At 50.0% G+C, this 142,394-nt stretch overlaps 1 protein-coding gene across 2 annotated transcripts; it reads left to right on the forward strand.

Annotated features, from left to right (window-relative positions):
- The first annotated feature begins 4,670 nt into the window (after positions 1–4,670).
- On the forward strand, positions 4,671–113,611 carry ADCK1 (aarF domain containing kinase 1). 2 transcript variants are annotated; one of them, XM_045822739.1, is made up of 11 exons: positions 4,671–4,759; positions 12,099–12,244; positions 14,749–14,832; positions 44,528–44,731; positions 70,912–71,070; positions 81,445–81,603; positions 90,513–90,629; positions 103,559–103,708; positions 104,913–105,110; positions 110,305–110,498; positions 111,846–113,611. In XM_045822739.1, the coding sequence occupies exons 2-11, from the start codon at positions 12,110–12,112 to the stop codon at positions 112,015–112,017; spliced, it is 1,572 nt and encodes a 523-aa protein (XP_045678695.1). In that variant the 5' UTR covers positions 4,671–4,759; positions 12,099–12,109; the 3' UTR covers positions 112,018–113,611. The 2 variants fall into 2 exon arrangements, with proteins under 2 accessions (XP_045678695.1, XP_045678696.1); XM_045822740.1 differs by lacking the exon at positions 70,912–71,070.
- The last annotated feature ends 28,783 nt before the right edge of the window (positions 113,612–142,394 follow it).

Below are 142,394 nucleotides of genomic sequence, written 5' to 3' on the forward strand. Positions count from 1 at the left end.
GGGCACAGTTTAGTTTGGTTCCAGATACTTGCCTCAAATCATTCCCTCTCTAAATATATCTGTGATCAGAGAGGGCTGCCCGATGCAGAATGCGGGCTCTGGGGTCAGAATCATCGGGTACAATCCCAGCTTTGCCCTTATAGAGTGACCTTGGACAAGTTAGTTAACTCTCTGTGCCTTTGTTTGTATTATAAAATGGAGATAAAGATATCTATGAGGATTATATGAGAATATATATTTAAAGCACTGAAACAATAAATACTTGATACATGATAGCATATGTATTTATTTATTTGCATAGAAATGCATACAGAATATATATTTCTATATCTCCAATACATTGATTTAGAATTCTGGCTATGAATTCACATGGTTTTTATTCCTTACTGAGAGAGATCAGCTGTTTTTCACAAGGATTTTTCCTCTCCCTTATGGCAGTTAAGAAAACTTAAGGGCATGTCAGTTATAGCCCAATGAATCTGAAAAAAAAAAAGAAAAAAGAAAAAAACCTGAAGGGCCTCGGTAATGTGTCTTTTGGGAGACTTCAGCCAGGCAGAGGCAGATAAGAATTCATATTACTTTTTTTAGCCCCCAGGTTGCAAATTAAGTCCAGATAACTCACCTTGACTTATTTCCTCCCAGGTATTAAAAAAATTTCCTTTAGCCTTTCATCAAGCCAGGTCAGCCTGACCACCTCATGGAGCAGGCCAAGCAAGTTTCCATGTCATGGTTATTGAAACCTAGAAGTGTCCAGAGCCAGCAGACCCCAACTTCTGCTTTTCCACCCCAGCACACAAATGTATAGACACCAATCCTCTGACAAATGATAACTGGCCCTCTGGGGTAGCAGGACCCTGACCTTCTGGCCCTAAGTCTGGGGTTGACTGCCTCTATTCTGCTGGGACATTCTGTCCTGGGGAAGCGCTAATATAAGCTTCCTGGTCTCCAGCTCATGCTTCCTTTTGCTACCCATATGAATGCAACCTCTTCAGGGTGTTACCCACCTTTGAGATGCTGTTAGCACCAAATGTGGCTTTCCTGCTTCCCTTACCAGAGGCCTCAAACTTCTCCCTCCTGCATAGAACACAGTTTCTCTATCACCTCATCTGTGTTGGTCTTTTCTCCTTGCCTTAAGGAAGAACGTTGTGTTTTGGTTTCTTTTGCTTTTCCTCTGGTTGGCTGCTATGTGATGCTTTCTCCCCGATGGTCCATGTCTCGGACAAGATACACAGCATCCTGCATGAAACCCTCTCTTGAACAGTATTCCAAATACTCAATTTACCAACCCCAGTCCTTGCTGCCCCAGAAACACAACTGGGACTCTGGCAGATTCTGAAAGAAGATAGTTGCTTCCCTTTTTGTCTTTGGTTGCTCAGTGCATTTTCTATTAGCTTCTCTGGTCATATCCCATCTCAGTTTAAAACATGTTTCTCAAACACGCCAAGATCTCTTTCATTCCAGGGTCTTTGCACTTGTTATTCCTTCTGCTTGGAACATACTTCCTCGTCTTCCCCATGGCTGACTTCCTCATCCCTCAGGTTACGGCATCCTCAGAGAGGCCTTGTCTGACTGCTCTGTCCAGTTGTTCTGTACCACACTCCCCTGCTCCTTTCCTTCACAGGCTTTACCACATCATGCAACTATCCTGTTATTTCTTTGCTTGTCTATTGTCTGTCTCCTCCTACCCCGCCCAAATGACTCTTTCCAAGGGCCGGGACCTTGCCTGTTTTGTTCACCGTTATATCCTCTGTGGTTTTACATGATCCATTTTTAATTTAAATATCTTTATGTCTTTTATGTATTCTGCCATATCTTTATGCTTTTTTTAATATGACTTTTCCTGTGCCGGAGCTGCTCCTTAATACCCTTCTCTGGGGAGCCCCTATTCAACCTTTAATTCCCAGCCTACAGGTCAGTTCTTAATTTACGGAGCACTTCAAATTCTCCTGGGCAAAATTAATTTTCCCTTCTTTGTGTTCCTATACTGCTTTGTTCATACCTCTGTCCTAACACTTCTCCTACCACTTGGGAATTATTAATTTTCTAATGTTAACATCTATATGTTGCAGACCAAAGGTGGTGGAGGCTATATCATACAACTCCACATGGCTGCTATCTTTGTGTTGCAAATGTCTTCTCCCCATCTGTGGCTTGTCTTTTTCTTCATGCCTTTCAGTGAAGAGACGTTTTTGAATTTAATGCAGTCTAAATTTGTCAAAGTTTACACTACCTAGAGATTATAGAATGTTTTCCTTGATTTTCTTTCAAAAGTCCTGATTTTTGCTTTTCCCCTTTGAAGTCTTTATCTACCTGGAATTAGGTTTTGTGTAGGGGTGAGTTAGGACTCTAACAGATAACTAGTTGCTATAGCTTATGCAAGGTCTGTCCAGAAAAAGTCCAGCCATTGTTAGTGTAACGAGAACAGTTTGCATGACATCAAGGTAATCTGGCAGCCAAGGAGAGTGGACTGGAATGTGCATACATGAACAATGACAACTTCACTGTACTACTGCCACATTCAAAATGACTAAACAAGTAGACCAATGAATCTGCACCAAATTTTGCATTGAGCTCGAACATTCCTCCGTGGAAACTAATTGGATAATTCAGAAGGCTTTTGGGGACAATGCAGTGAGTGCGGTACAAATAAAAGTGTTGTACAAATGCTTCCAAGATTGGCAGCTTCATCACAACAACATGCCCACTCATGCATCATGTCTCATGCAGAGTTTTTGGCAAAACATCAAATCACCTAGGTGACTCAGCCCCGCTACAGCCCCAATTTGGCTCCCTGAGACTTCTGGTTTTTCCCAAAACTAAAACCACTTCTGAAAGGGAGGAGATTACAGACTGTGGGTGAGATTCAGGAAAATATAATGGGGCAGCTGAGGGAGATTTCAACAAAGGATTTTGCAGAATGTTTTGAACAGTGGAAGAGACACTGGGAGGACTGTGTGAGGTCCCAAGGTGCCTAGTTTGAAGGGGACTGAGGTGCCATTGTCCTATACACAATGTTTGTTGTATCTTCACCAGTAAATGTTTCTATTTTTCATATTATATGGCTAGGTACTTTCTGGACAGACCTCATATACTGAACAGGTTATCTTCCTCCACTGCTCTGTAATGCCAACTCTGTCGTATCAAGATTCCAAACATGGGAGGACCTGTTCCTGGGCTCTTTAGGCTGTTTCATTTTCCCCTTCTGCCTATCCTTATACTAATGCCACATGTCTTAATTTTTATAGTTTTATAATAAATGGCTATATATGAAAGGGTATGTCCTTGAAACATGTTACTCTTCCTCAAGAGTATTTTGGCTATGCTTTGCCCTTTGTTTTGACGTGTAAATTTTAGATTACTTTGTGAATGTCCAGAAAAAGTCCTGTTGGAAATTTAATTGCATTGAATCGATAGATGAGTTCCACCCCCAATTCTGTCCCCGCCGAAAGTAGCTCAAGAGATATTTGTAGAATGCATGAACATCTGATGAATGTCTCTAAAGTACATCTCATGAACAAACATTCGATAGCAGTCAGTGAATGAATAAATGGGGCCAGTGATAATTAAGATGAATCAGCACATTCTTACTATTTAGCAGCTGCAAGTAAATTGCAAATAAATTTTTTCCTCACCTATTTGTTTTAATACTTTATTTAAAATACATGACCTGTTACAGAGGGTATATGAAAACTTACGTTAATCAATGAAATAAACTTCTTGATTAAACAACATATAATGAACAATGCTTCCCTGAATTAGGGAACAGGATGTATGCCTTAAAACAAAGGCTGGGTCTTGGCTGGGTTGCTCAGTTGGTTGGAGTGTGGTCCTGTACACCAGAAGGTTGCAGGTTTGATTACCAGTCAGGGCACATATGTAGGTTGTGGGTTTGCTACCTGGTCAGAGCATGTATGGAAGGTAACTGATCAATATTTCTCTGCCACATAGATGTTTCTCTGTCTCTACCTCTAAAAATCATTAAAAACATATCCTCAGGTGAGGATAAAAAAAAGGCCTGGGGTTGTCAGGCCTGCCATTAAATGCTAACAGACTTTTGCACATGTTACAGGAACTGGCTTCTGAAAAGTAGGCTGACTCCAGCAACTGGTGTTCTCACTCTGGCAGACTTGCTGACTCTCAACCATAAAAAGGGGACCTCTGCTTGATTAGTTTGGAGATAACCATCGGAATGGACTATGTCAGCTTACACTAGAGACCTTTCAACCTTCCTCCCACAATCTTTGTTCTGCTTTCCCTCTCCCTCCTGATAAAAACCTTAGCCTGCACTGAGATGTTAAGATGGGCTTGGCGGCACTTGAATAAACCGCTTTCCTTCTCCCCAGCACCTGTCTCACGAGATTGGCTTTCGTTGAGGAAGGCAGCTGAACCTGCCTTTGGTTAGAAACCCACAACTCTATCCTCTACTGAACACTTTCCTAATTGGAAAGCCTTTTGAAAAACAAATCGTCAGGAAGATTCTGTGTCCGCAACCCCGGGAAAGAAGCAAGGCCATCTGATAGGTAAAGTACCTGTGATCCCTCTGCCTCCCCATGTTCTGCGTTCAGGCGGGACCTCGTGGTTCTTTGTCCGGGGGTCCCTACCGCTTAGGGAACCAAAAGAACTACAAGTCCCAGCAGGCCGCGCGGCGCCCCGGCCTAACCAAACGGAATCAGGGGGTGGAGGAGAGCGACACTGCCTGAAAACTCCCCGTTACCAGCGGCGGCGGGAGGCCGGGCACAGAAGCTGGGTTTCCCTCAGGGTGAGTAGGGTGGCCACTCTGAGGCGGGAGCAGATCTGGGGCCGCCAGGGTCTCATGGCGCATGGAACGCGGGGCAGCCAGTGTGGAAGCTCCGGGCGCCACCCCTGCTTGGGCTACTGCAGCCACCTCGGGAGCCGGGAGGAGACCCCAGTCAATGACCTTGTCACCCTGGGCATTGGCGCTTGGCTCAGGTGACTGAAAGTGCCCTGCCTTCTCTGCAGCGACTCTGCTGCCTGACGTACCAGTGGGCTGAAGTGTGGACTGGTTGTTTCGGTGGCCCAGTCTTGCGTGTAGGCAGAGCTGAGCTACAGGAGGGCGGCAGGTGGCTCACCCAGACATCCTCAACCCCAGATAGTCTGTGAGCTCCAGGACTCAGGCAGCTGGGGCAGGAGCGTGACCTGAACAAGAGCAGCGGCAACGCAGAAACCTCGATCCTTCTAGCAGCTGGACGTGCGCCATTTGCCAGAGCGCTCCTTACTTCCATCACCTTACCGAGCCCTGTGCTTTCGTCTTTTGGCCGCACAATGAATGAGTGCCCACGACAGCCAGTGTCTGGAGAGCAGCCTTTGAAAGACACCTAATACAGCTCTCTCCCCAGCTTAAGTGGCATTTACTTTCTACTGACAAGGAAGTCATTCAATTCAACGAGTATTTATTGATTACTTTCACGTTGCTTGACACTTCGTGGGTGCTCCAGAAATACTTGCCCAGTTGAAAGTGAACTAGAGTTTATCTGTGCCTTCACACGTTTTCTCTAAGCATTTTCTCATTGCAGTGGTTCTCACATGTAGCATGTATCGCAATCACTCAGAGGGCTGTTACAACACAGTCCTGGACCCTGTCCCCAAAGTTTCTGATTCAGTGTCTGGGCCTGGAGCAAGAATTTGCATCCTTTAGAAGGTGGGGTGTTGCTGGTCGGGGGACTTATTTTTGAGTTCTACTGTTGTATAGTAAAACATTCTATGACCTTAAAGCTCCAACTCTTTACACTTGGTTATGGGCTTTTTCCATCCTTGTTTGCTGGTTTGATTTTGTAATTATAGTAAACACATGAGTGTTACTTTGTACACTGTTAATCCCCCCACATTACTTTACAGACAAATTTTAATATAGCTTATACTTCCTGGAATACATCATATTTTATCTTATTGTGTCATAACTGGCTTGGCTAGTTCTCAGCAGCCCTTAAGGATGCAAGGTTTGACCTCTGCTCAGAGAGTTTGCCTTTCATTTCTTTCTGATAGACACATTTTCTTGTCATATAGGGGACCTATAAGAGAAGAATAGTGCTTGATTAAGGCACCCATTCCTTCCCTCTCCCATCCCCCTCAACTTACCGATTTCCCTCCTGGGTTTAGATTTTCACACCAGAGGGACTCCTGTGGCCCACCTCAGGGCCCAGCAAGCCACTTGTTTACCTTTACCCTGTGCTCTCTTGGTTGGAAAGACACACCTCTATTCAAGTTCAGGCTCCAACCCTCACTAACTTTTCTGCTGGGTTTCTTACCTTTTCTAAAACTCAACTTCCTTATCTGTAGAATGGGGCTCTAATAGTGTACACGTCAGAATGTATTGTGCAAGCTGTGTGAGGTGTTTAGGCGCTTGGCAGTCCACCTCTCCTGTTGGAAGCTCACGCACTTAACCTCCTGCTGGCTCTTGGCACTTGGTTTGCCACTGTTCTCCCTGAGCCCCTCTTTCCCAGAATGGAGACTTTTTATTCCTTGTCTGGGTGAGATTTATTTTCACTGTCTACTCTGGGACCTTGGCATCGGTCAGGGATTCCTTTATTTCCTCATTATTGATTCAGCCACTTTCTGGGCATCAAACACTAGGAAGGGGAGGGTGGCCGCATTGGAACTGCATCACTCTCGGGCAGGGCAGATTGTAAACCTGCTCAGGCCAACTAGAAGGTCCCTGGGCATTGATTCAGCATCTCTCCAGACTGGAGACACGATGGTACTATCATCTTGTTTGCTTTTTTATCCATGACAGGAACCAGGTTTCCCTGAAAACCTGATTACTTCAAAGGTATGACTGGGTCTTTTCCAGCCTTGGGAGCAGCCCAGAAAAAAATAATGCTCATTTGTCTAATACTCTGTCTAGGAAATGGGAGGAGGCTGTGGTCCTTTTACAGGATTAAAGCAATGAAAGCCCTAAATGCCTTTCCTTTGGCTATTCTCACCTGTGCACCAGGCAGAGCAAGGTGATTCCCGGCCTATTGTCCCTGAATGTGGCCTGGGGAGGAGGTTGGGGATGGATGATAACTGAAAAGGTCTAGCCACTCACTGGCCCATGAATTGGAAGTGTTTGGTTCCCCATTTAGTTCTGTCCAGGGGATGGATATTTTATTTGACCGTCAACTTCCATTTGTAGAACTTTGCAGACTTTTGCTGTTGCCTCATTTCATCCCCCGCTGGCGTGTTCCCTAATGGTCCGACGAGACGGATTCCATTCTTATCATAGATTTGACACAACACAGCTCTCCTTAATGTTTCAAAGAATCAGTTGTTTCTGGTGAGGTGATGTGGTTGCTCTGGTGACAGGGTGTTGATTTCCAGGCCTCCCAGCAGCATCTCCCACATGCCTGGCATTGTTTGGGTGCCGCAAGTAGAGGGTCAGAAATCATATTCCCTGCCCACGGTGATTGATGCAGGTAACCTGGGAACAGTGTTAAGAACGCTGGTGAACGGAGGTGTGCGAATGCCTGTCAAGGAGGTCATGTGCCTTAAAGAAAGGGGCCCAAGCTCTCACTCCACCATTGAGTAGCTGTCACGTGGGGCAAATCACACACCCTCTGTGCTCCTGGGATTGCTCACTTATACCTGGGCTGATGATAACATTTATCTCGTCCTGCTCGCTTGTGCGGAATACCTAATGAGATAAGCAGTACAAAGGGCTTTGGAGAGGTTAGTTATTGCTGATATTATCTTATGATTAGGTTTAGGGTCTTGGTGGCATCAGAACACCCCCCCGCCCAAGTGTGTGCTTATGATGACAGGAAACTCAGGTGAAAGTCAAAAAGGCAAGTAAACAAGAGGGCAGGTGATTCATTAGTAAAGGGTTTAATAATAAAAGGTGTTTTTCATAGACAGACATATTTCACGGCTGACAGGGTCTTTTAAAATACCCTGAAGGAAGCAGCTCATTTGCATGTTAAAGACTCACTGACACCTTATGGAAAACTCCAGCTCCAGTCTATTTAGACACAGTTTGGCTCCTATATCATCTGTTTTATGTTTTTCAATTTCCACCTCTTTTATTATTGAGGACATTTGCATGAAAACCAGGTCTTGGGAGTTGTGTCTGCTTCACCGCTTCCCCACCTGGAGGTTGTCTCAAGGCTAGGGGTGGCCTCATCGCCTACAGGGACAGACTACAGGGATAGACGTGGAGGACAGTGAACTAAGAGATGGGATTCAGAGGAGGCAAGGGCTGGGATCTGGTGCTGGGAGTGGCCAGAGGAGGATGGCTATCCAATTGTCAGCCTTGCTCTAGGATTCTCAGCTGGGGACCCACGTTGTTCCTGCCTCTGCCCAGGCTCATGGGGTATAGTTTATTCATTCATCGATATATTCATCCAGTAAATACTTTTGGAGCACCTACTGTGAGCCAAGCCATGGTTTGGCAAACTAGAGCTTGAGCACCAAATCTGGTCCCACCCATTACTTATCTTCTAGACTGCTTTTGGCTTTGAGCTATAATGCAGAGTTGAATTGGTGTGACATTATAGCCTGCAAAGCCAGAAATATTTAGTATGCATTATGGCCCTTTAGAGATGTAGTTTGTTGACTCCTGTCCTAGGCAGGAAGAACAGAAAGTACAAAGGCTCCGAGGCCAGGAGGTGCCTGGCATGTTTGAGGAAAAGCAAGGAGGTTAGGGCCATTGGAGTGCAGTGAGCAAGGGGGAAGGGGGGAGGGGCTGAGACCCTGGAGGGAATTGGGCAGTTAGGTCAGGTCGGACTGTGTAAGTCATGCCAAGGCCTCAGCTCTTCATCTGAGGGAGGTGAGAGCCATTGGAGAGTTGAGAGCAGAGGAATGCACAGTTGGCCTTAAGTTTCCATGCTTAGAATGGACTGGGAAAAAACAGACTCACTTATTCAGTCAGTCATGTATTTTTATTAGCAGACTTACTTATTAGCAAATTGTACCCTTTGCATCTGGTGGAAGAGGCAGATATAGGACCAGATACTTAGAGATAAAAGCAGTGCGTGATACGACCAGAGAGGAAGGAACAATGAATTCTGACTGGCTTCCTAAAGGCTTCATTGAGGGATGATGGGGGATTGAGTGTGGAGGGATATTTTGGGAGATGACGTTGGAAGGGTGGGTTGGGCAGAGGATGTGGTGGGGGCCCTGAAGGCTGTGCTAGAGAATCTGGACTTTTTGGTAGGTGAAGGGGAGGTAGGAGTGAGGCGAATGTTACTTGTAGGTTAGGATGGTGATAACTCAGGTGGCAAGGTGAAGGTTAGTTGGGATGTGGGAAAGAGTTTGTAATGGGGAATGGTTGAGTGGTTCAGGCAGGATGTGATGGCCTTCTCCTCCTCCTTTACTAATTGTACAACGTTGTGCCAAATCCTGGACCCTGAGGTGCAAGGAATTCTTGTATGTAAGTTCTTCAGATTTTCAGAGAAGAAATGAAGTTTAAAAAAATAACAGTAAGGAAGTCACATTACTGAGAGTGTTAGGCGTTACGTTAAAGCAGCATCTCACAATGCTAATTCTCACAGTGACCCTGTGAGGTAGATACTGTCAAGAGCTCCATTTTGTATTGGTTTGGCAAAAATGTCCATTACACTTTTTCTGTGAAGTACACACATTTTTCATTTTCACCAATAACTTAACTGATTTGTATATTTTGAGTATGTCAGCTATCTACCTTTGTTGGCTTCTGGTGGGTAGAGGCCAGGAGTGCTGCTGAACATCTTCCAATGCATGAGACAGCCCCACAGCAAAGAGTTATTTGGCCAAAATGTCAGTAGTACCAAGAAACTTCAGGAACCACTTTTGACATGTTCGATCAGTCACAGCACCTTCTCCATACACTGCACTAGTCTCTTTTTGCATTTTGGTTGTGTTTTTACCTTTCTTGAAATAATAAAGCATAATCCACTGAACCTGGCTGGCGTAGCTCAGTGGATTGAGTACGGGCTACGAACCAAAGCATCGTAGGTTCGATTCCCAGCCAGGGTACATGCCTGGGTTGCAGGCCACAGTCCCCAGCAACCGCACTTTGATGCTTCTCTCTCTCTCTCTTTCTCCCTCCCTTCCCTCTCTAAAAGTAAATAAATAAAATCTTTAAAAAATTATAAAAAAAGCATAATACGCTGAAAATGGCGTGTATGTATGTTCTTCCATCTTCAATATTAAAATGGCTGCACAAAAATTCACCAATTTTGATGTTTTTTAAAAATGAATGCTGATATGACAGCTGTCAAAATCTAACAAAATTGTTTTGAATGAAGTTCAAGGTAACTAAACATTGTCGTCTTGAACTACTAGGGCATCGTATGGAAAAAACGTAACGGACCTTTTGGCCAACCCAATAGATGATTACGTGGAGGTCCCAAGAGCCTGTGACCTGCTCGAGGTCACACAGCTGGTGAGCAGTAGAGCCAGGACTCTTTCTGGCTCATACTGCATTCCTTTTTTTTTTTTTAGGGGATCAATTCCCTTTTTCTTTAAAAAAAATCCTTACCTCAGGATATGTTTACTGATTTTAGAGAGAGGAGAGAGGAGGAAGGGAGGAAGAGAGAGAGAGACAAAGAGAGAAACATTGATTGCTTGCTTCCCATACACGCCATGACTGGGGATTGAACCTGTGACCTAGGTATGTGCCCTGACTGGGGATCGAACCTGTAACCTTTTGGCATATGGGACAATGCTCCAACCAACTGAACCACTTGGCCAGGTCTCATACTACGTTCTTAACATGGACTTTTCTGCAGGCCCCACAAGGAAGGTGCCTGGATCACCTCTTATGGACCTTTTCGTACTGATGATCTTGAACAAGGACGGTGTGAAAGGAGCTGAGGGCACTCCATGCTTCCAGATCTGATTGGGAATCTGTGCTTTGGAAGATACAAGGTGGAGGGTGACCTGAGCATGCCACCCTATTGGATAGAAAACACTGTAGACTGAGGGTGTAGAGATCACAGTGAAAGGGTGGGATTAGCTGGGGGCCTGCTGGGCTGTCAGAAGTGGGGCCCACAGAAGTCTGCTGGGAGCTGACAGGCAGGGGAGCAGTGGGATCCTTTGCCACAGCCTGGCATTGGGTGAAGACACAACAACAGCAGTGGTGGTAATAGCGGTGGTCACTCTGTTCCTACTGTGCAGGTGGCACCTTACCAAACATTGTGCACGATTTCTTCATTCCTCAACACCTGTCAGATAGACACAACTGTTATCATCCCCGTTTTACAAACAAAGTCACAGCATTCAGAGAGCACAGGTTGCCCCTGCTTTCCCAGAGAGTGACTGTGTGGCCGCTTGGTGAACTGAGGCAGATCCAAGCAGGGTGGGAAAAGGCATCAGGCAGGCAGGAGCCCACTGGGTCCCACTGACCATGGGTGTGGGTTCGGTTACACAGATCCAGTCGATAGGTGGATACTGAGAACCTAAAGGTAAAGCACCCTGCAGTGCTGTGGGGGCTGTCACGGTGTTTGCAGTCTAAGAGTCCACAGTCTAGACAAGGGCAAGTCTATTCTAAGCAAAAATCAGCCAAACATGGAGGGCTTACCTGGTTGCTGCTGACCAGCTGCCATTTTGGCTGTGGCCTGACCCCTTCTGACCTGGGCATAGGGGGCTAATGACACCTGCGTGTGCTTGGTGGTATCATGAGTCACAAGCACTGATTGTTGACCCGCTCCGCTGCTTTTCCTACCTAAAACAGCATCCCTTGTCACACATTCATACCTTTCCTCTTACCCTCTTTGGTTTTCTTCTCAGCACTTAATACCAGCTGGCATTCTCATAAATTACGTCTGTTTGCCTATGATTTGTCATCCTTTCTGAGTCTAAGTGCCTCACGGGCAAGAACTTGGTCTGTTTTGTTCCCTTTGTCCCAGTACCCAGAGCAGTGCTTGGTGCTGCTCAGGAAGAATGAGATTTTAAGTTGGCTTGTGCTGGGTACTGTGCTAAGTCTTTTATACGCATGATCTCATTTTATCCCAGTGACTTTTGAGTTGGGCATGCTTCCGTTTTACAAATGAGGAAACTGAGGTGCAATGAGAGTAAGGAAATGACCCAAGGCCATACAACCTATTAAGTGGCAGAGCCTGGATTTGAACCCTGGTGTGCCTATGAAACTCGACTGTTCCTCTTTCTCTACTTTCCTTCTGCAGGGTCTGGGGACATGGCCCGAAGGGCTCTCAAGCTCGCTTCATGGACCAGCATGGCGCTTGCTGCCTCTGGCTTCTACCTCTACAGTAACAAGTACTTGGACCCTAATGACTTCGGCGCTGTCAGGGTGGGCAGAGCAGTTGCTACGGTAGGTTTTTTTTTTTTTTTCATTTGGGGCTGGAGAGGAACTCCAGATTACATACAGGTGTTCTTGCATGTAGCAGATGGACATGCCAGTCACACATGTGTGGAGATACATGTGTACCCTTACATGTGCAAAGCTCCTGCTACACAGTTGCACAGGCATGGCTGTCTACCCTCACGTACTGATCAGTATTCCTGTATGCACAACCTCTGCCGTCCTATAGTTAGAGAGTGGGATTGCACAGGATCTCTGCTTTCTTTTTTATTTTTTATTTTATTTATTTATTTATTTATTTATTTTTAAGATTTTATTTATTTATTTTTAGAGAGGGAAGGGAGGGAGAAAGAGAGAGAGAGAGAAACATCAATGTGCGGTTGCTGGGGGTCATGGCCTGCAACCCAGGCATGTGCCCTGACTGGGAATCGAACCTGCGACACTTTGGTTCACAGCCCGAGCTCAATCCATTGAGCTACACCAGCCAAGTATTTTTTATTTTTTTTAAAAGAGTTTATTTATTTATTTTTAGAGAGAGGAGGGAGAATGAGAGGGAGAGAAACATTGATGTTTGAGAGAAACTTCAATCAGTTCCCTTTTGCATGTTCCAAACTGGGGACCTGGCCAGCAACCCAGGCATGCGCTCTGAACAGGAGGAATCGAACTGGTGACCCTTCAGTTTGTGGGTCAACGTCCAACCCACTGATCTATACCAGTCAGAGCTGGGTCTCTGCTTTAAAGGCTTCACATTTTAAGTTCCATGTCTTATTTTAGTCACAGATTCAGAGGGTGGTGCTCCTCAGCAAATACCTGGAAAGAAGACTTTGCTGCTTTGACTAAATTCTGCCAGAAAACTTGGTGTCTCCCTTTCTCTCTCAGCTGGTGTGAGTGGTTCCTGCTGTGGGCTCCTACCCAGAGCATCTAGGCCTCGGAGGACTTTGGGGATCCCCTCCCATCCCCGAACTGACAGAGAATCTGAGTTGACTATGTGACCATTGAGGGTTTTCTCCAGTGGCTCAGGCACGCCATTCTGGTGTGATCATGTCCTCTTTGTGGGAAGCTTTCCCAGATGGGCCTATTTAATTGTCCCCTTTGCTTGTGGGTGGATCACCACGGGCCTCGTGCCTCTCTCCTCCTCTCTGTGCTGCAGGATGAACTCATCCTTTCTCCCCTCTGGTGAAGTATATTCTGGTGCACGGTCTGTCCCACTTGTTGTCCAACCACTTCCTTACCACTTGGTGTTGTCAAGCCATCTCCCTGGCCTGGCTCCGAGGGGAGGCCACTGTGGTGCCTGCCCTCTAGGGGGCGCTGAGGCAGAGAATTAAGACGGACAATAGATAAGCAGGCTGTGGACGATGAAATGATTTCCATGTTTACTGAGTGCCTTTTTGGGTCTAAAACTGTCTTATATGCTTTGAGGAGTGAAAACAACCTGTTCCACCTAAACACAGCTTTGAAGGAGCTTCTGGTTGAGAAGTGCTCATGGGAATGGGCCGGAAAACAATCTAAATCTATGTATGGGCTCGAGTTGGGTGACTCAGATGACCACTGCTGTGGGTGGGACCTCAGACACAGGAGTGAGCCCTTGGCCTGGGAGTCAGGATGAGTGCAGGGGGCGGGAGGAGCAGGGTTTGATGGAACCCTGAGGACTGGAATAGTTGGAAAAAGTGGTGGAAAGTTTTTACCAGGGCTTTATAAGTTAGCCACGAGGCTGTGCATTCTTTGAAGGACATGGTTGTGACCTTGACCATCCTTCTGCACTGCTTAATGACCCGGTCTTGCTCGTGAATGGTATTCAACAAGTACGTGTCAAGTGAACTAAAGCTTTGGAGGTGTAAAGGAACAAACTCCTCTCAATATTGGCTTTGTAAGACCCTTAATTTCTAGGGTCCTCAGTTGCTCAGTTCTAAAAGGGAAGGTTTGGGCTAGGCAATCCCCAAAGTCCTCCTCCCTGCCTCAGATATCTGGCAGTGTGTAATCTGAGTCACCAGGAGTTTTGGCCAGGGAACCGAGAATAAAAACTTGTGCTATTAGAGCAAGCATAAATGTAAAATGATGTTTACTTGTGATACAGAGAGGTGGGATAAGTTTATCCAACAGCACTCATTCAACCAGCATTTGTTGAGCATTTACTAATGTGATGTGAATAAACAGGAAGGACAAGGCCCTGTGCCTATGGAGGTGAAATTCTAGCAGAAGGGAGAGAGTCCACATACGAGGAAACAAATGAGCATGGTACTTTGGGGTGGTGGTTTGTTATGCTAGACAACTGAGAGTTCCTGGTGGGTGGGGCAACTTTAGATGGGAACTCTGCTGAAGCGGTACTTGTGCCCAGCTCTGAATGACAGGAAGCAGCCATCCAGGCTAAGAGCTGGGGGCAGAGCATCTTAGGGGTGGGACTGCCCATTCCCCCAGAAGTACCCACCCATGTCGGGGCCTTCCGCTTTAGTTCTTTGGCAGAGGAGTGATGTTTGGTGTCTGGGCACTAAGTGTTCCCCTTCCTTGGTTCTCAGACAGCTGTCATCAGTTACGACTATCTCACCTCCTTGAGGAGTGTCCCCTATGGCTCAGAGGAGTACTCGCAGCTTCAGTCCGAGGTAAGAGACCCATGGGATCCATCTGAGAGGCAGGCCAGGACTGAGTAAGTCCTGAGGTGGCTGCAGAGCCGGCACACTTCCCGTGTGCAGCTGGAGGTGGGCTGGGGACAGTGTGGGGATTGAGGGTGGGGACCGGGGAGGAAGGAGGGAAGGGCCACCTTGTTGGAGGTGCTTTAGCGCCCATGGGCTCGGCAGGCAGGCTGACGTCAAGCTGGATCCTGTGGTACCAAGGCCATGAACTGCAAGGTGCTGTTGGGGAGACTCCTGTGCGTTTCTGGGGAGCGCCAGTGTCTGGGATGACTCAGGAGGGATGAGGGCTCTGTTCCTGAGATAACTCAGCTGGCTTCCAAACTGCTTTGTCAGGCAGAGCCCAACTGGAAGAGGTTAATTGCTTTTCCGTCCTCTGGAGGCTACGCGGGGGCCTCTTGCAGGCCTCGGAGCGGAGCTGTTGACCCCACATGCTCTGTCCTCACTCGGAATAGGGTGGCTGACTTTGATGCTGTGACGAGATTTCCCAGAGAGTTAGGGCATCAAGCAAGAGGGCAATTTTTGTTGATGCAAGTCGAGTTTGGGGTCAAATGTAGATACTTTTGGTTCCTCCAGAGAGAGGTTTGTGATAGATTTGTGTGTCTTTGCTCAGCCTGGAATGCCCTTCGCCTCTTAGAAAATTCCAAGTCGTCCTTCCACACTCAGCCCAAACACCCCCCTTCTCAATCATCCTTGGTGGGTGGAATAATTAAATTTTAAAATTTTATTTATACTTTTCATTATGGACATTTTAGTCATCCATGGGAGTAGAGAGAATAGTATAACAAACCCCTACAAAACTGTTAGCCAGCTTCAGAAATTATCAATGTTTTGCCAATCTTGTCTCATCCACTCCCCCCTTTATTTACTTATTCTCTTGTTCATACTCATTCATTCATTCATTATTATTATTTGCTTAAATATTTAAAAGCAAATTTCAAGCTTTGTATTATTTCATGTGTAAATACTTTAGTATGTGTTTGTAATAGATAAGGACTTTAAAAAAACTTAACTACAATACCAGGATGATACCTAACAAGATTAATAAAAAATTAATAATATTCCTTGGTATCTTCTCATAGTCCACATTTAAATCTCCCTTGTTTTACAAAAATGTATTTTTGAAGTTGGTTTGTTCAATTATGGATCCAAGCAATGTACATGCAGGGTCCCGCAGAAGCAAGGCCTGCGTGAGTGTGGTTGGTAGTAATAATATGGGTGTAATAATTTATAGTTTTAATTTGAACATTTTGCCCAAAATGTCATATAGTATGCTTGAATGTGATATTGTCATGTTATAGAATTACATGCTTATGGTTTTGTAATAGTGGCATTATTTGTGCCAGACCCTGTATGTTGCATTTGGTTGATGTTTCCTAAATCTTTCCGTGCCCCTCCTCTTTTTTTTTTACATTTTTTTGAGCTATGGCTTACTGAAGGGACCAGATACTTTATTCTATAGAATTTTCCACATTCAGGGTCTGGCTGGTTGCATCCTCAAAGTGTCATTTAATAGGAAATAGATTTACATGGTACACAATTCAAAATCTATAATATTTGAACATATAAAATGATTCTCTTATTCCTGTTCCTCAGGTACCCACTTTTCCTGCCAGGCAATCATAATTTCCTGTGTATTATTTCAGAGATAGATTCCTATTTGAATTTAATCACTCTTATCTTCTTTATTCCTGCCACAAATGATAGTTGGTTACATGTGTTTCTGTTTAGATTATAGATTCTGTTAGATCAGGGATTAGGTCTTTCTTTTTTACATCTTCTACCTCTAGTGATGATGCCCGGGGCTGAGTTGATTTAAGATCTGTTTCAATGCCAGGCTGTACCCTGCTAGCTCCTTGCCTCAGGTGAGGTCCCAGAAAGAGAGTAAAGCTTGGAATCAGAAGACCTGAGTTTGTGACTCAGCTTTGGGGAGGTCATTTAACCCTTTGCAGCCTCCATTTTCCTTGTCTATAGACTGGAAATGGTAATGCCACTTACTAAGGATTATTTTGTGAAGTGTACATGTAAAGCAGGTGTCAAAAATAAGCCAGATGTCTACTAAAAGGTGTGCTCCATGAGCACAGGGAGTTGGTCCGCGTTGTGTATGGCCATGTCTGAAGCCTGGACAGTACCCAGGTTCGTTGAATGAATGAATGAAATGTGAGTTTGTCTTGGCAGATCTCACAGTCTGTGAGATTTAATGCCTCCCCGCTTTTCTCTGCCCTCCTTTGTCCATCTAACTAGTGCTGTGGGCCCTGGAACCCACCAGAGCGACATTCTGCAGAGAGGTCCAGGCCGGAGCACAGGGGCAGAGCAGGCAGGGGGACGGGTGCTGTGGAGACAGTCACCCTTCGTGTGCAAGTCATCTGAAAGGCAGTGGTGCCACAGCCCCTGGAGGAGTTGGCAGCTTTGGGGGACGAGTAAGGGAAGTGCAGCCTAGCGTTTGAAAAGAGGGCAGCATGTGGTAGTCGGCATCAGATAACAGGGGTGCAGGCTTGTCCCAGACTGGTGCCTTGGAAGGAGGAGCTAGCTGGCGCCAAAGAGAATAAGTAAATACTGCAGGAGTGTGTTCTTCCATCAGAACACTTATCTGTTATCATCCAGGTGACTGATAAAGGAATGAGTGAAGGGTAAAACATAATTACCTCACCTGTCAAGCAAGCGTCCCCAGGTCCCAGAGTATGCCAGGGCCAGGAGATGAGCTTGGCAGGCAGTGACTTCGAGAAGCACATTCAAGGTTGGTGCCCAGCTGGCTTGCATCTCAGTGAGTCGGCTCCGCATCAGGAGGGGGTGGGAGCCGATGTGAAGGAGTGTTGTCTAGGGGTGCAGTGGCACTTTGCTAGGCAGCTGAGGGTGTGGGGCGGGGCCCAGGTGCTTTGGAGATCCCTGGTGCTCAGGATGCTTAAAAACAGACAACGTGTGTGAACTAGTCTGTCCACAGGGCAGAAAGAAGTCCTGGCTGAGGCAGACATCCACTCAGTGGGCTGGAGGGTGTAGCACTGAGTTCATTTTGACCGAGGGGTTGGGGGATAGTGGACATATGTTAATCCTACAGCTCAGGAACCGTTCTCATCGAGAAGCAGCATCCAAACTTTCTTTTGGGGAACCGCTCATATCTCACCCCACCCTCAGCTCCAAGGGTGGGCATGTGACTTATTCAGGCCCATTCCTCTGGCCCTAGAGATGGATTCAGGGAGGTCACCCTTGCCAGGCCGGTCAGTGAGCATCAGCTCCAGAACTTTGGGGGGTGTCCCCCACAGGACACTGTCTTTTCTGCTGGTTTGGCTGAGAGTAGAGGATGTTGGTTTAGGGCTGCTGGCAGCCATCTTGCCACCATGAGGGGAAAGCCCATCTGTGAATGGAGCCCGTATTGTGGAGCAGTGTGTCCTTTGGGTCTCTAGATCTAGCCAAGGCTGACACTAGACCACCACCAGACCTTTCAGTTGTGTGTGTCAGGAAATTCTCTTTTTGCTTAGGATGATTTGAGGTCAGTTTTATATTACTTGCAACCAAATGTGTCCTGATACACTGGGGAATCTTGGAAAACCAAGCTGGATCTTGAAGTACAATCAGGGTTTTGAAAGGTCACAGAAGGACTGGTAACTCAAAGGAAGAAATGAAATTCAGACATTCTGAGGCCTGAACCAGGTGAGGAGAGGTTTGGATGGTGCTGGGAAGAATTCAAGCCATTTTGGACCTAGGTAGCATTGGAGCCATTTGGATGGTGCTGGGAACAGATGGAGCCATTTTGGCTCCCGGTCCACCATGGAGCACCTCCACTTCCCGATCTGTGAAGTGGGGGCAGTGGTCTTTGCCCGGGCTGAACTTGTAAGAACAGAGATGAGAAGCTTGACTTAATTAAACACTGGCTTATTTAAGTCAGCCAGAGAGGCAGCTCAGAAGCACAGGGTTTGCCTTGCTGGCTCCTTATCATTTCAACGAACATGTTTATGATTTCTGTTTTCCTTATCTCTACATCTATTAATTGGAATTCTTCTAGAAGGAAGAGGTATACCTTCTCCTTCAGTTCTTTATGGAGTTATTTTTATCACTATGAACTCATGGATATTTATTTTATCTATGAGTCGCAACCCAAAACAGTTATTATTCATCTTGCTGCTTCAATATTTCAAACTTTGGCCATTGGGAGCTCCTTCAGGTTGTTTCCTGTGTTTTTTTTCTTTTTTTTTTTTTTGATATTCCTCATCATTTTTTCAACACTATCTTAACTGTTTAGTACCACAAGATGCCCCAGGCTCTTCTTACATTTTCTTTGCCCCAGCCTTGTAATCAATCACTTCTCCTTTTATTGGAGAATGATATTTATAAACCAAGATGTAGATGCATATTGCTTTGTTTTTGGCCTCTCCCAAGAGACAGGGCCAGGAAATATATATGTATACTTATTCTTGCACACACACATCTACCTGTCCATCCATCCGTCCACCCTCCCACCGACTTACGCATCCAGCCATGAAAAACCATGAGTTCGTGCTGATGCCTTCAATTTCAGTCTAACATCACAGGGTTCATTTAGCCTTCTCCCTGTCTTACATGTAACTTACTGCTCGGACAGTGAGACACCTGCCTCTTATTATCTACAATGTATTAACTTCTTTGTTCAACCCTATTGTATCCCAATGTAGTTAAGACCCCCCAAGGTACACAGAAGCAGGGACAGTGGCCTAAGGTGGGTGATTGAATTCAGTAAGGGGTTTTTGAGTGGGGCTTGGAAAGGCAGGTAAGATTGAAACCTTTAGCATAGGGGACAAGATGATTTTGGTGGAGGGGTAAAATTTTGGAGACCATCCTTAAGAAACGGATCAGTGTTTGGAGACTAGAGTAAGGGTGAGTGAAGGAACATACTGGCACATACAATTAGAGCTAGGTCACAGAGAGACCAAATGCCAAGTTTTATACCATAAGGAACCATGGAAAGTTCTAGCAGGTGTGTCCATCCCACTGCCCATGCGGCTGCATGGGGCTCAGGATAGCTAAGAATGCGGCCCAACACAAAATCATAAATTTACTTAAAACCTTGTTTTTTTGCTCATCAGTTTTCGTTAGTGTTTGTGTATTTAATGTGTGGCCCAAGACAACTCTTCTTCCACTGTGGCCCAGGATGGCAAAAGGTTGTACAACCCCGTTGGCAAGGTTTAATTAAGCCCTAAGTGAATGAGAATGCTTAGTTATCAGTTACTGAATATTTTTTGTTTTTACTCTGTGCCAGACAGTGAGTAGAAGAGTAAGCCTGAGAGAGTGATTACACGTGCCTTTTCCTTTCTTTCTTTTTTTTTAAAGATTTATTTATTTATTTATTTTTAGAGAGGGAAGGGAGGGAGAAGGAGAGAGAGAGAAACATCAATGTGCAGTTTCTGGGGGTCATGGCCTGCAACCCAGGCATGTGCCCTGACTGGGAATCGAACCTGCGACACTTTGGTTTGCAGCCCACGCTCAATCCACTGAGCTATGCCAGCCAGGGCCTTTTTCTTTCTTAATCGCAGTTCTAATATAGGAGGGGACCTTGGTTGCTGCTTGACCGGGAAGCCTTTTAGCAGAATTCAATTTCTTGTTACCAACTAGGTCACGAAGCTGCTGTGGTATCACATGCTTTAGGTCAGCAGTATGTGCGTGCCATATTAGTTTCTATAGTACTTAATGTTTGGGCTTGAGGAGGTAGTGATTAATGTTCTTTTCCCCCTTGCCTGAGGAGCAGAACCAAGGAGTTGCAGGACCCTGCCGGGTAGAGATCAAACTGTCAGCCTTACTACTGATAAATACTGGGCTGGAGCATGTGGGTCTGTGCACAAGTGGGCTTGTTGAACTTCACCCCTAGATTAGCTAGGCTTACCTACCAGGCACAGACGTGGCAGGACAAGCCTCTCGGGTATGCCTGCCTCCTAGGTCAGGGAGGAGCTGAATACCAATGCTCTGCAGGTATGTGCTGCAGATCCCAATGGGGAAGGAGAGAGGAGAAGAGAAGCAGACCATGCTGTGTTTCTTCTCCCAACTCAGCAGCTGCAATTCCCCTTGCCACACACAGTGAGGGGCAGGGCAGGGAGAGGCCTTGCACCTCTCTTGGGGCTCCCTCCACGTGCTTGCGTGAAACCTAGGGATAGGAGCTACCCCTGCAATGTCTACCTTAAGAAGAGCAGGTAGTTTTCAATTTTATGCAAGAACGTTCTGTGCCTACTAAATTTAGCTGACCTTTACACCTGACCTTGTTTAAGGACACAGGTGCTCTGGGCCTGAGTAGGGGATCGCAATTTCAGCATTACTGAAGTTTGCATTGAGAGGGAGGGTCATATGCTGTCAACCTTAGAACCATGGCATATAGTAGGGTGTTCTGGGGGGAAAGGGACTCAATTTCTGACCAGTGGATATTGGTCAGAGGCGTAGAGTAAGGGGCTAGGGTGGGGTGATGACTCTATTTATATAATAATTATTCCATTGAACTTGAGAAAGACATCTTCGGCATCAGCTAGCTCCGTTTCTAATGTACAGATGCAGAACTGGGGGTCTAGAAGTGTGATATGATTTGTTTAGGCCCACACAGGTTTGTGGCAGGTCATGGACTTGGTCTTGGACATCCAGGTCTTGCCGAATCTCATATTGTTTGCATTTTATACTTGGTTGTCTCCATTACTCACTCCAGCTGAAGCACTGAGCCTGTGGTGCTGCCTGGGGTGGGCTTGGGAAACAAGGAGAGGAGGAAGGACAATAGAGCCTCCTCCCTGGGATTTCTTTACTCATTCACTCAATCTGCCTAACAGTTAATTCAACAAATATTTGGAATTTGCGCTCCTCAGTGTGGGGGGCGGGGGTGGATGTAGTCCTTCTAAAGGAATTGGTAGTGACCAGAGGGGAGAGGGGAGGGAATTTCAGGGGAAGGGGAGAAGGGTTTAAGGAACTAGTATAAAGGACACATGGACAATAACAAGGGGGGGGCATGGAGACGGGAGGGAGGTGGGGAGGGTTGGGATATGGGTAAAGGGCAGAAAACTATACTTGAACAACAATTAAGATAAAAAAATAAAGGAATTGGTAGGCACTAGCTCTGTGCTTTGGGAAAGCGGTTCCACTCTTAAGCTACAGAACAACTGCCAGTTTGGAGGATAACCATACTATCAGCTTAGTGAAGGTATGGGAATTCAACAGGCAGTTTACAGATCTTTTTGCCCTGCAAGGGGACCTGTAGCGGTGGCTGCCTCTTTAGGGATATTCTCTGAAACCTGGGGACTGTCCTGGCCAAGCCCGGACATGGTCTCCACCATTCTTTCATCTATTTTAACCCACATTAACTGAGGCTGCTGTGTGCCAGGTCCTGTGTGAGGCTCAGGCTCAGAGGGTATAAAGGAAAATCAGAGGTGTCCTCTGTCCTCCAGTGGATCGCAGTCTAGTGGTGTGAAATCACCAGTTGCAGAAGGATCCCTTTGTCTTCATTTCAGCGCTGGCCCCAGACAGTGCTAACTCCCAGCCATGAGGAATGGGGGCAGGAGCCCTGCACAAGAGGGGCTTGTAACTCAGCCTGGGGGTGGGGGCGCATGCCCAGGAAGGCCTCCTCCAGAGCGGTGGTGTCTCACTGTGCCACAGCTCTTTTGCATGCACGGTGTCTGTCAGCCTGGGGTGGAAGCTTTTCAGTGAGCCTCCGTGCACTCTGTCCCTCTTTTGCTGGCCATCGTGGAACATTTGCCGGAGAGTGTTCTTTCTGCACAGAGGAGGAGGGAAATTGAATCCTTGCCCTCTTGGTGACTGGCTTTTTCAGAGTTTGTGATAATTTTTGCAGGAGCATGAGCTGCATTTAATTTGCTCTGGTTGGGTTATCTAAGGACCAGGCTCCTGGAACAGGGAGTGTGCGGTGGAATCCAGCACCTCCTTTTTAGTGTTCAGTGTACCCAAACCTCTCCGAGCACTGCATCGCAAACCTGCGCAACTTTCTGCAGTGGCCCTGACCCCAAAGCCCTCTTATTTGGGGATAGTTCTGTAGGAGTGGGCTCTTGAGCCTTGGTATGATCTGGGGAGAGACTGGGGGGTTCACTCCCATCAGTGGGGAGCCTGGAGGAAAATTTGACATGGCTGCAGCTTCCCTTGGAGACGGGGCTCACTGTGCAGTTCTCAGGCAGACCACACAAAGCCCTCGGTTGCTCTAGACTCACCAGCGACCTATGGGCCATGGCCAATAACAATGTCCCATCTTGCCGTGTCTGCATACCTCTTGTCTTTTTAAAAACGTGTGAAATATATAAGACCTAAGAAAAGGTATAAAAATTAATTTAGTGATTACCCTTGTACTCACTGGCCTAGTTCAAATTGTAGACCCCCTGGTGCTTCTTCCCTGACTTCAACCTTCCTCCTACTTAAACAGACGTGAGCACAAGCTTGCCTTCCTTTCCATGCACTTCCTTATAACCAACCATTCCTGTGTTTGCATGGCATTTTCCATTCTGTTGACTTTTTCCATTACTTGGTTTTGTTCTAGGGAAAAATATCTGTGAAATTACAGATTTGATAGGGTAACTCTCTCTTTTTGGGGGACCTAATACTTATGCAAATACACATTCTGGGTACCACCCAAAATTGCCTCTTGTACCAGATTTTTGAACACCATCACCGGTGCTGGTCACACTTTGAGAAGCTCAGGCTGCACTGTCTATAGTAGATGCTGGGCCAAACTCTGGCTTGCAGCAACTGTTGCCTCGATCTTTCCCCTGCTGGGTCTAGCTACTCTCTTTCCAGCTCTTCTCCACCCCCAGCTCACCCCGTTTATCTCCTGGGGCTGCTTCAGGTTTGAAGCTCCTTGATGGGATGATGTCTGCTGCTGCTGCTGCTGCTGCTCGGAGGCAGTGATCTCTCTCCAAAGGCCACAGCTGAAATGAAACAAAATAAGCCCCTGGGTTTCCAGTGATGGGGGGGCCGTTGCTGTGTGAGGGGCGTCTCTCTCTCCTGACCAACATGAGCACCACATCAGCCAATTCCTTGTTTGCGTGCTTCTGCAGCTCCTTGGCCTACACGAGCTGCCTGGACACGCAGCGTTGGCTTCCTCCTGCCGCAGAGCTGCTGTCCACCTGCCCTGCCACCTGGTTCTTGTGTGGCAGGTGGAGGAGGGCAGAGCACCCTGCTCCCCACAGACAGTACTGTGTTGAGGTACTCCACTAACCTGCACCCAGTGGGGCAACAGCTGGAGAAACCTCCAGCTGCTGCCTGTTTCTACCCATCTCACACCCGTCCCAGGCTAACCACAGCTGGGCTTCTCACTGCTGATTACTTTTCCCTCTGAAAAGCTCCCAAGTGGTTTCCGCCTCTGCCGAGGGTAGTGAAGGGAAGTGGGACGAAGCTATGTGATGATGGGTTCAGGGTAGGCATTAGCTGGTACTTCCTTACCGCTAAGGCAGCTTATAGTACTGGAGTGGATTACCAAAGACTGTTGTGAGATCTGTATCTGGAAGGTCAGCGTTCCAGAAACAGGAGTGATTCGGTCTGCCTGTCTGTCATGGAGGGGAGTGTGACAGCTCACGGGTGGTTCCCAAACTTCAGGCGTTTAGAGTCTCCTGGGGAACCTTATAAAGTGCAGCTTCCTAGACCGTACACTCTACAGATTTGTTTCCGTGATCTCAGAGCGAGGCCTAGAAAGCCATGTTTTTAATGGGTTCCTGGGTAGGCGTCCGATGCTAAGAACAAGAGTTACACTGACTGAACACTAAGGGACAGGTGCTGTGCTGAGTTCTCTCTCCATTACCTTCTTTAACTTCATAACAACCCTATGAGGCAGATACTATTGTTTCATCCCTATTTCACAGATGAAGAAACTGAGGCAGCTTGATTAAGTGGCTTGTTTAAGGGCCCACAGCTGATAATTAGGGGTATGAATTTCCTGTGACTGCTGTAACAGATAAACACAAATTAGGTGGCCAGTGACAACAGAAATTTATTCTCTTACAGTTCAGGAGACTAGACGTTGAAAACCAAGGTGCCAAAGGGCCATGCTCCTTCTGGAGGCTCTAGGGAGGGATCCGTCTGGCCACGTCTGGCTTCTTCTGATGGCTCCAGGCACCCCTGTGGCTGCATCATCCCAACCTCTGCTCGATCTTCCCTTCTCTTTCTTCTAAGGACACTTGTCATTGGTTTTAGGGCCTGCCTGGGCAATCCAGGATGATCCCTTCTCAAGATTCTAAACAAGGCCACAATCGCAGGTTCTGAGGGCTAGGACATGGCAATATCTTTTGGGGTGCCACCACTCAACCCACTGTGGGGTCTTGGATTTATCCCAGATAGTGTGGCTCCTGAGCTTGTGCCTTTAACTGCTTGACGCCGTGGCCCGCTCATCTAGAAGGGCTGAGCTCCTGGGGGTTCCTCTAGGCCAGCAGTCCAGGTGCGGACTTCCTCGCTGTCTCGGGGAGTTTGAACCATTTGCTAAGCCTCGAGAAACCACTGTTGTCCGCCAGCTCTCTCTCTCCTGCCCCCTCAGCCCTCTGCAGTTTCTCTGGAAACCCTTTGAACTCCAAAAATTTCACACGGCTCACTGTGCTCAGAAGGTCAGGCCGCAGGGGCTGTGAGGCTACATCCGGACTGGCTTGGCTGAGCTGCATTCCTCGCGCCTCAGTGGTCATGCCTCCAAAATGGGAATCGCTGGAGTAGCCAGTGGAGAGGGAAGGCCGTACTCTAACTAATAAAGTTGACGGAAGGCTCTCTGCAGCCACAAGGGCGATGGAGGCGCTTGTTAACAGCAGTAATAATCCAATAGCCTCTTCTTGATTTCCTGCTTCTTACTGTCTTGGCCCCAAGCGGCTATTTCCTAACAAATTAAAATCTACTCAGCCTCCCTCCTGTCCCTGAGTAAAACTACCCTCAAAGCTCTTGCCTGTTACAAGCCTTTTTAATAGACTTTTCCTTGTAGAACCGTGAGACATATGTCCAATTAGCAGAATAACTTCGCTTAAATATACAAATAAGCTTGTTGACTGATAATGCGGGGCACGCGTGGGGCTAATTTAAGGCAGTGTGGTTCAGGAGCTGGGCTCTGCCCCTCCCCCGCCTGCAGTCTGTCTCCAGCCTCCCCTTCCCTCCGGTTTTGTTCCGCTGACGGGACAGATCTTCGGGCCCCACACTCTAGAGGACGAAGAGGGACGTCTTCATGCCATGCCCGCTCACGGCACAGCGTGAGCTGTGTAGTGATTGTGTCATTCATGTAGTCGATTGTGCAGCTAATATTTACTGAGCACCTACTATGTGCCAGGCACTGTGTGAGGTGCTGGGTATGCAATGGTCTGTTCTTGAGGAGACAAGAAGTAATTACCAGTTGATGGAACTCGGAATGCCCACTGTAGGAGGGCGAGGACTCGGTCAGCGTGCCTGCTGCTTTATCCACCGTACTTCGGACAGTGCTTGGCCCACGCCAGCTTCACTAAGTTCTTTTTAGAGGATCAATGAGGTAAGCGAGCAAGTCGATGTCAGCTCTTGCTGAGGGCCCTAAGACAGATATGACGTGGTCATGGGATGAAAAGTGACTCAAGTGGGGATGGGCCCTTGGATGGGGGTTTTCAGTTGAAACTAAAAAATGATGAAAAAACCAGCAAGTGAAGAGCTGGGGAAAGACTGTGTGAGGAAGAGGCAGGGTGGGCCATGGAATTTTTGGGACCCACTGCAACAGGAAAATATGGGGCTCTGGCTGGGGGTGGGGAACCCAGCCTCCCCTTCCTGTGGCACCGTACCCCAACCAGCAAGTCTACCCAAAGATTGCAGCCTCTGTGCTGGGGTGTGCTTAGGACATGGATTGGGGGTGGGTGAGAGGTCACTGCCAGGTCGCCTGTTGACCTTGCTGTGATGATGTGGGTCCGGGGTGGGGAGAGGTACAGAGAGTGTGACCCCGACCCTTCTTGTGTCTGCACCCAGCAGAGATGGAGGGCAACAGCAGAATGCAGGCCTCCCTCACCTAGGCGCCCCGCTCACCACCAGGGTGGGCAGCAGCTGTGGCTGTGGGGTGACAGTGGGGAGGCCTAGGAGCCGGAGTCCTGGACGTGAGGAGTGGGAAGCCCACTGGGGAGCTGGGGCTTTGTGTGAGCTGAATCTCTCAGTGCGGGCTCCCTTGTCCCATCAGACTTCGCTTGAAACACAAATTCAAAGGTAACGTTAAGAATTTCAAGACAGCTACTGTATTAGTTTCCTAAGGCTGCTGTGACAAACTATCGCATACTTGGTGGCTTAAAACGATAGGAGTTACCCTCTTACAGTTCTGGAGGTTAGACGTCCGAAATGCTTCTCGCTGGACTGAAACAAGTGCATCAGCTTCTGGAGGCCCCGGCATTCCTCGGCTCCGGCACCCTTTCTCCATCGTTAAAGCCAGCAGTGTCTGGCCAAGTCCTCGCTCTGCCGTCTCCCGGGTTCTCTTCTTGTGCCTCCCTCTTCCACTTAACAGAACCTTTGTGGTCCACCCCACCTGGGTCCACCTGGATAAGCTGAGATGACCTCTCTGTCTCAGGGTCAGCCAATTAGCAACCTTCATTTCATCTGTAACCTTAATTCCCTTTTGCCATGCCACGGGCCTTATCGCTGGGGGGGGGGGAGGTGACATTATTCTGTCTCTTATATTAAACCACAAGTGCAGGGCCCTTCTGAGTGCGGGGCTCAGAGTGGCTGCATCGGTCGCGTGCCCACGAAGCTGGTCCTGAGGTGAGGAAACTGCAGGCCTAAAAGCCCTGAGACGGGAAGGAGCTTGGCTTGTTCAAGGACCTGAAAGGCGGCCAGCGTGATGGACCAGAGTGAAAGACAGGGCGTGTGGCACGGAACGAGACGGGAGAGACCGGCTCGGGTCAGGGACACAGGAACAACAGAGGGTTGGGAACAGCAGGCTGGGACCTGCCTTTGAATCTTTAAAAAAACCCCTCTGTATGAAAAATTTCAAATACAGTGAAAAAGTAGAGAGAATAACATGAGGAACCATCTACCTGGCACCTAGATGTAAGATATATTGCTGCAATTCATTCATTCATTCATTTCTGAAGGATTTTAAATTACAGAAATAACTTTTCACCTGCAATTTCAGTGTGTGTCTCTAACAACAGATGTTTTTCTAAGCATTCACACCATGGTCACCATGGACAAGAAAGTGGCGCTGACTGCAGGTAACGGTGAACTTAACAAGAGTTCTTTACCTTCATCTAATTCCTACGTGTGTTCAGGGGTCCCCCAAGTGCCCTGCCTGTTGCTCTTCACATTGCACCTGAGCTTTGCACCTACTTCCTCTTAGAGGGAGGCCTCCGTCTCCCAGTCTTTCTGAGTTTTGTCCAGTGGTCCTTCCCACCAGCCCCCAAGATCTCAAGGCTGTGAGGAAGCGAAAGAGAGTCCTGTTCCACACCTGGGTCCATGGCCTGAACAGAGATGATGGGGAAGGGAAGGGAAGCAGGCTGGCTGGATAAGTTATTCTGCTTGTGGTCTAACATTGGTTTTTCTGGCCTGCAATTGCTATTCTAGCAATGCCCTCCCTCTTCCAGCCGCAGAGTAACTGTTGAGAACAAATTAATTATGCATCTCCTCAGTGTGTGTGATTCAGGGGCATGTGGAGGGAAGGGTTCTCTTTAGTCTTTCTGGCAACTAGATACCCAGATGGATGCTTTTCAGACCAAAGAGTGTGCGTCCTGGGCCCCGGTGGGCATCTGGGTCTGCCTGTGTGGTAGACAAGCAGAGTCACGAGTTGCCAGCAATATTATTAATCTCTTAAACTTGCAGCATGTGCACTGTTTGCTGAGGACTTATACACTCATAGCTCATTTTTTTGGGATTTCAGGAATGCTAGGACAACTTTCTTTTCTTAATACCTCCCTAAATCATTGCTGATGCTTTTAATTCCACCATTAGAGATTAATTCCTTTGGCCTAAAACTCAGTTCCCTATTAGAATACAAGTATTCTTGGCAGCTGTGTAGCATGTTTTATTCATTAAGCTTTCTCAGCCATTAGCAGCTGCCCTCCCCAGATGACCCCTCTTGCAACTTTCTTTTTGAATGACTTTCTGTTAAACAGAACTATATTTGGAACCTATTTCATTCCATAGAATTCGGCTCTCAGTTGCTGAGGGTGGAAAAACAGACAGGTGAAGAAACCTCTGCCAAGGCGACAATGACAGAAAATGACTTCCTGTGTTACCACTTCTAGGGAGTATTTGTATTTTAACTGGAATTTTTGGAAACACGGTGCTTACTGTGAAGGAACCCGTAGCCCTTCATTCTATCATGCTAGTAGTCTTAGCCTTAGATCGCTCCTTTACCGGGCTCCCTTATTGAGGCAGAGGTGAGAGAGGGCCCTGGTGGGCCCTCAGAATTGTGTGAAACTCAGATTCTTCATTGGTTGGAGTGGCGTTCCCTGTGGGTAGCAGAGAAAGTGGAGCTGACCACGTGTAACGACGTTGTGTCTGTTCTGCAGAAGAGAGATCGAGTATCAAGACAACTTTAGTTAGAGTGGGGCTAGAATGAAAATGTCTTCAGGAACCCAGTAAACACAGCTGTAGACTGTTAGAGTCAGAAGACACCCTAGATGGGAAAACAAATACATTCCATTTCCCAATTCCAATTGATAAGTAGCGGTTGTCTTAGTGCAGAGTGGAGACAAGTGAGTCTTCGCCTGGGCTCAGTGATTGCATGTCGTGGTAGGTTAGTGAAGTCTGATGTGTGCCGTGGGTGTAGTGAGAGAGGGGAGACGTGTACGTCACCCGCTTGCTGTGCCTGATTCTGCTCAATCTCTCCTGTACAAATGAGCCAGCTGAGGTCCAGGAAGCTGGGACCATTTGTTCAGTATTACATTAGCAGGGGGCAGTAAGTTAGGGGCAGAATTGAGTCCTGGTTCAAAGCCTTTTCTTCTGAAGTGTCCAGGTATTCTAAGAAGCATTTCAGTGTGGTTCAAGAGCCCTGTGGCCTGGAGCCAGTTTCTGGGTTCAAGTCCCAGCTTTGCAACCAGTCAGCTGTGTGCCCTTGGCCAAATTATTTAATCTTTCTGAGCCATGGCTTCTTCATCTGTGAAATAGGGGATAACAGTTGTGCCTCCCTTATTGAGTGGTTATGGAATTAAATGAGATATTACACACATAAAGTGTACATATTAGGGCTTAACACGTAGTAAGTACTTAATAAATGTTAGTGACTTAATTAAAGTGTTACATTTTTATTGCGTTGTCCTTGTCGATTCCTGCCAGGCACGGACACACAGCCTTCTCACGGTCGCCCCTCTCAGTGCCTGCCCCTCAGCACCTGCTTTTCCTGTTCCTTGTCAAAAGCTCTGGGAACCTCTGGCTTTGAAGTGCTCCTGGAATTCGTAGTTTGGTGATGGAATGTTTCAGTATAATGACCAAGTGTGAAATGGTGCTGGATCTATACATGTTGGCAGTTCTGGGGCAGCTTTTGTTGTTACACTTCACTCTCCAAAGGCATTGGTTTGGGTTTGGAGCATGCCGTGCAGCCTGTGTGGTTCCCCAGGGACCCGCTGCCCAGTTTTGTCTGGTCTCCCCTCTGGTGGGGCCATCATGATACCATCTCCCCCGATGTTCTCTGTCGCTGATCCTTTAAGCCAGTGTGTTCCCTGCACTCTGACCTAGTTTAGAGACTGGGCATCGACGCCCAGCTGGTGTCAGTCCCATCCCCTTATGCCCACCTCTCCTATGGGCCAAGAAAGCAGGGCCCAGTCAGAGCCCCGACCCCAGAGCTGTGCTGCGGTCCTCTCCAGGTCTTGCTCCAGCTATGCAGGCCCTTGGTTGTGGTTTTCTTTGGATGACCTTGAGGGGGACCCAGGGAGGCCTTGACAATCAGGAGGAGTCTTTGATAGCCTCTGAGGTCTGGCCTGGGCGGCGGGGGAGGGAGTTTGGGTCAACTCCTGCAGGATGAGTGGTCACTCCTTATATTATTTGACATGCTCTCACTTTGGGTCACAGTTCTCTTATACCCTGGCCCTGTCTGGGCCTGCTTTCTTGCTTTCTGTTGTCTGGGCCTCGAGCGGAGCAGATGGTCATAGCCCCAGAGCCGCAGGAGGGGCAGCAGCCCAGTTATTTCCAAGGGAGGCTTGGAGAAGGGGAGGACTGAAAGCCGGGCTGGGGTGGAACTCCTGGCTCTGCTGTTAGTTCTGGGATGGTGGGAGGCAGTAGCTTCCTCTGTGAGAGGGAGAGCAGGAGGAGGGGAGAATGGGCCAGCTAGGGCTAGGACGAATGAAGGGGACGGAGCTCTGGGTCCAGGCTGAAGAGAACTTGACAGAAGGTGAGAGGAGTGGTGAGATTGTGGAGCCGCCCGTGCAAAGGCAGGGGGCGCAGAAGATGGTACAGGAGGCGATGGGTCACTGTGGGTGGGGGGTGGGAGCTAGCAAGTGAGTGGGGAGGTGAGAGATGAGGCCAGAGCGTGCCTGGGTTGCATCGTGGGGGGCCTGGTAGCTCCCAGGTAGGAGTTGAATTTTATACCAAAGACAGTGGGGACTTGTGGAGGGTTGTCATTGAAGGTCGTTTCCCTGTACCCACTGTGGCAGTATCCTGTCCCTTCCTGACCTGCCTCCTTGGGCTGCATGGGCTGTGCCCTTGCCAGTGCTTATATAGAGAGGCCTGGGGCCTCCTGGGCTGCCCTCACTTCCTTCTCCCAGGGCTCCCCAGTCTCAGTTTGTTTGTGCAACTGGTGCTTTCCAGGCCCTGTGTGTTCATGAATTTGTTCCTAATCTCAGTGTTGTTAGCTGGCTTACTGGGACAGCTCCCGGGAGCCCCGACATGGCCAGCTGCCATGGCAGCCATGTGGTCCAGCTGTGCGGTGTAGCCAAGGCTCTGCTGTGGCAGGAGTCAGGGTTGTGAGCATGTGAGGGGGGCAACAGAGTGGGCCCAGCATTGTAGGCACTGGCTGCCTGGATTTTTTTTTTTTTAAATACACGAGGCATGCTTAACAGTGTACTTGGAGGGGCAGCTGAGTTTGGTAGAAAGGGACAGGTTTTGGAATCAGAAGACAGTGGCTCAAACCCTATACCTACTATTTATTGGCTAAGTAACCCCGGTAAGGCCCCTGACTTTTTAGAGCCTCAGTTCCTGCATCTGTGCGGTGTGGAGAATGATAGTACCCACCACAAGGCTCTTACCTGGATCAGGTGAGCTACTGTGTGGGCAAGGCTTCCCGTGCTGTAAGTGACTGTGCCTTTACTACCGAGGACCATTATCGCAGAGTGTGCCGTGAACAAGATTTGTTTCCCAGCAGCTTGTGTCGTGTGCTCGTCCAGTGAACTAACAGTTCAAGTACAAACTAACGATTATGGAGAAGAGGATGTGAGAACTCCAAAGCAGGGACCTATTCATGCTTGCATGGTGCTGACAAATCACTTGGCAACTTAAGTTTGATCTTCATTTGAATATGAAATTATTAACTGAGCTTGGGTGTTAGTAAAACACAGGATGATGGAACACGTGCGTGCTTGGGGCATTCCCAGCCTTTGTCAGCTGCTAAGGGAAGACATAAACTGGATGGGGACAGGAGTCTTGTCTGTAAATGACTCGGGGTGGATATTATGTAACGTGTGAGTACAGTGCTATAATTGATTTTAAAAATAAACAATTTACCTATTCTGGAATTGTGGTGTAGTCATACAACTTAGTGACTATAGTAAACACTGTTGAAATGTATGCTTCAAAATGGTAAATTTTATGCTAAAAATAAAAAATAGCTGAAGTAATAACATTACAAAAATTTAGAGTAAAAAAAATTACCCATCCTTTTACCAATTCAAACAGTATGATTTCGATGTACTCTCTTCTAACCCTCTCCTGGTGTGTCCATGGTGTTCTATTAACATAATGAACTGTTTTTCTCATTAAACACTTTATCTTCGGCATTTTTCTGTGTTGTTACATAATGTTCACTTAAAACGGCAGTTGAATACATCATTATGTAACTGTAGCATAAGTCACTAAACTATTCCTTTTTTTCATGTCTTGGGTTATTTTTTAGGAGAAATTTCTAGATGGTAGATTTTGTCGATAAAGGGTCTGGCAGAAGTGACACCTGCTTGAGTGTGGTTGGTAGGGTAGTAATATGGGTGTGATAATTTATAGTTTTAATTCCACCTAAAATGTCATCTGTGTGCTTGAGTGTGATATTCTTATGTTACAGAATTATATGCTTATGATTTTATAATAAAAGATTTTGTAATAAAAAGGGGGGGTTATTTGGGCTGGACCCTGGACATGAAAAGAAAGACAAGCCACAGACTGGATGAAAATATTTTCAAATCCCATATCAGATAAAGTACTTGTATGTGGAGTATTTAAAGGATTCCTACAACTTAATAATAAGAAAACAAACAACCCATTGAAGATGCACAGGCCTGCACAGGCCTGGCCCGGGAGCTCAGTGGGTTCGAGTGGCATCTGATGTGCCAGGGTCTCAGGTTCCATTCCCAGTGGGGGCACACATGACAGCGAACGCATGAATGACAAAAGAGCGGGGCCACACATCGGTGTCTCTGTCTCTCAAATCAGTAAGTTAAAAATTTAAAGAAGGACAAAAGATTCAGACATTTCACCAGAGAGATAGAAAGATGGCAAATAAACACATGAAAATATGCTCAACATCTCTACTCTTAGGGAAGCACAAATTTAAACCTCAGTGAAATCACTTTTCACAGCCATTAGAACGATTAAGATGAGGGTGTGGAGGAACTCTCACACCCTGTTGACGGGGATTGAGAATGGTACAATCCCTTTATAAAACAGTTTAATTTCTTAAAAAATTGTATGTATGAAGGGGGCCCCCCAGAATGGAATTTATTTATAAAAATTTGTGTGTTTATTCTTACATAGGTGACTGAAGTTTAAACTTCAGTCACCTTTGAAGTACTCTCCATTGGATGCAATACACCTATCGAGACTTTTTTTCACTGCTCAAAAATGGTTTTTGAACTTGTGGATTTTGATGGCTTTTAGTGCTTCTGCTGTTTTTCGTTTCCCCTCTTCCACATCGGCAAAACGTTTCCTTTTGGGGACTTGTTTCATCTGGGGAAACAAAAAAAAGTCACTCAGGGTGAGATCGGGTGAATGGGGAGGGCGGGGCACAGGGGTCATGCCGGTTTCTGGTCAAAGACTGCTGAACATTCAGTGTGGTGTGGGCAGGTGCGCTCATAAAACACTCGTCATGAAGTGGGAGCATTGAGATTCTTCAGAACAAATTCGCTGAATCTGAACACAGCCTCTCGACAACACCGCCAGCTGGTACATGACACAGATGGGTTCCTAGAACACTCGCCTCTCAGGGGAAGCCTGTGCTACAAGGGACTGGCCCTCCAGAGGATAATACCAGGGTTTTTTGGGTCCCCTCTCATACACCTATTATGCAGTTTGACCATTACTGAGGCAAGCCCCCTCTGGGTATTATAACAAATGCCTCATGAATAGTGAGAATTGCCAGTCTGGCTGGTGGAAATAGGCCTGACATGAGCCCTGGGTACTGTTAACCCTAGTCGTCTGGGGTTGTTCTTTTTCTGGATTGGGGGGTTTTCCCATCAGCATCTTCGGACTAGTTCTCAGCTGAATAGGTGAGATGGGCCCCCTGCAGGTCTTCAAGTGTTCCTTCTTTGGCTAGCCTTCTCTCCAGGGCTCCCTCCTGCAAACTCCAGCTGCTTTGGTCTCCTGGACTCTTAGCTCTGTCTCCTCCACTCAGGGTCCTCTGGCCATTCCCTCCCCTGCTCTGTGGCCTGGAAACTCTTCGTGCAGGAAACTGCGACAGTCATAGGAATCCCCGCCCTTCACTGCCTGATGTGCAGTGCCTTAACAACCATCGCTTTGTAAATCTTGTCATTTTTTTGTTGTTGTTTCACATTGGGACATAAAATTGGCCCCTGTTTGGGAAGAGATGTCAAGGATGACATCACGACTTACAGTTTCAGCACCCTCAAGTTTAGGGTTGTTTCCTAAGATGGGGCAGACAGTGGGGGAGCAGGTCTGTTGGCGGCGGGAGTGGTGGGGAAGTCATGCTGAGTTCGGGGAGCTCCTTGGAAATGGGAGTGATGTCAGAGAGGCAGTTGGGTATGGGAGTCTGGAGTCAGGGACGGGTCCGGGTAGAGGATACGTTTTTGTGTTCGCATCTATCATGGATGAGGCCCCCCGAGGGAGTATACCTAGAATGTTGCATTCATCAGGTGTTTTTCTTCTCTACTTTTTGATCCTTTGGCATCTGGGACCTTGCTGACACTGGGGAATTGGGTTTACTAATCCATGGAGATAGCCAACACCTAACCTGGAAGCACGCCTTTCATACGCACACCAACCAGTTCAGAGCCCACACTCACCGGGCACCTTCGTTATTGAGCAGTTATGCTCTGGGACACTACCCACCTGCCCTGACTACCCCAGGGCCAGGTGCCAGACAAGTAGGGACATGCCCTGTGCTCCCAGGCGGACTACAGTTATTCAAACCGGTCAACCCCAAGCTTGCTTACTCTGCCTCACCCCTTCTCTCCCATGGAATCCACAATAAAGTCTCTTGCCCACATTTTCCCCGCCCTCCCTGTGCTCTGGGCCAACTCTGGTGCTTCCCTGTGTGGTCCTGCATGGCATGCCAAGCCTCCTGCTTCTGGGGAACTGTGAGTAAAACCCTTCCTTTGTGACAGTCATTTCTATGTTTGTCTGACCACCTCTGATTAAAAGGAAGGCTACGTACCCTTACAACACGTACAGAAGTGCCAGCTCTGGCTAAGTGGAGCACATGCATTACCTGCCTCATTAACCTTCACAGCAATCCTGTGAGGTAGGTGCACGTCTTCCTTTTATAGACGAGGAGACTGAAGTGGACAGAGGTCACGTAACTGCCCGATGGCAGCAGCTTCTGATTGCTGTAGTTGGACAATAGACGGAGGCAGGCCGGTGCTGGCCCTGTAGCCCTAACCACGTGTGGCCAGCGGAGAGGCAGGACACGCCCCAGGAGTGGGAGGAAATTTGTGGCCAGTCCCCTTCAAACCATTTAGAAACTGCAACCTGTTTTGCCCCCGCAAGATATGATGAGTTTTCCTTTGTTGCCGAAAGGACAACTTAAAGCAAAGCATGACCCATCAGAAAAGAGACCTTTGAGGCAGTCCTGGACTGATTTCTTGGGATGAGGGGGAGTACAGGTCCATTTGCATGATGAAAACATGCATGTGCATCATAGTAACCTGCAGAATCAGGGAGGAAGTGCTGGGCTCCTCTCTCTGCACTGAAGTCTGCATGGCAGAATCTCGTACACTGGAAGCTGGAAAATCAGCTGAACTTTTCTATTCGCAGAAGGTGTTGAAGAAGGGATGATTTAAAAAAATTCCTCCCTGCATAGTATAGTTGACATAATATTATATCAATATAAAAATTCAATATATATTGACAAAATATTTATTAGTTTTAAGAAATTTGGAAAATACTGAAAAATCCACAAGGAAAACAAATACTCATGTAATTTCACAGTCCAGAGATACCACTGTTAATATTTCAATGTATTTCCTTTGGATCTTGAGGTTTTTTTTTTTTTTTTTAAACAATAGAAGTTTATTTTCTCACGGTTTTGGAGGCCGTAGAGCTCAGGTCAGAGTTCCAAGGTCTTGGCAGATTCAGGGCCTGGTGGGAGCCCTCTGCCTGGCTTGCGGATGTTCCCCTTCTCACTGTGTCCTCACGTGGCCTTTCCTTGGCGCTTGTGCACCGAGAAAGGGAGCGAGGGAGGGGGAGGGAGGCGGAGGAAACGCTCTAGCTCTCTGGTGTCTCTTCATGCAAGGATACTAATCCTGTCATCTCAGGGCCCCACTCTTAGGACCTCATTTAACCTCCGTTACCTTCTTACAGGTGCTGTCTCCAACTGCAGAAACATCGGGGGACTGGTTTTCAACAAGGGAATTTGGCGGAGTGGGGGCACAAACATTCAGTTCATAACACTAAGTACAGGAATTGCCTAATTTCGTCCCATAAACTAGATTAGGGTCTCCTATTGCATGCTTCTGTGACACCATGGATATTACCTCTTCTTTATAACTCTTATCATACTTGAAATAATTCAGTAAGTGTTTATATTCTCTGTGAGAGCATAAGAACCCCAGGACAGGGACTTTGTGTTGCTCACTGTCATAACCATAACAGTCCTTTTATCTTGGCCCCTAATTTATGCTCAATAAATATTTAAGTGAGTATTTCATTCCATATAGAAGTCGGTTAGTTAACTTTTTAAAGAAGAGAATTAAGATTTTAATATGTAACTTTTACCCACTCTCAAGAAGTTCTTCTTGACCATTTCCATTAGAAAAAAGAACAGAGGAGAGTAACTCACACTGTCCTGGGTCTAGAATGGATTTTCTTTCATGAATCATACCATTCATGATATATGCATTTTGTGCTGCTTGCGGAGAATACTGAAGTTGCAAAGAAAAAAGTCAAGTGGGAAGCTAAATGTTGCCTTACTCCGAGTTGGGAAAGCCAGAAAGAAATCTCTTGGCCCCATTTCTGCTCTACCCTCCCTCCACTGACCGGCCAAGCCCGAATTCGGGCAAACACGGTTGGCTCTGAGCTTGGACATGGCAGCCCGATGGGTTGCACTGCGTCCTCTTTGCCAAGTTTCTGCTGGTTTCCATGCATGTAGACGACACCGTACACACACGGTCCACTGAGTAAATGAAAGCTGAATTTCATGGAGGTTAGGTAACTTTCCCAAGGTTACATAGTGTATTGAGTGGTAGAACAAAGACTTGAAACCCTATCTGTCTGATTCACTGCTAGAAGAATTAGTCAAAGGTCCTTCTCTGCTTTGGGATCTGTCACCTTCCAGTGACTCATCCTTCCTGTGTTGTGTGGGGTATGTGTGTATGTATGTCTGACTGTCTCTTTTCTCCCTGGTCACACTCACCATTAACCCCCCCCGCCGCCCCCCCCCCGCCCCCAGGGATATCACTCAATTCTGAGCTCAGTGCTTCAGTCTGGCTTTGGTAACTGATGAATCTGGGGGCTGAGACCCCTGTTGTTGGGGATTAGACATGAGTGAAGACTTGCCCTCCTTAGGCCTTTGCTCCATCCCTCCCAATCAATAACTAATCAGCAGTGAGTTGATCTTATTAGCTAGTCTCTGCCACCCTCGCAAACCCCAAACCAAACTGGCTAATGAGAATGCTTTTAATTAATGTAAGGCAGATTAAAACCCATTACAGCACGGTGATTGGTAATGAGATCATCATAAGGCAGTTACTGAGCTGGGAGTGGAACGAAGTTGGAGGAGGGGCGGGGAGCCGTGCCAGCGGTTCCTGCCATCTTTTGTCAGGGACAGAAGGGGGCGTGTGGGGCCTCTGCCATGAGGACGCATTACCGTGACACACCCACACCAGCCCCTGAAGCCGTGAAGCCAGGTGCTGGGTGGAGGCAGGAATCGAGTTCAGAGAGCAAATGGGCGGCCAGTATTAGCGTAGTAGCAGACGCAGGGAGAACTTTGGGGACGAGAACCTGAAAGTGGTATCTTTAGAACAGGGCTCTGTAGCTATTTGCATTTTGTATGCACGGATGCTTTGCAATTTAGATGACACAGCTTGAAATTAGCTATTATTTCTGTCTGTTAGATTGTGGTCCAGACTCGTTGGACTGAACAAAGTGTAGGGAGTAGATGGGCACGAAGTCGTTTTTTAATTTTCATTTTTCAAGGAAGATTGACTTTTTCCCCTCTCCTGTCACTTTCCATCCATTCAGTGGGCACTGACTGTACGCTGGGCCCTGTGCGAAGCTCTTTTTTTATGCATTGCTTTATTTGATCAACACAGTTATCCTTTTTCTCTTCCTGTTACTGATGAGAAAGCTGAGGCTCCGATGTTTAGTAACTTATCCTTTGCTATGTGACAAGTAAGTAGCAAAGCGGGATTTGAACCCAGATCTTTTTGATTCCATAGCCAGTGCTATTAATCATTATACTTTATGATCCCTTATTGTACTCAAGACCAGCTACACCTTGCATTGGACTTTTAAGTTGCCTATACTTGATTCAACTTCCACAGTCACCCTGACCTACCTGGTGACCTCTCCAGCATGGGTTGTACCTGGGCGTGCTGGGCCTACCTTTACTGCCTGTCATTGATGATTCTGGTTTCATGGGTGCATGTCCACCTCTCGGTCTGCATTGTAAGCTCCTGGCCTGTGAGGGCCATGTTCATGTCTTTGTATCCTCACGATGCTTGTATGTAGAGCAATTCAGTGGATGTCTGTTTCTGGCACATGGTTGAGCACCCCAGCGATCTGCCATTTACTGGCTCTGGGGCCTTGGGAACATCACGGAACTTCTCTGAGATAATTTATTCATCCCTAAAGATACATATTGAGATCACTTTATACAGATATTGTGCAGATTTAAAAACAATAACAACCCCCCATATTTGAGTGTTTACTATAGGCCAGAAATAATGCTTAGAACAGGATACTAAATAAATGATTATTCAAGTGTTGGCGAGGATGTGGAGAAAAGGGAACCCTCATGCACTGTTGCTGGGAATGTAAATTGGTACAACCACTATGGAAAACAGTATGGAGTTTCCTCAAAAAGTTAAAAATAGAACTACCATATGATCCAGCAATTTTATTTCTGGGTATTTATCTAAAGAAAATGAAAACTCTAATTTGAAAATATGTCTACACCCCCATGCCTGTTGCAGCATTATTTGTAATAGGCAAGATGTGGAAACAACCTAAGTGTCTATTGATGGATAAATGTGTAAAGAAATTGTGGTACATATTCACAATGGAATATTACTCAGTCATAAGAAGAATGACATCTTGCCATTTGCAACAACATGGGTGGCCCTTGAGGCATTATCGTAAGTGAAATAAAACAGACGGAGAGAGACAGATACTATACGGTCTCTCTGTGTGTGGGATCTAACAAAACAAAATAAAACAAAGCCAAGCCTTCGGGGGTGGGGTGAGTTGGAGGGAGGCAGGATAGAACAAAAAAGAAAAAGAACTCATGGCTATGGGCAGCAGTGTGGTGACTGCGGGGAGAGGGGTGTGGTTGGAGTTGGAAGGGGGCATAAGGGGGATAAATAGTAATGGAAAAAATACATAAATAGTTTTTTAAATAGTTAAAAAAACCCAGCTCATGTATATAGAGAACAGATTGGTGATTGCAAGAGGCAGGAGCGGGGTGGGTTGGGAGAAATGGGTGAACTTTTTTTAGTTTAAATAAATAAGAATTTTTATAAAATGGTGATTTATTATAGCTGTTACTAATTTATAAACCTGAGCTATCCAATATGGTAGCCACTAGTCACATGTGACGATTTTAATTTAACTTATTTAACATTAAATAAAACGAAAAATTCAGCCCCTCAGTTGCACCGGCCCCGTTTCGAGCGCTCAGCAGCCACGTGCAGCCGCAGAGCTGGCGGCCGCATACTGGACAGCACACATGCGGAGCGTCAGCCTCGCTGCAGAAAGTGCTGCGGAACGGAACCGTCGTAAACTGACTTCCGTTTACCTGCATGTCCCTCCTCGTGCTTATGCCCGTGAAGGTGCTTAGAGAAATGTGCGGTCTGAAGGCCCAGGTTCAAGGGAATGCAGAGTCGGGAGGTCCTGGAAGCTCTCTCTGCCTTTCACTGAGTGCGCTTGCGCGGCCAGGGGAAAGGATCCTGGGTTGGAGAGAAGGCCTGTGTATACATTCCCTGCTCCTAGCAGGCTTAGCCCCTGAAGGTACCAAATTAAGTGATGCTGAAAGGGGGGTTTGCACTAAGCCAGTAGTTTCTGGAAATTCGGAGTGGGGCCTGCCTTTCGATCCCAAAGGACAGTGAAGCTGCAGGAGCTGGGGCTGGAAAGGGACCCTGGAGATCAGAGCGCCTGCTCTGTAATTGAGCATTGAGTCTTTTGGCCTTAAAAGAACATCTTAATTTTCTGGGGAGTGGCTGTGTGTGTGTGTGTGTGTGTATCTAGAAGCTGGTTGAAGGTGACTTTGGGGCCTCTTCAGTTGAAATACGGGTGCCATTTGCAGTAGCTGCTGACTCATTTTCATGGAGGATGATTTTGTGAGTGTGTGACCCGTAGTTGTCATCAATTACATTATGACACACGGATGATGAGTTTGTGAGTGTGTGACCTGTAGTCGTCCCCGAGCTACATTATGACACACGCAGGGCTTGCCCTGAGGCACACTGAGTGTACTGGGACACACACGATTCGCCCTCACGGCCGATGTGCCGAGTACCTGGTGAGTCAGGAGTAGACTGGCCTTGCTGGGCTTGTGTGACCAGAGAGGGCCCACAGAGAACATTACCCAGGCAGTGTCCTGAAGGTGACCATCACTTTGTGCCAAGAGTCACCCTGCCTAGGCCTGTCTTATGCCACAGGTGAGAGACAGCAGAGCCCTTGCTCTCTTCCCTGGTGGGAGGGCTTGGCAGGGTGAGGCTGACATTTCCCCCAGGGCTGCTGGAGGCAGACAAATGCAGATGTGCATCCAGTTTGGACAAAACGGTGGGGCGGGTCTTAACATGCATGCACACGTGCACACACACACAAGCATGCATGTGCACATATATACACACATCCACACACAAACACATATAGACGCATGCCGTCATGTTCTCTCTTTCCGAAATGCCCTCCTCTTTCACCTGAATCTGTTCAACTTCAGGGGCTAACCTTGTCTATCAGTCCGAGTCCAGTCACGCCAGTAATGGAACGGGGAAAATTTCATACAAAGGTAGTTTACTTCTGAAAGGAGTAAAGGAAGATTCTAAGGGTACAGAAGTAGCACAGAGCAGCTGGGCTGAGGGGACGGAGCTGAGGACTCAGCCGCATGCTTCCCCCCTGCAAGGCTGAGGGAGGTGTGGGCTTCCCCAGGGGCGAGGAGATGGGGTGGAAGGAGCGACCGCCGGGTGGCAGTGAAACTGGTAGGATTTGGAGCTGCCGTGTAGGAGTGGCCTCCTGGGTAGTCAGAACACCCCCTGAGGGGTGTGGATCCGAGTTATCTGTAGGAGGGACCCACCAGGTGGTGGAGAAATTTAGTGAGGGTGGGCGGGTCTGTGAGGGCCACCAAAGTGGGCACACCCAAGCCACTGACCTGCTCGCTGCTCTGCTGAAAACAGCACATTGGGACCAGAAAGGGAGACTCTTTGCTCCATCGTGGCCTCTCAGGGTCCCTCCAGAGCTCCTGCTGACAAAGCCTAATAGCCAGCCATCTGACAGGAGAAATGACATAGGCTCCAGCTCCGGCATCACGACCCAGAGCGAAGGGGTGGATTCGGAGCCACGAGGCCACGAGTGCATGAGTGGCACAGACCCCGCTTCCCTTCCCGGGAGCCAAGCCTTTTCTCTGGCTCCAGCCCTCTTGTGCCTTCCATCCATGCTGCTCACGGATCCTCCTGCCGAGTGCCACCCTCTGCTTGTGAGTGGCTTCGTCAGGTCTCTCTGTGTGTTGGAGGGCGCAGGACTCAGCCTGATGCCGGTCCTGAGGGAATTGACGGGGGTATATCTTTACTGGGAGGGCAGGGCTGTTTCCCAGTCCTCGGCTTCCATTTGGCATTGACCCTGCAACAGTGTGGAGTGGGGGCTGAGCGTGCCTCCTCGGCGGGGAGACGAAGGGCTGCTGAGTGGTCAGGGCAGCCTCACTGGGGTGTCTGGCCGGACCTGGGCTCTGGTCACACTGTACATTAGGACTAATGGACTGTGGATGCCTTTGGGGCCACCTCATCTTCTGCTGATGATTGTGATCCTCTCCTCGGCTGGGTTGGAATCGGGGGACAATTATTTGAGCTGCAAAAAGTCATTTGTTCATTACAGCCTCCATCCTTGTGTTGTGAGGATATGCTTGGTTCTCTGTCTGAGTGTATTAACCTTCTTACTTCCTTAGGACGAGGGCTTGAGCGTGGCCTTGGCTGGCATGGCGCTACTGACATTCTGTCACCTGACACTGGCCAGCTCAGTCCTCGGTTCTAGATTCTTTAACCCCTGGTGACCCCAGACTGGGTGAGGGTTAAAAAAAAAAGAATCTAGAGCTGAGATTGAACATGCTAATGGATGTTCTCAGGTGAGAGAGAGAGAGAGGAAGGGAGACAGAGAAAGAAAAACATCGATGTGAGAGAGAAACATCAACTGGTTGTCCCCTGTGTGGGACCTGACCGGGGATCGAACCCACAGCCTTTTTTGGTGTATGAATGACGCTCCAACCAGCTGAGCCACTTGGCCAGAGCCAGTTCCAAGCTCTTAAGAAAGAGAATCTCGCCCATCCCCCACAACCCTTTGATTCGCCTAGGGTGCACTGTCTTAATTCTTAGAATTACTTCTCCTCTCCCTATAGCCTCCCTTCTGGGGAAAGAGGCTGCCTGTGGCTGGTGTGGATCGGACATCTGCATCAGGGCCGGAGGACCCTGCCCGGGAGGACGCGGCTATGTGAACGCAGGGCTCCCTGAGAGCACACTGTGGCGGGAGGCGGAGGTGTCCAGCAGAGCCAGCAGTGGATGGGCCCCCAGGGGCCTAGGGACACCTGTCCGTGCCTGGACTTGGGGACACTTGCCCTGCTGTGCCGGGAGGGGGCTGACAGGCTTCCTGGCTGCTGGGACAAGGCTGTTAGGGGCTGTAGTATTTTCTTCTTAGTTTCTAGAGTAACAGTTTTCTGTGTGGTTCACTCGGCAACTAATTATATAGGAGTTTTGAACATTTCTTTCACGTGTGTTACCAACTGTTATTTAACTCTTCACGTGGTTTATTGCCTCCAGTAAGTACTTAATCATGTCAGCATTTTTCATAGCACTCGGGAGAGGCTGAGTCCATCACAGACGTTCACCCTGTCTTGGTTGACGTCGTGGGTGGAAGAGGTACCAGGTCCCCACAGCTCCCTGGACCCTCTGTCTTCTCTGTGTGCTCATGGCCCCGTCTTCCCTCGGGAGCTGTAGCTCCAGGAAGGCAGGGCCTGCAGAGTTCCAGGACCCTCAGCTGAGCTGGGGTGATGCCCAGGGATGCAGAGCCTGGGGGCAGATGGGGGCCACCTCCAGCTCTGGAAGGACAGGTGGGCATCAGGTCACAAGTTAAGGCTGCCTTGTCCCCGACAACCTGCTAACTGCCCGCTCCCTGTGCCAGAAACTTTTTGCTCCAGTTAATATGAGGCCACTGCAAAAGTTCACTAAGTTAAAAGAGCCCTAGGGTTGGAGTATTTTGTAGACCCCCTCCCTGAGTATTTTGTTTCTGATATTTATCAGCTATTTCTGAGTATTTGCTGAGTATTTTGTTTTTGATATTTATCAGCTATTTCTTTATAAGCAAACCATCTGAGTTCCTTATCTTCAAAGATACCAACACCTGCCTCCCCGAGCTCCTGTAGGAATGAAAAGAAAGGACGTGTGTGACCATGTTTTATAAACTGTAGGCCTCCAAACAGATAGTATTGTTAGTGTGTCTGAGGGCTGGGTGGCAAATGCATTAACTTGATGTACCCTTGAATGAATCATAAGTCGATTAGATTTGGTTAAAAGCCTTGAACAAATACTCATTTCTGAGGGACTGGGACCCAGACCAGGTAAATTTGATGGAAAGAAAATCAGGAGCCCCTGGCACGTGAGACGGTGAGTGAAGGAGTGTGTGTGTGTGTGTGTGTACTAGGGGTGGGGTGGGGGCGTAAATCAGGGTCGTCAAGCAGCGGGGGCGGGGGAACAGTGTCCACTGGGCAGCGTGCACTCACACCTCTCTGGTCTCGCCTGTCTCCCTGCAGGTGCACCTCCGTTCTGCCAGGCGTCTCTGTGAACTCTGCTGCGCCAACCGAGGCACCTTCATCAAGGTGGGCCAGCACCTGGCGGCGCTGGAGTACCTGCTGCCCCAGGAGTACACCAGCACGCTGAAGGTGCTGCACAGCCAGGCCCCGCAGAGCAGCATGCAAGAGGTCCGCCAGGTCATCCGCGAGGACCTGGGCAAAGAGGTACCGGCCTCTGCCAGGAGCGTGGGCCCCGGGACAGCGTACTTCTGAGAAGGTCCCGGCAGAGTTGTCTCTGACAGGGGCTGGGGACCCGCCACTACTGTGGAGCCACACCTCACGCAGCTTCCAGTGGTCAGATCCGAGAGGTTAGAAGGAACCTCCGTGTCCTTCAGTAAGAAAGATTAGTTGAATCATATGGGAGAGTAGATATTCTACTCTTTTTGACCTGCAACCTAGTATGATGCATATGGTTCAACCTAATAATATCTATGGTCCGTGGAGGGTTTCCCGGGTGCCGCCAGCTGTGCCATGCTCCCTGTGTTACCTCACTTAATCCTCATGCAAACACGTGCGGTCGGTGCTGTTATTAACCCCATTGTGCCGACGAGGGGTGGAGGCTTAGGTGCTAAGGTAACATGTCCAAGGGTGCATTAGTTAGTGATTCCAGCACACTGCTCTATGATCCTATCAATAAACTGTCCAGATCTGTGCACCGGCTTTTCCAGACGATCTCTGGCAGGCAGTCACCAGCCTCTGCTTGATTACCTCCAGTGACAGGAAGCTTATTCTCTCATCAGCTGCCCGAGGTGGCCTCTTCTTTTGTTTGTCATCTCTAATTATAAAAGTGCTTCCTCCCAAGGGCTAAAACCTTCCTCCTCAAATGTCACTTTTCTGATCCTTATTCTGACACAGAGCAACAGAGAAAGGGGAGAAGGGCCCGTCTGTCCACAGCCCTGGTTATATGCCTTTGGACTCACGCTAGTGGCCTGCAGGATGTGTAGACCCTAAACTGGGCACAGTGGCACGGACCCTCGGGGACTGTTCTGGTCATCTTGCTTCTGGGGACAGGGAGGGGCTTGAGCATCTGTCTGCATGTTGCTGAGCTGTGGGTCAGGCTCAAGCCTACGCATTTTGGGCTATAATTTGAGGGTACTTTAAAGATCTGCACTGTACTAAAAACAGTTTCTCTCCCCGCTCACCTATTATTCTATTTGACATTCTCCTCTTTGATAGAGAATCTTCTGGGTCTTCTAGAATTTTTCCTGAGCAAAATAATCCTAAAGTCAAGCCTCAACCAGCTAGTACCTTCCCCAAGATTAGTTTACAACCTTTGATGCCTCCCATTTGCTCTCTAATAAAATCCTTAGTCGGGATTTTGAGGTCCACCCCGTCCCTTCAAGTTGCTTGTCTGATGACCATATCTGGGTGGAGCACAGGGGCTCCAGTGTTTGGGCTCTGAAGCCAGGGGCGTGGACTGTGCACACGTTATTTATCTGGTTCCTCACTCCCCTCACCTGTAAAATGGGGCATGGTGCCCACCTCTGGGCACCATGAGGGGTGCTGTGAGGGGAGAAGAGATCATGAATATAAAGCACTTCAGTGCCGTCCCTGACTCGGGGCAGGTGCTCAGCCAATACTAGCTGCTGCTCAGATTCGCTCTGTGCCTTCAGTGCCTAGCCTGTGGCCTTCTGTCTGCTTGGACTGTCTTCACCCCGCTCTCTCCCTGGCATGTGGTTTCTTGTGTTTGTAGACCATTCATGCCTCCATCCATCCATCCACCAAACGCTAGGCCCAGTGCTGGGTGTCCCGGCCAAAGCCCAGCTCCCCTGTGGAATCTTCTGCGACCCTGTGCACAACTTTGCTTTCTCTGCTTGTGCATCTTGTGGCTTGGTTAGTTACCCTGAGGTGCTTTCATTGCCAGTTTTAAAGTCCTTGGGGAGGAAGACTGTGATGGTCCTTTTGCCCTGTGTCTGCAGCACCAGAACAGTGTCTGATACAGAGTGGGTCCAAGTGTTTGTTCAGTGAACCGATGGACGAACCAGTGACAATTTCCTTAGGCTACTCAGGGCAGGGTGGAGAGTAGGGCCAGAGGTTTCATGAAGACTGGTGTTCCATTCCTCTGATCCGCGTGGAGCTGGTCCTGGCTCTTTGTCCCCTAACGCAGACCCAGTAGCAGGTGCCTAGCATGTAGCCAAAGGTGTCCCTCTGGCCTTGAGGGGGCCTGGATCACACGGGGTCGGGGAGCATAGAAACCTCTGTGGACTCCCTTCCCGCTGAGGAACATCTCCTTCAAAATGGGGGAGACTGAGCGAAGGTGAAACCCGATTTAGGGCTGGAGTCAGGAGCAGGCTGCAGGCGGGGAGGAACAGGGTGAGGACGGAGGGACCCCAGGCAGAGGGGCCAGGCCTGGCACAGTGGGGGCCCATACATGGCTTTGCTTCTCCCCAGGACTATTGGCTCCTTGCTTCCTATAGTACAAGACTCACCCCCAAATTAAAACTAAATAATCACTATAATAACAGTGTGAAGTGCATCATTGCTGGCATGTGGCAGCTCAGTGGGGGCGGCTGCAAGGGAGGAAAGCCAGCAGATTAACCCTCGGAGGCCGACTTGTCTGTGGAGAGCTGGAGGAGGGCAGTAAGAGCAGGTCCATGGCTCTCTGTAAGTCAGGGGGTGAGACGAGAAGTTTGGGGTGTCAGCAGTCATGGTGGGCCCACCCAGCTGGCCAAAGGGTGCTTGGGGTTGGAAGCTTCCATCTGCATCTCTAGGGCCTCTCCTCCAGGTCCCCCGGCCAAGAAGTCCTGAGCATGGTGGCTGGTGGCTCCTGCCCCTCAGGCCGTCTTGAGCCTTCCGAGAAAGAGAGGCCAATGTCAAGGTCACGGCTCTGTGGGGGCGTCCCTCACAGCTGGGAAGCTCAGAAACCTCTGGTTTCTTACCCCGGCCCCCACAGGCACACAGTCGAAGTCTTCCCTCCCCATTCCTCCTCCTCCTCCCTCCTGGGAAGATGGCATTTGTTCCCCGGTGACACTTTCTCAATCTGTGGGCGGAGGGAGGGGAAAGGGGCTGTGCGGGGAGCAGGGTGGGTGGGGATGGGGGTGGAGGGCGGGGGAAAGTCACTCACGGCGCACTTTCCTCCTCTTCCAGTCCCTGCCTTGACACCGCTCAGGGAGCGGCTCTCCTCCCAGGAAGCTCTTTGAGTGGCCTCACACATCTGGGGGTCCATGACTGGGGCTCCAACCCAGGCACCCTCTGGGGGAGCTCCGTTCGGTCCCTGGTTGCAGGAGCGTGGTTAGAGGAAGCCAATGTTGCACCAACTTCCTTCTAGGTCCACGTCCTTGGATGAGCTCTGAGGTTACCTGGGGCTCAACGACTGCATGGCTGCCCGAAATCTCAGCCTGAAAAGAGGGGAGGGGGCCAGAGAGGAGCTCAAGGCTGGTCTGTTGCTGCCTGTGCTGGTTGATTACAGCTAAGCCTCTTGGGGACCTGTCTCTTTAGCTGAGGGCTTAGAGGGTCACTCATGCTCTCAGACCAATCCCTGTCCCAGGCAGATAGGGCTGTCCTGGCGTGGGCGATGAGAGCGAGGTGGCAGCTCTCTGGGCCCGTGGTTTATGGTGGGTTCTGGTCAGTCCCACCCCTGGACCACAGCCAATGCCATCAGTGTAGAGGTGAGGGCAAGTGAAAGGATACCACCCCAGGGATGGGCTTAGGCAGGAAGTGTGCAGCTGGTGGGTGGGTGGGGGGGGCGGAACCTGCATAGCTCAGTGAGGGGCGTGTGAGTCGTAGCACAGGACCTCAGATCTTCTGACTCCCAGTCCAGTGCTTGGTCTTCTATGTAATAAAACTTCTGTTTGGCAGAAATCCTTTTAGAAATCAGTTTTCTGTGTTTGCATGCTGTGTCTTAGAAGTTTCTCAGCTAGTGTTACCAGAAAGAATCTTATGTTTTTCCTTTCAATATGAATGTTAGGCTTAAGTTCTGAAGGACTGATTCTGGGAAGCAATTGGGAGCCCCAGTTCTAGGAGCTGGGGTCATTTCTGCCCTCTCAAAAGTGACCTGAATCTGCCGTGCGTTGAGGACCGTCTCAGGCTTGGTCCTCTGGCTGCCCCTGAGGCTGTGGGTCCTGGTGTGGTGCTGACCTTGGCCAGCAGATGGCGCCTGAGCCTGAGAATCAGGGAGGGGCCCTTCCCTGCTGAGGGGAGCCCAGTCAGGTGGATGGGACTCAGGTTCTTTCTACTCCTGGGCATGGTCCATACTGTGGAAAAAGCAAAGGCCGACACCTCTGCACTCTGCATGGGACAGATGAGGCCTAAGCCATGAGGCTGTGGGCCACCCTGGTCCCTAGGAGCACTTGGCTCTGATGGAGGGCCTGGTGGGGTTCTTCACAGTGACCACCTACCCATCCTTACACTTTCCTCATCTCGGTTAGGAGTCTTCTGAGGCCTCCTGCAGACTCTAACAGCCCGTGGTTCTTCCCCTCATCTTGGGTTCAACATCTTGCCCTTTGTTCTTCCATTTCTTGTCTCTCTTTGTTATCCAAGCCACTGGTATTTAGTGAAAGGGGCACAGTGCTGGAAGCTGTGGGTGCAGCCCAGACCTCATCCTGGCCCCTGTAGTCTGGTGCCGTGGGGAGGTGCACTCATCACTGGCTGTGTAATAGCTGGCTGTGTGAGTGTCCATGGAGCTTGTGGGTGAGAGAGGGAGAGGGTTGAGTGTGGAGGGGTAGTAGGAATGGGAGGAGGGGAGAGAGGTACATTTGGGTGGATGGGAGCTTTCTGAAGCAGGTGGCCTCTGACCCAGGCTCCCAGAGCTGGGCGAGACGGGGGAGGTGGAGGTTGGAGGAGAGGGTTACCGATGAATACAATGGGCTAAGCAAAGGTGGAAAGCATAAGGCACAGAGTGCATGGTGAATAGTCTTGTTGACTAGAATTTGGCATTCTGGTTGGTGAGTAGTAGAGCTGAGTTGCAAAGTTGGGGCTGAAGTCACATTAGGAAGGGTCTTTGAATGTTCTTTTTATAACATGAGCCCAAGGGTGAGGAGAACCTGGAGAAGGATCTGAGCAAAGTAGGATGAAATGGGGACAGAAGTAGTAATGTGGGAGGTGATGTCATCCTTACAGGTGGGGGAAGGTAGAGGCGGGGAGGTTTGTGGTTTGGTGGGGAGCTTGGGCATAGGAGTCCCAGAGGGGCTTAGGAAGGGATGGAGAATTGTCACCTGCACTGGCACAGTTATCTCTTTGGTCACAGACACACACACACCTCCCTCTTTCCTCCTCCCTCCCAGCACATACAGAGTGTCCAATCTCACTGCAATATATTTTAGTAAATAATTCAATTTTGTTATTCTGGAATAAGGTTGGATCAGATAAGGTTCTTTCCAGCTCTGAAATTCTGTGAAAAACCTGAGGAAGTCAGGCCAGCTATTGGAGTGGACACAGAAATATCTTTGTTAGGGACACTGCTTATACTGGTGGTGGGATACCAGGATTCTACTTGTGTACTCTGAAACATTTTTAACTAGTTGTTTACCACTGAGTCCCATGGGGTGGGGATCTAGACTTGACCTTGTTTTGTAACTTACCATAGTACCCAAGGATAGTCCTGGATGTGGCAGGTGCTCAGTGTTGTTGGTGGACCATTTGACCGCAGTGGCTGTGAAAATGCAGAAGAGAACCATTGTGCATCAGATTGGAAGATGCACACCCCATTGTTTCGTATGCACCTACAGGTGCAGGTGGAGGCTGACGTTTTTGTCATGTTTTGCTCAAGGTGTGTGCAAAAGTTTAGCAATGACAAAAGGAAGATCTCTCAAGAACACCAACCATTTATCAAGCTTGATGGGGTGACAGAAAAGATACTGTCAGTGTCAGGACCAGCAGGAGCAGAGGTGGAAGGTGGGGGGTGTGGCAGGAGACCACTGGGCCTGTGCAAGGGGTTCCTGGGGGTGGGAACATTGGGAGGGGGCAGTGCAGAGACTAGAGCAGGGGCTTTTGTGGAAGCCTCGGGGGGCCGGGGGACAGGGCGGTGGGCATAGATAATGAATGGCAAACTCTGGGAGGACGCTTATCACCTCTGTGAGCCTGCGTACAGGACCTCTGCTGGAAACCTTTGTGGGAACCAGGAAAAGGCACCCCGCTGGGCATCCCTTCCTCCAGGCTGTTGTAGCTCTGCCAGGGCTGGATTTCATTCTTCTGTGAGTCGGAGAAACAGAGCCCATGGGATATGTGTGTGTATATGATAAGTAAGTGCAGAGAAGATTGACTGGTTTTCAGGAATTGGCTTATCACTTATGAAGGCTGGCAAGTCAGACATCTTCAGAGTGGGCCATCAGAATGGAGACCCAGGAGAGCTTATGTCGCAGTTCAAGTCTGAAGGCTATTTGCTGGCAGAATTCCCTCTTGCTCTGGGAGGTCTGTCTTGTTCTATCCAGGCCTTCAACTGATTGGATGAGGCCCACCCACACTATGGAGGGCAATCTGCTTTTCTCAAAATTCACAGATTTAAATGTAAATCTTGTCCCAAAACACTCTTATAGAAACAGCAGAATAATCCAAGTTGATACACAAAATTAACCCCCATGGTTCCCCACACGGCCCTTGGTCAGGACTATACATTTGTACCTTGGCCCTGCGTCCACGACATTCAAACTTCCTGTTGAGCCTTTGAGGTGGGCAGAAGCCAAACTGCCTGTTGCTTTATTAACTTTGTGACCTTGGGAATGTTTTTTATCTTCTGCCTCTCAGTTTCCTCATCTGTAAGTATGGGATACTGACAGCATCTGCCACATAGGCTAGTGGCAGGGATTAATGAACTATCGAATGTGGAGTACATAGAGCATGCCTGGCACAGAGCAAATGGCCAGCAAATATTAGCCATTATTTCTGTGTTATGTTGGATGCTCTATCTGTGTGAGGAACTGAGGTTCTGAGAGACTGACAATAAATGGTAGAGTTGGATCTTTAACCAGGCTTTCTGATACCTGGTACAGTTCTCTGTCCCAGGTACTATTTTGCCAGAAGAATCCTCTCTTCCCCTCTCTGATCAGTCCCCAGCAATCCATCCAGTGGCCAGCCCCTTCCCTCCCACTGTTAGAGCCCTCCCACAGGCTGCCTTGGGAGGAGCCTGCCCCCAGGCGCCTGGACTGCCTCTCCCCCCTTCCCACGATGCTCACTCTGTGGGACTGCTGGCAGCTCTTCCAAGAAGTTTGACATCTGTGGTTTCCAGAGGTCCATTAGCAGCACCTGCTGCTGACTCCATGGAGGACGGGCTGGAGGAAAAGCCCTGGGGGCCCAGGGTCACCTGTTGGTGGCTGTGCTATGTTCAGGACCCACCCAGCCTTGCTCACCTGCCAGGTGGCAGCTGTACACAGCTTTTCTTGTCCTGGGAGGAGCTGGGTGTGGGGTGTAGGCAGGGACGAACGTGCCCTGGGTTGGACTAGGGCTGGGGAAGTGCTTAGGGTAGAGGGGTGAGAGGAGGCCCTCCTGCCCCCAGGGTCAGTGGGGCCCCCTGGCTGGCAGAAAACTCTCCCTCCCTGGTGGCACGTGCCCCATGCCCTCACAGTCCTTGCTGCTTTCTTTCCGGGGCTGACCGAGCTGCTCCTGTCCTTCTCCTATCTAGGCTGGCTCACTCTTTCCCGCCCGCTGGCGGCTCCACGGGCCTGGGCTGAGGACTCCGCTGAGGGCTTCAGCCACCTGCAGGTTTGCTTCCTTGGGTCTTCAGCAGGACCTTCATTTGCTCTGGCGCCTGGTTCCTTTGTCTCCGCAGACAGTGCCCCAGAAGGCCACGGTGTGAGTGTTCTGGGGATGGAACCAGAGGAGCTGGTGGCCACCAAGCTGTGTGTGGGGAGGACTGGGGGGTGGGGGAGCCATTCCCCTCTCCTGACTCAGCCTCATCCAGCCTTCCCAGCAGCTCTCAATAAAAAATACATTTATATTAAAAACACTATGAAGAATAAAAAGACATTTTCCCCCAATAATGCCGAACATCAAAAGGAGATTTTTATCAATTATGAGAGAGCGATTTTGGCCATAGATGGTAATTTAGCGAGTGAGAGATGGATGGTCGGAAGCATTAATGTCAGCCAGGACGGATGGTGTGCCATTAGTCACCGAGGGGAGAGGCTGGGGCGGCGTGGTGGCGCTGGCTAGTCCTCCCCAGGCCCGTCTGGCCCTGGCCTGCGCCCTGCAGCTGCTGCCGTCCCCCTGGCCCTGCACCCTTCGCCCTGCTGTGTGGGGCTCCTGCCCTGTCTCTGAGTCACCTTCAGTCCGATCGCTCTGTAGTTGCCAGGTGAACCCTCCCGGCCTGGAGCACATCCCCGCCGTGCCTGCGGAGTAGGGACCCTGGAGGGCAACTCTGGACGGAGCTGCTCCGAGTGCTTTCCAGCCCCAGGCCTTCTCCACGCCTCTCAGCTCCACCTTGCGGGGGGGCGGGGGGGGGGGGCCTCAGCCCTGCAGGGCTTCCCTCCCTGAACCTGCATGTGCCCCCAGGCCTGGCCTCTCCTTTCCTTCTCCACTCATCGGGCTCTTTCTCATGTTTCAAGCTCCGGATCTAACACCAACACACGCATCCTCTGAGTGCTTGCTGGGTGTCAGACCCTGTTTAGTAGTTTCAGGGAGATCAATGTCTCACTACAACCCTCTGAAACAGGCACTGGAACTTAGTTAGCAAATGGGAAACTGAGGCACAGTTTCCGGTGAAATTGTCTCTCTCGCCTCCTCACGCGTCCCCCGTCAGGATTACCAGCTGTCTTGTCTCCCCTGGGTGCTTCTGTCTGCTGCTGCGGCTCTTGTGCAGTTCTTCATGCTGCTGAGGTGTGTCGCACCCCCATTTTGAGTCCCCCATGGGTCCTCGTGTGGGCTCTGCACATGGTCGGTGTTAGCAAACGTGGCTGAGTTGAACTGATGAGCTACTTTGAACGCCCCTGTCCCTTTGCCACCTTCACTGACCTTCCAGCCAGGTGGCAGTGCATCCAGAGCGCTTGGCTTGACCCACGGGTGGTCCTCTCGTTTCAGCCTTGTTCTCTGGGCACCTCAGTGCTCGATTTATGCCCTCAGGATGGCAGGTCTCCTCCCACTCATCCCGGGGTTCCTTTAGAGCACTGCCTGTCGCACAGAAATTGCTCTGTAAAGGACTGTTCTGTGCACCGAGACCCTCCGTTGACCTCACAGTATGGCTCTCTGGGGCCTGGAGTCAACGGGGAGCCAGCTCTGCCTTGGTGTTGGTTCCACCTTTCCCTGGGGCGTTCTCGTAGGACCTGTGGAGGGCTGTGGAACGGCGTGTCTGGGGCTATCAGAGTTCCGGGCCAAGGGCAGCAGCAGGGTCTGATTCTAGGAGCAAAAGGATCATTTCTGAGGCATATGGCATAAAGGTCAATAAAATAGGCGTGGAGTCAGAGAGCCTCACACCAATCCCAAATGCTGCCGTATTCTAACTATTATTTGTCCTTTCTGAGCCTCATCTCTAAACTGTCTTGGATCCTGGCTCCTGGGGTCCAAGGTGTTATGGATGAAATGAGACAAATTCACAGACTACCGAGTCCTGTGGAGGAAAAGGGACGGCTCGGCTTCTCTCTCAAGAGGAGAGAGCCTCGACCCTTGCCTTGACAGGCTTTTATTGGGTTCAATTTGCACAGGAATACAGGGTGTATATGTAAAGCTCATCAGTCATTGTCTGGCAGAAATGATTAAACAATAGATAACATTCAAAGAACTCTGAGGGCTTATTCTGAGTCAGGGTCAGGTAGTTAAAGGTCCATAAGACTTTGGGGAACAAACTCACTTCCTGCTTGGACCCTTATCACTTAAACTGAGGGTATTAGAAAAACGGGTTTCATAGGATTTTATGCATTCTTTCTTATGCCTGATTGCCCCAGGGGACCCGCCCTTTCCAGCACAGGGCCACATGCACCTCCAGCATTGTTTCAGGCTTAAGTCAGGCAGGGGAAGTAAGGCAGCCAAGAGATTAGGAGACTTCTTGCAGACAGAATGAGGACTCAGGCTATGTCAAAGCCGAGGGGCGAGGGTCCATCACTCCCTTTTTATAGCCCCCCAAGTCCTTCCATGAGGGCCCCTTCACAACCATGCCTGTCTTTGGTTGTCCCTCCTTTGAGGAATCTTACTTGTCATTGGCTAACCAGTCATCTGCCCGGGGCCAAGCAGGGTGAAGAGAAAGGGGGCAGAAATGGTGCCCCTACAAGGAAGATAAGCTTTGTCTCCTAAGTGGTTTATGGTCCCAAGGTCCTTCACTCAGCCTTAGCCATGGGGGGTTACAGCTTCTGAAACCAGGCAGGGCAGTTCCCAACACTAAACAGGCCTGATAATAGAACCTTTACATTAGTAGGGCTGTGATGAGGATGGAAAGATATAACTCACCTAAAGTGCAGTGCCTGAGGGTAGTAAATCCCAGGAGCTGTGAGACCAGGGCCTCAGATTATATCCTGGTGCGTGTATCTTTCTGGGGGTTGAAAAGCACCAGCTCTTTTTCAGTGGCCAGTGCTTTACACTTGCCAACGTTAAGTCAAATCAACTAGTAGTGTGTGCGCTCGCATGTCTGTGCACAAGTGTGTTGTTCAGGAGAACCACTAACTTGTGAGTTGTAAGGGTTTAGAATTCATCTCACCTGCCTCTGTGGTTCATGAGCTCAGGGAGGAGGAGTAACTTGCCCAGTGTGGCACAACTGGGTGGTGGTAGAAGCAGGGCTAGAACCCAGGCCTCCTGACTCCCAATCCGGTTTCGTCCTCCTGGACTGTTGTGTCTGCAGCTGGAAGCTCAGGGCCTGGAATGAGATGGCCGGCACGCAGGAATGGGGCTGGTTTTGTCGTCAAAGACACCCAAAGGGCTTCTAGTGGCTTTCGCCCTATGTGGGACTTTGTAGTGTCCTGTGGATTTCAAAGAAGCTGCATTTTCCTAAGTTTATCCTTCATGGGGATAGGATTCTAGGGTGCTCTTTGCACCCTTCAGCCAGCACCCCCACTTCCCTGGGTTAGGGTGACTATATTCACGCACTCGCCACCTCACCCTCTGTGCACAGACCATGCTTGGGCACTCCCCCTCTTTGGGGTCTGACTTGCAGCTGCTGAGTCTGGGCTGTCCTGTGGAGACAGGCCTTGGCTCATGGTGGCCCCATTCGTTGACATGGGACAGTTGCCTATCACTTGTTCTGCTCACTGGCAAATACAGATTTGCTGAGCAGCTGATATGTTTTTACCTCTGTGCCAGTGCTGTGGGGGGTACAGAGAATGTTACAGCCACGTCCCTCCCACCTGCCCTCCCAGAGCCAGGCAGACAGAACGGCACACAGAGGGAATAATTACAGAGCAGTTAAGTGCTCGGCTGTGGGGCTGGTGCAGGAGAAGTTCAGGGGAAGTTCACAGGAGAGTTCCTGGGGGATGTGGGTCTTGGGCTGGCCCTTGAAGGATAAATAAGATTTAAGGAGTAGAAGTATGAGGGCATCCAAGGCTGGGCTGTGTGGTGGCGGGGGCCTGAGAGCAGACCGGTGGGGCTGGGATGGAAGGGAACTTGGGTTGTTGTAACAAAATACCATAAGTGAGCAGCTTAAACAACAAAAATCCATCGTCTCACAGCTCTAGGGGCTAGAAGTCCGGGATCCAGTGGGGAGGGTTGGTTCCCCCAAGGGCTGCGAGGGAGAACCTACTGCACGCCTCTCTCCCTGCTCCTGGTGGTTTGCAGGCAGCCTTTGGAGTTCCTTGGCTTGTAGAGGCGTCACCCTGATCTCTGCCTTCGTGCTCACCTGGCGCTCTCCCTGGGTGCCTGGCGTTTTTGTGTCTGAATTTCTCTGTTTTGTAAGGACACACTCACATTGGACAAGGACTCACTTTATGCCAGTATGACCTCTTCTTCACTAATTATATCTGCAACGGCACTACTTCCAAATATGGTCACCCTCTGAAGCACTGAGAGATGCAATTCGGCCTGTAACAGATGGGTACATTAAGTCTTTCGTAGTTGTGAGGATCAGACCTGCAACTTGAATGAGCTGAGGCCAAAAGGCAGATGTCGTGTGTCATGTAACCGAAGTTCAGGAAGTGTTGGGGTAGAGCTGGTTTTGCGGGGGGCTCTTCCAGGATCCCTCTTTGTCTCTTCTCCATGCAGCTCAGCTCCGTTCACAGATCGATCCTCCATGAACAGCTGCCATTGGTGGCTCTCAGCCTCACCTCTTCCCACCCCAGTTTCACCTTATAGGATTCCAGATAAGGACTCTGACCCAATTAACATAAGTTAGACGCTGTACTGGGTTGAACAGTGTCCCCCTCATGCCTCCCCCGATTCATGCCTACTTAGACCCCGAGAGTGTGCACTGAGGTTTTAGAAGATGACAGGAAGTAATTTAAGATGAGTTTATGCTGGATTAGGGCGAGCCCTAAATGATATGTGTTGGTGATAGAAACAGACTAGAGCGATGCAGCCACGGACCAAGGAACTGCAGAGATTGCTGGCAGCCACGAGGAGCTGGGAAGAGGCAAGGAAGGCTTCTCCCCTGGAGCCTGCAGGGGAAACGCAGGCCTGCCAGCACCTGGATTTCAGACTTCCAGCCGCCAGAACTGTGAGACAGTAAATTTGTGCTGTTTCCAGCCACCCGGCGTGTGGTAATTTGTTATGGTAGCCCTGGAAAACAAGTACCGATGTCTGCTCTCAGACCGATGGAACAAGATGTGACCCCTCTCATTTAAACCCCAAGGTTAGAGTTGGACTGGGATAGGAAGCAGCAAGGTAGAAAAAGGCATCAAGCTAGGTAAAGTGGAAAAACCATCCGTAGTCATGTCAGTGGATAGTAATGCTACACTTTGTTTACTTGCTACTTGCCGTGTAGTACATACTCGCTGCATGTTTTATAGGTATTGTTTCTAACTCATAATAATTCTGCAGGGTTGGTAGATTTTACCCATTCCAGTTTTCCAAAGGAGGAAGCGGAAGTCCTGAGAGGTTAGGTAGTAGCCAAAGTCACGTAGGTAAAAGAAGCAGAACCACTCCTGAGCTCTGTTGCCTAAGCCTCACCCCTCTGGCTCGGCAGTTGCTGGTGCTGAGCCAGGCTGGTTCCTGGAGGGCAGTCGCATGGCTGTTGGGGGGGGCCTGGTGCAGGTTTTAGGGCGTCACCACAGGCTGCAGGTCTGAGAAGTGGTGTTAAGTCAAATCAGCTAATTGCATGTGTGTATATGTGTGTGTATGCATGCATATGTGTGTGTCTGTGTGCAAGCCCCTGTGACTGAAGGAGAGACATTTCGGGCAGAGTCAGCCAGCAGTGCAGGATGGATGCAGGGGCCGAGGCAGGAGCCACTCGAGGAGCCCCTTCCCATCATCCGCATCTGGGGAATGGAGGCTTTTTAGCCGGACCTGGGGCGGGGCCCGTTGTTTTCCCCTCTCCATCCCCCAGAGCTCAGAGTAAGTGTCCCAGGCTGGGCAGTGAGTCAGGAGGCCACAAACCCAAGGACAAACCCAGTGGCACAGCCACTGTTCTTAAAGGAGCTGCCCTGACGGCTGACCCCACACCCTCTGGGACTGCCAGAGGGGCAGCAGGTCCCCCTCTTCTTGAACGGAACTCAAGGCCTGCCTTCCCCTCCCCAGGGAGAGTGGAGGGAGTGTCCTGCAGGCTGCTGAGGGTTGGGCTGGTGGCGTGGGCAGGCTGGACATGACTGCAGTGGTTCTGATGCCTTCTTCCTGTGTCCTGGTGAGGCCTGGGGTGGAAGTGATGGCTTGAAGGAGCCCCAGGTCCTGCCCCGTCTCACAGTGAACGTGATTACCAACCTTGACCCCGTGTTCACAGGGTGAGAGGTGACGGCTCCAAGACAAGGGCTCTGGGGAAGGTGGTTTTGTGGGGAGTTCAGGTGCTGCCAGTGCAGGGGTGGAGACGTGGTGCAGGGAAGAGAAGGCAGCTGGTGACTCTGGTCTTAGGCCAGCTGCCACGCTGGGCAGACGAAGATGAATCCTGTGGGGAGGCAGGGAAATGCATTGTCTCCCATAACCCTCCAGCTGCCCAAGGTCGGAGAGGTTGAGTCACATGTCTGAGGTCACACGGAGAGTACAGGCAGAGTCAGGAACCCACGCTCCTAACCCGTGCTCTGCTGCTCTCTGAAAGTGGCCCTGTGCTCCTCACAGGGTTTCCTGGCCTTGCAGGTTAGGGCCTCTCCCTGCACTCCCAGTGGGAGGCAGGCCAGGCAGGTGGAGAACCCCAGCAGGTCAAGGAACTCGTTGTTTATTACGTGTGCTCTGTCCCTGCAATGTGTTAGATGTTTTCACACATAAGATCTCATTTAGGATTCACAACAGCTTGGTGAGGTAGGTGTCCCGTTCCCCGTGTTTCCCAGGTGTAGAGGCTGAGGTTCGGAGATGCTAAGTAACTCATTCAGGATCACGCAGCAGGACAGCGAGTGCCTCAGCTGGGAACGGAACCTGAGTATTGCTTGACCACAGAGGAAACCGTACTCCAATCACAGAGGGGAGGGCCTGGGTTCAAGGCCATGGTGATGGGCCTGTGAGGCCCAGTCTGCCTCTGAGGGCCATGTTCTTCCCTCTGACATCACACCAGCCTGCCCTCTCCCCTTCAGTCCGGGACCTGTGCTGCCTGAGAGCCAGTTAGATGGTGGCGGAGGGGGAGCTCTGAGAGGTGCGGGTGGCTGAGCTCTTCTCCTTCACCTCCCCTCCGGACAAGGTGCCGCCCCTCTGTGCACGCAGGCTGGGGCTGAGGGTGAGGGTGGTCTGCTGTCCCGTCGCTTCTCAGAGCTGCGCCCTTCTCCAGGGAGGAGCCCCTCTCCTTCCGCTGCCCCCCGCTTGCCGTCTACCTGATGCAGCAGAGGGAGGCCAGCCCTCCACGTCTGCCTGATTTATGTTCATCGTTGAAACAATAATGTTTAATCTGGAAAGGGCTAATCAATTTTTTATGCTGATTATGAATAGGCCAGCTGTGCCTGCTTCTTTATTCATGGAGCTTCGGGAACAAGCCGGCGTCCCAGGCCAGGCTCCCTCAGCGATTTCCGCCGTGGGAGGCCCTGCGTCAGGACTGCTCCTCGGTGGCCTTGCCTGCGCCACTTTGGAGGCGACTCCCAGTGTGGGTTCACGTGTGTGAGCATGCGTTTGTCTTCGGGGGGCAAGCTGATGCCAGGTGGAGAACCAGGTTTCAGTGTGTGTGTATGTGTGTGCATGTGTGCCCGTGTGTGCACAGAGGGTGGTTGGGACGGGCTGGGGCACAGTGCAGGGAGTGCAGGACAGGAGGTTAGTGTTACAGGATCACAGGGTCAGGATGTGCTCCAACACCCTCCTGTTACGCGTGGGGAACTGAGACCCCGAAGGGGCAGAGGTAGGACTAGCACCCTAGTCCCCTTACTCGGAGGGCGGGACTCCTTCCACAGCAGTACAAATGGACGGAGAGAGTCAGAAGAAGGTACCGCATAACTCCTGACACAACTCTGACATCTCCGAGGAGCTTGTGTTTTAGGTACAGAATGGGCTACAGACATAACTCCAAGGAGGTCAAGACAAGACGAGGGCAAGTGTTTGGGGTGGGGGCCACAGCTCTCAGGAGTGCCCGAGCGGGCTGCACAGAGGGCACGAGTGCACAGAGGGGGGAGGTGACCCTGGAGCAGGGCTGAGGGCTGTGCATGGGAGAAGCAGCCGCAAGGCCTGGGGAGGCCACTTGGGGTGGAGTGCCTGAGCCGACTAGTGGAGGCCGGGCTGAGGATGACATCGTTGGTTGGCATTGGGGAGCTATCTGAACTTTGAGGGGGACTGTAGGGGCTGGTGTCTCTTGGGCCTGGAGCTGGAAGCAAGGAGCCTCAGGCCCACTTTGGGGCAGGTGCCCTGCAGGGTGCACAGCTTGGCTGTCCCACAGGTGGGGGCTCCTGTGTGTTTGTGCCCTCCGCCGCCTTTCTCCCTCTGGGACTTCACCGATCATTTGTTCATTCATTTGCTGACTCAGCACATGTTTACTGAGCTTCTGTTGTGTGGGTCCCAGGGGCTGTGTGGGTGAGCACGACACCGTCACCGGGCATGGCAGCTGTGGCACAAGCAATCAGAACAATGAAAATGTTACGGCACTTGTGGTAAGGGCCATGAGGGGGAAGTATAGGGTGCTGACTTCGGGGCGGCCCAGGCGGCCTTTCGGAGGAAGTGGTGGGTAAGCGGAGGAGACCAGGGATGATAGTTGGAGGAAGGGAGGGTTGGACAGAGAGAATGAAGAAGGCAGAGGCTCTGGGTGGGAAAGAGCGTGGGTTTGTCCAGCGACGGAAAGGGAGTGCTGGCGGCAGGGCAGAGGGACATGGGGAGAGGAGGCTGCAGAGGGGCACCGGGCCTGTGCAGGAGGTCCCCGGTTGGCAGCCACTTACGGGCGCCGTGCGGAGAGTGACACACCCGGGCTGCAGTGGCTTCTGCGGGGCACAGGTGGGACCAGGAGACCAATTAGGCTTTGTGGTTGTCCAGGCTAGGGGGATGGTGGCTCTGATGAAGAGTGGAGGGACGCATTTGGGAGACAGTCGGGCGAATTAAGTGGAGAGGGGCCGAGGGAGAGGGAGATGCGACGATCGACTCCCAGGTTCTGGCATGACAGTGGGGGCAGCCTCAGAAATGACCGCAGCGTGAAGGGGATGGTGGGGGCGAGTGTGTTAGCAGGTCATCCCACTGGCAGTTTGGGGGAAGATGTTTTTTTTTAAATGGGGCTGGGATTTGCACAGTGTCCCCCTCTCTCCTCAGAGCAGGAGGGATGGGTTGGTGGTCAGAGAAGGCTTATGAGTCCTTTGTGGGGCAGAATAGTTTGGGGTTCTGCACCGAGAGGCTGGCACCCCATCGGGTTTCTGGTTTCCAGATATGAAAAAATGTCATCAGCACCCTGATCTAATGACAGCACTAGGGGTGTGTGTGTGTGTGTGTGTGTGTGTGTGTGTGTGTGTGTGTCTCCATGTCCCTGTAAGTGGCTTTGGAGCAGGAGAGCCTGCCACTGTCATCACCACAGTGGCGAGAGGTCTCTGGCGGCCCCACTGCCCTCCTCGTCTTTGCTGCGAGAAGTGAGGACTGTGGTTCTGTGGGAGGTTTAAGAGGAAACGGGGCTCCTGGAGAGGAGCCACTGGAGAAGACGTCATTCGAACAGGCAGCCGTTAGGATCTGGCCTGGGGGCTGGGGAGGAATGATATGTAAGAGGCAGCCAGGGGAGGAAAAGAAGACCCCTTCCTCCTGGACCAGAAACGGGGACGGGTGCTGAGTCGTCACCTGGCACAGCAGAGCTGGAAGCCGTGATGTGCCCTCCTGGTGCCACATCGAGGAGTTCACCCTTCTCCCGTGTCCCCCACACTGCGTGTGCACCCTCTTCTCTTGCTCCTCAGCTTTCTAGTCTCACCACAGCCCTGGAAAATACAGCAAATGGGTAAAAATAGACATGTGCTGAGAGTGGTTACATGAAAACTCTATCTACATCAGGGGTCGGCAAGCTTTTTCCGTCAAGGGCCTGTGTTAGGTCCCTATTGCTGCTGAAACAAATTGCCACAAATCTGGTGGCTCAAAACAATACACACTTGTTACCTTACCATTCTGTGGGCCAGACAGTCAAAAATTCAGGTGTTGGCTGAATTTTTACCTTTTTTTCCCCAGTACCATTTAGCCGCCTTACACAGCACCCCCACTCCAGTTAGCACACTGTCGTCCATGCCATGAGTTCTTCTTCCTTTCAGCCTTCCTTTCAGAGGCTGTGCGGGAGACTCTCTGTCCTTGCCTGGACTAGCTTCTGGAGGCTGCCAGAATCCCTTAGCTGGTGACCCCACCCTTCGCCGGCAAAGCCAGCCGTGTAATCTTTATGTCTTTCTCTCCCCCCTCTCTCCCCAGCTGTCTCTCATCCTTTGACCTCTGCTTCCTCTGTCATGCCTCAGCTCTGACCTTCCTGCCTCCCTTTTGTAAGGACCTTTGGGAAACGCTGGGCCCCTGTGCTAGTCAGGACACTTTCCATTTCAAGAGCCTTAACTTAATCACACATTTGGGGTTAAGGACATGGACATCTTTGGGGGGTGGCGTTTTTCTGCCTACCGCAAGGCCAGACAGTCGATATTTTAGGTTTTGCAGACCACACACTCTGTCACAACGGCTAAACCCTGCCGTTGCAGAGCAGGGTGAGAGCGGACTAGACAGCGTGTGCTGAATGAGCATGCTGTGTCCTGATAAAACTTCCCTCATGGACACGGGAGTGATTTCCTGTGATTTTCACATGTCACAGAATACTATTCCTCCGATTTTCCTCAAACACTTAAAAACATGAAAAAGCATCCTTAGCTCTTGGGCTATACGGAAGGCAGGCAGCGGCCTGCATTTGGCCCACAGGCTATAGCACAATGCCCCCTGCTCTAGATGCATAATTTCCTTTGACTTTGGAATGCCCCTACCAAGTGGGTGTTGTTATTATCACTCCCATTCTGCAGAAGGTCAGTGAAGCGAAATAGTTCGCCACACGGCTGCATGTTGGCAGAAAGGGCTGCCTGCATGAGAGCTGGTGTTTTCATCGCTGCTCCCCTTCGAGGGGTCAAGCTAAACCCAGTAGTGTGTGTGTGCTTCTCCCAAATGTGGGCATTGTCCTCCCAGGAAACTCAGGAAGTCTGGGTTTACCTCCTTTGAAAATCCCCGGGCCCTGCTGTCACCACGTGTGAAGTGAATCTGGAAAACTCACTGAGAGAGACATGCACAGGTGTTCCAGGAAGACTGCAAGGGCTTGGGTACCGGAACTCTCTGTCTGGGGCTCTGGGGCACGGGGACCCAGCCAAGGCCCGTCTGCTGTGTGGCTGTTTGCCACCTCCCGGGAGCGGAGGGAGTCTGTCATGGCAAATGCTGCCGTCGTAAGCAAAGGAGGCTCTGTTTTCTCTCCTCCTATGTTTTTGGGCATAGGAACATGTGAAGGTTGTTGGAAAAAGGCCTTTGGGGTTTTGTGAAGGTGAGCTCATCAGGTTTGCGAATCCCTGGGCCTCGCCGGAAATGCGTGTGAGCCCCTGTGGCTGGGCTTTCTCCCTGTGGGCGGAGCTGTGGATGTAGGAACCCTCCCCAGTGTGGGGGGGACCTGGGGAGCCCAGGCCGTCCTGGGACCTGGGTTGGGGCTTGCTGGCCATCTTCTGTCTGTCTCTCTCCTGTCGCCCTCTCATTCCTCTCATTAATGGGTCACATGAGCTTCTCCCTCTGCCTGGATGGCCCGTCCGTCATTTCTGCAGCTAGGTAGCTGGCTCCCTGGCCTTCAGTCTCAGTCCTTTGACACTGCCTCAGAGGAGCCCTCCCTGCCCAGGTTTAATCCTCCGAACACAGGCCCTTAATGGTACCAGCTATCTCTCCCCTCATAGTATTGATCAGAGATGGCTATATTGTGTTTATTTGTGCTTATTTGATTAATTCCTGTGTCCGCACTGGACTTCAGGTTCCCGTGGTGACTCCAGAGGGCAGAGGCTGTACCCGATTTGGACTCACTCCCCACCGAGTCCCCAGTAGCCTAGCACAGTGCCCTCACATATTTGTAACTCAGTACCCATTTGACAGATGAGTAAACAAGTGACCTGTAGCAAATATGTTCCTCACTCTAGAATGGGGCAATTATGTCTCCTTTACCTAACCTCAAGAGAAGGTTGAGAATTACGTGAGAGCACTTTGAGGGCAACGAACACGTGTATGTAAGGAGTTATCCATCGTGGGACGTTCAGTCCTACAGAGCAGAGATATCCAGACATCCCTTATGCCAGCCCACACTCAAGTTCAGAGAAGAGGGGGTGCGTCTTCACGTGAGCTGACTTGCAGTGGAGGGTGCAGAGCTCAGCCTGCCTGAGTCCCCGGTCTGAGTCTGGCACCACCACCTGTCTCTCGGCCCTCTGATGGGTTGCGAGCACTTGGCCCCTCGGCACCTCACGCTTCCCAGGACGGCGCATCACCTCTGCACTCAGACCCCCCGCCCAGGAGTTGTTTGCCTGGGCGGCTCCGGCTGTGGGGGTCCCTGGCTTCACACCGCACTGTCTAGGATCTCTGGGTGCTTCTGCCCCAGAGATCTCTGTCACAGGCAGAGACACAGGCAGCGTCACCCTGTGAGGCTGTACAAGTTATTAAGATGAGGAACGTTGAAAGGTTAGATTTATGACAGCCAACAGTGGATTATGAAGAATAATTTATCAAATGTCAGCGCCTGCAGCCTACAATTTACAGAAGGTTTGCTTAAGCTGAGGAGATCTGATTGGACTGCCCCCTCCCCCATCTCTAATGAATGACAGATCTAATGGATGGCTTCCCAGGCTGGCCAGCCACACTGGGTGTTTATCTGCTTTTTTATTAATCATTATTATCACAACATTTCCACAGAGTCCCTCCTCCCACAGCTCTCGAAGTGCCCAGCACCAGGGGGGCTTCTTTGGCTAGCTTGAAGGAACTGTAGCCACTTCTGACAGGTGTTTTAACTATGCTGGAGTATCTGGAAGTTCCAAAGTCCCCTCACCAAGAAGAAGTTAGGGAAAAATGAAACTCACATCCATTTGATCATTAGGAAATAGCACTTACTATGTGTCAGGTGCCTTGGATGCAGTGCTGAGCAAAAATAGAAGTCTGTGTGGTCCTGACGGGAGGAGGGAGATTAAACAAACTCAAACCAAGGCAAAAGTGCAGCTGTGGACTTGCCCTTGAGGGGAGTACTTGAACTCTGGGAATATACACAGGAAGGCTTCCTTGAGGAGGTGACCATTGAGCCGTGGCTTGAAGGATGAGTTACCTGAATGAAGAGGAGGGAGAAGAGCCTTCTGGACACAGGGGACAGCATGTGCAAAGGCTCTGCGGTGGGCAGGGAGGGAGTGTGCCGCTGGTGGAAGAGGCCGAGAGAGCTGGAGTCAGTGGGGGGATGGGACAGGAGAGGTAGGCGGGGTCAGAGCCTGTGGGTCGTGATAAGGATTTTGGTGCCCGGGGAGCTGGTGAAGTGGCTTGAGCAGAGAGAAGTTATGTGGTCGGCTTATGTTTGGAACACTCACCTGTGTGTGGAGGTTGGCGTAGAGGAGAAAGGAGTGCGAGTGGGCGGGTTAGGTAGGAGGTTGTCACTGTCGCTGGGTAAAGGGGGTCGGTGGCTCCTACTCACTGACAGGAAGGAACGAGAGCCTGCAGCTGCTGACCCTGTCCGGAGCCCTTTTCATTGGACTGCGCTGCCCTCTTCCTGGAGGCATCAGGTGGGGCACCTGCTCCATAAGCCAGTTTTGGGGGGTCTCCTATAGGCTGTACTCCAGACACATTATGTGTGTTGTTTCATAAAACAACTCTATGAGGTGGCTACTGAAATTCCCCTTCTACAGAAGAGAAAACTGAGATACAGAGGGGTTACATACTGCCCGAGCTGGGGCACCCAGGGAGCCAGAATTTGAGCTTGGGTGTTTGACTGAGGGCTTGCGTCCGAATCACTCTGCCCTAATGGTCTCAGGTTCTGCTGCTGACCCCTTCCTTTCTTTCCCGCTTGGCAGTAGCAGCACCTCATAGCTTTGCAGAATGGACAGTTTGATTTCTCCAAACCTCAGAGAGAACACAAACTCCGTGGAAGACAGGGTCTGCGTGTTCTTGAGCTCTTACTGTTATTATTTTTATTATAATAAATTGCTGTGAGTGGGAAGCTGGGGGTGGGGTACTCCCACGTCGAGGCAGGGCAGCTGTGGCGTGGGGAGAAGGAGACACACTTGATGACTGTGCCCTCCCCGGGCCCCCCGGGGTCTACATGGTGATTCTGGAGGGTCGGGTGCAGCAGCCGGGGCAGGAGTCACTGTCTCCAGCAGGCCTGCTGACATGCAGGTGTGTTTTACAGAGGCTGCTGCCTTCTGCCGGACTGAGGTCTGTCTGCTCGTGGCCAGGGACTGCGTCTGTTTTGTTGGCCCACGTACCCAGCGCGGTTTCCGCCATGTGGTATTCTTCTAGCCTGCAGTAAGTACAGGGTGGAGCAAAAGTAGACTTACAGTTGTTTGTATGGAAAATAATACAACGATTAATACATAAATAAGCTCTGTGTTTCATGTACTCACAACTGTGAACGTACTTCCCCCACTGTGTCTGTTGACTGGCTGAAGCTGAGGAATGGCAAATTGGTTTCATTTCCCACGTTCACGTTGGTCCCTTGAGAGTGGCTGCTGGGAGCTGTGTGTGGAGAGGGTTGCTGGGGCTCCGCCTGGGCCCAGCAGAAAGGAATGCTGGGATTGGGAGGTCTGGTACAGGTGTGTTTGGGATGTGTGAATTAGCCATTGCTGCATAACCAATTACCCCAGAACTTAGCATCTTCAAACAACAAACATTTGCTCACTTAGTTTGTGTGGGTCAGGCTCGGGCTCAGAGTCTCTCCCGAGGGGGCGGTGAGGCCGTCCGCCGGGGCTGCGGGGCTGCGCCACCTGGAGGCCTGCAGGGAGCCTCCCGAGTGCGCTCCTGGCGCGGCCGCTTGCTCCCCTGGGGCCAGTGATCTGAGAGACGTCGCGGTGACAGCGCCAGAAGTCGCACAGGACCCTTCCTCCACACGCGGTTTGTCAGGAGGGGCACCGAGCCCAGCTCACAGGCCAGCGGCGGGGAGCCGGCTCCACCTCGCACAAGTAGGAGTAGTTAAACACTTAGGAACATCCTCTAAAGCTGCCGCAGGGGGAACAAGAGTGTGTGTGCCACCCGTTTGCCCTCACTGGCAGTCAGGTGTGCCTGTAGGAAGTACAGGAACGACTTCCTGCCACCTGTTTTGGGCAGAGTATGGACCCCGGCCAGTGTTTTCTGCTCTTAAAAGCACCCCTAAACAACGCCCCCCCCCCCCCCAAAAAAAAACAGACTATAGAAAGCTAGAGAAACTTTTTTCCTGATTATTTTTCCTTTTCTTAGACAAGGGCATCGATATATTTGAATCATGGGCCGACAGTAATTAAAAAGCACATAACTAGTCATTTTAAAATGCAGTTGTTTTGCTTAATTGATTTTGCCGCCGGACCCAGAGGAAAACAAAAAGGACCGGGGGAGAGAGAGCCTCAGACGGGGAGACAGGTTGCTGCGAGCGGCTGGAGGCAGCCCAGGGCCCCGCTGGAATCTAATTGCTGCCCGCGCCGCAGTTTGTTTTTCTGCTAATGTTCCTCCGCCCGGAGGGCTGGGGGACCGGGCTCATTGGAGGGGGGTGCGGGGGGGGGGTGCCGTTTGTTTCAGCCACGTGGGGGGTGTAATTCTGCTTTCAGGACAGGGTCTGCTTTTCCTTACTATCTATCAGCTTGAAGTACTTCCGCTGAACACTTTGAATCAAGGTTCCATTTAGAGATACTTTATTCATATTTAATTACAGGCTGTAGCACCCATCTTTAATTACCTTTTTTATAAGCCAGCAAGGAACATCCACTAGCAATCAATTACGTGTGTGTGTGTGTGTGTGTGTGTGTAAGCACAAGAGGGCATGGGAGTGCGACTTGCTCCCTGATAGCGAGGGGAGGTGGTAGGCAGGCCGGGGTGGGGTTGGGTGGGGTACCCACCTGACAGGCTCCCTGTGCGGAGTGAGTGGTGCACCCTCATCTCCCATGCTTCTCTTTACTTCCTCTGGTCACGTTGGGAATTTGGACAAGTGTTCAGAGCTGGGCCTCGTTCAGGGTACTGAGTTGGCTCCGGCGCCTCCATTCCCTGGCGGGAGCAGGGAATTACGGGATGCCCCCCATCTCATCCCCTGGGGATGTGGCAGACCAGGCTTCATCTACCCTGGAGATTGGGATGCTTGTCTCGGCCCTTTCCTTTCTTCACCTCCCTTTGGCTGCTCTTGGCAGCTATTTTTGTCACACAGCCCTAGCGATGCCATGTCACTCTTTGGTTGCAGTGACTCTACAATGTCCCTGCAATGACACTGATTTGAAGACTGGTTGTGCTTCTCAGAGAATGAGCCAATATTCCCAGGGAGTGAGGTGAGATCACTCCCAAGGTCTTTTGCAGTGGGGAGACAGTCTGTTCTGTCTGGGAGGCGAGGGTCCTAGTCCAGAGCCTCGTGGCACTCCTGTAGGGACTAGCAGAGGGTTTCCAAAGGAACTTAATATTCATCTCATTATGTAATGGTCAGAACATTGCTAAGTAATACCTCCCTCAATTCCTGAATCCCTATCCCAGCAAGAGAGTGGAGAGAGGATGGCACTCATACTTACTGAGCCTCTTGGGGATTCCGGGCACCATGCCTGTGTTTCTTTAATTTATCCCAACTGGGGTGAGAACATACTGTATCAGTCAGAGCCCCTTCAATTGTGTGTGACAGAAAAGAATTCAAACTGCCTTAAGCAAAAAACAAAAACAAAGCCAAAAACAACAACAACAAAAAGGAATTATAGGGTGGGCATTCAGGTATGGCTAGACCAAGGGAGCTCAACCATTGTGATAAGGATTTACTCTCTGTCTCTTGGCTTTGCTTTCCTCTTTGTTTCTTCTATGTGACCCCTGGCATCTCTAGGCTTCAAGTTCAATTTTAGCAGAAAGAAAGAACCCCTTCTCCTATAGTTGAAACAAAAGGAAAACAATTGAGTCCGATTGGACCAACTGGGTCCTATGCCTGTCTCAGAACCAATCAGTGTGACCCAGGGTATTTAGGGTTCTGATTGGCTAGGTCTGGGTCTCACACCCACCCTGGGGCAACAGGCAGAATCCACCTGGGTAAACCCCACACATGACATGTGCTTTTAGATTTGAGGCCTTTGGATTAGCAGAGTGTCACAGCAGGAAGGTCTAGCCATTCAAAAGGAAGAAAGAGTTCATCCAGTTCTTCTCCAATGGACAGAATAATGGATTCATTCCTTCAACACATCTTTGTTATTGACTCATTCTAGCCCTGTTCTAGGTGCAGGAAATTCAAAGCAAACAAAATAGACAAAAGTCCCTGCCCACTGGGAGCTGATATTCTGATGACGTGTATGTGGATGGTGGCCTTTGTATTCTCTTAATCCAAGGTCCAGGATAAAAGGTCTTGTGCAGAGAGACCCAGGGCTTCGGGGTGGATGATGGGGGAAGAATATGGCTCTCAGGGGGCCTGAACTCATAAAGGGGGGAAAAAGATGGGTGAATAGTTGGGGAAGAAGGGATCAGTAGGCACCGGGAGGGATACAGACAAAAACCCAATGAGGAAGAAGGGGGACAAGGAAGCCAGTCCATACCCATCTTTCATGACAGTGAAGTGTAGGCCCCTCCCACGTTGCCTGGACCTTTGGCTTCTGCAGGATGTTGATAAATGGGATGGAGTTTAGTGAAAGCTGAAAAAAATGATGACAAGGCTGGAGGGAGTGATTTATGAGACAAGATTAGCAGAGTGACGGTGCAGCCTAGCAAATGGGGAGGGGATGGTGGCTGCGGGTCATGTGACTTTGGAAGTCCCCGGAGGGGAGAGGGCCTGAGGGGCTGGGTATCTGCTGCTGAAAGGGACAAAGGGAGGCGGGGGGGCACAGGCTGAAGAGGCCTTGGCCTGGGAGCTGGGGGATGTGTGAGGAGGAGGGGAGGCGTGTGCCTGCACACTTACCTCTGCACAGGTGTGTGCGAGGATGTCTGGGCTCTGCAGAGTCATGAGGCTATCCAGGGACTTCACGGAATGGAGAGGATGAGAATTTCAGCCTTGGTCAGTCTTGCAAAAAGCCTTTTGGGGGCCTCCTTCCCATCTGGTAGTATATTTATATCTGGACCATGTAGGTGTGAACACTCAAGCCAGAAAGACTTTTTCCTTCAGGAAAATCAGTATGACATTTCTGAGAGGGAAGGCAGAAAGGAAGAGAAGATGGGAGAATAAAAGCATGTGTTCCACTTCGTAGAGGAAGTGAGGCACAGAAGGAACAGGGGGTCCGCCCCAGGCTGCCTGTGGGTGGCATTGCAGGTGAGGACCGAGGACAAGGCTTGGACCTGCAGGCCCGGGACGGACTCTCTGCCAGGTGGCTGGGCTGAGGATGGGCTCAGGGACCCCTGTTGAGGCTGCTGCTCAGGCAGGAACAAGAGGTGGTTGTGGGGTCTGCAGCCTCCCACCAGGGTCCCTTGAGCTCACCAGGTTGGTGGGGTTGGAAATCTTCCATCCGACCCCTGTCTTAGGTTGCCCTGGGTTCTGTAAACTTTTGATTACATCCATATGGGAGAGCCTTGGGGACACAGTGGTGGGTAATTAAACGGGAGGATTAGGAGCCGTTCTAAACATTCTAGAGAGCACTTCTTTGGCCTTAAGTTGGAGGTGGTCAGAACACCTTTGCACATGTATGAGAACATACCCTCCACACCTGTTTTCTGACTCTCTCCATATGCCTGGTGTGACTCTCTGTGGCAGCAGAGGGCCCAGGCAAGGAGCTGGGCTGATATACAACTGACAGAGCAAAAAATCTGTTGTGGGGGCATTGGGTGGCACTGGCCCTGGCCCATCCTCCTGGCCCCTCTCGCTGAATTGAGTCCTCTTACTGGCTCCATCCTCTCTCCACTCTTGACAGATCCCTGATTTGTTCGTGAGCTTTGATGAAACCCCTCTGGGGGCTGCCTCCCTGGCACAGGTCCATAAGGCGGTGCTGCATGACGGTCGGACGGTAGCCGTGAAGGTCCAGCACCCAAAGGTACAGGCGCAGAGCTCAAAGGACATTCTCCTGATGGAGGTGAGGACCTGCCCCTTTCACCTGCATTTTCATTCTATATTTTCCTGCAGCCCAGGCAGCGCCAGTGAAACTGGTTCAAGGCTGATGGGTAGATGTATCCCTTTGAGTGGCAGAGTGGGAGAGAGGAGCTTGTGACAACGTTGAGACCACGAGACCCTATGTCTGGGTTGGTCAGTTCTTCTTGATCCGTTCCTGGGAACTGCACTGGATGGTCTCAGAACACAATGAGCACCACTGGGGCCAAGGGGACCTGGGGAGAATGTTGAGAAATGAGACAAACCAAAGGTGATTTCCTCAGGGTAGAAGAGTTACCTTGTAGTTTGTGAAATTATAACAAAAGAGAGCATGTGGTCAACCACGGGATATAAAAATGACAGGCAGATCACAAAGAAATATTTATGCAGATTTCATGTGTGCCTGTTTGATATGCTTTGAATGAACAAACGTGCGTGCGTAGAAATGGCCCTTGGAAAAGCTCTAGCGGAGACTGTGTCTCTGGACGTTGGATGTTTCGAGCTCTGTGCCCAGAGCAAGGGAGGGGGGCTGAGCCCGCTGTGGCTTGGGCGGTAGCCAGCACCCTCCATGAGAGGTCCGAGGTCCATTTAAGCTGCCAGCATGTCCGTTTCCTTCCTTTTCTCTTTGCCTTTCCTTTGCTCCCTTTCCTCGTGTTGAACTCTTAGCTTATTCTTTCAACTCTGCCTAAACTAAACACACTCACTGAGTGTCTCTTCTGCATTAGGTGAAGGAGCAACATCTGCATCCCCAGGGAATTCCTCATGTTGTGGAGCAGCAGGTCTCTATGCAGACAGCCGTAGTGTGGGGACAGGAGCCCCGTCCAGGGGGTGTCTAACGACCTGGGAACACTATGCCTGGACTGATGAGGGCATCGAGGGGGCTTCACTGGGGAGCCCATGAGACAGCCGGGCAGGGGAAGGACGGCCCAGCCTGTGCAAAGGCCCCCAGTCTTAGAGGAAGAGGTTGGAGAACTTTCACTGGTTCAGATGGTGTGAGCTGGAATGGTAGCAGGGGAGGTGCTGGGGAGGTAGTCAGGACAGAGCACGGAGGGCCTTGTATTCCAGGCTCAGACATGGAGAGTTTCATGGAATAAATATGTATTTACTACGGAACTGAGCTGATCTGATTTCCTCTTGTCGTCGGTGAGGATGTTATGATGAGATATGCATTAGAAATAAAAGTCTGTTGGCCACTCGGAGGGTGTATCTGAAGGAAGAAAGACGGTAGCTAGGGAGACTAATTGAGGGGATGCTACAGTACTCCGAGAGAGAAATAATGATGTGAACGAAAGCAGTGTAATGGGGGTGGAGGAAAGGGGTGGGTCCCAGGGGTAGCATCGTTTGGACTATATTACCAGCTTTACAGGGGGTGGGGCCAAATGCTGGTGTGAATGAGAAGGAGGAGACTAAAATAATCTGTGGGTTTCTGGTTTAAAAGTTTCGATTCCTTTAACCACATGTGTCAGTCTGAGCCCAGCTGGGAAGAAAGAAACTACTCGGGGTATTTCAGAGGGAATTTGAAAGAGAAAACAGGGCTCACAGGGCGGGGAACTGCTGGGAAACCCAGCGGGTTGCGAGACAATCCTCAACAGTTGGAAGCTACCCTCAAGGTGCAGGGGCAAAGAACAGGTGGATTCTGGAGCTCAGGAGCTGGGGCCCTGGCGGAAGTGGGGCTGATGGTGAGCTGGCCTGACGGGAGATGTCACAGGTGTCGCCTGGAGGTTGGCCACAGGTGCTGTTTGAGGTAGCAGGTTTCCACCTTTTCCTGTCCCCCGCTGTTACAGCCACGTGGCCCATTGGCCAAACCTAGTAGGCAGCCAGATGGCAAGAGAGCCTGGGAAATGTAGCTTTTTTTTAAATGAGAGTAATGGGGTTGGAATGGATTTCACTTTCAGAGCAAAGTGAAATGGTGATTGAGCAACAGTGTCGGGTGAGTGAGTGCTGTCGAGAGTTTTGGATTGGGAAAGTTCCGTCAGCCTGCAGATTTAGGGTTTATCAACAAGGGAACTCATGGGAGCTGAACCTGGGGGGGTAGCTGAGATCACGTAGAAAAGTTATGTAGAGTGAAAAAAAGAGGCAAGGAGAGAACTCGGAGGAGCGTCATCCTTTGGGGAATGTGCCTAGGAGGACAGAGCAGTGAGTGAACCTGGGCTTGAGCAGAGAGCACTGTTATCGAGGGCTGAGTCATGAACCACTCAGAACGTAGCAGCTTAAAACAACAGTCCTGTGTTTTGCTCATGAATCTGTGATCGGCAGGGCTTGGTAGAGACACTTGTCTCTGTTTTGTGTGGCACCGGCTGGGTAGCTTGACTGGACCTGGAGAATGCACGTTAGGGTGGCTTCCTCACGTGGCTGGCCAGTGGGTGCTGGCTGTTGGCTGGGAGCTCAGCTGGGGCTGTGGGCCATGGCCTCGGATCTTCTCCCTGTCAGCCGCTCTGTGGCCGCGTGGCCTTCCTCACAGCATGGTGGCCAGGTTCTCAGAGCGAGTGTCCTAAGAGAATGAGGCGGAAAGCACATCACAGGTTTATGGCCACGTCTCGGTGGTCATATAGGTCACTCCCTCCTTACTCCTTTGGAGAGAGCAGGAGTCACACAGGCCCCTTTGGTTAAACACCCTACTTCTTGGGGAGGGCGTGGCAAGGTTCTAGAAGAGCATTAGAATGGGAGATACTGTTGCAGCTGTTTTGGAAAGTACAATATGCCAGAACTACTCAATGTCATCAAAGGGGAGAGAAAGTGAGTAAAGTTCTTAAAAGGGCGTTTTGGATTTGTTTATTTAGATTTCTTGGGAAGAGCGAAGAGAGTGGGTGAGGCGGGTGAGGTAGGGCTGAGCCCCACGGAATGGAGACAGCTAACATGGAAGGCTCTTCAAGTCCATCCCTTTATTGTGAGGGCGCGTGAGGGTAGAAGTGAGAGCAGAGCACAGGGAGAGGCCAGGTAGCTGACGGGGGTGGCAGCAGCAGGGTGAGGGCACTGGAGGTTCTGGAGAGGACGGAACTGACAGACGTGGTCCAGGAGGAGACTCAAGGGACTGGACTGCAGGGACGCAGGTGGAAATGTCAGCCTTGGCCAGCCTTTGTTTCGAGACAGGAGGAAAGTGGTGAGGCCGGGTGAAGACAAGTGTGGGGGGCAGGGGGGACAGGGTGGGGATGTGGGCAGCTGTATTGTACCAGCCTGATGGCCTCTATTTTTTCCTTTGAAGTAGGAGGCAAGACCATCTGCTGAGAAAGAGGAGATATGAGGTGGCTTTGGAGGCTCTAGTGGGGGCGAAGGTTTGGAGCAGCTGCTGTGTGCATTGGAAAAGGGAGCAGGGTGGCTGAGTGGCCCTGGGAAGCCACCTGGAAACCTGCATTTTCTGGAGCACCTATCAGTGTTTATGGAATGGCCTTTGCTGAGAGTGACCCGGGGTCTCGGAGGATCCCTGGGTGTCTGTCCTGAGACCCAGCAGCCACTCCTGCATCAGGTGGGAACCTGTCTCTGGCCAGCAGTGCTGTGAGGACCCTCTTGGGCGGGAGGACAGCTGACACCCGTTTTCTCTGCTCAGAGCCTCGCTGGCTCCCTAAGTAATGGTGGCTGTAAGGTCAATGGCAATAATAGCAGTAATAAAGATTTGGCATCTTCTGGAGATAAGCATCGGATGCTTTGCTTGGGAAGTGCAGCCTAGTGGCTGTGTGCAGAATACAAAGTGGCTCCTTCACGGTGGCAGAGGCAGAGCTGGGGCTAGGAGCATGAGGCGGCTCAGGGACCTGCACTCACAGCCTTCAGGAGAGAAGCTGGAAGCAAGGCCTGAAGTCAGCACCTCCGTGGACCATCGGCATTAGCAGCGGCACCAGATGGCCCTGCCTTCTCTCTAAGCTGTGTCTCTGGAGGGAAAGATTCTACCTGGGTCACCGTGCTCTGCTGGAAAGCTAAGAAGAGCCTGACTGGAAGACTCACTTTATTTTATATTTGAAATGAGTATTTTTTTTTTCCTGAGTCCAGACCTAAAATGGTGCCTTGGTTTTTAGGAGTGACAACGCCAGAATGGTGCTCAGGGATGCTTGGCAGGAGAACAGTTTCTAAGGAGTATTTGGGCCACCTCAGCCACTGGAAACTTGCAGACGGGGGCTGGTGAGGCCAGTATTCTGCCTTTAGGTGCTTCCTCGCCCGTAGCTCCCAGGTGTTGTGTGCCCTCATCCTTATCTCCCACTGCCCACGACTTCATCTCTCCTCTCCAGCCCTGGGATTGATCACAGCGTGGTCCCGAGAGGAAGGCTCTCTGATCGAAGAAATTCAGACTAAGGAGAGAGTGGCTCATAGGCTTAACCTCTGGATATGTGCAGTTTGAAGAAGTGAGCTTGTAAATCCAAACACATATCTGCTGTAAGGTGTTACAGGAGTGAGGCTTTTGAGAGTGAGGAGGTGGCGACTACCGTTGTATCAGTTAGGGTGTTGTTGGCCACAGGTATCAGGGAATGCAGCTAAAAGTGGGGCAAATAATAGTAACCTATGTTATCTCACATTTCAAGACTTCTGGCAGTAGTGGCGACTTCTCCAGTGTTGATTAATCCAGCACTTCAACCCGCTTTTTAACAACCTCAGTTCCTTTTGTCTCCTGCTCTGCCATCCTGACGTGTCCTTCCTCTGAGGCTGTGCCCCTTGTGGTCCCACGACAGCTGCAGCCATTTCTGCTATCACGAGTGGATGACATCTAGATGCCAAAGAGGTCCTGTTTTTCCCCCATGCCCCTTATCAAAAAGGAGCCCCTCAGTAGCATTCCCTTCATTTTTCACTGGCCAGAAGTAGGACACATGCCCAAGCCTAAATCAGTCTCCGCCAGAGAGATGAGACTGCTCTGATTGGCCCGTTGGCCAATCATGATTCACCTCCTCAGGCTAAGGCCTGCCTTCCTTGAAGGACGTGAAAAACGTAACATATTTGAGGTTCTGTTAGCCAGGAAGGTGGGGGAAATGGCTTTTGTGTTGGCACTTAACAGCATGTGCCACCCTAGTGTTCTGTGTCTGTTGTGAACCTCGCCCTCCCCTTGGGGAGAGCAGGGGACAGTCTCAGGGGTAGACTGTTGCATGGTGGCGGAGAGACGAAGGCCAAATCTCAGGAAGTGGTGTTTGATGAACCTGATGGTGTTGGTGACTTTGCACAACAGAGAAAGGCACGGCCAAGGGTGTTTTTTCAGCTTTGTCATTATCACCTGATATTGTCCCTTTAATAGCTGGGGCACCTCTACTTGTAGATGCATGGCCAAGGACTTTTATTGATTTGAGTGGCTGTCCAGAGCCAGACTAATTGGGCCCAGAGATTGGAACAATGATTCAGCAGGAAGGGGTGAACTGACAAGGCAGAGTCCATCCGTCTGCTGGCGGGCTGGCTTTGCAGCGTTTCCTGCCAGCTCACGGCAGCAGGGAGCTCAGCTGACGGGACCCCACTGCCATCCTCACCGTTTGAGAGCAGGGTAGGACTCGGATGGCTGGGGAGCTGGTGTTAAGATCATAACCCCCAGGTCCCCGGTGGTGACACCACCCTGTGCCACTCACTCCCTGTTACCTCTCCAGCTTCTGAGTTTGATGCTGAACACTCCCTCACTCAACACCCCGTAAAGAATCTAGCTCATGTCCGGGTACCCTGTCCTCCCTGTACCACCTGTCGCCGAGGTGTGCTGCAGTGTTGGGATGGGACTCTGTCCTGAGCACCAGATGCTGGTCCACCATTTGATGTCACCCAGCCCATCCCAGGGCCTCTAAAAATGAAGACCTGTGACAGTCCTGTTTTTGACCTATTTGAACATTTCTGTGCATGCTGTCCATCATCTGGTTTCTTTCCCGAGTGTGTTGACTGAACAGCAGGCAGCTAGGTAATGTTTGTGTTTGGTATAGAACCCAACTGTTGATTTTAGTTTTTAAGATATATATTTTTAAAAACCCAGCAATGTAGGCAACCCCACGGAAGCTTCTCTTCACCCTATAATTCTGTTTCCTGAACAGTGTGCACTTCAATAACTTATCAGAGAAAGATAAACCTGTGAATGGCAAGTTATTTACATTGTTCTGAATTGATTTTCGATCCTTGTCGAACATCCATTTTTACATTGTGGATCTGTGCAGGTATTCTATTTAGTGTGCTGTTTTCCATAGAACATTATTTCTTTTATAATATTGTAATAACTCGATAATGGGAACTCGCCTTTCAGTTGCGTTTTTACAGTTTACAAAGCTCTCCTTCTGCCTTATCTCAAGCTTCCTACTGTAGCGTCCTGTATTGTATTGCACGAGACGGGCTACATAAAGGAAGAAGAAGAAGAAAAAAACCCCAAAACAAACCTGGGTCCAAGTCCTGCATTTGAAATGACAAGCTGTGTGACCTTGAGAAGTGCCTTTACCTCCTGAAACCAGTTTCCTTCCTTGTAAAATGGGCAAGAAGAGCATGAGATGAGAGCATATATATAAAGCATCTTGTAGCACAGTACCTGGCATGTAGTAGGTACTAAATAATGATCATTTTAATTTTTTGCTATTATAAATAGCAATCATGTTTTTTTTTTTTAAGATTTTATTTATTTATTTTTAGAGAGGGATGTGAGGGAGAAAGAGAGAGAGAGAAACATCAATGTGTGGTTGCTGGGGGCCGTGGCCTGCAACCCAGGCATGTGCCCCGACTGGGAATCGAACCTGCGATGCTTTGGTTCGCAGCCCGAGCTCAATCCACTGAGCTACGCCAGCTAGGGCTGCAATCATGTTTTTATGTGTCTCTTAAGTTTTCCATTATATTTCTGTATGGCCCACAGTTGATTTTTCCTTCTATAAGCCAATGACCCTTTAGGAAAATAATTTCATTATTCTACCTTGAAGGAAGTATTAATTGTTGAGTGTACCTTGATCGATTCATAAGGTTCCAAATCAAGTAGGAAATTTTCAGGCATTCCAAAACTATAGTTCCCCAAAATTCAGTGATAATCTCTTTCCCACTAAAAGCTCAGAAACAGAAAAACTGAATCCATTGGAATAACACCCCTGTGAACGTATAATTGTCTCTGGGGAGAGGACAAACCCTATGAAATGTCATTTGTTCATTCATTTGTTCATTCACTCACTTATTCCCATGAACATTCAGCAAACATCTGCTGAGTATTGACTATGTGCTAGACAATGCTGAGAATATTGGCTATTGGAAGAATTTTATGGAGAAGATACATTTCAGAAGAAAAATCAAAAAGTCAAATTGATAACAACACCTGTTTTATTTTAGTTGATTGCATCTGTTGTCAAAAAAAACAACAACAAAAAACAACAACCTTAAGTGAATCTACTAGGGCAGGCTCTTAAGAAGGGAAATGAATGAAAACAGAAGGTGAAACCAAATTTTATTTTACTTTCCTCAGCCAAGAAAAGTCTAAAATGGCAGCCGTCCAAACCGTTTTAGACTTGGACCAGACAATGCCTAATCGGACCCCTCCCCGCAACTGCCTTGAAGTCCAGGGAGTTGGTAAACCCTCTGTGTTATATGCAAAATTATGTGAGCATGCCCATTTTCTGGGCTTCAGAGCTGGCACTGAATTTTCAAATTGGCAACTTCCTGTAACAGGGATGGTGCCCTCCTCGAGAGCCAAGAACTGTGGACCTCCACTTAAACTGACCTTCGTAGTAAAGTAACCGAGGGAGTGACTCACCTTCCACCCACAGAATGCTTTAGGGAACGAGCTTTGTGAGTGCCGCACCGTTGTTTGGGGGGGGGGGTATGAATTATTTCACTGATTAGTTAGTAGCAGTTAATATCGGTCAATAAAATCTTTGACTGCTTTTATGATTAAGGACATTAGGCATTAATAATAACCAATAGTACTAGTATTAACTATATAATTGATGAGTACTAGAAAAATCTTTCAAGTGCCGATCAGTGCTGTTTGGATACTAATGATAATTAAAAACTTCACAATCAACAGTGGCCATACAGTGAGTGAGGAGGATTTATTGTTTAGCCAGAAGCCTGTTCCCCAGGTATAGGCCCCACGAGGTTGCATGTGACTTCCTGTGTATACCCACAGCTGGCCCAGGGTCATGACCCCAGGAGGTAATCCATAAGTATTGATTGAACAAATGACTCAGCCTCATTGTGGCCCCTTCCTTTGTCCCTACTGGGCAAGAACCGCTGGCATTTAGGCTGGAGCTGAAGTCTGAAGAGAATTCTTACCTCAACTCAGAGCCCAGAGGGGAATGCAGGTACCTACGATGACGTGTGTGCCCCTGGCCCTGGCCCGGGCAGGGGGGTCCTGTTTCCTGTGCACCGGCTCAGCCTCCCCTTTGGTGGCAGCTCAGGGCCCTCTGAGGGCATTGCGACAAGACGCGACGGCTGTAGGACGCTGTGCCTGGGAGTCTGGGTCTGACACCTGCAGTCTGGGCCTGGCTGCCACCACCTCCGCCTTCTAGTTGCCTGTGACACAGACGGAAACAAAACATAAACCAAATCGATTATCGTAAGGTCACAGGTGTAGCTTGTGAAAGACTAGACAAGACTTAAAAGAAATTAGACTGCAGCCAAATGAAATGGAAAAGAGTTTTGAGAGAAATTGAATGTAATAACCCCGTGTGATGATTATTTTAGAGTGGCGTCTGGTACATAGCCTAGGACTTGTTTTTAAAAACAAAACCGTACGTGCTTTTGTAGTTAATGGCTCTGCTTTGGCTTTATTTCTTTTGTACCACTTGTACTTACCACAGTGCTGGGCATAATATTACAGACCAGGGCGAAAAGCTAGGTGGGGCCCAGTACATCCTCCTGGATAGACTGGGTAGGGTCTTGGTCTGCTAGGCCTCCCGCAATGAAATGCCACTGATGAAGTGACTTAAACTGCGACATTTTTTTCTCGTGGCTCTGGAGGCTGGAAGTCCAAGATGAAGGTGTCAGCCGATTCAGTTCCTGGGGTGGACTTTCTCCCCAGCTGGTAGACAGCTGCCTTCTCTCGGTGTCCTTGCGTGGCAGGGAGAGAGTGAGCCCTGGTCTCTCTCCACTTGTAAGAACACTAATCCCATCACAGGGGCCCACCTTCATGGTCTTACCTACACCTAATTAGCTCCCCACAGGCCCCACGTCCCAACACTGGGGTCACACTGGGGTTAGGGCTTCCAGATACAAATTCTGGGAAGGGGGACACAAGCCCTTGGTCCATAACAGTTGGGGAAGGCACAGGTGGGCCCCTGGCTCCTTAGTTCTTGCTCCTGTCCTCCTGCTCTGGCCAGGGTGAAGATGGGTATTCTCAGAGAATTGGACGATAATCTGTACCAAGAGCGACTGGGAGGATTGGTCAGTGGTCTCCCCGGGAGGGCTTATCGGAGAGCAGGAGAGTTGCCTACTGTGCTTCCCTCCTGGAATGCCGGAACCTTTCCCATGGCCCTGGTGCCAGCCTCACTCACCCACTAGAGAGCCATTGTCGGTGACCTTGTGAGGCCGTCTGGGATCCGCAGCTCCGGTGGGGAGGTAGCCTCAGAGCCGAGTCCCTGCCTGCAGAGGGGCTGGAGCATGCTCTGCAGATGTCACTGGACTCTGGTTCTCTGCCAGTGACATTTAATTTCACATCATTAAACTGACAACTGAAATGCCAGATAAGTCTTCCCGAACCCCCCTTTTTATCCAGCCCTCACTCAAGAATCCCCGGGGGCGCCAAATTGCCAACATTCCGAGCTTTTCATCCACGTGGTCCAATCCCTTATCTCTTACTTCTCCTGTATCACCTAACCTTGTTTTCTCATTCCAATTTAATTTTTAGCACAAAATAGTTTAGATGTACAAAAAAGTACAGAAAGTAACATAAATGCTGAGGTACCAACCACTCGGCCTCAGAAACCAACATAACCGCAGTTCCGTTGTGGCAGCACTCTCCAGGCCCCTGGGAGCAGCACCACGAAGCCTGGGTCAGGGGGCAGCAAAGGCAGTTCAGCCACGTGCTTAAGAGCGAGGGTCTGGGGGCTGGGCAGGCCCAAGTGAATTCTATTTCTGCTTCCTCGATGGGCCAGTTCAGAAAAATCTGAAAACCTCGCAGAGCCTCCGCTTCCTCATCTGTGAAATGGGGAGATGGTAGAGTGTACCTCCCAGAGCGGTGGAGATGAAGTGGAGTAACTCAGTAAAGTGCCGAGCCAGCGCCGGCCGTGTGGGGAGCACTCGGCAAGTGGTAGTTGTTGTTACTGCTGGTGGCTGGTGGCTGTTTATTGTCTTGGATTTGGACTTCGTTGGTGGGCCCCAGGGGAGCAGTTTTCCCACCCACCCTTACTCCAGGGGAGGTCTGGGGAGTCGTCAACCTTTAGACCCAGGCAGGCGGGCAGGGTGCTTTGGTGGGGTGCTGTGAGATGACAGATGGGTGCTTGGTGGATTTCAGATGCTCCTTCTGGCTGTCAAGCAGCTGTTTCCAGAGTTCGAGTTCATGTGGCTGGTGGATGAAGCCAAGAAGAACCTGCCTTTGGAGCTGGATTTCCTCAACGAAGGGAGGAATGCAGAGAAGGTGGCCCAAATGCTCAAGCAGTTTGACTTTCTAAAGGTAGGAGGGGGCAGGGCAATGGGGGCATGGTGGCTTGTGGGAGAGTGCAGGGGAGGGCTGATCCCAGCCCCGGGCACCCCCCCTCCTTGCAGGACGTGAGTGGGGACGTCTTCCTGGGTGGTGCACATTGAAGCCCTGGAAGGCACCACTACAGAGAAATACCAAATGTAATTGTTGCCCTGCCAGGCAATCAGACAGATGTTTATTGAGTGATTTACAATTTCAAGACACTGAGTGCTACCCAAAGTCCTGTAAGCTGTAGTCTCTGCCTCCATGAAACACAGGGTGATGGTGATGATGATGGTGGTAATGGTGGTGATGATGATGATGATAGCGAATGCTACTGTATTATGGCACTGTTCCTACACTTTATGTATATTATAGTAGCTCATTTACTGTACAGTCAGTTCTGCCAAAACAAACGTGTGTGTCCTTAGAAATATCCACAGTATGCAAAGTCACTCAACAGAAACCACTGGGTTCACGGGGAAAACAGGTTCTGCTTAAAACTCTCAGAACATCACCAGTGACACAGAAAATGAAACGAGATAGGAATCTGATAGAAGTGGTAGCATAGTTTTGCACACATTAAATAGCTATGAAATACATGAGACGCCAGGACACGTGGCACTTCACCTTGACATCGGCTTGCGAAGCGGGCCTCAGAAGAGGAGCCACTTGCGAGTTACCGTGAGGTGGTGGAAGGAGGGCCACCTGCAATGGGACAGCAAGTTGTGATACCAGGTGTGGGTGGGGGTGGCCCACATCACACGGGGAGGTGTCTGAGATATGTGTGTGTTGTGTTTTCCTGGGTGGTGTGGCTCAGCTGGGCGTAGCTTTCTGTGTTCGTGTGGCATTTCTTGTGGGTGGTAGCACACATTAGTAAATGCAAAATTTGCACTATGATCGACTTGTTCCGTAACTTGTCACTAGCACTGGAACAAATCTGTGTTTTCGAGTATTACAGTAGAACTGCCTATGTGATAGAAGACGCTCGTTGTGGGAAATAGACCATACACGGTTGCAGCTTGGTGATAGGTCCTGCTGGTGAGAGCTCCAACGGTTCAGAAGAAGGGACGCTCATGGCCAACGAGGGCAGGAAGGCTCTGCTGAGGAGTTGGCACTGGCGCTGGTCTCCGAGGGCTGTCCAGATGAGCCCCACAGGGCTCATAGGGGTTGGAATGAGACATACGCCAACACTGCTGTTCTAACGCAGTTTATCCTTTGTGGGCTTTGTGTCCATTTACCCGGCGGCACCTCTTCATGGTGCAGGGGTTGGGGCCCTGTGGTAGTTTATATAGAGAGGTTGGCTGTCAACTCTCAGAAGGGATCAGCCCGTCTCTCTTAACTCAGGATGTCTGGAGAATGTGGGAGGGGAGTCGTGAAGTGCTTAAGAGCTTTTCCAGGGCTGTCAAGGAGCACCCACCCCTCTTGGGGAGGGTATTTCGGGACATTGAGTGGGAAGGTCTCTTGCTCTGGACTGAGGTGTTCATGTGGCTTAGAAGACATCGTGGGAAATGGAGGTAGTGTTTATACTTCTGCTATCCCGATTGATTAACAGAGGTGGGGAGACCGAGGGTGTGTCTACACTGGCCACCTAAGAATCAATTCTAAGAACCATAAAGTTTGGCTGATGAGAAGAAAAGCCACAACTGGGGTGATCAGTGCAGTGCTTTGACACGTTGCTTCTGGAGGGAGGTGGAGCCACTGGCAGCGGTGAGCTCTTCGAGTGAGCTGGGAGTCAGGTCTGTCTCGATGGCCCGAGTCTGCTTGCCTGGCTTCTGCTCAGCTGCCATGATAGACGGGCCTGGAGGGTCTGTACACCCAGATGTGCGGACTGGGTCTGGTAACACTGCCCCAGCCTTGAAGTTCCCATCACCAGCTCAGAGCCTGGCTCTCAGACAGGTAATAATATCAACTAATTGTCTGATGCTGTAGAGTCTAAAATAAGCTTCCACTTGCATATCCTGTGTCTTTTGTTTTTTTATCCCACATTTATCGAGCATTTCCTGAGCCTGTGCTGTGCTAGGAGCTGGGGCGCGTGTAGATGAGTAAGAGGTGGTTGGCTCCTGCCTGGGGACAGACACACACATATGCTACAATACAGGCTGGTCATGCTGTGGCAGAGACTTGCTTATCTGTGTGTCTGTGGATGCCCAAGGGGACGTACTTAAAGCCACCCAGGATACAGAGCTCAGAGTGGGCTTACGAGAAGTGTTGGTTATATCAGGGAATAGGCAATATTGACCAGATGTTCCTTTTGCTGCAGTGAGCGCTGTGCAGGTACGCTGACATTAAATCCTTGCAACAACCGCCGTCCCGTTCTGTACGTGCAGTCAGGGTGGCGATGCTCGGGCTGCAGCCCATATTTTCTGACTTCGACTCGGGTACCCGTCTGAGGACATTCTGTTACCTCTTGCGCGGCAGGGGTGCTCTTCAGAGCTAGAACTATGAGCCAGACAAACAGAACCATCTCCTCCACCGTTCCCATGGAAACAGCAAAATTGTCCCCTGGCTGGGGCCAACTAGCATCTGCCAGACCAAGACGTGTAATAATAATAATAACACAAAATTTTGAAATGCGGATGCCAAATGGGTACAAAAGTAATGTAACAATTTGACCTACCGCTTCTTAAAACCCGCACACCATTCCTAAGACAAGGGTAGAGTTAAGGCTCCTGAGTACTTAATTTTGCCTAAACAAATAACAAGTGGGAAGCAGATTCTGTGCTGCAAATTCAGTTCGGCTCTTAAAACTGGAGATAGATTGCTCTCGCACACTGGCACCCCATCACAACATCTGTGCGTAATTAAGCCTCAGCAAAGAGTTTACCTCTCGGTGTGTGAGGCATCTTCCAGTGGGCTTTAACAGCCTCAGCCTGTGCTACGGTCTCTGAGCCTCAGACCAGCGCTGAATGCAAATGCGGTGCTGGGGAGACTGGGAGAGGGTGAGGAGGCGGCCAGGCCGAACGGGCTGAGTGGTCAAGCCCAGGGCGTTTGTGCATTTGGCATCAGAGTGTGTGTGCTGGGAGAAGGGGCAGGGCACGCAGTGAGGTCTGTGACTGGCCTGGGAGGCAGGCAGCACAAGGTAGGAGGGAGAAGCCTTGTAATCCCAGAATCTGGGGCTGGAAGAGATGGGAGTGTGTCTCCCTATGGAGGTGGGGGTGGGTGGAGGCATCATCTCCTGAGTAGGGCCACTCCACTGTTTCTTTTCTTTTTTTAACTTTTATTGAATTTGGGGGTGACATTGGTTAATAACTTTATACAGATTTCAGGTGTACAGTTCTATAATACTTCATCCGTGTACCCCATTGTGTGTTCACCCCCTCCACTCTTCAGTTTCCTAATGTGAGGTTCGGAGCCTGGGACTCTCCAGATGTTGTGGACAAACCCTGTTAGATGAAGTGCATGCTTTTGGAGAAGTGCCAGTTTCCTAAGTCTCTCAGAGATTAACAACCGCTAATGTATAATAATATCAGTTAAGATTTTTTTGCATGCTTATGTTGTGTTAGATAATGTTAAAGTGCATTACACATGTTTATGTGTTAATCCTTATAACAGCCCCACAAGGGAGTCGTCATTATTATCCCCATGTCACCAGTGGGAACCCTGGGCCTCAAGAGATGAAGCCATTTGCCCAAGGCCACACAGCTTCTTGGCCAGGGGCAGAGGTAGGCTCTGAATGGAGGCAGCCTGCTCCAGAGCTTGCGTGTTAAACCACTGGGCTATTCTGCCCAGGTGGTAACTTGTGGGTCAGATCTAAATGATGCTGAGCTGTCTGTGACATTAACTGTGAGCTCTGGTTGTGTGTCAGAACCTCATGTGAAATGCTACATGGCTGTCACATGGCAGCTGATGTTTGTCCAGCAGCTGCTACGTGAGTGCTTCTGTATTGAGCACCAGGTATCCATCCACACATGCCACTAAGGAGCTGGGCATGTTGCTTCCATTGTCATTGCCATCATCATCCCTCAGGTGGGGCAACTAGTGCTCAGAGTGGCTCTGAAACTTAAGCCACTGTCACGGAGCTTGGAGGTGGCAGGGCTGGGGCTCCAGCCCAGCAGTCTGACTCTGAGTCTGCGCTCTGCTCTACTGGGCTTGGGAGATGGGGGTGTGTGGCCCTGGGTGACGGGCACTGGTCCAGACAAGCCAGGGCTGGCTTCACAGGTGTGCTGACCGAAACACAGGAACAGAGCGGAAGTCAGCCTGTGAGACCAAGGCCCAGGGTCTTGAGCTGGACCTTTCCGTAATCTGCACTCTCTTTCTTGGGGTCAGGACTGGCCCCACTGTGGGCGCAAGTAGAGGCCACAGGAGTGGGGCCTCTGCTTTGTGACAGGAGACCCTGGACACATAGGTCCTAATGGCCAGGGTGTGACCCTGCCTGTGGGGTCAGCAGGTGCCCTGGCCGTGAGCCTTCCAGGGTTTGGTCACGTTGGGGGGCTGCAAGACAGTGGTTCTTATTACCTCTTTAAAATTTTTCTCTTTCATCTTTCCTGTCCTTGATAGAAGCAAAGGAAGGCTCAGTGGTGAAACATGCATGTTTGGGCAAAGTGAATTTCACCTTACACCCCAAACCCTCCTGCCCACATGGTGATTTAGCGTCAGGTCCCCCTGTCAAGCCAAGTTCCTCCTAACTGAGCAGGGAGCAGTTTCACATTGTGCAGTCATTTCTGTGTTACATCCATCGAGGGGCAATGTCCTTTTTGAGCTCCCCTGACAAATGCCTCTGTCTCCCAGGTTTGATATTTCTGTCATTTCAGACCTAAGCAACTGAAGCAAGGGGCGCCTTCTGCTGTCAGACTGGCTTGGTTGCATTTGGGGGGAGGTGGACGGAGGTGATGGAGGGGAAACCCAGCACACCCCTGATCCTGGTTGGCAAACCCAGAAAGCCTCTGGGTTTCTCTTTCCATCGGTGGCTCTTTCCTGGCTGTTTGCACATTGCCCCAGGTGGGCCCTGCCTGCCTCCCTGTCTGACTGCCTCTCTCCGGAGTCCGAGTGCCCACTGCTGAGCTTCAGTTCCAAACACCCTGAGGGACGAACTTAACCCCAAAATATGTCCCTTTCATTTGGAAGCCACAAACAATAGCAGCAAACTTGTACTTATATTTTTATTTTAATTTTTTTGAAGCAGGTTTTTTATTTTTAAAGTATATTTTATGATTATGCTGTTATAGTTGTCCTATTTTTTTCTCCCTTTTCTCCCCCTCTGCCCTGTACCCCCTCCTTCCCGCACTCCCCTTTCCCCTTAGTTCATGTCCATGGGTTGTACACGTAAGTTCTTTGGCTTCTCCATTTCCTACACTATTCTTAACCTCCCTCTATCTATTTTGTAACTGCCATTGATGCTTTTTATTCCCTGGACCTTTTACCTTCATTCTCCCCTGCTTCCCTCCATGCAATCTCCATTTCTGTGATTCTGTTCCTCTCTAGTTGTTTGCTTAGTTTGTTTTTGTTTTTCAGGTTCAGTTGCTGATAGTTGTAAGTTTGTTGTCATTTTACTGTTCATAGTTTTTTATCTTTTTCTTAGATAAGTCCATTTAACATTTCATATAATAAGGGCTTGGTGATGATGAACTCCTTTAACTTGACCTTATCTGGGAAGCACTTGATCTGCCCTTCCATTCTAAATGAAAGCTTTGCTGGGTAGAGCAATCATGGATGTAGGTCCTTGCCTTTCCTGACTTGGAATACTGCTTTCCAGCCCCTTCTTGTTTGTAAGTTTTCTTTTGAGAAATCAGCTGACAGTCTTATGGGAACTCCTTTGTAGGTAACTGTCTCCTTTTCTCTTGCTGCTTTTAAGATTTTCTCCTTATCTTTAATTTTGGGTAATTTAATTTAATTATGATGTGCCTTGGCATGTTTCTCCTTGGATCTACCTTCTTTGGGACTCTGAGTGTCCTGGACTTGCATGTCTAGTTCCTTCACCAGAATGGGGAAGTTCTCCTTTATTATTTTTTTCAAATAAGTTTTCAATTTCTTGCCTTTCCTCTTCTCCTTCTGGCACCCCTATGATTCGGATGTTGGAAGGTTTAAAGTTGTTCTGGAGGTTCCTAAGCCTCTCCTCATTTTTTTTTGAATTCTCATTTCTTCATTTTGTTCTGGTCGAATGTTTATTTCTTCCTTCTGTTCCAAGTTTTTGATTTGAATCTTGGTTTCCTTCCCTTTACTGTTGGTTCCCTGTTTATTTTTCTTTATTTCACTTTGCATAGTCTTCACTTTTTCCTCTATTTTGTGATCATATTCAGCCATTTCAGTGAGCATCCTGATTACCAGTGTTTTGAACTCTGCATCTGATAAGTTGGCTATCTCCTTTTTGCTTAGTTCTTTTCCTGGAATTTTGATCTGTTCATTCATTTTGGCCATATTTCCTTATCTTGGCATACCTGTTATGTTGTAAGGGGCAGAGCCTTAGGTATTTTCGGGGCTGGGGCAAGCCACTTTGCAGTGTTGTGGCGCTTATGTGGGGGAGGGGTCAGAGAGGCAGCCATGCTGCTTGCTTGGCTCTCGCCCCGCTTGCATCCAGTTCCACCACTTCCCACAAGCGGATTGTGCCCTTGCAGGTGCTGGTTCCCAGGTAGGTGGGTTTGTGTGTGTTCTAGGATCCTGTGGGTCTCTCCAACAAACTTTCCTGTTAGGCTGGGAGTTTATCCCACTGCTGCAACCTCTGCAGGTTTTTATGGCCAGAGATTGTGAGTCTTTAGTTTCCTCACACTGGAACCCTGGGTGTGCAGTCTGTCTCGCTCCCCAGTTGTTCCTCCTGGTTTATCTGCATGTGAATGTGGGACTGCCCAGTCTGTGGCTGCCTTGTCATGTGTCCTTGCCACCCCAGCTTCTTGTCTCTGCCCCTCCTACCAGTCTGGATGAATGTTTCTTTAACTCCTTGGTTGTAGGACTTCCATGTAGTTAGATTTTCTGGCAATTCTAGTTGTTTTTCATTTTTAAATTGGTTGTTATTCTTCTTTTTTGGTAGCGTGAGGAAGTGAAGCATATCTACCTACGCCTCCATCTTGGCTGGAAGCCCATACTTATATTTTTAAAGATACCTTTTAAGAAATGCCACGTAGCCCTAGCCGGGTGACTTAGTTGATTGGAGCATTGTCCTGTGCACCAAAATGTTGCGGCTTTGATCTCTTGTCAGGGTACATACCTAGGTAGCAGGTTTGACCCTGGTTGGGGCAGGTACGGGAGGCAGCCTATCCATGTTTCTCTCTTACATCAGTGTTTCTCTCTCTCTTCCTCCTCCTCCCTCCATTTCTCTCTTTCTAAAACCAATAAATATATCTATCCTCAGGTGAGGCTTAAAAAAAATCCAAGCAAGAGTGAATTTTAAGTTCAAAGTAACAAAGAATCACAGATTTCTCTGTTGGCCCAGATTCTCAAATGGTAAAAACTGTAGGAAAGTAGCAAACATAAATGACACCTTGATTGTGTGGAACCTTTGTTCCAGGGAGCCCAGAGCATTACACCTTGCGTGTAAGCCCTAGTTACGCTCAGCCTCTGTATTGAGTGGGGGCAGGAACAGTCTCCTCTCTGATGAGGAGAACTAAGCACAGAAGAGCCCATGGGCTGGACTAAGTCACAACAGATATTAGCAGAACTGGGAGCAGCAAACAGGTGTTTGGACTTCAGGGCTGCTCTCTTGCTGCAAGGTGAGTTTTGGGGGTCGAGATGAGGGAAGTCCTAATTCCTCCCAACACTTCACTTCCCTTGTTTGTTTGTAAGTAGAAATATACCCATCATGTTGTTGGGGACAGGTGGCATGCTGATATCTGGTGACTCCTCCTTCCTGGCTGTGGTGGGACTGATGGGCGGCACTCACTCCCATGGCAGCCCGGCAGCCCTGGTGCAGTCCAGTCTCTTGCCTGTCCTTGGGGAGATCTCTTCCCTTTTTGGCAGTTGGATGTTTTCAGAGTCAGAGGGGGTTGGAGAGCATATCAGGTAGGAACGCATTTGTCTACAGGTGACTGTCAGACTGATTTAGAGAGTCTTAAACAAGAAAGGATTTATTTTCCTCACGTGGCAGGAAGGCTCGCAGAAGTTGCCTGCTGATACTGTCTTAGTGCTTTAACAAGATCAGGGCTGGCATCTCTGACTTTCTTGAGCTTTTCCTCATGTCACAAGATAGCTGCTGCAGAGTAAGAAGAGTTGCATCATCTATAAACACCTCATTTTTTAAAATCTAGAAAATAAAAACCTTCCCAGCCCCCCTAGTAGACCTCTACCTAGGATCTCGTAAGCCAGAACCGTGTCACGGGCCATACCTACTGCAAGGCCAGCGGGGGAAGTATTTAGTTTTTCCCGTTGCTGAGAAAGAGGGGAGGATTGGGAGTGGGTGTGGGTTAGGGTCCAGCGTTGTTTGCCACAGGGTCTTGTGTGTAGGAAATGGACACAGGAAAACTCATGACTTCCTGACTCAAAAAGTTATCATCCAGTAAACATCCATTTGTTCATACATGTATACATTCACACACAGGTACATTGCACCAATGGCCTAGGTGTAGAAACTGAGGCAGAGGGTTGGGGTTCACATTAGGTGACTGAAATGGGCCTGGTGAGAGAGCGAAATAGCTTTTAACACCAATTCTCGCTCAGGTGTGAGAGGTTCCACACACTTCTCCTGAAGCCCCAGTTTTAGGTTTGGCTTTTAATAGTATCTGGAAGGCACCAAGTGGGGCAGGGAAGCCATTCTCTGGTCCCCAAGCGGGAGGGGTCACTAAAGGAGGGGCCAGGGGCTTGGCTTGGGGAGGCGAAGCAGCCCTCCCCTCCTGTCCTGGCTCCCTCTTCCCACCTGTCACCGCTGAAGCCCCTCCAGGCCTTCTCTCCTGTTCCTGGGAGGAGTGCCTCTCGGTGGTCCTTACCCCCAGTTCCCGGCCCTCCAGACTTTCCTGACCTGCCCTTTCCTATTCCAGGTCCCCCAAATCTGCTGGGAGCTGTCCACGAAGCGGGTCCTCCTGATGGAGTTTGTGGACGGTGGGCAGGTCAATGACCGAGACTACATGGAGAGGAACAAGATTGACGTGAACGAGGTGAGGCTGACATGTCATGGCCGTGTGCCAGGGACGCAGGTTGGGTAGGGCTGCCCCGCGAGGACAGCTGTGCCAGGTGAGGTCTCAGTGCCCTGAAAGGGGGCCTGTTGTGTGAAGAATTATAAAATCTGAATACGAAGCATCCTTCCAGGCCATTTGGTACAACCCTCTATCCTGTCTCCTAAAGCTGGGGTTGCCAGCGCACAGAGGGGTGCAGGCACGTACAAGCCCCTCCTTACAGCTCCTGCCTGGACAAGTGATCGCCATCCAGCTTCTTGCACTGTCCGAGCTCCATGGGGCTGAGCGGCTGCAGAGAATGATGGTGTGAAATCCATGGAACTTAATCCTTCTGCCTCTTGGGGTCTGGACACAGCACCCTCCCTCTTCCCCCTCCCTGCTCCCTGCCACTCCCCAGATCTGAAGGTATCAGGCAAAAAGGGAACGGCAGCAGCCAACTGTTTCCACTTCCATAGAAACAAGGAAAAAGGGGCTCCTGTGTCTCACCCCGTGGGTCTCAGGGAGAGCTGCCCTGTGGGGAACCTGGACCCCATTTTCTTCTTGGTCCCCATAGGGTCCCGCAGTTGGGGGGGATTCGTCCTTTTCAACAACATTCATCGTTTTTATAGCCCCTGCTGTGTCCCAGGTGTGGAGGTTAGAGGGGAACCGGCACAGTTCCCTTCCTGAGGAGCTCGCAGCCTGCATTGGAGTTAGGTGCACAACCACTGGGCTTCCCTGCAAGAGTTCTGCTTGGGGGCAAAGGATAGAAAACTACTGTTCTAGCTCCACCCTCTGCTTTACAGACAGGGAGAAAAGTTCAGAGGGAGAGAGAGCAAATGTCTTTTCCAGGGTCACGTGGCCAGTAGCACAACTCGGGGCTTCTGACCCGGTCCCCTCACTGTCAGCCTCTAGGGTGGGCCTGGGGAGGGTGGGCAGAACTGCCTGCAGGGGAGGGAGGAGGAAATCTGCTTGCCCATCCTCTCCCCTATTGCTTGGTGTGGGGGTATGACCTACAGCTAGCTAGGGGTCTTTTTCCCACCAGGACCCTTGAGTACAAAATCCTGGGGTCCAGTTGGAAAAGGGGTGGGGGAGGTGACCTTTGGCTTGTTTTGAACAGCCTCAAAGGGAAGCAGGGGCTGTCTGCCTGCTGGTCAGGAAAGATACCAGAGGCCTCACCCCCTCTGCCCCACCCCAACCCACCCCAGGTTACTGGTATGCCAGCTGCTGTGGGATTTTCATTTGGGCAGTGCCCCCAAATCCATTAAACTCTTTGGATCCAGTGAGCTCAGGCTGTAATGGAATTTAACCAGAGGCAGCTTTGATTTCAGAGATGAGTACAATACAAACAAAGATGTGCTCTGGTATAGCTGCTTGTTTGTGGCTGGGCGAGGTGCTTGGTAAGAGGGGACAGCTGGGCCGGAGGTGGTCAAAATCGGTGGGTGCTGAGGCAGGGTCTCACCCGCTCCTGTCTCCACAGGGCAGACAAGATCCGTGCTCTGTGCAGAGTGGAACCTCTGTTGACATGCTGCGAATTAGTCTGTGGGTAAATAAACTGGCCTCGCGCCCTGGGCTGGCTTCTGTGAGGCAGGGCTGGTGTAGAGTGTTGGTTTTCTGTGAACATACGTAGTTGGGCATGCTGATATCAGAGCGATTTGGGAAAACAGTAACAATAACAGTAATTATTACATACAACTAACATGTTCCAAGCGTGCGACACGTCTAGTCTCCGCTCCTTACCAGTGTCCCACTGAGGATGTGTTATTAACCCCATTCACAGATGAGAAAGCTAAAGCTCAGAGAGCTTAAACCACTTGCCCAACATCACACACCTAGCAGAAGCAGAGCCAGGATTTGAACCCAAGTCTGGCTGTGTGTGTTCTTCTCTACCTTCTCCATCTCCCTCCCAGCGGCTGGCCTTGGGCTGCACTGGAATCTGGGCCACCTGATCGATGGCCACATTGGTAACCCTGCAAGGCCGGAGCTGGAGGACTGGCTGAGAAACCTTACCTAGTGGCCCAGGCAGTATCTGACTGCAGTCCTTCTCCCCGCAGCTTACGTCAAGGGTCGTTTCAACTGTCTCATGCAAACATTGTCCCACTTGAGAGAGATGTGTGGACTGAGTTAGTGCACCAGCAGGGCTTAGCATAACGCCTGGAATATGGTTAGTTCTCAGAATCGGTAACTAGTTGATGTTGTTTTCATTGTTAGTATCACCCCCGGGCTCTGTCCTTTCCTCCTTTACCTCCTTTTACACGGGTGTTGGCTGACCGATGACTCCCTGTGCCAGGCTGTTTCTGCACTGGGGGGCCTTAGGAGGGAGGTCTTATTGTTTCCATGTGCAAGTGAAGCGTCAGAGACTCAGACCGAACTCATGCAAGGGCCCAGATCCGAACCGTCTGCCTCTGAGTTTTCACAGGGGTGCCCCATGCAGTCACCAGCCAGGAACCGTGCAAATCGTTTCCACCCCCTGGCAGGCTCCCTCATGCCCCCTCCCAGTCGATGCCCTCACCTTGACTTCTGTCACCACAGGTCACTTTTGCTCATTACTGAACTTCAGGTAACTGGAGTCATACTGAATAGTCTCTTAGGACTGGCATCTTTGTCATCAGTCAGCTGTGGCTCTTTTGGAAGCTCTGTTCTCTTCCGTTGGTCTGTGGGTGTACCCTTACCATAATACTGTGCTGTCTTAATTCCTTAGGAGTTTCTAAGGAATCAGTTGCTTAATTCCTTAACTGCCTGCCCTGGCTTCTAGCATCTGTATGACCAAGGAAGCTCTTTTGTATTCTGAGGTGATGCCATGAACTACTCCCGCAGAAAACCCAGGCTGGCCAGGGGGCTGTGGACTGTGTTCCCCACTGCGCTGTGGCGGAGCATTGGTGGTGCTGGGAGCACACCAGCATTGGGCCCTACTTTGCAGAAATCAATCTATTATGCCTCTTACCAACCAACACCAAAGCCACAGGCCTCACGGAAGGCCGATGGTGTGCATGTGTGTGTATGAGCATGCACACACAGAGTGTGAAAGAAGCCACGTTGCTGAGTTTCTCTGAGGTTCTAAAGTCTCCCTGGGACTGTGGGACTCAGGGACATCCTTAGGGACTCTTCCTCCTGAGGACAGCCTGGCTGTGTGTGTTCCTTGGGGAGGGAAGTATAAGGGACAGATAAAAGTGACAAGGGCCAAATCCTGGGGCGGGGGGTAGGGGAGGTAGGGTAGGGGAGCGCCAGGTTAGGAAACAAGAGACCTGGTTTCATACTTCAGCTCTGCCAGGGGCTCACTGTGTAATCTTGGACAAATCACTCTCCCTCTCTGGGCCTCAATTTTTTTATTGAAGGTTTTGGGCTAGCCGGATATTTGAGAGAACAATGATTCTCAGCTTGCTGGGAGGAGGAACTTGAGCCACCTATTTCAGAATCAACAAGGCAGACTTTTTGGCCCCACCCCAAATTGACTAAGCAGAATCTGGGTTGGGAAGGGTTGAAGAATCTGCATTTTAACCAATTCTCCAGGAGGGTTCTAATACTCAGTGAAGTTCAGGAATCACCTGCCACAAGGCCAGAGGGCCTGGGCGCCTATGATGTTTTGTACCTCTGGACACAAGGCAGCCCTGCCCAGGTGTCCTCACCTGCCAGGGAGCATGGGGCCATGGGGAGCCAGCTGCCCACAGGAACCCTGTTTGCCTGTATTTCTGAGCTCAGAAGCAGATATTATGGAGGGCCTGACCTGATGATCATATTTGCCAGTCACTTTAAGAGCTGGCGACAGTGACTGTCATTGATTTCATTAAAAGTAAAGGTCGTGCAGGAGTACACGTTACCAGGCCGGATGGAGCCTCCTCAAACCACAGGGCGACTATTGATTGCGGGACCTTTATCGAAGGTTAATTGGATTTCAGTGAGTGTGTATTTAAGACCCAGCCTGGGCTGAGGCCCAATTGAATTTGTGTGAAATTAGCCCCGAGAAAGGTGACAGAGGCTTGAGTTTGGGGTTGGCAGGACGGGGACTGGAGGCCTGGTGGGCGGCCATCTGCAGTCTGCGAAGAATGGGGATGGGGGGCTCGCAAAGACTCCAGTCTGTCTGTTCCAGAGGCCTGGGAGCCAGCTGAGAGGGGGGCCGGGGGCACCCGGTGGTGGTTATGTGGACTTTGACTCGGCCCTCTGTTCTCGATGGCCCTCCTGGCTCGTGGCATGGCCTCCAGAGGCTGTCGTCCTTTTACTTGTGTCAGGGTTAGGAGGGGAACTAGGGGCTTAGTTCTTACTCTGAAAGTCTTTCTACTAATCCTTCTGTTTGGGGCCCCCAACTGCTGTTTTCAGAGGTGCCAGTTGTCCTCAGTTGCATCCTCTCTGGGTCTGAGTCCCTCATTTATGGAGTTGGAGGGATCACAATACTTACAGCACAGGATCGTCTGCAAGCTGTGAAGTTCTGTAAAAAAAAAGTCATTTATAATCCGTGAGGTTATTATTCACAGAGGCATGTCTCCCTCCAAAGGATCTTTGAGAATTTTCTCTGCTCCCCTCCTGTCCACCTCCCTCTGTTGTCTGTGAGTGATGCCCATCGATCGAGCATGTGGTGACTTCCCTCCACCACCTCCTTAGACTTTCCCTTGCCCCGCCTGTGCCACCAAGGACTGAATAAGACGTTTCTCTTTTGCTCAGCACATCTCCCACTGACTGGACTTCTCAGGCTCTGTGGTGGGCGGTGCTCCCGAGACCAGGGAAAAGAAGCTGCAGAGGCATGCAGACCCTAGTTACTGAAGTCACTGCGAAGAAAACACCTTCCATCATTGTCCCTCCGTAACTTCTGGGACTGCATCTTGAGAGGCTCAGGGTTATTGAGGGGGTGGCGAGGTGGGGGGGGAGTCAAGGGCACAAGATGAGTTCCTGGAGATTCATTCCCTAGTAGCAGGGCTGCCAGGAATGGGGACCAGTGTCACTCTGGACTCAGCTTCCCTGGGCTTGGTGCTGCCTCTGCCACTTATCAGCCGTGCCTCTTCGGCGGAGCTAGTCAGCCTTTGGAAGCTCCAGCTTCTTGTTGTCAAGTAGGGTACCAGAGCAACCTGCAGGACTGTTTGATGACAGACACACGAAGCAGTGGGTGCAATGCCCGCAGTACCTGCTCAACACGTTACCACACTGGAATTCCGACCCTCGCCCACAGAAAATACATGCCAGAAGGAGGGGAAACGTGTAGGAAAGAAACCCTTTCCCCATTTTTTGTACAGGCCCAGGGGAGGTGGGAGATGTGGAAAGAGTTCTTTGGAGTGAGCTGCTGCCCGGGGCAGGGAATGTCAGATGTCTACAGTTGTGCCTCCCTTCACCGCATCTTCCCGTAGTCATGGCCCTGGGGACCCACTCCCAGTCCCTCTGGCAACGAGGACCCTTTGAGGCTCTTAGGTGACGTCCCTGTTTAAGCCTCATCTAGAGAGGCTATCACCAGCACCCACATGCCGCAAAACTAGAGTACGTCTCCCAGCTTCCTGTAATGAGCTCAGCACCTGTCTCCTTCCAACATCACATGTGGTCGAAGAGGCTCCCAGTGCCCTCATGATCAGGGGTTTCACTCAGTGTTTGCCAGTCCAAGATCGACTGCTCCATGCATACATGTGGCCGTGGGCTGGGCAGCAGCAAGTATTGAGGTGATAGGGAGAATCAGGGGCAGTTCCTAGGGGGAAGGGGGGTGGGGAGAGGAAAATGCTCTGGGCTGTGGTCTGGTCTGATCTTTCAGGCTGTTGGTTTGTCTGATGAAGCCTGGGCAGAAACTTGGGGGTGGGAAGAAAGTTTGAATTATCAACCTCCTTATGCTTAATACTGAGCCACTTATGTGATTATTAATATCCTGCAACACCAACCTCCTGTTTCTTTCAGAGATCTTGGCCTTGCTTCCATGACATCCCCCTGCCCCCAAAACATAAATAGATTTTCCCTTGGGGGTGGGAATAAATTAATCTATGCAATTACAGAATAATTGAAGTACTTTCAGCCAATTCAAGTTTTCAGAAAAATCTAAAAATAACTCCTTGATTTACATATTGTTTACTAAATTAATTCTTTACTCACCACTTTTATAGATTCCTGGCTTCCCTCCTTACTGTTAGAGAATAAAGGCACTGCATAATTATCAAAATCACTTATGTGAGTAGTACAATCCTTTTTACATGGAACAATTAACATGCTCGTCACTGAGTTTTCTTCTAAAAATTGCTGTACTGTGGCTTTCGTTAGCAGTGTGTTTTTGGTTAGACAAACAGCCCTGGATTTCCCTGCGATTCTTCTCCAAATGTAATGACTTCTTGGATGCTGTGGGGCCTTCGGAGGTTTTTGGTGGAACTTCCCTGTGTGTGGAAAGGCAGGACGTCCTGGTGATCGAGAGCTTGTTCCCTGGAGTGAGGCCACCTGGGTTCGGATCCTGGTATTCCGAATTGCTGGCCAGGGGCCCAAGTTTCTCCCCCTTTTGGAATCTTGTGTCCTTTTTCTGTCTACTGCAGAGGGTGGCTGGGAGTCCCTGCACAGTGCCTGGACTGCGCCTGGCATGGAATGTTAGCTGTCACCTTTCTAAGTTGATGTCACTTCCTGCCTTTATGCAGATGCCACTGTTCACAGGGCAAGGGGAAGCCTTAGGGGACTGAGGAGACATTTTCCAGAGAAGATATATTGATGGTCAAACAGGTACATGAAGAAGTACTTGACATCACTAATCACGGACATGAACATCAAAACCACAATGAGAGATCTCCACATACCTGTTAGAATGGCTGTTATTGAAATGAGATAACAAGCGCTGGAGAGGATGCAGAGAAAGGGAACCCTTGTGCGCTGTTTGGTGGGGATGGAAGTTGGTACAGCCGCTATGGAAGATGGTGTGAAGGTTTCTCAAACAACTGAAAATAGAACTGCTGATACCATATGATCCAACAGTTGTAGTTCTGGGTATATATGAACTCTGTCCAGAAACTATCCAGCCACATACTATGAAAAATAGAGACATTTACTGAAGAAGATACAAGAAACACCGTACATAGGACAATGACACCTCAGTCCCCTTCAAAGTAGGCACTTTGGGACCTCACAAAATTCCCCCAATCGCCATCAGCTGCCCTGTCATATTTTCCTGAATCTCATCGATGGTCTGAAATCTTTCCCTTTTCAAAGGTGATTTTCCTTTTGGGAAAATCCAGAAGTTGCCGGGGGTCAAATCTGGGCTGTAGGGGGGCTGAGTCACCTGGGTGATTTGACATTTTGCCAAAAATCTGCATGAGACGTGATGCACAAGCAGGCATGTTGTTGTGTGGAAACTGCCAGTCACCAGGTGCCCATATTTGCGGCCTTCTGAATCACCTGAATAGTTTCCACGGAGGAATGTTCGAGCTTCATGCAAAATTTGATGGAGATTCGTTGCTGTACTCGCTCAGTCATTTTGAATGTAATGGCCACACAGCACACATGCTCACTGTACCACCCACACTGACTAGAACAGTGAAGTGGTCATTGTTCACACATGCACATTCCAGTCCACTCTTCTTGGCTGCCAGGTTACACTGATAACACGCAAACTGTCCTTATTAGATTGATAATGGCTGGACTTTTTCTGGACAGACCTGGTATAGCCAAAGGAAATGAAAACAGTATCTTGGAGAGATACCTGCACCTCCATGTTCATCACGGCATTAATTTCAATTGTTCTTTTTTGTTTGTTTTTTTGGTTGTCAAATGATTTTTTTTTAAAGATTTTATTTACTTATTTTTAGAGAGGGAAGGGAGGGAGAAAGAGAGAGAGAGAAACATCAATGTGCGGTTCCTGGGGGCCGTGGCCTGCAACCCAGGCATGTGCCCTGACTGGGAATCGAACCTGCGACTTTGGTTAGCAGCCCGAGCTCAATCCACTGAGCTACGCCAGCCAGGGCTTCAAATGATCTTTAATTGAAATATTTTCCGTTGTAGTTCTTAACTAGATGGGCATTCCACTGCACCACTGCTGATGCCACCTATGATGTCATTGGGGTGGTGGCCATCGACACTGCAGCCCGCAGACTAGGCAGTCCCCAGGATCTCTCTAGGGTTCCAGAGAGTTTTCTAGTGTCGCATCTGTCGGACAATGTCGATAACCTCCTCAAATGTGATATTTCCACTGTGCGTGATGGTTTTTTACTTTTCTTCTTTCTGTCTCTTCACAGTTCTTTGAGGGCTTTGATGATCAGGGCAGGGGCAAAAGGTACACCTCAGTCTTGGCTGTCTGTTCTGAATGATCCATTTCACTGTAATCCTGGGACCCTTCCAATCACCGGTTGCTTTGGTGATGTCATTGCCAACCATGTTTGGAGAGAGGCCCAGGGAGCCAATCTTGGGGACCAGGGCCAGGCATGGCACCAGCTTCCCTACTGGTTCACCTCACGTGTACAAGTTTGATCTTGTTGGGGTCAAGCTTTGGCAGAATGGTGGAGGCGGCTTGTGTCGGATGAGCCTGGATTTGGGACAACCAAAGAAAATTGCACCTAAGCCTCCTCCAAGCCGGAAGCCAAAAGCCAAAAGCCAAAAGGTCAATTGTTTGCTCTTCCTAATGAGGCATAGCTAAAGTATCTCGGAAGGGGTAGGACAGAAGGTTGTGTGCCCAGTGACAGCCTTAGATGTCTCTTGGGACCCTCGGTGTCTTTGTGAGTTGGAGGGAACTGGCTGCCTTTTTCTGGGCAAATTGGCTCTCAGAGACTGTTTAGTACAATTCTGACAAATGTAAAGAAAAATTACGCCAAATTTAGAAATAAGGCCAGGAGTATGCAGTATGTTTTTAAAGTCATGTTTGAGCATTGTTCAACCAGCTCCCCAAAGGATTTTTTTAATATTTAGGGGAATGCACTTTTGTTAGACTTTGCTGTTGAAAAATTAATTAAGGGAGCGCGGGCTGCGAACCAAAGTGTGGCAGGTTCAATTCCCAGTCAGGGTACATGCCTGGGTTGCAGGCCATGACCCCTAGCAACCGCACATTGATGTTTCTCTCTCTCTCTCTATCTCCCTCTAAAAATAAATAAAATTTTTTTAAAAAAGAGAGAACTCAGTTGTTTAAAAAAAAGAAAGAAAAATTAATTAAGGGCCCAGAATGAAGTCATATGTCAACCTGTAGATCTTATCCAGTAGAGATGCAAATAATTTCTGCCCCATACGGTTGTGATAACCCTCCAAGGTTATGATTTCCTTATTGCCTTGAAGGACAATAACCAGTTTTGTATCTGATTCAGGAATCTTGGGCTTTTGTTCCTGTTTAAATGCCCACAAACACCCAGTCCCTCAACGTTCTCTTTGAGCCACTCTACCTTCATGCTTGGTCCTTTGCTGATGAGCCAAATACATTTTTAAAGCTTTTAAAAAATTGTTGTTCAGTCACAGCTGTCCCCATTTTCCCCCCATTATTCTCCCCTGCCCTACCCCGCCCCCCCACATTCAATCCTTCCCACCCCCACTGTCTTTGTCCCTGGGTCCCTTCCCCTTCTTGCCCCTGTTTCCCCCACCCCCGCCCCTCTGGTCACTGTCAATTTGTCCTTTATTTCCATGTCTCTGGTTTTAACACACGTTCATTCTATATTTGTATGAGTGTCATGCTTTTAACTTTTTGAAACTTACACTTTGAAGGTGATAACAGGTATATTTTTTTTTCCAAGTTTGAGATAATTAGCTACCCTGTTACAAACACACACATTTGTGGTGTGGTACATAAAGGTGCCTTCCCATATGTGACCACATTTTGATTTTGCATCTTGGGGTTTCCCTGTGAGGCAGAGGAGCAGACAGGGTCAGTCCCACTTCACAGCCGAGGGAACTCAGACCTGGACTGACAAGGGAGGTGACTTGTCCCCCATCTCACCCAGGCCCTAACTGGCAATACCAAGATGGCCCCAGAGGGAAGCTGGGTGCATAGGCTAGCTCTCCCTCCTGTCTTTGCCTAGCACACCTGCTATCCTGGTGAAGTCTGGCTAAAACGAACATCAAGAGCAGCCCCTAGGTGGAAAGAAACGCAGGTCGGGGCAGACGGATGGAGTGTCGCAATGGGGAGGGCCTCTCTGGGCGCTTTGCTTGTGTGTGTATGGGCTGCAGGGGCCGGCACCTGCTCCTCCTCCAGTGGCAGCAGCTTGCTCTCATGGGCAAGAACTCCCCCATCCCGAGTCCCCAGACCCCCTGGGGCCATCCTTCATTGTGGTAATAGGGGGCCCAGAGCGATCAGCAATATTTCAGGAAGCTTAAGGGAGATCGTACATCTCCCCATGACAGGTCTGCCCAGACTAAATGAAATGTCATTTCTCTGCTTTTGGCTGGAATTCCGTCAGCGCAGTCTGGCTGCACTGCTTATCTTGGGCTGATCAGGAGTCCTGATGGACCTTATATACATCCTTGACAAATAAAAATGAATGATTGCTTAATAAACGCAATTGGTGTGGCAAACACAGCCTTTTGGAGCGTGGCTCCACGGAGCTCCAAAGCGCCTAACGAAAGGGGTTCCCAGAGACACAGAAGTAGGGACTCGCCGGCTGTCCCAGGACTGGCTCTGGCTGGAGCCCCTTTCCCAGGTCACAGGAAATGGTGGCCCTGGAAGCCCTGACAGGCCAGCCCGAGTCTGAGAACGTGACTCGGTTCGGAGTCCTGCTCCAAATGCCAACAGATGCCGAGCACCGGGCGTTGGTTTCACCTGAGGGGAATGTCAGGAGCCAGGGAGCTGGCGTGGTGGCAGGGCTTCAGACAATCCCTTGGCCCCTGGTTTCTTCAGCTCTTAAAAAGGTGCAATAAAACCTGGTCTGCTGCCCTCCCAGGAGTGTTCCAAGGGATCGGGAACAATAGGGGCACCGATCGGAGGTCACTAGGTCCCCAGCACCATGATGTTCTCTCTTGCCCCTACGGTAGCCCCTGTGAGTGGCACTGCTATTATTTCCATTTTACTGAGGCTGAGAGTCACACTTGCCTAAAGGCACAGAGTTCAGCTGAGTGCAGAAGTCAGTGGGAACCAGTTCAGAATGATGGTTACTCGGAGGCCATGGGGTCACACCTGGTTTGAATCCTGGCTTTGTCCCTTTCTAGCCAGGTGGCTCTGGGGAAGTTAAACCTCAGTGTGTTTCAGTCTCTCATCTGTAAAACCTCAGTGTGTTTCAGTCTCTCATCTGTAAAGTGGGGTTATAATTTTACCTACTGATAAGGCTTTTAATAAGGATGATATCTGTTGTTATGAAAGTAGGGTTATTCTTGATTGATTTGGGGCCCAATTAAAACCCGTTGGGATTCTGGGGAAATTGATGGGATAGGATGAGCATCAGAGGCAGGAACCATGGCATCTCAAAAAACAAAACAAAACAAAACAAAACAAAAAAAACCCAAAGAAAAAACATAGCGACAAAGGTCTCATTTACGTTGAAAGCCAAGTCCTACATTCACATGTTTGGCCTGTTGCCGGCCAGTGAATGCATAATGGAGCCAGCCTATGGTATGTAAATTACACCTCAGTAAAGCTGTTTAACAAAATAGAGCCAGTCCCTGCCACCTTGGAAGCTTATGACAGTGGGCTAGATGGTCAGTAATCATATCAACCTAAATAGTGTGCGTGTGCCGTGAGGATAAAGTACAACATTCTATGAGAGTGTATGGTAGGAGGACTCATGGAGTCTGGAAGGTCAGGGAAGGTTTCCCCAGGGAGGTGATGCTCAGCTGGCATGGGAGGAAAGAGAGGCGTGAACCAGGTGAAGGGGAGATGGGAAGAACGATCCTGGCAGAGGCAGTATCACACGCGAAGGCCCTGAGGCAGGAAGGCATGGGGGTCATTGGAGAAGAGAAAGAAGACAGATGTGGCTGGAGTGTCCTTGTGCAAGATGAGACCAGGCAGGGAGGCTGGACTTGGTGGTGCCAGAGTTTGTGGGCCAAGGAAAGTGCTTGAGTCTTTATCTTTAGACACTAACCTTGTGTTCCCCGCCCAATGAGCCCAGCTCCCCTCCGCTGGCTGGGGTGTGTTTGTGAGTGACCACGGGGTCCAGCTGAGGCTGAGAGAAATGCCCAGGGCAGTGAGTGTGTCCTGGGGCGTTCGCTTCCTGGGTTGAGCATCTCTTTGTCCCATGGAAACCCGTTGGCAGACCATCTGTGGGCGCAGGTCTGGCTCTGTTCAGCAGTTGCTCCCTAGCTGGGAAGAGGCTTTTAGCTTTAATAAAAAGGGAGTAGAGATAAGAAGACCGCCTCGGCAGGGAGAGCAGCAGTGACAGGATGATTTAAACGGCCTCTCCAGTGTCATTTCTTCTGTGCAGACATCATAAATCAGATCAGCATTGGGCTCTGATAGGAGCGGTGCAGGGAAAGGGGCCTGCCGGGAGAGAGGAGACGGGTCTGTGACTCTGGGTCCTCCTGGGACTGGCCTGGAGCCACAGGGTGGGGGGGGGGGGGGTCACCTGTTCCTGGTCCTCAGCTCCCTAGCCTTACTCTTTGGAAGAAGAGCAAGTGGACTGACTCCTCCAACCCAGATTTCCAGCCCACATTCAACTTTGGGGGGGGAAAAATGAAAGGGGACTGATAAGAGAAACGGGGAAGAGAAAAATCGGGGCAGAGCGGAGGGGCGGGTGTGGGAGGTGGGTGTTGCAGCCACCAAAAAAACCAGAAGCAGCGGTTCTTCTGCTTTGGCATGTATTAAAATCACCATGGGAACTTACAATACTGATGCCTGGGTACCACCCACGACATTTCTGGGTTCTAGGTGGTTCTGATGTGCAGCTGAAGTTAAGGAGCACTGGATGAGAACGCAGCTTATGGTTTAAACTCAGGAACTCCACAGTCTCAAGCCTTCACTTCCACCATGGCTGCTCAGGCCCCCTTGGTCCCCTTGGCCTTCCTCTTGACAGCGGCCAGATTGAGGGACCAGAGTAGACGTCTCCGAGACAGGTGTTCATGCGGATCAGCCCCCAGTCACCTCCCTTCTCTTCCAGATCTCGCGCCACCTGGGCAAGATGTACAGTGAGATGATCTTTGTCAATGGCTTCGTGCACTGTGACCCCCACCCGGGCAACGTGCTGGTGCGGAAGCAGCCAGACACGGGAAAGGCGGAGATTATCCTGTTGGACCATGGGCTCTACCAGGTAGGAGAGGCCTTTCCCACACAGCCGGCCCCAGGGCCTAGTCCTGCCTGGCTCGGAGTCCACTGGTCTCCCCTGTGGGCTACAGAAATGGGAGGCAGATGGCCAAGGGGTCTGGAGAGGCCCTGTCCTGGCTCCAGAGCTGTCGTTTTGTGTAAATCACAGTCATACACTCTCTGAGACTCAGCTCCCTGCAGGGTAAGGAGAGGCTGGTAATGCCTCCTTCGTGGGCTGCTGTCAGGAGCACGTGGGAATGTACCTGGACGTGGGAAAGTGCTTTGTCAGCTGTAAAACAGCCTTGTTTTCCCGGGGAGCCCAGGCCAGCCCAGACCCTGGGACGCGAGCTGTCCTTTGATGAGCTGGGACTTGATAAGGAGGGGTAATCCAGCCCCAGTGACGAGGTGGTGGGTAGCAGGAAAGGGGGCTTGGAACTGAGAGGGGCTCTGTCCTCTGGCATTGGGATGCAGAGCTGGTTCAGATGAGCCGCAACTTCCACCCGGAAGTTGGGAAGTTCACTGCCAGTCCTGGGACCCAGTGTCTGGTTTGATTCCAGGAGGCAGATGGTCTTGGGGGAGGTTTTCCCTATGGTATCTTGCTCCTTCTCTCAGGGCCCTAATTCCACATCCCAAAATCTTGGCCCCCTTTCCAAGGCTCAGTGATGCTGGGCACATTAGTTTAAGGTAGGCCGGCTGCTGTCACACGGAGCTCCCGAACAAATGATGACCCAGACACAGCAGATGTCTAACACTCGCTCCCGTGCCAGTCCTGGGTGGGGGCAGGAGGCCAAAGGCTGGTCTGGCTGAGACTCCACCTCCCAGGCCTTCCTGGGGGTGGCCTTGCCACCTGCAGACAAAGGGGTCAGGGCTCGGAGGAGCATGCGTGGGCCAGGTCTGGACGTGGAGCTTCTGACACATTCCCTCCATCAGAGCTCCAGCTGAAGACCACGTCTAACTAGGGGGGATATGGGGAGTGCGATTTTGGTGGGCACTTGGTAATTTCTGCCACTTAGGACCAAGGCTGGCCGTATAGTAGCTTTGAACTTGGACCTTCAAGGATGGCTGAACTTTGAGAGGGAAGCAGACGTTGTGCAGGAGCCATGGTCTTCATCCCCTTCACAGTGGTCACTCCAGCCAGGGACTGGGTCTTCGGTAGGGAGAATAGGGAGAGGAGGCTCAGATGTGGTGACAGCTGCCCCCCACCCCCACAGGTGCTCACGGAAGAGTTCCGCCTGGATTACTGCCACCTCTGGCAGTCGCTGATCTGGACGGACATGAAGAGGGTGAAGAAGTACAGCCAGCGCCTGGGAGCTGGCGAACTCTACCCCTTGTTTGCCTGCATGCTGACTGCCCGCTCGTGGAACTCGGTCAACAGGGGCATCAGCCAAGCTCCAGTCACTGCCACTGAGGTAGGTGGCCCCTCCTGGCCCTGCCCTCTCCTGAACGGAAGGGGCAGGACCAGGGATGATGGCCTTTGGGCTCCTTCCTATCCAGGGTCTGAGGTTCTGTCTGGTGGGAGTTGTGGGCAGAAGGGGAGCTACACCGGATGAGAAAGAGGGAGGGGAGGAGAGACAGTGTCCCTGGATAGAAGGAGGGACAGGGAGTGATATCCCATTCCTGCCCTTCTTATCAACCTGGAGTACAAACAGGTCACACTAACCATGTGATCAAACTTCTGAGGCTTTCAGTGCAACCTGCTCACACAAGATTTCGGGCTTCCACAAGGCTCCCTCCCAGGTCCCCTGGGAGTCCCCAGAGACTGTCTCGTACATACACCTGGGATCATGTCTGCTGTCTCTTCCTGGGGACTGTCTCCGTTGTGTGGTTCCTCTGGGGCACCCCACTGGGGATAGTGCTTCAGTTCTCATGCGCTGTCTCTTGTCCCGTTGCTCTACGGAGTTTTTAGTGAAACGGCTTTCTGGTCTTTTTCGGTAGTTCATTTCTTCATCGGAACTAGACAGTAGTTCTACCGAGTCTGGGCTAAGACCCATCCAAGTGACATCTCCTGCCTGCACTCATTTTCACCCCTGCCCCACCACAGGGGCTCCTGCGGCCGCTCATTCTTCCTGGCTCAGCACTCCCTCCCTCCCTGGCCTCTCAGTCCACCATGGAATGGACTTCTGCCTTCCCAGCCTGCCAGTTGGCCAGGCGGAGGCAGACGTGCCGGTGTCCTTGTGGGGATGGGCTCGGGCGAACCACAAGGGACAGGGTCCTGCTTGTGCAGTTGGAAAGCCCTGGGTTCTGGTTCCAACACCCGCTCTTCCTGGTGGCATGGCCGTGGCTAGTTCTCGTCACCTCTTTGAGCCTCAGGGAGTGCCCTGTAACCTGTCTTGTGGCAGGTGGCTTTAGGAATGGCTGGATGCAGAGTGTCCAATGATGTCACTTAAGAGGGCACCTGTTTCCATCTCTTGTCTGCTTTCCTCCAAGTTTCCATCATTCTCCAGCAAGCTTGGGGGCAAAAGATGATCACCAGCTGCCCCAGGCCTACGTGGCTTTGGAGCTTGTCCTCTGGGAAGCAGACAGACAGCCTCCCTCCTTTGTTGAATGGGATGGAAATTTCCGCTTTACTGATGGTGCACGGGAAGTGCCTCTCCACAGCTCCTGAAGCCCATTCACTGAGCAAACATTTGTTTTTGCTGGACCCTGGAGTAGGTGCTGAGGACCCAGCCGTGAGCGGACAAACAGTCCTTCTTTGTAATTTGCACTGTGGTTGAGGGAGACAGACAGTAAACCAGAGAACAAACAGGTAAATGGAATCATTGCAGGTTGTATGTATCAGGAGGAAATAAGCTTGTGTTGGGGGTGCCATAAATTGAATGCTCAGAGGAGAGATCTCCGACGAGTTGACATTTAAACTGAGGCCCGGAGGACAAGAAAGGCACCAGCCGCAGGAAGAGCTGGGAGGAAGCATCCCAGACGGAGCACGCACAGTGTGCCAAGGCCTGGGGGAGAGAGAGCTTGCTGGGGTCCAGAGTGTGGCGAGGCGGCTGGTGGAATGGGAGGAATTGAGCACCACGCGGAGGGAGCATCACTCTGGGCGTATAAGCCATGGAAAGAAGTTTAGATTACTTCTAAGTGCAAAGCAAAGCCTTCGAGAGGCTTTAAGCAGGAGAAGGACATGCTCAGACTTGCTACTTTAAGTATCTCTCCGGAGCGGGGCAAGGTGAGCGATGGGGTGATTAGCTAGGAGGCTGGGGCAGAGCTCCACGTGGAGAGGTGCTGGGAGCTCAGACTACGCTCATGGCAGTAGAGGCGGAGAGAAGCAAGTGGACTTAAGTCTGAGAGGCTTTCCCGTCGGCTTGGATGTCGAGAGGATGAAAAGTTGTGTCACAGTTCTTTGGGGTGAATCACAGGACAGGGGAGGGTGGTGCCGCTCCCTGACATAGGGAGGACTTTGAGAAGGCCACATTTAGGGTTGGGGGTGTCAGCAGTTCTCTCGAGCATTCAGATAGAGGTGTCATGGGCCCTCACGCCTGGAGCTCAAAGAAGGGGTCCAAGCTTGAGAGAGAAATCTGGGAGTCCTCAGCAGACAGGTGGTATTTACAGCCACAGGAGTGGACAAGGTCACCTGGCCCAAGTGGGTACTCAATAAATGATATCTGATTTTATTAACTAAGTTTGAATTTTATTTTTGCATTCTTATTCATTGATAAAGACCCGGCATAAACGCTACTGTAGTCATCTGCTTGGGTTGCCATCACAGAACGCCTCCAGCTGGGCGTCTTAACGACAGAACTGTGTTCTCTCTTGGTTCTGGAGCTCGAGTGCATATCAAGGCATCACCAGGGCTGGCTTCTGGAGGGAGCTCTCTCCCCTGCTGGCAGACGGCCGCCTCCTCCTTGTGTCCTCGCACGGCCTTCCTCCTGGGTGTGCACACTCCTGGCATCTCCTCCTCTTCTCTTAGGGACGCCAGTCCTATTGAATCAGGTGTCCCACCCCCTTACGAATGCACTTAACTTTAACGATCTCCTTCCAGGCCCTGTCTCTAAGTCATCACGCTGCAGTTAGAACTTCCACTTAGGGATTTTGTGGGGGTACAATCCAGTCCAGAGCACCAGCCCCGGAAGCCTCTTCTCATACCTTTGCCAAAAGTGATCCCTTAATACGTGTGTCATGTGTGTGCAAGCACCTTATACTCTGTCTCCTGTGCTTACGTGAACTCTCTGACTCGTTGGTGAGAGCCTGAACCGCGGGCATTCCGTCTGGTCCATCTTTTATGAGGTCTCTGCTGTTCTGTGGCCAGGTCTAGCGGAGAGGGGTTTGTGTAGGTTCCGGAGACATAGACGGCATTTGCTCGCTTTGGACAAAAAAAAAAACCCAGGTGGAGAATACTTAACACTCTTGGCCAGCCGGGTCTCTGAGATGGAAGGGCCCACTTTCCTGAGTCCTAGTCTAACTTAGAATTCAGGGACCCTGCAACATTGTATCAAGGAGGACTTTTCCCAATGAAAAGTGGCTTCAACAATTAGGAACCTGCGCTCTCTGTGCAAGAAGCCTGGAGGTGGGTGGGTGCAGGTTGCCGACTGAGCAGAGCAGGTCGACAGTCTCAGGGCTCTGGGCCGACTCCCCCGTGATTCTCTTGGTCTCCTCTCATGACCCCAAGATGGCTCTGTGGGTCCAAGCTTTACATCTTTGTTATGTGGTGATCGGAAGTGGCAATGAGGGCTCTTCTCATATATTATTTGTCAAGAGCAAAAAAACCCCTTCTCAGAAGTTCCCCCAAAAGACTTCTCCTCGTGCCTTATTGGCCAGAATCATGTCACATGTTCATGCCTAAACCAATCACTTGGCAGGGGCATTGAGCTCAGAGCCGGTATTGACTGAGATCCGTCGGTGACCTGGGGCTAGGGAGGGGCTCTGCCTCCCTGAAGAGCACAGCCCCAAGGGGCCAAAAGAACAAAGAGGGGGCTCTTTTTACGAAGGAGAATGGGGGGAAGGCTGTCAGATGGACACCCAGTGGGGTCTCCTGCCGACACCCACCGTCCTGACTCACCCGGGTGTGTCCAAGATGGCAGGCTGTGATGTCCCCCTGAGGCAGTCTGGGTGGGCTCGGGTGCTTTTGCTTTGGCTTGAGAGGGGCTGTCTCCAGGCCAGTCCCTGCCTTGCTAAAAGGGGGGTCCCCGTGGTGAGCGGGGCTTTGATGAGGGCTTAGCCCTCTGGCAGGGCCACCTGCAGCTGTGGCGGGAGGTGGTGGGCAGGCAGGCGGCCTCTGGGCGTCTGGCTTCGTGCTGAGCTCTTCCAGTCTGACGGCTCCTGCCCCAGGGGCGTCTCAGGCTCCCCAGCAGTGCAGTTATCAGCACTGCACAAGTGCCCCCGAAAGGGCAGCGAGCTCTGCTTCTGCTGCAGAACGCGGCCAGGCGGCGCAGCCTTTGGCAGCACCGGGGCGCCCCTTGTGACTCCCGTTGGCACCGAGCGCCTCCCCATGCCTTATCTCTCTCCGATGGCCCTCTCGGTGTTGCTGGGAGGTGGACACAGAGGGTACTGGCAGTGCCAGTTTGTAGGTGAGGACACTGGCTCAGAGAAGATGGAAGGACTTGTCCAGGCTCACAGAGCCCGCTGGGAGAGGAGGGGCAGGATGGCCTGGTGGTGAGGCTGTGGGCTTGGGAGTGGGACTTCCTGAGCCCACCACTCACCTGACTCACCACTTCCCAGCTGTGGATGTCAGGCAAGTCACTTTAGCTCCCAGGGCCTCAGTTTCCCCTCTCAAAGCAGGTAACACCCTTGCCTGGTTAGGGTTGTTGTGAGGATTCGATGAGTTAACACATGCAAGCATTTTCAAAGCACCTGGTCTACTTGGTGAATGTGCAGTATGTGTTGGCTGTTGTCACTGTCACTGTCATTCTCATTGTTTCTCTGGAGACCAAGGAGGGACCAGAGCCTCAGTGCTGTACTCAGGACTCTAGTGGGGAGCAGTTAATTTGCCCAGAGCCGTGGAGACCTCAGGGACGGGGAAGGGTGGGAAGCCAGAGCCCAGCATGGGGCAAGGGCTGGCTAGCCCTGATTGCTGCTCTGGGCACCAGGGCCTTGGGCACGGATAGGCTGAGATGGGCTCCGAGGGGGGCTCAACGACAGGGCAGGGCTGTGTGGGTGGTGGGGGCTCTGGGTGTGGTGCTGACCGAGGCAGGGCATGGGCAGGACTTCGGAGCTCGGTTGGGGTCAGGAGCTCAGATCTATGACCTGCAGGAGCCTGGGCTTGGCTGAAGGGATGGGGGACGCGACTCAGCCGGTGCCAGCTTCCAGGGCTCCTTCCGAGGCTGGCCTGAAAGTGGTGGCCAGGAAAGAAGCCTTGAAGAGTAACTCAGGGGTGGGCACCTGGGCTGAGAGGCCCCAGCCTCATCACATGGTTGGTGGGAAGGTAGGTTTCCTGCTGCAGTTGGTACTGGTGTGGAGGCCTGGAGGATGGGCATTCATCAAACATCAAATGTGAAGTCTCCTTGCGCTAAGCTTCCCTTTCAGGAGGGTTTCCAGTAGCACCAAGGCAGCTGCGCCAGCAGCTCCCTCCTGGAGCGTTCTCGCAGCCCCTCGGGTCACAGGCTTGGATACCTGCCATCCTGAGCTCCATTTCCCACACCCACTATTTCTGTCTCCCTGCGGCTGTTTTAGGACTCAGAGATCCGCAACAATGCGGCCAACTACCTCCCCCAGATCAGCCAGCTCCTCAACCACGTGCCACGCCAGATGCTGCTCATCTTCAAGACCAACGACCTGCTGCGCGGCATCGAGGCCGCCCTGGGCACCCGCGCCAGCGCCAGCTCCTTCCTCAACATGTCACGTTGCTGCATCAGAGCGCTGGCCACGTGAGTGTGGGCTCCGGCTCCTCTGCCCCTCCAGCTCCTTGGCCTGCCTGAGGAGTCCCGCTCCCCTCCACTTTCTCCCGCTGGTCCCCAGGGCCCTGCCCCTGTGTCCTGGTCTTCAGATCTCCCTGCAGGAATTTAGGGGCCGAGAACTGCTCCAGCACACTGGCTGCTGCCTCGGGGCAGTGTTCCGGGTGGTCCAGAGGGCCACCCGCACTTGAAAATGGTGGATTCTAGGTCCTCACCCTCCCGGTCAAGCTTTTCAAGTGATTCTTACCCTCAGTAAAGTTTGAAATGTTTTCTGAAAGTCTCAGTCCCACCCAAGTGTGCCCTGGGCTTCGGATCAGGATGGCCTGATGCACATTCCACCTCTGCCTGGTCCCGGGACCTGTCTCCCCAGGAGTTCTTTCCCCTATAGGTGTGGTTGTGACACAGGAAAGGGTGGCAGCTGACTCTGGGTTCTCCCAGGATCTCAGATCTCAGGATCATCAGGTGATGAGATGCCTCATCACCCCTGTGGTGTGGATGGATAGTAGGGGGGCACTTCCTCAGGGAGGCAGGCACAGAGGAGCAAGAGTGCTAGGCCCTTTTCCCTGAGGGTGGCATAGGTGTGGGCAGGCTCGTGCTGTGGCCAAAGGCTGCCCCCCGAGAGGGGAGGCCTCCACCGGGTTCATCTCCCAGCCCATCCGTCGTGCGCAGGGAAGGGGCCATTCTCGCCAACTACTTGGTGAAGGGAGAGTTGACCACCGGTATCATGTACCCACTGTCAAATATCAAATCAGGTCAGAGAAAATTAGACTGCACACAGAAAGGGCTGAACACGATTTATCTTCCTTGGAGGGTCCAGGAAAGGAAGCTGGGAATAGGTTACATCACAAACACCAGTTTTCACTGTGTCCTTTTGTCGGTGCGGAGAGACTGAGCTGGGCTGCCTCCGTAAGGGCCTCAGCCTCCTGGGACCACCTGACCAGGTCTCCAGGTGACTCTTGCCTTCAGAAAGTGTGGGGAAGCTTTTATATTTGAGTTTGGGAGGTTCTGGCTTGATAAATGCTCACTATACTCTCGGGACAATAGAAGCTTTGAAACATTGTACCCAGTGAGTCCACTGGGCCTTTGATCCCCCGTGACACGGCTGGCTGTGCTTCCTTACCCCACTTACCTGGAAAACTCGGGTGGCTGAGTCCCTCTGGTCCCTGATGGGCAGTGGTGTGATCGCGTAACTGGGATTCGTGCATTGGGGCGGGGGCCTGAGAGCTGGCAAAGCCACACTCTTCTGTTTTTCCGAATGATCCTGAACGTTTCTTGCCTCTTTATCTCTGGTTCTCTCCTCTCTTCTCGTCCCTCCTGCAGGCACAACAAGAAGACTACCTGTTCATTCTTCAGAAGGACCCAGATCTCCTTCCGCGAGGCCTTCAGCTTATGGCAGATCGACCTGCATGAACTCATTCTGCGGGTGAAGGCGCTAAGGCTGACCAGCTGGGTCTTGGCCCTGCTTTGCAGGCTGTTGCCTGCTCCACACTGAGTGGACCTCCTGCCCTCTTCCGTTTTTCGGTGGGCTCTGTAGTGGCCAGGGGTCTTTTCACTCATTCTTTCGGCACATCTCTACCAGTTGCCCTGTTTCTGCCACGTGGTGGCCTGGAGCCCGTGGTCACTGCCCAGGGTACCATCCTGCTCTGCCTCTGGAATTCCTGCCCCGTGCTGCAGCCCCTGTCTCGGAGCCCACCCGCTGAACCATGCCATAGTTTTCAGTCCTTACTGAGCGCGATGGCCCGCAGTCTGCTGTCCCGCTCCCTGCAGGTGCCGTTGGGTTAGATGTCCTCTCACTCCCATGAGCCCCTCCTGTGTCAGGATGGACCATGAGTCCCACTGGGGCCACATTTAACTTGCAGGCAGTTTGATTTTGTTGGAGGGGAGCGTGGTCTCTGAGCTTGCTGGAGAACAGGTTCCCTCTCCTTGCCCCGCCATGCCCCAGAGGTGTCGCCCCTTAGCGAGCGAGTCTCTGCTGCAGCTGTGAGTTCACTGCTGTCATGGGGACCCCTGTGGTGTCTTATGTGCTGTGTTCGGTGAGACCCTCTCAGGGTTGCAGGGCAGCTCTCAGTCGGTGGGATTTTTATTCTAGGCTGGGCGAGAATCTACTTTGGCCGTTGGCCGTCGGATAGGAATGGCCCTGGACACCACGTGCCGTTGTGTCCTGCTTGGCTTTTTGCCTCTGTGTTTCTCTGGCCTGCCCCTGTGAGGCCACTTCCAGCTTCTGGTAGGTTTCTCTCATCTTCCAAGACTTAGACCTTGCTTGCTGTTGTTCAGAAGCCCACGGCCAGAACTCAGAGGCTCAGCAGAAACCTCTGACTTTGGTTCTCCTGGGTTCTCACCTAATTCCCAGTGACCTGGCACCTGCCTTGTCCTACTAATTGCTTCCCGACTTAGCCCTTAGCCTCAGACTGGAGACTGAGCCTCATTTACCGTGGCTAGGGTTCCACTCGGAAACTCCCTGTCACCTGTCCAGACTCTGCTGCACCTTATTGCCTGCTGCCAGCCTGCCCCCTTCCAGCACGCTCGTCTGCACCTGTTTCTGGGACATCCCAGGCTCCGGCTGTAACTCCCAGGCCTGTACGGTCTCCAGGGGCTGCTGGGTTGAAGACTCCCAACTTCTGTTAACCCTTCCTTTGTTAACTAGTAGGAAGTCTGAGTTTGTTGGAGGAGAGTGTGGTCTCTGAGCTTGCTGGAGAACAGGTCCCCTCTCTTTGCCGGTCACTCCCCAGAGCTGTCAGCCCCCAGATTCAGGAGGTCCTGGCTCTCCCTGAGCACAGCTGCTCTCAGACAGTGATTACATTTGAGTCTCTCTGATCCCATTCTACCCCGTTCATGGGGTGGAAAACCCCCGAGTTTGAGCCTAATTTCTGTTCCCATTAATCCTAATACAATGAGTAGATTTTCCACGGACCAGAGACGATTTGCAATCCCTTTATTTCCCGAAAGAATTAATTGTTCTTAGTGACCATTTGAATGTACCTAGGCACCTGAGAGAATAATTTGCAAGATCTGTTATTAATCATGAGGATGCATACTGTGTGTTATATTTTATGGTGTCTTTTGTAGTTACTGGAGTAAATATAAATGTCCTTTTCTTCAAGGTAATGGTTACTTGCTTTTCACTTCTGGTTTAATGGCTGGTTTCCTGCCAGCCTGAGATGTGGAACAGCAGCACGCTGCCAGTGGGCCCCAGCACCCAGAACAGATACCAGGGAGTGGAGAGGGGCTGGGGGAGTTTGGGTGCAGGGCGGTTTGAAAGTAGGAGAGGAGTAGGCTGATGACTGTTGAGTGCCTCCCGCATGTGCAAGAACATGCTGGGCTCTTCGTAAGTAAATTCTATCATTGGTTTGTCCCATCAGCTCTGTGAGTGGTCATTAGCCTCCTCTTCAGAGATGGGAGCCAAGGCTCAGAGAGGTTTAGTAATTTGCCTGAAGCCACACAGCTGCCTCAGTTTTTATCCCATAGTGCTGTGACATGGGTTGTACTGATTGTTCTTTAGGCTGTCATATGTGCCTGCATTGGGTCTCAAACACCGTGATTTTGGAGGCAATTGGATTTTCAGTGGGGATGGAGGAGTGGATGGGTAATGGAGACAGAAAGTCTTGGAAAATGCAGACTGAGTCCAGCAGGTTCCCCAGGGCCCAAGGCAGCATGGACCTGGACTACTACACTCTGCAGTGCAAATCTGACACCGACCACTCAGCGTTGGTGCAGACCCCACAGGCTTAAGGTCACGGTTCCCCATGAGACTGCTCTCACTTCAAACACAGCTGCAGGTTTGGGGGTCCCCAGGCCACCCGAGGTTCTGACCAATTGACTACAAATTTGGAGGCTCCCCCCACCCTTCAGATTTAGTCATTTTCTAGAATGACTCAGAACTCAGAAAGTCACTGTATTTGTGAATACAGTTTTATTGTAAAGGATACCAATCAGCACCAGCCAAATGGCATCAGGCGAGGTCTGGGCGGCCCCTGAGTGCAGGGCTCCCGAGTCCTTACCTGTAGAATCGGGACACACCCCCTCTTGGTGCAGCAGTGTGCTCATGGAGCTTCAATGTGCAGTTTTTGTCAGGGCTTCATTACACAGGCATGACTGATGAGTCACTGACCACATGACCACTTGAACTCCAGGCCCCATCTGTTCCCAGGTAGATGGGGCTGGTGTAGCCCCCATCCTGAGTCACCTAGAGGAACTCAGATGCAATCCAAGGGGCACAATGTGAATATCAAAGACACTCCTGTCACTGGGAAATTCCAGGGAGTCAGAGGTTTTCTCCCAGGAGCCAGGGACAAAGACCCGATATATTCTTCATCCGATAGCAATCACTCTGGTGTCTTTTCATCCTGTGCCCTTGGCCTGAAATGCGTCTTTACTGTCCGACTACTGACCCCTGCCTTCTGCTCGGCCTGGGTGGAGCCGTCTGTGGAGCCCAGAGCTGCAGGAGGTCGTCTCTCCGGCTGTCTGCTCTGCAGTTCACAGAGGGCTCGTGTGGGCCTCTGCATGGGACCTTTGTCCCGCTTCCTCCCCTGTCCTGTGGGACTTGCCGTGAATTCATTTGGGTTTGGAGCTTTGTGGTCAAGTTCTGTGACTTGTTTCTCCCAGCAATGACAGGGTGTCAGGAGGGCACCACAGACTTACTTTGAAGAGTGTTTTCTCTTTTAACACTTGGATACTTAGTCACCTTAGGTTGGCTTCTTTCGTTGGGGCAGCATGGCTCTTTCCCATCCCTTCCGCTCCTCAGGTGGAGGAGAGAGGCGTTCTAACTCTGCGTCCACTGGGTGGAGCACCCTCAGATATGTTCCCAGCCAACAGTAAGTGCAAATGTCCTGGCTTGTAGTAAGTGCTCAATAAACATGCAGATATTTAGGATCTTGGAATACTTTGTTTGCAGGGATGTCGACATCTGTGTGTTAAAGAAGCTACCCATGCCACTCATCCTCCATGAGGAATGCTGCCTTGTTTGGTTGCCAGGTTCATTTCCTCAGAGCCGGGGCATCACAGGTGGCACTTTCAGCATGACAGGCTCCCTAGGGTCCTCCTGCCACAGCTGCAGGGCTTTGAGAATGCAAGTGTCTAATGCTATCTCAGAAAGTGAAAGCGGCTCCAACAGGCCCTGAAGCAGATCCTCAGGGGCAGGACCGGCTGAGAGGTGTGGAATGACCCTCAGTGCTAGCAAATGGGAGGCGTTACATAGAGCCACACAGAGTGACACTTGGGTCTTAAGTGGTCTTAAGGGTGCAGCCACGAGGAGCTGGGGGCTAAGTAGGAAACTGGTCAGTGGGCAGTTCTTCACAGAAGGAGTAAAGCTGCAGCAAGGGTGTGTTCCTTGCAGCCTGGCCTATTGGAGCCGCGATGTTTGCTTGGCTGGATCGGGGCACCTGTATTTAACAAGAGGCCTGGAGTGCCAGAGGTGACCAGGTGCCGCTGCTACAGGCAGCTGGCCACAGGGGAACTGTGGAAGGCTCACTCCCCTAAGCCTTCTGTCTGCAAACATTTTGGTAAGAGCCCATTCGTTCAAAAAGACTCTGCTCTCACCTCCTTTCCTTCCGCCCTCCCCCACCCCGTCCTTCCCATTGTGAAGCTTCACGGACTAGCTTGGCTTTCTCTCCTTTTCTGAAGGAAGGATGAGGTCAGCCCTCAGCAGAGTAAAAATTAAACCTTAGACTGGGCTGCGATGTCCATTTCCCTGCGCCGAGCGCCTCCTGGCCTGGTTTCCTTGGAGCCTGCCTCAGCACCCGCCAGCAGCTCACTTCCCCCGCAGCCAGGTCACCCACTTCCCCCGCAGCCAGGTCACCGCGCTCTGCTCCGGGCAGCCCCACCCAGGGCACAAAACACTCTTTCTGCTGAGTTCTGCCTCTGGCTTAATAGTGGCGGAGCTCCTGTGATGTTTTCTTCCTATGTTTTCCTTTCCCAGGTGTGAGAGGAAGGCCAGGTTGGTGAAGCGGTGCAGTGATGGGTATCAAGCCCCTGACTGCTGCCGTTTCAGCTCCCATTTCCTCATCTCTCCCTGCGCTTTCATTCTAGAGCAGTGCCTCTCAGACTCACGTGGAAAGGAATAAGCTGGACTCCCATTAAAACACAGATTCTGACTTAGCAGGTCTGGGTGGGGCTGAATGTCTGCATTTCAAACGAGCTCCAGGGGGCTGCTGATGCTGGCAGTCAGAGGACCACACTTGGAGTTGCAAGGATCCAGATCAGTGGTCCCAGGACTGGCAGCATCAGCATAACCTGGAAGGGTGTTAGAGATGCAGATTCTCAGACGCTGCCCTGGAAGTCCTGAACAGAAACTCAGGTGGGCCCAGCAACGTTTCAGTAAACCCTCCAGGGGATGCTGATGCACACATGGTCGGAAACCCTGGTCTCTGGTTCTTAACCCTGCCGGCACGCCGGGATCACCGGGAGAGCTGCTCATGACCGAGATTCTGATTTATCGTACTTCTCCCTCATCGGTGGTTCCGCTTTCCACAGTTTCGGTTACACGTGAGCAGTCTTGGTCTGAAGATATTAAACAGAAAATTCCAAAAATTAACAATTTACAAGTTTTAAAATGTGTGCCATTCTGAAATCTTGTGTTGTCCTGCTCTGTGCTGCTGGGATGGGCATCATCCCTTCTCCAGCAGGCCCATGCTCCATCTGCTACCTGCCCTTAGTCACGTGGTAGCATTTTTGGTTGTCAGATGGTTAGCAGAGAGAGGGAGAGAGAGAAGGAGGTAGAGGAGGGCAGGCCACATTCACATAACCTTTGTTGCAGCATATTGTTATAATTGTTCTATTTTATTATTGTTGTTAATCTCTTACCATGCTTGATTTGTAAATTAGTTTTATCATAGGTATGTATGTAGAGGAAAACACATTGTATATGTAGGAATTAATACTATTTGCTGTTTCAGGAATCCACTGTGGGTCTTGGAATGTAAAGGAGAGCTACAGTTGTAACTGGTTTGAATAAGGGCCAGGAATTTAAAAAAAAATATGAATCGGTCCCATCAAGGATACTGTATTACATTGAGTTGTCATGTCTGCTTAGTCTGCTCTGCTCTGTGACAGTTCCTCAGACTACCCTTGTTTCCCATGACCTTGAAAGACCATGACCTTTGGAAGAGTACGAGTGAGGTATTTTGTAGAACATCTCTGAGTTTTGGTTTGTCCGATGTTTTTTCTGGTCAGACTGGGGCTATGTGTTTGGGGAGGAACACCACAGGGGTGAAGCGCCCCTCGTTTCATGTCATATTTGGGGAAACACTGACATGACTTACTTGTTCTTTAAAGCTCTCCAGCAGGGTTGGAATCCCTGCTTTATGTCCACACACCTGCCATGTGTCTTCTGGTGAAGGAAGGAATGCAGTTTGTGAACTCTTCCATGTGTGGGCTTAGGCATACCCTCTTTGCGATTAAGGAGGCCTGGCTATTTTCAAATTAAAAGGCTCCCAGGAAACTACAAAATGCAGATATGCCAATACAAGGTTAAAAAAAAAAGGCAGTGTAGTGTAGTTTTAATGTTTACATTGACCACAGATTAACTCTCCTAGCACACACATAAATGTAATGACCAATGGATGTAATATCAGGAGCATGAGTATCGAGCTCCATCCCCAAAAGACAGGACTGGCACTAGGGTTTCATTTTCTAGGTGTATTTGGAGTTCCAGTCGGGGTTTGTAGGGAGCTTTCTTATTGGACATTGCTGAATGGTGAGCACCCTTTGCACCAACCTGAGCTGGCAGCTGCCTCCCAGTGTTCAGAGGGGACAAGTCAGTGTCTCACTGGGACTGGCAGTTGACCATTTCAAGCCATGATCCCAACCGTGAATGGTGAAAGTGGTTTCTGGTCTTTCTGTAGATGGGTATAATGGAGAAAGAAGGGCTGGAGGATGGAGCGCCAGCAGCATGGATTTCCGTTATTCAGGCTAACAGTGGGTGGGCTCCCCAGGCTGGTGCATTAGGGACAGAGATTCTTGCTGTTTCCTGCATTCTTGGAACTGCTAGGACTGTGTATAGTTGGTGATGGTGGGGGTCTCCTGCCCTGGTTTTTTGGAGGCTTGCCCCTTTTTGTGCCAAATGTAAGCATACACACATTGGAGCATCTGCAAATGCTGAGGCAGGCAGTATAGGGTAGTACTTAAGGGTCTGGGCTCTAGAGTTTGCTTTAGTTCAAATCCTAATCATGAGCAAGTAACGCAACCTCTCTGGGCCTCAATTCCTCAATTTGAAAAGTGGGGATAATGATACCTACTTCATAGTGTCCTTGGGAGGATTAAGTTAGATAATATATGTAATGTACTTATAAATGTACTTGGAGAAGAGAAACCATGGTAAATGCTCAATAAATGTTCGATTTCTTTCATTAGTCCCTAGGGCAGACACTATCCCCAAACCCCTTAACTCTTGCCTGCCCTCTACTTGAGTGGCTGAAAAAGTAATGTCTTTCCCAGACTCCCTTGCAGCTATGGCATATGGCATACGAGAAGTGAAGGGGAGTCTTATGGAACACTTCTGGAAATTTTTTCTTTACAAATTTGTCAGTGTGGCCCCTTTTTCCTTCCAGCAGGGGAGGCTGGTATGTGGTTTTAGATGTGTAAAAGTATAGCAGCCCCTTTGTGGTTTTAAGGCAGTAAGCACAACGTGATGTTTTATTTGGGCATCTAGCATTCTTGGATGCTGAGCAGGCCCCCTCTCAGGAATTTATGGGTGTAAAATGAAGTTTATTACCCATATAGTAACTAGCAAAAGGATTCCCCAAGGAGAAGGGCTCAGGTTTGGTCTGGAGTGAAAAATGAATGAGACGTGGGGTTGGGGTGGCTCTGGTTTTTTCTTTGGTTGAGGGTTGGAATCAGGATGAAGGCTCCTGTGGGTGGGCTAGGGTTTGCACAGTTTGAACTTCCCCAGAGCCAAGGGAGGGAGCATCTGGACTTTCTTATCAGCTTGCCCAGGGATGGGGCAAAAGGAAGAGGGGTGGGGGTGGGGCTTGAAAGCTGTCAACAATCACCATTGGAAATGGAATCAGACTCTGTCACCCATGAAAATCCAACAGGCTGGAAATAGCCCACCAGAAAGATGGGAGGAGCCTGGGAATGAGCCCCCTGCTGAGTGGTGAGTGTGGCCATGGGCTGTTTTCCAGAGTGGACACGATAAAGATTTTTTAAGGGGATGAATGGGAACAGATGCTTTTAGAGCATGGGGAAGCTTTCCTCTGAGTGTTCTTTAATCAGATGCTCCCTGCACCCATGGCTTGGAGGTGGTAGTCAGGAGCCCCATGTCAGTCGCAATGATCCTAACCACTGAGTAGTGTGAAACAGCACACATTTCTTGTTTTACAGTTCAAAAATCAGAAATCCAAAAATCAAGTTTCAGCCAGGCTGCATTCTCCCTGGAAGCTCTAGAGGAGAATCCACTTCCTTACCTGTTCCGGTTTCTAGAGGCCGCCTACATTCCTTGGCTCATGGCGGCATCACTCCAGCCTCTGCCTCCTTTGCCACATCTTTTCTCATTCTGACCCTCCTACCTGCCTCTTATAAGCACCTTGTGATTACTCTGGGCTCGCCTGGGTAATCTAGGAAAATCTCTCCATCTAAAGAGCCTTAACTTAACCACTCCTGCAAGGCCTTTGACCATGTAAGGTAACATTTCTATGTTCTAGCAATTAGGAAGTGGACATATTTGAGAGGGGTCATTCCCAACCCTGTGGTAGGCTTGGGAATACTAGGCTAGGCTTTGTTCTAGTAGAAGAACTAGCTATAGCCCTGGCTGGCATAGCTCAGTGGATTGAGCGCGGGCTGCGAACCAAAGTGTCGCAGGTTCGATTCCTAGTCAGGGTACATGCCTGGGTTGCAGGCCATGACCCCCAGCAACCGCACATTGATGTTTGTCTCTCTCTATCTCCCTCCCTTCCCTCTCTAAAAATAAATAAATAAAATCTTTAAAAAAAGGAACTAGCTATCAATAGATGATAAAATAATAGCAATAATAATAATAGCTAATGCTGAGTAGTGACTGTGTACTAGTCTCTTTGCATGGATTCAATTTCTCCTAGTTCATGTGACAACCCTATGAGGACTAGGGAACGCTATGACTGCCCTTGTACAATTGAGTAACCTGAAGCACAGAGGGCTCAGGTTACCTGCTGGAGGCACCCAGGCAGTGAATGATGGAGACAGGTTTGAGCCAAGGTGGTCTATAGCCAGAGTTTGGGCTCTCAGCCCCTGACTCTGCATTTCCCTTTGCTGGAGTGGACTGCTTCCACAGGGCCTGTGAGAGGTGGGAGCTCCCTGTCTTCCTGTAGCCTTCTTGGCCTGGAGCTGGTGGGGTCCTGCAGTGAGGTGCTTCTGTGCCTCCTGCAGTACATGCAGCTGGGCAGCGGCAGCCCCTGGACAGTCACCTCTCTGCAGAGGGTAAGTCTTTATGTCCTGGAGCTCACCTGCACATTGGGGTCTCAGACTCTAAGCCCCTTAGGCAGCTCTAGATGCTGGGATATACGCCCTGCTTGGGAAATCCTTGTGAGGGGAGTTAACATCGGCAGAGATTTTGCTCTATGGTTAAGTAGGAGCATAGAGGAGGTTCTGCTTTTTTTACTTCTTCCTCTCCCTCCCAAGTATGCAGGGAGAAGTGCACTACTGTGAGGAAATTGGAGCATTCAGGACATTTTAATGAGCTGATCTGAAGTGAGATTGGACTTGTAATAGTTCATTGCCATCATCATGAGACAGCAGGATGTGTCCAGCATAAGCGCTGATCTTTTTCCTTCCCAGTGCTGGACAGGGTTCTCTGGTCAGCGGTCTGGGGTGCCCACCCTGGGCCAGGCAGCGGGAGGTCAGGTACATTGTTCTCGTTCTGCTGTCACTGGGCATGGTGCTTTGGTTTCTGAGCTTCTTCTTCCCCTGCTGTGAAATGGGGTGCCTGTCCTTAATTCGCCTTTCTCACAGGGCTGTGGTGACCATGAATGCACAATGACAGTGAGAGTGGCAGGCAAAGCAACACTGAAAAACTAACAGACAGCACAGCATACGAGAGGACAGTCTATCTACTCAACATTCTTTGCAGCTTTAATGGAACTCCTTTTTCCTTCAGGGACACCCATTTCTGCAAGTGTGCTGATCCAGCATCTCCCACAGGCTCTAGGGGTAGGCAGACAGCCACCTCTCTGGCCACAGAGGTTGGTTCTAGAATGGGCTCATGACCCTAAGGACCTTCCTGTGCCTTTCAGCTAGGGCTGTGGAGAATGACTACCTTGCCACTTATTGCTAAGCTCCAGTGGTTATTTTGCCTGTCTCACCCTTCAAACCCCTGGATCCAGCCACTCCTGCAGGCCTGATCCATCCTTGATCTTTTAATTACAGGAGTCAATAAATCTGCCTTCCCCTTTTTGTGTGTGTGTGAGTTGCTTAAAATTGAGTATCTAATTTTTAACCCAAAGAGTCACTACCATAGCAGCTATTATGTTTAAGGGCCCCAGGCCCATGTTTGGAGGATGTGGAGAACCTACAGGAAGTCTGGAGGAGAATGATAGAGATGTCTACAGAGGTAGAAATAAGGAGGTGATTACAGACTGGACACTCTCCAGAGAGCTGTACGAGGACAAGTAAGGTTAAATTATAATACATTCTTATCGTCATTGCCGTTGCTGAGACAATAAGAGTAAAGGCCACTGGTTGGCTACTTTATATGCCATTTTCTGGTCAAAACCATCACAAAGGCCCATGTCATTCTGGCTGGATGCCAGTTTTGTGGAATGCTTTTTACAATAGTCATGCCTCATGGGGTTCTTAGAAACTGGCTATTTGACTGAAATAGGCTTAATTCTCTCATTGATGCTTCTACTTGCCGTCCTCACAGGTCGCCCTCAGAGGGCTGGCAGGTGCTGTTTCTCTAATCACAGTGTTATTTTGATGGAGACATCCCTGGGGGCATGTAAGATAAGCAGTCTCACAGAGGTGTTCCCTATTGTCCTGAGTTGCTGGCAAGTTCATGGAATGCATTTTAACCAGGAACGAGTTGTGGACCTGGACTGTGTGTGTGGAAGCATCTCTCTCCCTAATTTCACGTGTCCGTTTGAGTGAGCTAGAGCTCACGTGGGGGTCATCACCTCTTTCCTTGTCTGGGTCGTGAGGTCTCTAAATAGGCTGACCTTGATGTGTTACAGATGCCAAAAGTGCATGCAGATGGCCTCACCCCTCTCCATGGCCTGCGCTTGTTCACTCTGCCTCTCTCTGCCTTTCCTCATTTCCACGCCCTCTGCTTCCTCCGTCGGTGACAGCACTCAAGTCCTGCCTTCTGTAGGGAGCTTTGTAAGACCACCGCGAGCTTGTCCGTCTGCCTCCTCCTCCTCCTCCCAGTTCTCCTGATTCTTCTCTCCACTGCCACCACCCCCTCAACTGTCTGCCTGCCCAGTGCAGTCTTTGGAGGGCCAGGAACACTTCATCTCTCGTACGCTCTTTGACGCCAGGACAGTGAAGGCCATAGCAGGCCTTTTGTTGGTCACTGTGTGGTCACGTACACATGCCTGAATACATGCATTCCTTCAGTGCCCATTTATTGGGGGGAGGAGAGGAGAGACAAGATGAATTGGACAAGACGCCTGCCTGTGAGGAACTGTGGTCCCTCTGATGAAGGGAACTGGCTTGGGTAAGGAGAGGGGTTGCTGCCAGTGGAGGCAGTGGTGGACTGGGAGTCTCTGGTCTGGGAGGACAGAGAGGGATTTGAGCTCTTGGGACCAGTGACACAGGTTGGCAGCTCCACCTGGAATCAAGATTTGATGAGACCATTTCTATGCTGCTTTTCTAGGCCCGTGTGTCCCCAAATTTCATTTTGACCGAGGCGCCTGCACTCACTGTCTCAGTGGATTGTGCCGCCAGCTGTCACCCAGGTCCAAAAGCTGGGAGGCAGCCTTTACCCCCACTTGACCTTCACAGCAGTCCCCGTAGACTCTTCCTCTTTGTGTGTCTTGTATTCACCAACCCTCCTCTGCCTCTCTGCCAACACCGTCCTGGCTTACATCATGTAACCTCACCATTTTCCTTACCTCCCATCTTGTCCCAGTTCTCCCAAAGACCAGTTTATCTCAAGTTGAGCATTCTTGAATGTGTTCAGGTCTTTTTGATCTTCCTATTATTTCTTGCCTTTCTTTTTCATGTTTTAAAGCTTTTTGAAACCAATTCATGCAAGTGCATTCAACTTAAATTTTTATTTCTAAAAGTATTTATTAAACAAGCAGCTTTTTAAAATGATTATTTTGTATTCCTATAGATATATTTTTCTAGGTATCCTACTTTCATTAATTTTAAAGATAACCAATATTTTGCCATTTTTTTCTAAAGATACTTTTCTCAAAATATAGGTGCCCTGGCAAGAAATATTCAAAGCCCTAATTATAATTAATTATTATGCATTGAGTCTTCTTGATCCTTTAACGAAGAGCACATAGATTTCAGATGGAAAATGGTAGGCATTAATTTGAGTTTTGTGTGATGCATATTATTTTATGAACTACGAACTGTGAAAAAGGATAGTTATGTGCAATATGAAAGTATATATTGCCTTCTAATGGTATATACATATGCTTTACATATGCTCTAATGGTCTATACATATATATGGTGTACTGAGTGAGTGAGATTCTAAGATGAGGTCCTAGTACTGTCACTTGTGGCAAAACAATTTATCTCATGCTTGAACTGTTAACCATTCAGAAGGAGACATTTGCCTCAAATTTTAAACAGGGAAACCAATGGAAGGAAATAGACTATTATTGGTAAAGCTAATGAGATTTGACCTAGGAAAGCAGATAGGATTTGTCTGGGGTTCCGAAACAGATATGGCAAATGTCTGGCAGGGGCTGCCACCCCCTACTGTGGCCAATGCAAACATCACAAACCCATCACTGCATCCTTTTGGGGTGAGCTGGGATACGGGTCCAGGATCCTTAACACAGCATACCAATCAGCTGCTGCGGAAGGAGCAGTGTTGGCATGTAATGCCCAATTGCTAATTTTGCTGTCAAAACAGGATCCTTTCTTTACCTGGCATCATTTCAGGCTTCTCATTAATGCACATAGGAGGACAAGTAAGCTAACTTCTTTACTGTGACGGAACAGTCCTAACTTTCAGGAAGAGACACCTTGGGCTCACTTGGGCAGATAGACTCAAAGGCATTACGGTGTCATTCCCCAGCGTAGAGGACTGCATGGGCACTGCATGGCCACATTTTCTGTTGCAGGAGTTGGAGCTTCTGTGGCGTGGGGCACCATCCTGAGTCTGTGTATTGGATTCCACAGTGCTCAGTGTGGGCAGCTGCCATGTGAAGCTAGGAGGGATCCTGCACGGGGGTCCGGAGACCTGTGGGTCACTTAGAGCAAATCTCTTCCTCCCTACCCTCTGATTTCTCACCTGCAAAGTAAGGAGATTGGGTTAAATCAGTGGTTCTCAGTGGGGTGCTCTTATCCCCAGCACTTCCTGGAAATGTGTGGGGACATTTTTGATTATCAGGATGACTGGGGGGTTGTCACTGACACCGAGTGGGTGGCACCAGGGTTGCTACATATCTTCTATGGGCAGCACAGCTTCATTCAACAATAATATTCTTGTGACCTGTGCGATTTCCAAATGCCCCACAGGATATCCATGTGGTGAAAATCCTGTTTACAATGAACTGAGTCAACAACTTAATTTTGTTCTACATGTAAAGGCAAGGCGTTTTTTTGCATGTTTTTTTAAAACCCATTGAATATTCCAGGAATGCAATTACCTTGAGAATGGAGGGATGATTTATTTCTTAGGAATTATTGTTCACCACTTTGGAAAAGCATATAACCAATGGCAAAAAAGAGCCTAATTTTGAATGGCCTAATTTTGAATATATACAATGAACACCTGCCATTTAAGGCCATTTGAATGGTCATTTTCACACTGACACCTGTGTCAGTGTGACTTTTAAAAATTAAATTATATCGGTAGATTATAGTTTCTATGGATTTCATTTCAGGATGGTAGGGGCAAGACCAAATATTTGTTGTAAAAGGGTGTGTGAGGTCTAAAGATTCTCCACAGGTCCTTTTTGGGCTCTGACACATCTGAGACTATGAGACTGGAAAAGAGATGCATGTGGCAGGATGAACAGCAGTAGAAACGGGTCGAGGCAAAGCAATGTCCCCACATCGGGCAGAGCCACAGTGGAGAGTGCCCACTGCTGCACGACCCTGGTACTGTCTGAGGTCTGAGGTTTTGGGCTTCGTGTCTAGATGGGACTCAGGATCAGAACCCCCTGGCTAGTTAGACAGCCACGTGAGTCTTGCATTGTTGGTGAGGGATGCCACCCAAGGTGCACCTCCCGCATATGGTGCTTCGCTCATGGCTCTGCTCCTTCTCGCTGTCATCCTTCCTCCTGCCCCGCTTCCATGAGGTAATTTTCGTAGAATTAAACTTGAACAGCCCCAAATTATATAATTAATTACATTCAGCTTCAATTACAATCACTAATTGATCTAAGCCTGCTAGCACAACACTTGTTATTTGGCACACGATTATTGAGCTTTTACTTTGTGCTGGGAATAAAGTAGGAAATGGCCAATTTTTCCCAAGGAAGGAGGATGGGGGCTTAGTGTTTGTGGTCGTCAAGGGTGTGGTGGGGGAAGTGGCAGGTGGGTCAACCTTGCTGGCCTCTAGTTCATCTACAAACGATCGATCACATGCTAAAAATCTCGCATGGCCACATGCTGGGATTGGGCAGGCTGGTTTTGGCACCAGATGTCCCTTGTTGTACTCTACGTCTTTCTGATTTTTCTCCTATTTGACTGTTGAATGATAGTTTAAAAATTAATATATACAATGAACACCTGCCATTTAAGGTGCTCTTAATCACCTCACTGGTCTTCCTGCTCTTCACTCACAAGGCTCTTTCCTTTCTCTCTATAATTGAAGGCCTGTTGGCCCAAACCTGAATATACGTTCCTGTGAAATTAAGAGTCTGATTGTGCCCGTCTGGGGGGGGGGCCTGGGATTCTGCATTTCCAGCAAGGCCCCAGTTGTCACTGATGCTGCTGGTCTCCAGAGCGCTTTGTGAACAGCAAGGTGCTAGGGCCACTAGGTTGCCTTTCTTTCAGGTGCCGTCATTCCTAGAGGGAGAGCTGAAGCCAAATTATTGAACAGCTAGCTTTAGGAGATTGTCCAGTCGTGGTTCTCCTAGAGCAGGACAGTTACTCTGCAATTGCACTGGGGTTACTTCCTCCTTGTCCTCCTGTGTTCCTTCACGGGACAGGGTGTGTTTCCTCACTTCTCCTGGTGGCGATTGTATGCAGTAGCTCACCAGGTGAGTTCAGGTGCGGTAATGAAGGTGACACGTCCTTGAGGTTGGTTAGGCATTTGTTAAGTGAGTTATTCACATAATACTTCCTGTCTACTGTGGATGAGGGCCCTAAAAAAATAAAGACACATGCACACACACACACACACACACACACACACACACACACGTACGTAAACAAAGGTGTTCCCTGGGGTAGGGAAGGCAGGCATGCAAACCAAAGCATGGGATTACAATGCGATCAGCAGCCGGTGTGGAGCAACCTGTCCCTGCTCTGTTCTAGGGACACTAAGGATGAGCAGTGTCCTGGCTTCAGGGCGATTGTATGTCCACTTTCCAGGGGTGTGGGAAGGATGGTGCACTTGGCAGCTTGACTCAGAGAGCGCTCTGGAAATCAGTGGCCAACATGGAAAGGACCCTACTCCTAGAGTTTCTCCACTTCTGGCTCCTTCCCCACTTGCCTCTGCTTTTCTCCTTGTCCTCCGCAGAGACTCAGCTTCCAGCAGTGCTGAATGGAGGAGCTGCTGGGCAATCAACCAGGAAAGAGGTGCTGGCAATTGGGCTGTTTCTCAAAGAGGAAAGAGGAAGAGCTGTAATTACGTCTATTGTCATTGCAGCCGGTCTGATGGCAGCTCATCAGGCTGAGAATCTCGGAGGTGGGACCCCTTCTCCTCCAACCTGTGCCTTCCTGCTCGTACTCTGCAGCACAGGCAGAACGCTTTTCCAGGGATGAGCACCTCAGCTTATGCTGGGTCCTCCCTGTTCTGACTCTCCCCGAGCAGTGACTGTGGCCAGAAGGCCCCGTGCCACCTGTCTCAGACCTGAGCCCCGCCAGCCAAGAGGAAGAGGTCTCATCAGAGTCCTTCCCTCTGTCTCCTGAGTCCTGAGGGTTTCTGTGGAGCCAAGGCATCCAAGGGGCCATCTTGCCTTTGATGCTGTCCAACCATGCAGGCTTGCACTGGGCAGATCTGGTCCTCGGTCAGTTGGAGCCACTACTTCCCTTCCTGCAGACATTCACTGAGTTTGCCTGGGTGCCGACCCTCTTTCCCCTCTGCTTCCACCCTGTCAGGGCGGGCAGCTCCGCCTTGACTTCCGTGCGCAGCGATCACGGGAGCGCTATTGTAGAACCATGCTGGGAAATGGGGGGCTATGAGGCCATAAACCTGGAGACCATTTGTTTTTTTCTTTCTGGGACCCTACCTCCAGTCCAGAGGCGGCTCTACCTAGAAAATGGTCACAGGTGTCCTCTGACGTCAAACCCCTCTGGACTCTGAGACTTGAAATGGGTGCAAAGAGGAAGGTGTAGGACCCCTTCTCTGGAACCAGGGATGTCTCAGCTTTCACAACTTTCCTCTGACTCTCCCCCCTCCCACCAGCCTGGGAAAATTTTTTTTTAGTTGTGGTGGGTTTGGGAGAAGTGGTGGAGAGTGTAGGGGGAAGAGAGAATCTTGCTTTTATTCCTAATGTTTTCTCCCAAATTATTTGCTTAAGTTTTGAGTTTATTCCATTCCTTGAAGGAAAATCCAAATAATAAGCTTTTTGAAATCGGAAGTTGGTAAGTAGGTGCTCAGTAAATACTTGTCGAGCGAATGATAGTCCAGATTTTCAATTATACTCCAAAAATAATGGGGGCACATTTTAAATCCCTCTTCTCTCTCTCATGTGTGCACACACACACTCAGGCACACACTATTTTTAACAATTAGCTGTCTTTAAGCAGACAGACTGTACATTAGTTTTCTATTTCGGTGTAACAAATTACCATAAACTTAGCGACTTAAAATGGCACACATTTCTCTCACACTTTTGGTGGGTCAGGAGCCCTGCACCTCAGTCGGGTCCTCAGCTCAGGGTCCAGGCTGCGGTCCAGACTGAGCACAGTGCCAGCCTGGCTGTGTTCTGAGGATCCTCTTCCGAGCTCCTGCAGGCTGTTGGTGGAACTGGCCTCCTGGCAGTTGTAGGATTGAGGCCCTCAGCTTTCAAAGGTGCCCCTCTCCACAGGCAGTTCACTACGTGTCTGTTTTGCTTCTTCAAGGCCAGCAGGCAAGTATCTCTCTATCCTCAAGAAGGACCTAGTCCCTCTTTTAAGGCCTTACCTGATTCATCGGGTCCCAGCTCGGATAATCTCCATTTTGGTTCATTCCAAATCAACGACGCAGCATAATCCTTCCATCTTTGCCTAGGAACCAACCAAATCACAAGGTGACAACTCACCCTGTTAGTCTCACCCCCATTTAGGAGGGAGGGAATTATGGAAGATGCGTAGGGTTGTGTGTGGGGGCATTTGGCGGGGGTGGGGAGTGGGGGTGGAAATCTTGGGGGGACATCGAGGAGTTCAGCCTATCACAGAATGTATCTTCCACGTCCGTGTACCTGTTTTAGCCCAGTGTGTGTGTGTCTGTATATTTACAAACAGAAACTGCCACGGATGTTTCTGTATTAGAGTTGATCTAAATTCAGAGAAGGTGGGGACCTTGTTGAGGGCAATTCCTGGCTACAGCACCATCAAGTCAATGACAACGGTAGTTTCTGCGTGCCAGCTGCTTTTCAGTGCTTCCACATCCATTATTTTGTCTAATTATCACAACCACAGCGTTTTACAAGGAGAGCTGGAATATGAACCTGTGCATTCCGACTCCGGCTGCTCTCTTAACTCTTGCATCCTAAATGGAATTTAGAAAAATATGCACAGATAAACAAATGCATGATAAATGATTTAAAGTAATGATCAGGATAGCAAATATTATGCCCACATGCTCTTTCTCTCTGTCTCTCTCTCTGTTTCCTGCTCTCTCCCATTCTCTCCCTCCTGCTCTCTGATATTAAATGCTTGGTTACTCAAGGCCCTGGTTACAGATGTTAAGTAAACAGCATCTCCCACCCCCCCACCCACTTTTTCCAAGACTGACAAAATACAAGAGACCATCAGGGAAGGCAGCTTCTCGGAGTCTCAGGTGCAGTAGCCGTGCAGGCGACTGGCCCGGCCCCCTCCCTCCCTGTGGTCACTCCTTGGTGCTGCTTTGACCACGAGTGGCTCCGTGTTGCCCCGCCTCCTCCCTGGCGCATGGACATTTCTGCTCCATGCAAGTCCGGAAGAGACACCTGAGCAGCTCCGACAAGGGCCTCTCTTTGGCCCCTGCAGAAACGGGCTCTGAGGCACAGGAGAATGAGAGGTCAGTTAGACATGGCTTCGCTGCTTTCCCCCCCTCCTTCGGACCACCCATGCCTCTCGGCTTCCGACCCATCCCAGCCTCTCAGTGAGCCCGCCCAAAGGTCTTCCCTATGTCCTGCTTTGCCAAGAACAACTGCAGCCCTGGGCCTGCTCTGCATGGGTACAAAGACTAGCTCACTTAGCTGGGCCAGGCAGGTACCACTTCTGAGTCCAACTGCTGAGGGATTTATATTAATACATACAGCATTTGCGTGTTGAACCAACAGAAATATATATTTTTTGCTTCTGTAAAGAAATACAAGTTTCCTGTTTTCCTCCCCCTAGAAACATACAGCTGTCTTTCATTTGTTTCTTCTGAGTATACAGAAGAAATAGGCAGTCTGTTTCCACTCAGAAACTTATTTCACGTGGTTGCAATGGAGATTACCCCACCCATCTCCCCCAAGCACAGGAGTGGGAACACCGGTCAGGCCTTGCCACTCGGATCGCCTCGTCGTTCTGGCCACAGCCCCTGGGAGGAGGCAAAGCTGTAAATGAGAAGCACGAAGTCATAAGCTGTGTTGAGAATTGAGGGCCTACCCTGGAGATGAAACTGCTGTAGAGCAGGTGGGGGTTAGCAGTAAGACAGTAATAGCCAACGTGTAAAATACATCACGTACTGCATCTGTATTAATTTACAATCGTATGAGGTCAGTATCGTTACTGCTCCTCATTTACACACAAGTAAATGCGTAGAGAGGGTTTAAGAGTTTGCTCAGGGCAAATATTTTGTATTGCCCCTTACCACCCTGAATGAAGTCCATAGAAAACTATAATCTACCTACATAATTTAATTTTTAAAAGCTGGGGTGAGAAGCTGGGCTTTAGTTTTGGTGTTATCACTACTGCACTGTAACTGCTTTGATAAGAGCTGATTAAGACTGCATCAAAGTAATAGAAGATCCCGTCTCCATGCTCACCAAGAGATACAGGAAGAGCATACTTAGGGTGCGGCACGGTGGCCTTCCGAGGGGGCCGGAGCACTTACCTGAATGAGGTCCAGATGGAGGGCCAGGAGGCATGGGCTCTCATCTTGGCCTTGCCACCACCTTCCAGGAATCTTGGACAAGTTACTGCCCACTCTGACCACCCCTTCCTCATTGTGTGGAGAGGGAGCTGGCTCCCATAACTCACGTTCCTTTCATCTCAGAAATTCCCGTCTCCAATCAAGGCACTGCCTCTGTTAACAAGGGAGATTAGCACATGCTACAGATAGCACTTCTCCTGTAACAACAGGGACAAGGTGTTAGAGAAAAATCAACAAATAACTGGTGTCCGCTAGACAGACTTTTTTGATGGTTACTAGGAACCAGGGTCTTGGAAAAGAGGAATTATGGAGAGAACTGGCTCACTGAAATGTTGTCCCTTTAGGTGGCCCGTTTCCTTCTTCCGCCATCTGTCCCTTGTTCCTGGTTCCCTTTGAACAGCCAGCATCCAGCTGCTCAGGGTTCTCTGTCTCGTGGAATGACCCACGCCTTCCTTGCTGAAGGATGTGATTTCTTGGTGGTCCTGCCTGTATTAAGTTACTGTGGTTTTCCACCACCTTTTAAGGCGGTACTAGTAGGCATCCTCTGGGTTGCAGACATAAGCCTCTCGGGTCCCCACTGAGTAGCATCAGTCTAATTTTCCCTTAACAGTCAAGATCAGTCTGAACTGAATTAAAATCAGAATAACTTTCACGAGGTTCCAGATGGGAACATAGCCCACTAACACCTTGATTTTATCTTTGTGATATCCTGAGCAGAGAACCTAGCAAGGTCATGCCTGACTTCTGGCCGACAGAACTGTGAGCTAATAAGTAGGTGTTGCTTTAAGCCACACAGTGCGTGGTAATTTGTTGCACAGCAATGGAGAACTAATACACGTTCAGAGATCAGAAAGCTACAGAAACAGAATGTTCAAAATTAGAATCATCAGTAGTGGGACAACTGGATATCACGTTCATGTAGATGTGATGTGAAGTTCAATAGGGAGTTCAGAGCTCCGCTTTAAAGCATTTTGACCAATCATGTTCATCTGAATGAGACCAAGCTTTTAGATTATGTGACTGTTTGCATTTGTTGGAAAGCATAAAACTGTGAAGTAAAAAGGATGGTGTTTACTATACATACGTAAATTATACCTCAATAAATCTGGCTTAAAAAAACAAGCCTTTAGGTCTACCTGATTTTGCAGGAAATACGAGGGATAGTTAAATGACAGCATAAGGAAATAGACATATTTAAAATGTGGGACAGCCTATATGACAGCTGGCCTGGTCTTTTCAAACAGTCATGCCACAAGGATGGACTGTCCTAGATAAGACCAGACTTAGGAGGCATTGTAAACAAATTAACTGCCTGTCACTTGTTGGATCCTGATTTCAAAGAAATGGCTCTAAAATACATTTGTAGGACAATTGTAGAAATGTAAATAGGAAGGAAGATTTAGGTGATATTGGGGGAATTGCTGCTATCATTGTTCACTATGGTATTGGGGCTGTTTGTTGTTAATGGGAGAAATATCCTTACTCTGTTGGAGATACATGTGGAAATATTTATGAGTGAAGTGTCATGAGGTTTTAAATTTACTATGAAAGGGTTTAGTAATGAGGCAAAACATGGCGTAATTATTAGTGATGGTTGAAATTTGGTGGATGGTACTTGGGTATTCATTGTACTTCCTTCTTCCCTATGAGTTTGAAATTAGAATTGAACTTAAATTGAAGCAAACAAACAAAAAACCAGGGGAAGGCTGCTGCTGACCCACATAGCTGCCCTACACAGCCCTTAGCCCCAGAGTGGGGGTGTGGACTGCAGACCATTGAGCCTAAGGCCCACTGCAAAATCTCATACCCCAGCCACAGCCACTGGAATGGAAGAAGGGCTGCTTCCTCCCCTCCTCCTTCCCAACCCTGCGTGTGTGCTTGGCCAGACTGCATCCAGGATGCTGCTGGCCGGGGTGTTAAGCCACTCAGGTAATGGAATTAAGCCTCAGAGCCCCTCCGTTCCTATGTGTTCACACGGTCATGTGCTTTTGTAACCATCTCTGCAAAAGTAAGATATTTCAAATGCAGATCATGAAAACTGCCCTTTCTGCTCTGATTTTCCCTGTGTCACGCTTTCCCTGCATTGGATGGTATTGGAAGGGCCATGGGAATTTTGGGGATCCAGCTGAGAGGAAGTTGGACTGGAGATGTGTTTAGTTGGTATTTAGTGGGATATGCTTCCGTGGTTTGCAGTCATTTGCTAGTTGTCCTGTTGCAGGAATGGCTTGCTTCCATAAATACTGTCTACCACTTACTGTGTTGACTCCCTGGCTTTATGACACCAAGGTGCAGGGCCAGAGGTCATATCACAATGTGATCGTGTCCTGTGCCCAACATGAGAAATATTTGGTAGAATAGGAGGAAAAAAAGATTAAAATGTACAGAGGCAGAAGCTGGTCTGTATAATATTCTTCCACTAACCAGATGAATAAAATTGTAAGAGGTGGAAGATTTGGTACTCACTGATGCCTGGTATAATGGAAGCTTTCTCCAACAGAAAAATGCTTAATAACCTAGCTTCTACATTTATAAACACACCAAATACTTTTTTATGGGCATTATGAATCATGGAGTTGATTAGAATTCCTGTATTTATAGGGCAAAACCTGTAGTAGTACTGCAAATAGTAGGTCTTAAGTGTTTTATGCATATCAACTATCAACAATAAAAATAAATTTTAATGAGCCATGCTGAAGGAAAAATTTTAATTATCTTTTTATTCTTCAGAAGATACATAAATCTGGTCCTATGAAAAAGTGATCAAAGATCACATATTCCCCCAAAATAGGGGGAAAAAGCCTATTATAAAGATATGTTGGGCAATTGAATAATTATATTATTTTCCTCAGATTTTGTGATTTTTGTGTTATTTCAGATAAATAAATAAGCATCCCCGAAGTCACCCATAAGTAGAGATGGCATATGCCTCGCTTGCCCGGTCTCAGTTCACGCCTCCTGTTCTGGTGTACCACTCTCGCCGCACCTCACTCTCAGTGGCGTCCTGGCTGGGATGATGCGCCGTCTGGTCAACCCACCCCCAAAGTGCATGGTAGCCCGTGAGAAGTTCAGCCCAGCCTGTGATGAAACTGAACCCACTTCTTTGGCTGATGACCAGATGAAGTAGTTGACTTGCGTGTAGGGGCCTTGAGGAAAGGAAAAAGTGTGTTTTTGGTAATAAATGAGTGTCAGTGAGACAGACCACGATCACGCCACATGAGGTCGTGGGGAGTGGAACAAACTGGAAGTGCACTAGGTTCGCTTTCCCATCTCAAGCCAACACTGGGGCACTGCTTATCAGGAGGAATGGTGGGTGAGCCACCGTGATATTTATCTAATTGTTTTCTCTCTCTCTCTTTGCTGTGTAATGACATGCACCAATGTTACAGGTACGCACATCATGACTTGACTCTGTAGAACTTAACACGTTGCATTTGCCATCTGCCTCTGCCTCCTGAACTGTGAGTTCCTTGAGGGCAAGGACCATCTCTGATTTCTACCTGTGTCCCTGCACACAGTCCAACTCTAAATGTTTGTTGGGTGAATGAATAAACTCTGTGGAGACCTACACTGACTTCTGGTGCTCTCTCCTCCACAGATTCTGGTTGTCAGCCTTGGAAACGATAATCTTTATGAAGGCAGGAACTAGGTTTACTTGAATCAACACTGGAACCCCAAAGCAGAGCATTGGTATACAGCATGTGCTAATAAATATCAGTTTGATGAATGAATGAATGAATGAATGGATGAATGATTCAGCTTTTATGTCAGTCACCTGAGGACCAATTTCTTATATTGATCATCCCCATTAGTTATGGCCTGTTATGAAATGAATGTTCCTGTCTCCCCTCCCCGCTAAATTTGTATGTTGAAACCATAATCCCCAATGTGATGGTGCTTAGAGATGGGGCTTTGGGGAGGTAATTATGGTTAGATTGTTTCATGAGGGTGGGGCCATCATGACAGGGTTGGTGTCTTTATAAGAAGAGGAAGCGTGCACATACCAAGGAACAGCCGTATGGGGACATAGCAGGAAGGTGGCTGGCTGCAGGGCAGAAAGAGAGCTCTCACCAGGAGCCCAGCCTGCTGGCACCTTGATCTTGGATTTTCTAAACTCTAGAACTGGGAGAAATTGATTTCTCTTGTTTAAACCCCTCAGTGTATGGCATTTTGTGTGTCAGCTGAGCAGACGAAGACAGGTGGCCTCCCTGGCCCTGGCGTAGGGTTGGAGCATTCTCTCCCACTGGTGGAGGAAGGGTTCGTGGAGGGGGCAGGTTTTGGAGACCTCGTGGAATGAAGTCAGGAAGCACCTCGCGAGCTGTCAGGGCTTCCTGTGTGTCTTGGCAAAGTGCCCTCCCGTACCTGCAGTTTCCTTAGAGCATTTCTCCCCAGCTGTTGCCTTCATGATGGATGACATTCCTGTGCCAGGGAATGTATTCCCCGGGATGCTCAGGTTTTGATAAAGTCTAAAAAAATTGGGTGGGAGAAAGCGAAGTGAGATAGTAATTCGTAAATGCCCCAAATACTAAGAATACACCGGTTCTAATTATTAACTTGGATTGTGCCGTATTCAAAATGTGTTGCGAGTTACGCAGTTATTGAACTAGCTGTCATGCCATTTTCTCTTCCACTCAAGAGCACATATTCAATTCAGGTGACTGTGATGTTATTTTAGGGAAGATATTGAATTTACTCTTGTTTTCCAAAACGTAGCTCATTCACAAATTTTAATATTCTTACTGTTAATAGGAACAAATTACCTTTCAACTGATTGAGACACACTAAGATAGAGATTCAAGTATTCCTTTGTTTTAGCATTGCCTCCTTCTACAGCCACTTAAAGCAGTAATTGCTCTTAAAGAATAACATGTCACTCCCTCTCCACTTGTCTGTGTGATGATGGAGTGGTGTCAGGTGTGATATGGAGTTGCTTGAGTGTGTCTGTGTATGTACGTGTAGAGAGAGTTGCGGGGCGGGGGGAGATGTGGGGCAGGGCTGCTAGAAAGGGGGTGGGCAGAGAAGGGGGGCTGAGTGCTCCAAAGCCTGACAGTGCTTTGGGCCCCACGAAAAGGCTCAGAGGCAGGTCTGAGGTTCTGTGTCCTGGGTGGCAACAGTTACCATCTCTCCTCATCTTCAGGCCTTACTGTCCTTTGATCACTGATTGGCTCTGGGGCGCCATCTTCTGAAGACATTGGGGCCTGGCCCAACTTGGCCTCCTCTCTGGTGTCTGGAACCCAGGTGACCTCTGGGAAAGAGTGAGTGGTTTCGTGGTGGCAGGAAGTTAAGAGCTTGGGGTTGGATGCACCCGGGCTTGACTTCCGGTTCTATCACCAGCTGCATGAGCTTGGGCAGGTTGCTGGACGTTGCTGAACCTCAGTTTCTTCATAAGTAAATGGGGTTGATCATAAAAGTTTCTACCTCAAAGAATTGTATTAAAACCAACATAGTGTTTAATAGGTCTTAGAATATAATAAACCTTCCATAAGTGTGTTATTATTTTTTCTGTATGTTTGCTCATTCTTCTGATATACTGAAGACCAGGTATAAAAAGACTATGGTTGGGACATTTCCCAGTCATCATTGACAGTCTGTCATTCAGCCTGGGATGAGTTTATCATCAGAACAAAAACCCAAGTGAGTGGGCGGAGCCTAGTACTGTGCAGTTTCAATCCGGGAGGCTTGCCTTTATTGTCTGAGTGACACATAGGATGCACAGAGCATCCTGTGGGCACCGAGCTTTTATGAGCCCTCAACATGCAGGAAAAAGGCAAAAGTTCAACCCTGAGAGGGGTTGTTGAAATCCAAAGCCCGAGTTCTAGAAAGCGGGAGTCTGGGTGGTCTCCAGAGAGCAGTCCTTTGGTGACAGAGGGGAACATGGGAGTGCCAGGCTTCAAGGAGAGGGATATAATCAGCCAGCAAATGTCTGGTCCCTGGTGCACAGCTTGGCAGCCCCCTCACCTCGTACAGCGAGCTGTGCCTGGGAAGCCGTGCCTGCCTCCCAGAACGGGCCAGCCTGGGGCTCAGATTTTAGCCATGAGCAAGAGGCGCGGTGTTTGGAGGATGGTCACAAATCCCAGGATCTTTGTAGGCCAAGGTGCCGCTCTGGGTCTCGGTTTTCTCACCTGTGAAATGAGAGAATAAATGGTCCCTGACATGGTTTTAGATACTTTCCCCACAAGCATCTTTGCTGTAGACAGCTTTGCCGGAAGCATTTTTGCTGCCAACATTTTTGCTACATAACTAATTGGATGTAGGGTAATTTTGCCATAAAAAATAAAATTTGAAAAGTTAAAGAGGCACATTAAAAATGACTTAACAAAATTAAAAAGACTTTATTATGAAGTACAAAATATTTAAATACACTTACAATGTGTGTAGGTTCATGGTAATACTGTGCAAGTAGCTGATTTTGTATTGTGGGTTGTACTTAAGCACTTGTCTTCGTTCTGTGGGGCTCAAACCTGCATCCTCAAAGAGGGCCCTCGGCCTCTCTTTCTGCTCCCAATGTAGTGCATTTCAAAATAGGAAAACAAGCCCTGGCTGGCGTAGCTCAGGGATTGAGCGTGGGCTGCGAACCAAAGTGTTGCAGGTTCGATTCCCAGCCAGGGCACATGCCTGGGTTGCAGGCCACGGATCCCCAGCAACTGCACATTGATGTTTCTCTCTCTCTCCCTCCCTTTGTAAAAAAAATAAATAACATCTTTAAAAAAAAACAAAACCAAATAAGAAAACAACTCTCAGAGCAAGTCATTGTCATCTGAAGGAAACGCTAACTACTCTAAGACCACCACCACAGTGCAGATTGGCAGTTACTACAGGAGAGTCGGGGGGATGTAAAGTACAGCACAGGGAATGTAGCCAATAATATTGTAATAACTATGCATGGTGCCAGGTGGGTAGTGGAAATATCGGGGGATCACTTTGTGAAGTATATGAGTGTCTAACTACTATGCTGTACACCTGACACTAACACAAAATAATATTGAATGTAAAAAAGAAAAGACCATCATCACCTTGACTGTTTGTCATGGTATAGACCATTATGAGGCCTAAGATTTATATATGATACAAAAATGGGAATAACTGTGATAACTTCATTAATGGAGGAATGAAGTCAAACAAACAACTCCCCTCCAAATATCAACCAGTTATTTTATCTTTTTTTTTTATGGCAGAATTGCCTTATGGCCACTTAGTAATGGGATGAAGATATTCGCAGCAAAAATACTTCTGCCAAAGATGCTGCTGCAAAAACACTGGACACGCCCTGAGACACCTTCCACTGCCGACACTCTGTGGCTGGAAGATCGTGAGGGAGAACGAGATGGTTAGTGTTGGGCGACTTGCTCTTTTTGCATTGCACTGTTTCTCCCCCTTGCCACTTGCTCCAGGCTCCGGGACATTCTCGCTGCTGCTGGATGGTTTAGAGCTCCACAGTGGTCACCATGGTCACCGGTTGTGAAATTTTGCTCCTTATCTGCCTATCTCTGTCCATTCTTGAGGTTGGGTTTCTCGTTTCTCCTCTTAGCGTCCACTCATGGCAGTGGTGTTATTAGGTCGTTCATATATTCCTTCCTTCCTTCCTTCATTCATTCACTAGGTACCAGGCATGGTGCTGAGGGCAGAGGATACAGTAAGAGGGAAATGGGCATCGTCTTGTGCTTGTGGAGTGAGCATGGTGGTAGAGGAGGCAAATGTAATGACAGTTGCAATGAAAAAGGAACCAGCTCGGTGAGGGCAGTTACTGGGGGCAGGTAAGTTAAGGGGGAAAGAGGGTGGGGCAGGTAAGATCTCTCTGAGGACCAGACATCTGAGCTGAGACTTCAGTGGTAAGGAGGAAGGAGACAAAGAAGCACGTGTTTATGTGTGCGGTGGGGAGGGAGTGTGAGAATGGCGGTGGGCAGGGGCAGGGAATGTCACCTCCATGAAGGCACGGATTTCCGACTCTCATTGGTTGCCGTGCCCCTCAAAGGGTAGGCACTCAATGAAGAGCTGTTGAATGGAACAATAAATTGAGTCACCCAGGTGAAGTCCCTGTGGCCTGAAAGAGTCTGGAAGAAGCCGGTGCCCTGCTGTTTTCAGAAGCTCACAGCAGCAAGCGTAGATAGAGGTCAGGGTGTTGGTTAGGAGGCTCGTCCAGTTTGGTTTCTCCCCAAAGCAGAGGCTGAGACTGGGATCTAGGTGCAGGTAGTTTTTATTTGGGAAGCACAAGTGAGGGGATGGGGGAACTGAGAAGAAAAGAGGGGAAAGCCAATAAGGAAAGTGTGGGTTAATGAATGGGGGCTGTGTGAATCCTCTGGGGACCTCTGAGTAATCCTGTGGAACATGCCTGAGCATTGTCCTCCCAGTGGGTGGGGATGGGTATTTATCCATGACTCCTGCCCTCACTGGTTGAGGAGTGTCCTGGGAGCATCAAATCCCTAACACTTGTGCGCTGCCCTGGCCCAGGCTGAGAAAGCTCTTAGGCAGAGGAACCAGTTGGGGTGGGAAGGGGCCATCTTCTCAACAACCCTCCACCACAGCGGCAGGTGCACTCAGAGGAGGCTAGAGGGTCTGGGGTGGGCATCAAGGGGGTCTGCTGCCGAGGTGATGCAGGGCTCTGAACGAGAGAGGATTGTGGTTTTGGTTACAGTGGTGGCATTGGATGTGGAAAGAAGTAGGCAGACTGGAGGTATTTTTTGAGTGTGGAAGGTGATTGACAATAAAGAGTCAAAGCTCTTCCTCTCTTCCTCTCTCCGGGTCTCCCCTTTCAGTCCACAGGTATGCACCGTTGGGGGCCTGGCGTCCTGGGAAGCAGACTCTGAAGCTCAGTTCTCGGAGCAGGCTGTTGAAGGAGTGTCCTCGCACCAACACCTGCCGAAGGGAGGGGAGAGATGCGGGAGAGGGCAAATGGAGAACCACTGATTGGCCAGCCAGAGCTGAGCTAGTTCTGCTCTTTCGAGTTGTCCTGGGCGGGGCCCAGATGCTGGACTCCATCAGCCCAAAGCTGTGGCTGACCTGGGAAGGGCCTGTGACGGGCAGGCAGCTCCGAGCAGCCGAGCCGAGTGCTGTCCCAAAGCCTTTTGCATGCCAGACACTGCTGTAGGTGCTGGGAGAGTAGCAGTGAATGGGGTGAGGAGATGAGGGGGAGGAACACACATCAGGCAGAAGGGCAAAGCAGGAGAACAGGGTAGCTGAAGATGGTGGCTAGGCGGGGGATGGAGGTGGGATGGAAGTGAGGGAAGCTTGGAAGAAAAAAGCAACTTGACCGTGACAATTTGGTGGTGGGCTGCTTCTCCTTGTCCTGGACTCCCCAGGAGTTGCCATCTGACCCATCTCTTGGCTGCAATTGCCTACCTCTCTGCCAGGGTAGGGGCAGCCCCCATCCTGGGCACAGCCTTGGGGCCCTCTGCTTTCTGGTTGGCAGGCAAGCTGGGGGTTGGGGGATGGAGCTGGAGGTTGGCACATCTTCATGCTGGTGCTGTCCCCTTCCACCCAGAACAGCTGGCACAGCCTCAGGCCTGATCATTAACCCAGAGACCGGTGGTGGGTGGGCGGAGCCGGGCCTGGGCCCCAGTCAGAGCCAACACTGTGTTTATATGTCTGCCCTCACTCGTTCAGGCAGTCTTCTGGCCAGCCTCACCTGGGCTCATGCCTGTAGACTCCCCCTTTTGGGGAACAGGTGTAGGGGAGGCACCTCCAGTCGGCCTAGGCTCTGCCTGCTGCCTTGCCCCATGCCAGGCCCTTGTGGTTGGAGTCACGGATCATTACCCCAGGAGGGCAGCACAGCCTCGCCTGGGTGAGGGCACCACAGTCTCGGCCTGGGCGAGGGCATGCTAATGGCAGACTGGCAGGGCGAAGGGCCAGAGGCCAGGCGGGGCGCTGTGGTCCTTGGGGGGCAGGTCCTTGCCAGCCTCACTGTTCCTGGCAATTGAAGGCACAGTCCAGGGGGTGCGCTGCTGGGGGTGCCCTGGCCTGAGGGCACCGAGGTCTGGAGAGTGGAGCTCTTTGCTGGGCTCCGGCCTTGGCCTCAGGGGATTTAGGCAGATTTGGTGTGAAAACAAAATACATTCAACACTGAATTAACTGGTGACGAGTCCCTCTGTTTCTGACATTTCCCAACGGCCTCCTGGTGAACGCAGACATGAAGTGGTGACGCGGGGAGGAGGGAGTTGGCAGATGAAGAGCTTTGGAAGCCCAGCGCTCCTCTGCCACATGGAATAAAAACAGTTCTGACGCCTGACGGCATTGTAAGGAAGGCAAAGATGGCTCTCACTGGGGGTGTGGGGGTGTGGGGTGTGGGGTGAATGGGGTTCGGCTGTTTTGCTGCTGCCTCTACCCTGAGCTCCTGAACAGCCCTGGGCTAAGGGGCTCCTCCCCTTTTTCCTTCTGTGGCTCCCGCAGGGCTGAGCTGGCAGAGGCCCCTGGGACTGCTTTGGGTGGCTGCATGTACCAAATAAAAGTACAGGATACCCCGTTAAGTTTGAATTTCAGGTAAATATTTTTTTAAAGGATAAGTATGTTTCATGCATTTTTGGAAACATATACTAAAATAATTCCTTTTCTGAAATTTAATGAGTTTGAATAATACGTGGGACATACTTATCCTAAAAAGTCTGTCATTTAGCTGAAATTCAAGTTCAAGTGGCATTCTGGATTTTATCTGACAACACTGCTTGAGAGCCACATCCCCCCTGGTGCTTTGTGCAGGGAGCGGAAAGGGTGGGCAGAGCCCTCAGGGCACGGGACACTGGGGACATTCGGGCACCCACCCCGCCCCACTCTCGATGTTGTGAGTCCCGGCTCCTGTTCAGAGGTGGGTGGTGGGTGTCAGGAACCAGAGGACCTGGGCTCTGAGTCCCTGTGTTGACTTTTTTTTTTTGTAATGCAAGTGTCAGACTTGAACTCCGATTGCTTAGGCATCCATTTGAAATAGGCGCCCACTGCAAAGAGAGCTATGTAGAACAAACACGGCGCCAGCCACTGGGCTGAACAGATGTTGTCTCCCCACTGTGGCTCCTTTGTTCTAACTGATTCTTTTATCTACTTGTTTGTTTTCTAACATCCCACCCCTCTCCATCCACTTTAAATTCCCCTCTTCTGTTTTAAATTCACCAATAAAGAGTGAGCTCTGGAAAACTTAGGCCCCCACCCTAGGTGGAACCTGTGAGCTCGCTCTCATTCTCCCTCTCCCCCCTCCCTCTCCCTCCCTCTAGCCCTCCCTCCTCCTCTCTCCCTCTGGGGACCTTCCTGTGTGGCCCTAGGTGTGATGGGTAATTCCTAGGTTGTGTAAGTCACAAACCTTTTTTTTTTTCCAGTTTCCTGATGGTTATTGTTGAAGGCTGTCTTAAAATTGTAATAAGCACC

Source organism: Phyllostomus hastatus, unplaced genomic scaffold (genome assembly GCF_019186645.2).
Source record: "Phyllostomus hastatus isolate PE091 unplaced genomic scaffold, TTU_PhHast_1.1 phas_scaffold_501, whole genome shotgun sequence".
Taxonomy (NCBI): Eukaryota; Metazoa; Chordata; class Mammalia; order Chiroptera; family Phyllostomidae; genus Phyllostomus; species Phyllostomus hastatus.

Bases quoted from the DNA above. Each gene is read 5' to 3' on its own strand.
- ADCK1 (XM_045822739.1), top strand. From the start codon at position 12,110: ATGGCCCGAAGGGCTCTCAAGCTCGCTTCATGGACCAGCATGGCGCTT. The intron at 71,071-81,444 runs GTGAGGACCTGC...GGTGGATTTCAG, and splicing joins AGGACATTCTCCTGATGGAG to ATGCTCCTTCTGGCTGTCAA. The intron at 90,630-103,558 runs GTGAGGCTGACA...CTTCTCTTCCAG, and splicing joins ACAAGATTGACGTGAACGAG to ATCTCGCGCCACCTGGGCAA.